Genomic DNA, 123,152 nt, shown 5'->3' with positions numbered 1-123,152 from the left:
ACTTGGTAGACATGTTACAGGTGCTTCACTTTTTGGGTCTCCCCCCTAATTTCGTTTTCATTGACCTTCGAGTGAATCACATTAACTACCTGAGATCTTCCTGCTTAAGGTTGTGGTGTTGGGGGAGGCGGAGCTGCTGGCGCCTGAGGCAATCTTGCCTGTTCTTCCCTTGTCCTGGCCTCATCGATAAAGTCTCTCAGGTGGCCTTGCCTCGCCAGTTCTTCCAAGTCTGTTTTCAGGGCTCTGCAACCCTGAGTCGTGTGCCCATCTTTATTGTGGTAAGCACAATGTTTGCCAACGTTCCTTCCTATAAACTCTCCTGGTGTCTTTGCTGGTGTTCTGAAATAGGGTTAGTTCTGAATCCGGTCCAGGACTTTGGGAATCGGGATTCAGAACACTGTTGTTACCGCTTATGTGGCCCTCAGTTCTGCCTCTTGTTTGCTCGATCCATTATTACCTCAGCCTCGCTTCGGCGAGCCGTTTCGTTTCTCTGGCTTTATCTTCTTAGTCCCCAATGTGTCTTCCTCGACTCTGGCATACTTTTCGATTCTCGCCATGAGCTCTTCCATACCTTTTGGCAATGTATTTGCCAAAGACTTTCGTAGTGGACAGTTGTCTTTCAGGCCGTTCTTGAAAGACACGACCGCTACATCTTGATTACATTCGGGTATTCGATTAAACACCTCATAGCATCTTTTTGCATAGGCCCTGAGGCCTTCATCCTTGCTGATCTTCAGGGCCATCAATGCGTCCACCCTTAGGCCTCGTTTGGAAACAGGCTAATTTAGTAATTTTTTGGCTATTTGGCTAAAATATGAGCTAAAAAAAACTAGTATGTTTGGGATGACTTTTTGACTTTTTACGAAAAGATGTGCAAAAAGTAGAGAGAAAAGATAATCTTTGACTTTTTGGTATGGGTTGTTGGTTTTTTGGCTAATTTAGTAACTTTTTGGCTTTTTGGCTAAAAATGAGGGTTCCCAAACGAGGCCTTAATGGCTGCAGCTTGTTTGTCACGAACCTGGCCACAAACATCTTGGCCAGGCCTTCCCAAGTCTTCACACTTCCCTTCGGTAATTTGTGGAACCAATCTGATGCAATCTCCTCGAAAAATGAGGGGAACACTTTGCAGAGGAACGGCTCGTTTCCACTATACAATGCCATTGAGTTCAAATATAGTCCAACGTGGAAGTTGGGGTCTGACTTACCATCGTATATTTGAAATCTCGGCATACTGAATCTCTTCGGCACCTCAAACCTGTCTAATTCCACCGAGAATGGTGTCCTCGGCTTATCTGGTGAGGTTACCTCGGTGTCGGCATTCTGTTGCTTCCTCTTGAGGTAATCTCTTAAGTCCTCCTTCGTCCGTCCAAGAGCTCGGCTATCTCCTGCTTTTAATCTTTTTGGTGCGCTACTTTCAGCTTCGTGGTGAGTCCTTTTCGATCCTTCTTCATGAGTTGTGTCGAAGCACAGTGCCTGCCCCTGAACATTCCAATGTCCTTTGGGGTCTGCCTCCTTTGTGCGGTGCGTCCTCCGTGATTCTTCTATTCTTGACTCTCTTCGTCCGACTTCCCTAGAAGGTCGGTGAGAGTATCTTTCGCTCCCGTTGTGCTGAGGGGCTACGGGAATTCTTTTCTGCCCTCCCTTTTGGGTATTGGCCGCTGGAATCGGCGTGTCCTGCAGCGGGAACGGTGGCTGCATGACGTTATTTTGTATCATGAAATTGACAACCGACTGCAGGTCTGCCAATTTGTTTTCCATCTCTTTTACCTCTTCGTCCCTCCGTAGGCACCTATCCTTCCAAACCTGCAGGTCGTCCTCGTTGTAGTACTTACTTCAATCAGGTTTCTTTGGTATGTTGCTAGTCTGGCTGACGTCTTTTACTCTGTGAGCTTGCTCATGAGTTTCTGCATTGGGCCTGTCTCATTCGCCATTAAGGGTAATAGGTCTCTCACTCCCAGTAGGAGTGTCGTCCCCAATCTTTTCCTTCTGTCCGTTACTGGCCATCTATTCTACTTTCTTTCCCACAGACGGCGCCAAATTGTGCGAGTGATTTTCCGATCACACTGCCCAACTCAGTATTCAGCTGGAGAACACTGACAGAATAGATGACACCTAGCTAACCTGTAACAGAAAGAGAAGATTCCGACGGTGGTTCGTCCACCCGGGGGCACTCCGACGATCAAGTCAGTATATCTCTCAAAGATAATCAATAGTGCAAATCTCACTAGACAGAATATAAATTGCGTACCTTAGACCCACGGGGGTGCCTTCCTTTTATAGCCAACACAATCTTAGTCCCAATAGAAGCCTAACTCTAATGGACTTAGGATTACTACTAATCTTGGACTCCCAGTTGAATTAGGATAAACTCTCTAAGAGTCTTATCTTAATCCAAACTGAAATCTTCTCACATTTCAGGACTCTTGTGCCTTATCCGCTTATCTCGGATTCTGATATCTTTGGAGATAACCTCGGCCTCGCCGAGATAACCTCAGCGTCATGACCAGGATACGTGGCACCTCGGCTGACACGTCGGCGTCACCTTGCCACGTGTTGGTACTAAAAAATATATCCCCACAGTACACATATTTCATACGCATGTTATAATTAAAGAAGAAAAATAATATAATTCTATACTTTTTAAGTCATAATTAAGAAAAAAAAAAGTCATACCAAACACTACATGAGACATAATCAAACATCTCAAAATAATATCATAAATAAAAAAGAAAATTGATAATAACTATATAAAAAAATGATGTAATTAAGGATGCATAAAATTCTCTTTGTTGTATTGTATAATATAACATTCCAAAAAAAAAAAGAAAAGAAAAAAATATAAGCATTTACTAGGAAAGGAAGCACGTCCCCCTTCCTAATTTGCTTAGTCAGTGGTCAATTCAATCATGCAAGAGACTTTTAATTTGGTAGTTTTAACCTACTATTAATGAGGTGGAAAACAAAAAAAGAAAAAACAAACAAAACAGACACAACACACATTGTCACAGTGAATGAGATTCACTGTCACATCATTAGTGATGACACTAATTAATACTTTTACTCATTTTCCTTACTTGATTAGGAGACAGTGGGTGCATTTTCCTCATTTCCATATTTATATATGGTGGATAAGTGGATAAATATTATGTCCATGACCTCATGTAAGGATATAAATACTTTCATAGGTGATTAAAGTATAATTTTTTATTCTTTAATTTTAAAACAATCACAATCTATCGGAATTTGGCTCCACTTCCTCAATCTTATTTAATAGTGGTGAACGTGAAACAGGTGACGGAGTCTAAGCCCTGATTTGGCATAACTTATATAATTTATATTTTTATTTTTTTATCTTTTTTCTATCACATCACCTTTTTACTTTTTTACACATCTTTTCATAAAAAGATAAAAAATATACTTTTTTAGAACATTCCAAACCAAACTTAACTCTTCTCCAATTCTACTTGAATTAGAGGATCGTCCAATGAAAAATGCATTTATAAAAAAGAAGTTATTTAAGGATTGTTTGGAATGTCCTAAATAAGTGTATTTTTTGATTTTTTAGATTAAAAAATTGATAAAAAAATATGATTATTTGAGTTAACTTTTTAACTTTTTATAGAAAAATATGTATTAAAAAATTCTATAAATTAGTGTGTAGGAAAAAATTAAAATTGAGAGTTATGCAGCCGTAATTTTTGACTTTTAATGAATAGTGATAATTTTTTAACTTTTTGAGTAACTTGTTGACTTTTTAGCCATATGCCAAACTTGGCCTTAATGTGTTTTAATTCTAACCACTCAATGAAATAAGAGAAATATTTTATCCCTTATTTTAACATTTCTAATTGCACCTCTAATGATGTGACAAAAAATATCGATTAATTTTCTTCAAAATTTTCTCTCTCCTTTCAAAATTATTTGTCACCTTATTAAAAATGCACTTAAAATAGAGGATGTAGCAAAACTCTAAAAATAAACACGTGTCACTCAATTAAATTGGATGGGAGGATCTTTCAATTCAACTGAAAATGGCAACGAGCCAAACTCCAATTATTGAGTCATGTAAAAATGTTCAAGATATAAATTAATTACTGCGGTATCTCGGGATAGGAAAATCAAAAAAATTAAGATAGAAGGTTATGAAAGTAGAATATCATCTTGGTATGATTCTTTTTTGCTTTGTAAAGTAAGGCATTAATTTGACTTTTAGCTTTGAAATAATGCCATGTACTGATTTTTTTTTTTTTTTTTGGAATTTGATCATAGTCCTCTCATTATCTAATTTTTCTTTTAAAAGGACAAGAATTATATAAATACTTTCAAACCCCCTGATATCTATCAGCTCTCCTATTAAGACATTTTCACTATGTATTTCAGAGTAAAATTTTACTCTGAATGAAAGTAAAATTTTACACTCTGAAACTAAAAGTAAAATTTTACTCTGTATAAAAGTAAAATTTTACTCTGAAAAATAAGTAAACTGTAAGACTCTGAAGCATCATTCTCTCTACATTTTCACTATGTATTTCAGAGTAAAATTTTACATTCTGAAACTAAAAGTAAAATTTTACTCTGAAAAATAAGTAAACTGTAAGACTTTGAAGCTAAAAGTAAAATTTTACTCTGTATAAAAGTAAAATTTTACTCTGGTTCTATCAAATGAAAAAAATAGAGCAATAGAACCAGAGTAAAATTTTACTCTGGTTCTATCAAATGAAATTTGATGTTTACTCTGAAAAATCGATGGAACTTTGAGCTATGAGCTTTGAATCAGGCCTATAATCCTTGAATCAATCGATGTTTACTTTGAAAAACATTGAATCATACTTATAATCCTTGAATCAGGCCTATAATCTGAAAATTTTAGAGAAATATCAATTTTTCATACCCCGGTTCTTCAGATTTTACAGATTTTTCAGATTTTTGAAACTTTGAGCTTTCAAACATCTTGAGATTTTTCATACACAGATTTTTCAGATTTTACTTTACATCTTTGAGCTTTTGAGTTCGAATCAAATGATCGCCGAGACCGATCTATGCAATCATTCAAATCTGCGATCTTAAAGACTCAAAATACACATATATATAGATTAGAGATCGAAATATGTAGATATATATATATATATATATTCGAATTCAAATCTCAAAACACACAAATAATTCAAATCTCAAAACACACAAACACACACATATATATAGATATATATATAGAGATATATTCACAGTTTTGGTTGAAATCACGAGAGCTCCGAACGAATTCAATCCAAACCCTAGGAATGGAAGAGAGAAGGAAAAGAGAGAATTATACTTTCAAGGTCTATTTAAGTTCAATTTCGGAAGTATATATATATATAAAGCTCTTGATCTGGTTGGTGCTTTGTATATTTGGCTTGTTTGTTTCTCGAGAAATTATCAAAAGCAAAAAGAAAGTTTAGCATGGAGTGGCCTGCATATTTAGACGAGTATGAAAAGCTCCTGACAACGATGAACATGAAAATCAGATTCTTATTCCACCGCCTTTCCGATAATGAGGACTGCAAAACAGTGGATTAACTCGAACCAATCAAGTATAAGAGGGTGGGGAAGAGAGTGGGAAGAATTAGTTAAGGGTATAATAGTCATATAAAATATTTAAATAATAAATTTTGTCCTTTAGGAAAGACTTTATAATTATGAGGGGGTTTAAAAAATATAATTTTTTTCTTAATCCTTTTAACAATAAAAGAAAGGTAAAAGGGATTTATAGCTAAATTTCTCTTCTTTTTTTTTTTTTTTTTTTTTTGCAATTAAACAAAGAACTTGTTCCTGAGGCCATAAAATTAAGATTTTGCATTTTATCATAAGAAGGTCATACTCCCTCCGTCCCAAAATATTAGTCCCTTATTCCATTTTTTATTGTCCCAAAATATTAGTCCCTCTTCAAAAATCAAGTACAAAGATAATGTAAATTTCCTATTTTGCCCTTCTTTTAAATTAATAAACAATATAAAAAGTACAATTATACATTGATATTCCCAAAAAATATACTATCAAAAGGGTAATTTTGAAAAATCAACTTTTTTCAAATGCAATAATTGTACTACTAAAAAAAATTAAATTTCCCAAAAGGGACTATTATTTTGGGACGGAGGGAGTATTATGAATATAGAAACAGATCTAATCAATCCATTGGTGAAGTGAGTGCATGATAAGACCGAATAAAGTGTTAAGAATATACTATTATGACACCAATTATGAGCTGCCAAGTTTATAATCAACAAAGCTAATGATACGCTTACGTGTTAGATTTGGTGAAAAAATTTGAAAAAAAAATTTGAAAAAAAAAAAAAGAGTGTGAAACTAAGTGAAATATAAATATATTTTATTTATATTTACATATCTTTTTCATTTTCATTTTCATTTTTCAAATCCCTAACTAAATGGAGCATTAGAATTTGACAATTTAAAATGCTCATATCAAATTCATTCTAAATATAATTAATATCATATCAAATTTAATTCCACATCACACAATAAATATTATTTTTTTTGAAAATACATATATCATTTCTGTTCATCAACAATAGAAATGAAGGACATAGAAAACCGACCCTGAAGAAGAAGAAGCCTCACAGTTGAGTACTTGGATCAGCTACAGATGGGGCAGAGAACCAAACCATTTTCATTACAATCAGGGCACCTCACCACAACAGTCTTGCCCTGGTTTTGGGTGCTCATGCTCATCTCTTCTTTCACTACCATTACCATCTTACAACTCCCATTACAGCTAAAACAGGGCAAGAACCTAACACCCCCACAGCCCTCACAAACGGACCCAACCTTCAATTTAGGCAAACCTTCCAGCAATTCCCCTAAACAACCATCTTCCACAATCCTCATAACCTCTTCAACTCCACCCACATACCTCCCTTTCACAAACACCCTAGGGGGAACCAATTGGCTGCTGCTGCTGCTTTCTTTCCCCTTCATTAGCTCTGTCAGCTCCTCTCTGAACCCTCTGTCCATCGATATGTCCCTCTCGCACACCAACACGCCAAGTCCTTCCATCGCCATCCTCACCGCATTGCACGCCTCGAATGTCTGCCTTACTCCCCTCAGTGTGGTCGTGTAGATGACCACTCTGTTTTCCCCGTTTGGTGGGCACAGCTTCTCAAACCCATCTAGCGAGTACTTAGACGCTGGTCGCCGGACTTGGTCGTTTAACGGCTTCAGAACTCTTGATTTGTCGACGGAACGAACAGGAAAGTTAGGGATTGAGTTTTCTTTGTTGTTGTGATCTTTGAATGGGGGAAAGGGTCTGGGGGGTGGTGTTTGGGGGAGGGGAGAGAATCGGAAGCTGTCGGTGATGGGGTCGAGTCCGGCCATGAGCTCCCAGGAGTTGATGACCTCTGGGGGTTCGAAACGGAGGGATCTGGGTTCGGAGAGTGGGCTTGGGAAGAGTGAGCCGAGGGTGATCCGAGGAGGAGGAGTGGTGTGGGAGTCGGAGGAGGGAGGAGGAGGGTCGAGGGATAAGAGGCCATAGGTGGTGGAGGTGAGAGAGACGATGTGGTGACCCAGCGATGAGCTTCCGATTTGGCTGAAATCGTCGTCGTGGTTGAGCAGAGTCGACGAAACACAACCCATTTGTTTTTTCAAAATTCGAAATCTAAGGGAGGGAAAAAACACGGAGACAGGAGTGTTTGTCCGAGAAACGAATAGGGAAGAGGTGAGTGAATGGGAGTGTGGGACAAAAGGTCTGGATACAAACAAGGCCACTTTTCATTTGATGTCTTCAAATAATATTTGAGAGTTTTAATTTGAGAATTCTAATATAATTTTAATAGCAATGGTAGAGGGCCCAAATTTTGTGGCTCAAATGTAGCTTAAATGGTCAAAACGACGTCGTTTTGAGTACAAAACAACACCAAAATGGCCAAAACGACGTCGTTTTGGCCATTTGAACCATATTTGAGCCACAGAATTAGGGCCCCCAAACATTTTTCTAATTTTAATGATGTGGAGAATTTTCATATGAAGGTGGGGCCCACACTCTTCTCTTTATCTCTCTATTCTCTCTCTTCCACCTTTTCAGAACTTCATTTAGAACTCTCAAATTAGAGTTATGTATCATTACTCGACAACAATATGGTTCAGTTGTTTAGATTCATAGGATGGGGGAGATTAGGAATACGGTAGGATTAAGTGAGAAAATTATTAGTATAGTAGTATTAGATTAGACATGTAAGATAAAGAGTATTTGTTTATACTTAATCGGATTAGTAATACTATAAATAGTATTAATATATAAAATTAATATTTTTTTAATATTATAATTATTTTTTAGGGAAAATGAGTCTAAGGCCTCTCTTCCATTTTTAATAATAGAAGAAAGAGATCCATAATATTATTTTATGATATCTAAAGTCTCTTTATCTCACACTCATATATCACACATACATTTAAATTAATGGCGAGCCCTGTCTCTGTTTCGACACTACTATTCACTCCCAAACAATGAACCAAATAGTGGCCCTGTTTGGTAAAGTTGTGAGAAAGTGCTTATAGCTTATGCCTCAACAGCTTATAGCTTATAACTTTCAGCTTAAACTGATTTCCAGCTTATTCTTAAAGCATCTCCTGCCCCACTCAAAGAATAAGCTGATTTCTGACTTCCAAAAAACTATAAGTTATAAGTTATAAGCTAAACTAAACACATCAAAATAGCTTAAATTAAGCTGAAATAAGCTGTAATTAAGCTCTGCCAAACAGGCACAGTATTTGGGTTGCCTATATTTACTGTTTTATATTACTAACTTTACCAGTCTTCCACGGCTTTACTGTAATAACCCGACCTTCATATCTGTTTCTGGTATATTTTCGGTCCTTTATTTTGCTCATTTACTTGCTTTCTGTGAAATTTCATGTGAAATGAGGTTTAATTAAGCAAAACTTACGAAAATTGATTCATATTTGTTTACTAAAGAAGTATCTGTCAGAATTAAGAAGTTGGAATCAGAAATTGGAAGTCTCAGAGACTTAATTTTCTGATATTGATTTTATATTTGAAATCAGCATAATTTTTAAGTAATAATAAGCATTTCTGTGAAATTTCAATTTGGAATGATTAAACAATTAATTTTCGTCTTATTCACCTATTATATCTACCTATGTTCTCTTTACCATTTGACTTAGAAATTATCGTGGAGAGAGTGAGAGGAGAAGAAAATTTGAGAGTGAGAAGAGAGTTCCACAAGAAAGGAATTGGGAAAGAAATTAAGAGGGTTTATAGGGAATTCAACTCAAGGTATGTTTAATCTCTTCTAATTGATCCCTCTCTTTGATTTGAAAAGGAATTCCTCCATGTTATGTAAGTTAGGGTTTATAATAAGGGTCAAGCATGTATTAAGTGATTAATTGGATTGATGTCTCTTATGTTTGGTGGATTTGGAATTATTTTGACCCAATTAGTGAGAATTTACATTTTATTTCTTCAAATATCTATTTGAACTCATCTATGTAAACAAATGGCTAAGTATATGTATATTTGTGGGAGGAAGTTGGGAACTCCATGGAATTGGATTGTGAATCATGAATTTAAAGTGAGTAAGAACCTAAGTTGATTTATGATTAATTTTTCATGGGATTTTGAGCTTTATTCTTGTGTTAAATTGATCTATTTTGAACCTTGCTAAGTGTTCTCCAAGTTGGGTTTGGTATGAATTTCGAACTGTCAAACAGGGCCCAGCCGCACGTGCGGAGAAAAGGGAAAAAAATAGGTTTTCATTCTATTTTTGGGCGCTCGAGCGATCGGGTTCTTCTGCTCGAGCGGAATTGGGCCGCACGAGCGACCAAAGTGGGCGCACGAGCGGCCACCCCTGTTTCAGCTTACGCTGAGTAACTTTGAATAGGCATATCATTTACATCCGGACTCTGTTTTGAGTGATTCTTGAGCCTAAAATCAAGCCCCGGAAGTCTAGCTTCCAATGGTGGTGGTCTCACTCCAAAATTCTAAGTACAAAAATAGTTATGCCTAAATTAGTGACGACTGTTCACTTTCTGTTTACTGAATTTGTACCGTTTCTTCGCCTGAACCTTTCTCCTATCGATTCCTCCTATTTTATGAGGCATGGATTATAACCGATGGAGGAATAATGAGTCTAGAACCATCATAGCTGTTGGGTGAGGAATAAAAATAGATTGGTTTTATTCTTATAATCTGTTATGTGCATTGTGCATTGTGTTTGTAGGTCAAGACGAGGACATCGTTCCACCGCTATCAGAGACCTACCACTGTGAGTAGTAGTACAGTAGTCGTACATTCAATGAACGTTAATGATTTTTATTGTTACCATACTATTCCTTGCAAGTATGTTAATTGAAAAATCTAAAGGCATTCTTGCACAATACATTTTATTTATTGTTGACAAAGAATACTAACGTTATGTGCAAGATATCTATAGTAATTCATGACGAACCAAGAGAACGTATAAGCACTATGGAGTCACGGTATGCATGTATCTCTGATATCATTCAATCTATACAACATGCTTACCTTTTGTTAATATTTATCAGGAATGTCTTGTTAGACTTAAATTAACTAAGTTAATTCATGTGACTGGTGTAACGATTACCATTAGTACTTTGTTAATTACAAGTCAACTATGTTAACATAGACGAACGATCAAACAAAGGTGTATGCTTCTATGGGCTACTGATTAATAGATCAAGTGAACTACGCTGTTTCTTAAAGAATAAAGAGAAATTATGTTCATTCTTGAAGAACGGATTTTGAGTAAATATGAGACAGTTATAGGTTATCAAGGGTAGATGCCTTCGATGAATCAGAATAATTGGAAAGCTATGTGTATTCGCGTGAATGGGAAATTATTCAGAAACCACGACATAAGGGCAAAAGTTTAACATGTTTATGTAACCCTCATGAGAATGTGAATTATTTCTATCTTTGTTAAGCGTACGATAATAATATGATATGACAAGAAACGCCCTATTTCCTAACATGTTACGTTTTGAATCACTGAATGATTGTTCATTTATATAAAGGTATTTAAGGTATCCTTAGCGCAAGGCCCTTACCCGGGGGTAATAATACCGTGGTTCAAATATGTTACAAGTTTACGTATGTTACAAGTTTACGCATGTTACAAGTTTATATATGTTACAAGTTTAAGTCTGTTACAAGCTTATGTATGTTACAAGTTTATGTTGTTACAAGTTTATGTATGTTACAAGTTTAAGTCTGTTACAAGTTCACGTATGTTACAAGTTCAAGGATGTTACAAGTTCTTTGTATCAAGGGCTTCATGCCAACTTTTCAAGGGTTTAATGCCAATCTTTCAAGGGCCTCATGCCAACTTTTCAGGGCTTTCATGCCATATGTTTCAAGGGCTTTCATGCCATGTGTTTCAAGGGCATTATGCCACTCTATTCAAGGGCTTCAAGCCATTATGATTTAAGATGTGATGTTTCAAGCTTTTATGCTCAAGACTGGGCCTAAGGCCGTTATGAAATGATTACAGAATCAGGCTAACTATGTGAACTCTGCATTTTCATACGCTTTAATATTATGTTCAAGTTAAACATTGTTTTATTTATGTTTTACTATTCACTGAGCCCAGCTCACTCTCTGTTATGTCTGTTTCTGTAGATAACCAACCAGGTAGCCAGTCCTAGCCCATGACGCCCGGTTTCTTTTGTCAACCTTCGTGTGTCCAGGCACTATACGAGGCCACTTATTTTGTGGAGTATGTTAAGATGATTGGCTTGCTTTTGGTTAGCCATATAAGATTGTATGTATATAACTTCAATGGCTTTGTGCATGCCCGATTATAGGGCTGGGTCTGTATATGTGTTTGTGTAAATACTGTTAAGGGACATTTTTGGACCTTATCTGCCTATTATGATGCATGTAATGTATGAGATCCTGGCATATTAGAAGTAGCTCAATGGAGTTTGTTTGTATCAGTATACTTGTGATGTTTTGTGCTTCCGGCAAGGCCCCATATGTTATATATACCAGGTTATATGTCCATTTCTGAATGGGTCATGCCCAAACTTTTAGGGGCGGGTTTGGGGCGTGACATTTACTTTTCTCTCTCTTTCTCTTTCCATATTCAAATATCTTCTCTCTCTATATATATATAAATTACTTCTCTTCTCTTCACAGAAATGAACTATTCTTTCTCGAGTAAAACTATATCGAAGATGGCCGACAATCCATATCTATTGTAAATGAAACCGAAGAAGAAGACGAAGAAGCATTGTCACTGTGTGATCTTCCGATCAGCGAAGCAAATCAATCAAGAAAACAAGAAGAAGCTCACTCAATCAAGACCAAGATCGAAGAAGACTTTAATTTCGGCTCATTGGGTGGCTTCATTTCAATAGAACCCGTAATGTACACCGTCGCATCTTCTTTCAAGGCCAAATTCTACCATTACGTCACTCAATTTTGAAGAGAATTTCTCTCATTTTGATTGAATTTTTTCTGGTTTGGATTAGAGAATTTCTCTGATTTGAATTGAATTTTTTCTGGTTTAGACCAGAGAATTTCTCTGGGTACAATTTTCTCTGGATTCAATTTTCTCTAGTTTGATTTGAGGGACCAAGGATTGCTTTGTATGTTGAATTCATAAAGAATATAGACATGAATATGGTTATTGTATCAAGTCTCTTTTTGTAGTATAAGAATAATGTTGGATCAAATCACTAAAGTCATCTGTGAATTTCACTGGTTGGAGAAATTTTCTCTGGGATTGAGTAAATTTCTCTGGAGTGAAGAGGGAAATTTCTCTGGCTTAAATCCAGAAAAATTCTTTGGTGAGATTTTCTCTGTGATTTGTCCAGAGAAATTTGAAATTTTTTCTGAGTCGAATTTTCTCTAGATCGATGTTGAGGGACCTTAGACATTATGAAAATATTGAGTGTCCTTTATACTATAAAATCTTAATACCAGGGACCTTAAAAAAAATTCCCTTATTTTTTAATACTTTTTAAGTACACTTAATTTAGAAACACTTAAAAAAATATAAATTTTGCTTAAAAATCATTTAAAAATTCATTTAATATAAACAAAAGATCACATTTTTTTAGTAAATTTTTTTATACTTAATCTTTGGTAATAAATTTTTTTTAAATATTTATTTCACAAATAAATTATTTGAAAAAAAATAAAAATAAATTTTTTTAATCCAAGTGGATTGGATTATCAATCCCAACTCTCCAATAAATAAGTATGTTAATCTCACCCTTTGGACAGATTGCTAGTCTAAATAGTCTCATAATATTTTTAGGTTAATCAAACATGTTTTTGATGAGCTCCATGGATTGTCAATCCAATCCGCTCTTTTAAGAGGCCAAAAAAAACATGGCCTAACAGTTTATATAAACCATCTTAAAAAAAAAAAGGAGTGTATATAAAGAGCTGAGATTCTCTTCTTGGGCTCTCTTTTTGCCTCCCTACTTGCAACGGTAAAGATATACTTTGAGTTGATCTAATGATTCAGATTTGACTATTTAAAAATAAGAAAATAATAAAACAAATTTAAATTTACTTTTCCCACCTAAATCTAGACCATTGGATCAACTCAAGGTACATTTTTACCTTTGTAAGTGGAGAAGTAAGGAGAGAGGCCAAGGAGAAGATCTCAACTCGTATATAAAGGCCACGTATTCTGCCAAAAAAAAAAAAAAAAAGATTAAATTATCCTTCTTATTTTGTAACTGTCAAGTCATCTATATATACCATTTATAAAGGAAAACATTTAATTTAGTGTCTTGAAATTGGAAAATTATTGTGTGCGCTTATAGCCGCATGTGTTTATATTCCTTCATAATTTATCATACATTATATCTTTTCTTATTTTTTAATCACTTAACATAAAATTATGAAACTCATATTTTTTACTAATCATAATACTCTTAAAATATTACGTGACCGTACTTCAAGCACATCCAATAACTTCCCTTGAAATTCAATGAATAAGAGTGTACAATATCACATAGGGAGCTTTTTTGATAAATCCTTTTTTTTGAGAGTTTTATTCCATCCAATCTATATTTTTTTTTACTATTCCATTAGATCCTATTTGATATAAGAAAACCAAAACACCCTTAATCTTTCTTGCCCCCTATAAATGTTGATTGTCATTATGTTTTGATAATTTTCATTCATCAGGATGTTGACTGTCATTATATTCATATTAATTTAAAATTAATTTTTGTCATTGTGTTGTCAATTACATGATGTGAATATTCATATCATGTAATTGAAAGGAATAGTCACATCATTATATTCACATTAATTTGAAATGAATTTTTGTCATTGTGCTGTCAATTACATGATGTGAATATTTATACCAAAACATACGAATGTGAACGTTCACATCACTACATGTTGTGAATAAAAATGTGTTGTCAATTAAAAATATAATGAACGCTATTTTTAATGTGTTGTCAATTAAAAATAAGAAGGTTCACATGTTGTGAACGTTCACATCAGATGAGAGAGAATGTCCACATTATTTTCAATGTGTTGTCAATTAAAAATATATTCACATTATATAATAATATAAAATAATAACATCAATATTATTTAATTTGTGTATGAAATTTCTTATGTCTTGGCCCTTTTCCTTCTCTCTCCTCCCTTCCAACATTAAGTATCAATATTAAATATAAGGACATAAGGGTCTAAGAAAATAGTGTAAATCAAGAAAATTGACTTTATGAAATAAAAATATAAATACATGGGACTAAGTGGGTTTAATTTTTTTTTTATAAACTTCTTGGATTAGAACACTTCTAAGTGAGATTTATTAATAAAAATCCCTATCACATAGTACACCCAAAAAACACTTATTAAATTACTATTTTTTTTCTAATTTTTATCAAGTCAAATATTTCACTAGATTATTTATAATTGTTTACATCTTACTATTACATATTGGCGAAGGGTCACTGCTGTGCTAAAAGCATAGTAGTGATTGTGGTGTCTCCATTTGAAGTGTATTATGTTTTTATTTTTATAATTCAAACCATTCGTTTTTGTGGGTTTGTTAAGTATTTCATACCTACCAAAAATCATATTAATCGGATATCAACAACTATATGATCGATAACCAAAAAAATAAATAATAAGTTTTTCTTTTGAGAAATAGCAGAAACAAAATGCTATTCGATCATATAGTTATTGATATTCGATTAATATAATTTTTAATAGGCATGAAGTACTTAACAAATCTTACAAAATGACGGTTTGTATTATAAAAATAAGGTCATAATACACATCAAATAGAGGCACTACAGTCATTGTTGTGCTTTTAGCACAACAGTAACCCCTTTTCCTTATATATTTCACCCACATCTATGGCCTCGTTTGGAAACATACTAATTTAGTAACTTTTTGGTGGTGTTTGGCAAGTTGGGTTGGGGCTAAAATAGCTACAAAAGACAAAATAGGCTATTTTAGCCACAACAAACAAAACATCACATCCAACCCATAATCATTACACTCTTCTCTCACAAAAAAAGTCAAAAAAGCCAAAAAGCCAAAAAGCCCTTCCCAAACCAAGCTTTTTAGCCCAGGCTAAAATAGTCAAAAAAGCCAAAAAGCCAAAAAGCCTACCCACTTCCCAAACGGAGGCTTTGACTATTTGGCTAAAATATGAGCTAAAAAAAACTAGTATGTTTGGGATGACTTTTTGGCTTTTTATGAAAAGATATGCAAAAAGTAGAGAAAAAAGAGAATCTTTGACTTTTTGGTATGAGTTGTTGGCTTTTTGACTTTTTTAATAACTTTTTGACTTTTTAATTAAACGGGCTGATTCCCAAACGAGGGCTAAGTAATGACAAATGCTAATAATTCACTTATGAGCATTGTAAATGATCTAGTGAAACATTTGACTTGACAAAAATTAGAAAAAATAGTAATTTAATGAGTTTCTTTTGGGTGTAGTATGTGATATTGTACACTCTTATATATTCATTGAATTTCAAGGGCAACTTTGATTGAGGCCCCTAGTCTCCAACCACCCCCACCACTATCCACACACACGTAGAGGCTGATCATTGGATAAAAAAAAAGAAAGAAAAACAGACCAATCACTGAGGGCTGTGAGGGTCACCCCGGTGGGGGTACGAGGCATTTTCCTTTCAAGGGAAGTTATTGTATGTGCTTATTTTTTCTAATTTTTGTCCAGTCAAATATTTCACTAGATCATTTATAATTGTTTACATCTTACTATTATATATTTCACGCACATCTAAGTAATGACAAATGCTAATAATTCACTTGTGAGCATTGTTTAATATTTGAAAGAATAATGATTTGTAGCTCGAATTTTCCCCCCCTAATCCCCCGAATGCCCAAAACGACGTCGTTTTGGGCATTCTTTTTTTTTTTTTTTTTTCTTCTTCTTCGTCTTGCAGGTCTGAAACAGAGAGAGAGGAGAAGGAGAGGGAGAGAGAGAGAGAGAGAGAAAGAGAGAGAGAGAGAGAGGAGGTAGGTCGTCGTCGCAGCCCCCTTCGCCCGCCGTTGCAGCCCTCCGCCGTCGCCTCTGCCCATCGTCGCAGCCCCACTTCCACCGATCGTCGTCGCAGCCTCTACCTCACAGCCCTTGCCCCTCCTCCGCCTCCGCCCCCCGCCCCTCCTCCGCCTCCAGCCCAATTTGTTGGCCCTCTCCAGTCCCTCATCCTCCTCATCCTCCTCCTTCTCCTCCTTCTTCTCTTCTTCTTCTTCCTTCTGATTTTCTTCTTCTTCTTCTGAAAAAAAAAAGAAAGTGAAAACGCCGAAAACGGCATCGTTTTCGTTTCGGGAGGAATTCGGGGAAGCTCTTTCGAGCTACGTAGCATTACCGTATTTGAAAATGTATAAGTTTTTTTTTTTAAATATAAAAAAAATTAAAAAGTGTATTAATCTAAGGGTTTTTCTAATAAGTGTTTTTAGGACACAATAAGAAAATAAAAAAACATAATATATTTTTTACTAAATTTAATACATTTTTATTTAAATCAATACATTCTATATTTTTAAGACGCTTTTTATACATTTATTAATATTTAACAATGTTTAAAAAACATTTGTTAATATTTATCTTTAAATAAAATATATTAAATTTAATAAAAAAAATATATTATCTTTTATTTATGCCTTAAAAAAACACACTAGCAAGATTCATAAATAATAGTAGAGTAGTTCAATTAAATAATATAATAATACGTAGTAGTGCAGTGCACATTCAATTTTCAAATTTTACTTGGTTTGGGGGTCACCGCTCAAAATTTTACTTTATTATTTCTTCTTTTAAATAAAGTTAATGGGGGAAGTGCTATTGTGTATTACAAAATCTAACATTATTTAATGCTATGTGTCACAGATTGGCTTAATAAAAAATATCGTAATTAAATTATAAATTTTTATAATATCAATCATAAAATTTTAAATATTTCATTATATTAATTTGTAGCGATATTAAATATTTTGTGATTAATATTACAAAAATTTATAATAAAATTTATAATAAGATACTGTATGAGAGGGTTCAAGAAAAGAGTTAGAAAATTCGAAGATCTTCGAAAATCCTTGAAGAACAATTTCGAATTCTCTAGAACATGATGAGAGGCTTAGATTCTTCAATAATCTCAACTTAGGAATACAACAACAAAGGAGATGATGGAGATAAGAGATTGGGTGAAGAAGAAGGCAAAATGGCTAGAGAATAGAATAATGGCAAGGCTCTCCCAGGGATCTCCCACTTTCACTCTCAAGGTTGATAATGGAGAGGGGAAATTAATTTTTTCCCAAGAGTTCAAAAATCTCCAAAATCCATCCCTTGTAAAGCTATGGGTGGGTGCTATTTATAAGCACCTCATGATGTAGGATGGAGCCCATGTGCAAGGCACATGGGGGATATTCTCTCTAACCACCTTGTCCGAGGAGGTGACCTCTCCGAGGAGGTGACTTCTCCGAGGATGAGAAAACCCCGAAGAGGAGATCAATCCCTCGGCGAACCCTTCTTCTTAGCCACACCTAACCAATGATCCCCAATCATCCCAAAGGGTCAGGGGTAGTCCCAGAGGATGTCCTGCCGCAAAATATTGCCGAGTCTCATGGACCCCCCGGGGTCGTGCCACCTCGACCCGGGTATAGGCTAGTTTAACCGAAGAGTGAATTTGTCTCCACTCACCGTCCTCGGGATCGGGTCCTTTGTTCGAACTCCATTACGCCCATGGTTCTGGTGCGTAGATCCCGGAAAGCTCCGAGCCCGCAAGTGTTCTGGGACTCATTAACGGAGCGACTTCTAGATTGCGTCTGAATCCGTTCGAAGCCAAGTGTTTAGGACCTCTAGGTTCGTGGATCCGAACCCTTTCGAGTCCGAGTGCCTCGGATCTCTAGGCTTGCTTAATACCCTTTCGAGTCCGGGCCCGAGTAAGTCTCTAGGTTCGTGGATCCGAACCCTTTCGAGGCTTAGAGCCATTCAGCCCGTTTGACGGCGATAAATCCAAGCCCACCAATCTTGGACTTGCGATAAATTTAGGCCCACTAATCTTGGGCTATTGGGCCTAAATAATTTAGTGGGCTTAAATTAGCTCCTCTTACAGATACCTATAATATGCACCCTTGTAAAAGATTTCTCAAGTTAATTACATTCATTTTCAATACAAATGACAAAATATTTTTGATCAAACTAGTCAGACATCACAAAACAACAAAATATTCACACGTTGCAAAAGTACTAATCTAACCTCTTTTCTTTTTTTAAAACTTCATTTACTAATCTAACCTTTAAGTCAAGTATATTGACATTGGGTATAGATAAGCATACAATATTTATTTATTTTTTTGAACAGGATAAGCATACAATTGTGAGGAATAAAGAGGAGCCTTTTGGCTCGTGATTTCATCATGGCATGGTCTCTCTTTGCACTCCAAATCCAAACCATTCTATTTTTTTTTTTTTTTTCCAAAAAAAAAAAACAAAAAACAAAAAAATGACTCACATTCCGAGTTAGATTGGACGAAAATCACAAATTGCACCCTCTCAAAAGGCTACATTTAAGATCATCTTTAAGACATTAGGGTTTTTCATTGGGATGAGGATTCTCATAGATTTCTCTATCTAATGTTTTTATTGTAATAATTCAATAATTTGAGTTTAAAATCAAAACAAAACATTATCATATTATTGTAGGTAGTTTAAAATGTATGTATGCTATATTTTAAATTTAAATTATTGAATTAAATTGTTGAATTATATATATATTACTACGTCTCTTATTGTGTATTTTCAAATATTTATTTGGATTACACATTGTAGGAGTAAAGAACATTTTCATTTTAACTTGGTGATTGATTCCTTTGTAACCAATAAACGCCATAAAATGCAAAATTATTGTTATTACTATTTTTTTTTTCTCTTTCAGATAACTGTCTGAGGCCTATTGGATCAAAATAAGCAATCATGGGGGATCATAAAATAAAGCATTGCCAATTTCTCTAGTAATCTAATGTGATTAGTAATTAGTGCAAGGTTTCTGTGTTGTAAATTTTTTAGATTGTAGCAAACCATATTTTATAGTCCATTTTGTTTTCTTTCTCATTCTAATACATCTTTTTATGACGAGGGAATGGAACCATATATGTTTCCTAATCCACTTTCAGGGGTGCCACGCCAAACGCCAAGGCTGACAAGTTTGTTTGTTTGGACCCTCATGAAAGTTACAATCAACATGTCAAGTTGCTGTAGATTTGGCTGAGAAGAAAGCTACAGCCCCAACAAATGGTGCGTTGATATACGTAGCTGGCTCAGATTGCTGATAATTATTTCGATCATCTGCAAAATTGTCACTACTATCAGGACCCCCCAAGATGGCTCCAACAAGGACATTTGGATTGGGTGAGCCAGAGTGCAGGTACTGGAAACCGTCATTGCACCCAATATGATCAGGATGTGCATTTACAGATGGTATAGAGGATCCCCTGTGGTGGACATATAGCGGATACCTCTGCCCAAAACCCACCATGTAAGACATCTTTGCCGGGTTATTGCCTAATATGTAGTCAACCTGCTTCTGTGCCTGTGAAATGAGCTTTTGTGCTGTCACGGTTGAACTCCCACATGAGGCAACTCCACCATTTGAGCTTAGATACTTGGCATATGTCAAGAGGAGGAATGCTGAGGAAGTAACATATTGAAGATTGCTCTCACTTCCTTTGTAGAGAAGTCCACCTGTAAACCATTGTTATAAACATGAGCCAACCCTAAGATTGAACTCCTCTATGAACCAAAATGAGGAAGAAATAGTGTAGTAGCTGACCTGGGGTATATTGGGCCTGAAAATTAGGTGATCCGGGAATTAAAGAACATATGTAGTTGTCTGAGTGTGCTTTATATAATTCAAATTCTTGGATATTCTTCTCTAAGAAGCCCTGTAGAAAAGCCCAACAAGAGTTAAAATTTGATCCTACAGATACATAGAGTAGCGGTGGCTGAGTTGTAGAAGAAAACCTTGGAAAGAAGAACCTTTGTTCCGGCGCGCTTGTCATCCCAACTGAAAGAGTAGTCATCATCATCGGCACCCAGTGTGTGGCCATTGGACTGGATGTAAGCCAAGTACGAAGCATTCTGTGAAGCTCTGTGAATCCATGATGCGCCCCATAAAAGCTCGTCCTAATTAAAATAATAAGTGTCAAGCACTATGATTGATGCCAATTTGAGAAAGAAGCAAAATGTGTATGTTACATGGTATCCTGAGTAAGAGCAGTAAAATGGGCAGACTACTGAATTGAGAGAGTCACTGTAAGATCCTCTGTACTTGTCAGCAAAATCAAACACCTGCACATAACAAGAACCAACTTTATCAGAAATGTGAGTTGTCAAACCAGAGAAGTGGGAACAAATATGAATTGAGTGTTTTACTTTCATAGCTGTTTGAAGTAACTTGGTGGAATAAGAAGGATCAGAATCATGGAACACAATTGAAGCAGCAGCCAATGCAGCTGCAGTCTCTGCTGCAACATCTGATCCTGGACTTTGAGTGGTTACTTTGTACACATTTCGCGGTGTGTCCATATCTTCAGGCCTTTCCCAACATTGGTGATCTTTGTTTGGATCTCCCAGCTACAACATTGATAGCCCAACCAATATAGCCTTGAGTTCTTTATAGTTAGAGAAAAATGTTACATGTAAGCAGTTTCTTTTTATAATTTTGTTCATTCTTCTTTATTTATTTATTTATTATTATTATTATTATTTTAAATTGCTGTTGAACCATTTATTTGGTATGAATGCTGTATTTGGTGTTCCTAATATCAATTTGTCTCTGTCTTTTTGTTTCTGTTTCTGTGTCCACAACACAACTTGTTAGTAGTAAATAGGCGATCATAAGTAAAAAAACGTATTGCTTTTTTTCTTTTTCCTTTTTCTCACTTGGACGTATAAGGTGCCAGGGGTGGCAGTGGCAGCTTTTAGAAGATAATCGGTACTCCAACGGATGGCAGATCTAGCATTCTGGATCTGGCTTTGCATGGAGCTTCCAAATTCAATCACACTCCATGCTAATAATGTAGTTGTAAAGGCCATTGGCAAGCCAAACTTGACATTATCTCCAGCATCATAATATCCACCTACAAGGTCAACCTGAAATCCAAACACCAAGTGTATGCAAAATTAAAATAATACTGAGGATATTAATTAAAGCCAACCATATGTGTATGAGATAGTTTTGTAGAGGAGTAAGTACATAAGAAGAGGAGCCATCGGACAGGCCAGAATCGGCCCTCCATTTGAGCCGCTGGTCAGGAGGTAATTTGCCAGACCGCTGACCCTCAAAGAAGAGAATAGATTTTCCAAGGGCATCATTGTAGTCTTGAGAAGTGAAGGCTGAGTAAGTTAAGCTAAGGGAACAAATTGCTAGGCACAGAATTGGTAATGTCAATGAATATGGCACTAAACTAAAAGCCATATTTAAAAAGAAAAAACTACACAGGCCTGTAATTCAGGTCTAGAATACTGGTAGAAGAAGGGTAGCTCTAGCGCAGGCAATTATACCATGAAATGAGAGGGTGGTGGGGTGGGTGTGGTTGTGGGTGAGGTGGTCTATTTAAAGAGGTGAAGGTGAAGCTGAAGGAAGTTGGAGAGAGTTCGTTGGTCGTTAAGAGAGAGAGAGAGAGAGAGAGAGAGAGAGAGAGGGTCATGTCACTCACGGGATCAACTGCGCCAAATCGGACTGTCTGTTGCAAATGCAAACAAGCAAACGTTATCCAAACCGCCAATTGTTAGAAACTAGTCAAATGCAGAGACAAATTAAATCGACAAGAATAGACTATTAAATCTCGTGTTTAACTAGTTTTTCTTACCTATGGCTCCCACACTATTATTCATGTATAAATTACGTATATATACCGATATATATCAACTATTTATGTTAAGAAAAAATGTGACTGCTTATATATAATGGAAAAACTGCGTGATTTACGATAGAAAATTTGGGGAGGGTGTTTTAAAGTAGAAGCCATATGTTTGGATTCATGGCGTAATTAAAGGGTTGGAAAGGGGAGTGCATAGAAGTCCACAAAGGGAGGTGAAATGGGAAACTTATTATTTAATTTTGGAGTTCTATAAAACGTTATTTATGCGACGCTCTCAACAAATAAGAAAGCACAACATACATTAATATTGTGTTTGATTGAGGAATTTAAGAAGGTGAAACGTTAATAAAATATAATTATATTTCACTTAATTTCACTTACTTTTTCTCTTATCATTTTTAAATCTCTCAACCAAACACAACGTAAATTATCATTTGTCTCAATTATCTAACGAAAGTGAGTTGGCATTGTTCTATCTATAAAATTTTCAGTACATTATTGGTTGGGAGTATCTCGCGAACTAATACATGAAACTTTAGAATTATTAAGTCTTGATAATAAAAAAAGCACTCATTCCCAGCTTCTATATTATTTTTTATAAGCTGAAATTTGATAATTAGCAAAAGTTAAACGCTCCCAATTCTCTACTTTTGAATAATCAATTTTTTTATAAAAAAATTATTTATGTCTCATAAATTGTAAGTAGAGTTTTTTTCCTCGCCCGTAGTTAATCTCTTACACATGTTTTCCAAATAAAAGCTATAAACAGTCTTATTAAAACAAGTCTTTTAAGTGGCACAAAATAAGACTATAATCAATTTTTTTTTTTTAAATTAAAAAAATTTGTTTAAACTATTCTTTCATCGTAAACCATGGGCAAAAATTGCACCAAGACTTTGACGAAACAAAAACAAACAAAAAAAAAAATATATATATATATATATATATATAAAATTTATAATAAGCTGCATCAAACAAGGTTATTGAATAATTAATCGGCAAGATATGAAAAGAAGTTTATTAATTCGGTGGTACTTCTAATAGTGAATGTTAGCATTGCAAGTCACGGATAAGTGAGGGGAGGGGGAATATGAATCACGTGTGCTGCTGCTGCCGTCATAAGTTGCTATTATTATATTAAATATTACAAAAGTGGAGGGAGAGGAGGCTAATTCTAGGGTTGGGAAAAGATAGGTTATGGTTATGGAATCTTCAATTCGTCAGATTGGTGGATTAAAAAATATCAATCTGTATCTGTTCGTCAATCCGGCTAATGTGGATTGAGCGGATTGACGAATTAGCGGATGGATGTGAATCAATTTAGCTGTTTAAAACTTTATAAATCTTTAACATAATTCAACTTGTGTACTTCCTCAAAAATAAAAAATAAAAAATATTACAGTCAATGACTTAAAAAAGTATTATAATCCCTGTATGTCTCATCTAAAGAAAGAAAGTTTGAAACTTTAGAATATTATAATCACTGCATGTATCATCCACATATTACAATCACAGCATGCCTCATCTACATAAAGTATTACAATATGTAGTTCTTAAAATACAAAAACAATTCAAACTACCCTAACTATAAGCATAGTAGTAATAGAGATTGTATGCCTCTGTATTGTTACATTTGTATCTGTTTTTGAAAACAAAAATCAATTAACATATATCATCTTTTTTATTTATTATTTTTAGAGTTAGATTTAAAAACCAAAAAGGATAGATAAATAATATATTTATTTTTTTTCAATTCAAAAAATATATTCAAGTTGAAAACTCTTTTTCAACAGAATATATTTAACAAAATATTTAAACTCTTTTTCAATTGAAAAAAAGTAGAATATCTAAATAAATTGGAAATACAAAGTCTTACAAATTACTAGAGGTACTCGCGGTTTGGCAGTTTGGTTGCGGCCAAAGAAACCTGAAATCCGTTAGCCATCCAAAACTAGGCGGATTAAAAAAAATCAATCCGCAACCATCTGCTCGTCATCATGTATCCGTCCAAAATACGACGGATCAATTTAGTTTAGCCAGTTTAAAAAAAGAGAACATGTAGTGTGTGGTTAGCTAATAGTCATAATAGCTTCCATGACTTGGGAACTGTTTTAAATTAATTATTTTGGTTTAAAAAATCAGGTACAAATCAAATCATCTTTTTGTATGAATGGTATGAATCGTACCATGTGATTATTTGGTACGTTATAGTGTAAATATGAAATCTCACATGGACTATCAAGCATTTTACATTGTGCTCGGGTGCCAACCCTTAATTAATGTTACCTGACTAAACTTTTGTTAATAGAACCAAAAAAGAAAAAAAAGAAGACTAACTTTTGTTAAAGAGTGGCCTACATTTTTCACATACGGGGAGAGAGAGAGAGAGAGAGAGAGAGGGAGGTTGTTTAATTTTTGGGTCCACCTTCTTGAGAAAGAGTGAGTAAGAGAGAGAGGTGGGAGCTGGTTCAACGTTTGCATGCACCTTTTTTGGACTTCTGAAAGCCAAATAGAGAAGAAACCATGAAGCAAAAGAGACTAGTATAGAGTACAGGTTGAATTTTGGAGCATCTTCTTTTGGACATTTTGAAGAGACGGACAAGAGACTAAAATGCCAAACATTGGATTCTCTTCATGTGTCAAGTTCTAGTCTAGATATGGAAGTTCGTCATCATCATAGAGAATAGCGATTCAGAATTGAACAATATGACAGAAATTAATTAAAAATAAAATAAAATTGTGTAATGAAACTCCCAATTCTCCTGGATAATTGTGGCCTCTTTGATAAAAATGACAAAATTACATCAAGAAAACTTTAATTTGTCAAGAATGGTGCAATAGCTGTCGCAATCACAAAGAGGGGCTTAATTTATTTACGCCTATGGGGGCCAAAAAAAGTTTCAGCATTTGTCAAAATTGAGTTCCACATCCGGCACCATGGAAAATATGCCCTTCAAGTAGGCACAAGTGACAACCACAAGACTTCTGTTGCTATCAACACCTTGTATTCATTCATGTAGTACAACTATTTCTGTACTTTTTAACATAAATTCAATTCTTGTGCCCTGTTTTGAACTTCGATTGAACGTTTAGAACAAATATGCTAGGTTGGACTAGTTAAAATTAACACTTCTTCAAAGTATGTTGTCTTGTTTCTCAAATTCAGCCAACCAATTTAATTCTTTGACAGTTTTTTTTTTTTTTTTTTTTTTTTTAATTCATGAAAGTCAATTATTAGTTATTAGATTAGCAGTTTGGAAGAGTTGAAACCCCCAACATCACCCTTGCAAAGTAACTAAGCATTGCACCCATGCCACTAGGCCACTAGGCCACATGCCACTACACTTGCCAATAGAACAAATAGGCCACTAGGCCACAATTCGTTGATAGTTGTTGGAACAAAAACTCCCTACGCTAACTTTTCTCAGATTTATAAAGGCTATTTATTTATTTATTAATTTATTATGTCAATCAAGTGACAACTGCCAAGGAGATATATACTGAGGGAAAAGATTGAGCACCCAAAATAGAATCACAGCGAGGCATGATAAGAGCAAAATTTCTTTCATCACAGTGAAGTTCACATAACATATGGTAAGCTGTTTCTTTCTTACCTAAGGAATTGTATATACTTGTACAATGGAGAATTTTTTGTATTCAGCCCGGTCAAATTTTGTTGCCTCGCGCTGTGTTTGGTTGGGGGATTTGGGAAGGGAAATGGAAAGGGAAATGGAAATGAAAGGAAAAGGAGAAAGAATTAATAGAATTCCAAATCCCAACTATGTTTGGTTGTGTTGGTTATAAAATAGAATTGATGTCCTAAAAGGTATCCTATTTCTTTATTTATTTCTTACCCCCTTTCTTTTCCCATATATTTTTTATTATAACCAAACATAAATAGGATTACATTTCTCGTTCCTTTTCCAAATCCCACCTCAAAAACTCCAACCAAACACAGCATAGGTGTGTCAAATGACATATATAATATCTAGTAGATTTGCTAGAAAAAATAGAATTTGTAACACGTCAACATTTCACATTGCTGAAGAGCATTGGTAATTGCTTGCTCTGTACAGTAAAGTAATAGTAGTAGGTGGCTGTGTGGTATGGCAAATGGCCGAACAAGAATGCATAATATGTAAGGAGAAACTTATAGAATACTCTGCTACAATTAATGAATTTGATTGGGCATTTCTCAACTCAAGCTTGTAGTTTATGGCAGACAGTAGAGCTGGGATTTGCCAATGAGCCTGTAGCTATAGTAAAACAATTAGGCTAGAAAACACAAAATTATCCACTTCTCTTAATTAGTTAGTAACGGAAAGTCTTTCTATTAGAGCTAAACAACTTACAAATATCTGCATAACATGGCTGCTTGGATACAGGGTCCTCTTCAAATGGTGGTGGAACTTGGCCGTACACCATTTCACAACTCATGTCTTCAAAATCTGCACCACATAGACATGGACATGGACAGAGACACACCAGTCATTGTCATACATTCTAATCCAGTTCTTTAGCCACAAAAATTATCCAATCGGATTGGAGAACCTACTTGGGATCATAGTTAATGGAAGCCCAAATTCATTGGTGAAGAAATCTTGAGTAGGAATTTTGCACATATTCACGCACATTCCTACACATCCGCTGTTCTCCAGGTACCTTACAGTGGGGGAAAAAAAATTGTCCAAAAGGAAAATTTAACAGACCATTTATGTGAATCTGGATGCAGTATGCATATAAACAAACCTTTAACACTTCAAAATAAACTAGCGGAAAGAAGAGTGAACGATGTAAATTAAAGCAGCCTTAGTTGTTAAATACTCATTCCTTGCAAAAGCCAGTAATTTGGACCTTAGATTAAAATAACAAAGTGCCAATTTTACCTGCACTTCTTTATATGGACTCCGCTTCTTTGCTTTACCCCTTCTATCTCCACTTCCACCACCTATAGATGCCCATCATCACTTAGTATATCATGTAATTCACCGATGGAGTGGCAATAAAATTTTCGTGATGGAATTTATTTGTGGAGCTTGTTTTAAATGTTTCTGAAAATTTATCAAATTGAAAGATACACAGTGTTATATGTGGGAGAAGTCTATAATATGAATGTATGATGAATTGGGGACAATAAAATATAATCGTACTGTAAAGACGAGTAAATTATACTGGTGATCGTCATAATTTGTCTCGTGTTAATTTGATTTCTATAGTTTAATTTGTATCAATTTTGTCCTTTTAATTTTCCACATTAGGTTAATTTAATAGTCAAATTGATAACATCTGTTAAAAAATTAGATAGAAATTATGGGCAACATAATTCATTCAAAAGGGAATATGAATATGAGAGGGTAATTTGTGTAGACAAATTAGACCGAGCTACAGGAAAGGGTTTTTGGGAGTTAGGCCGAATAACGGACTGTGATAGCGGCTCAGATAGCCTGGTCTTGGGCCAAAAAGAACACTTGACTTGTTTGGATTCGTAACCTCTTTAACTCGAGTTATTGAGCCCGTAGGAGTGTCTTTTACACTTAGTGCCTTAAAACCGTCTGGTTTGGGAGTCATTGGCTCAATACTTGCTACATGGGTTAATTAGAAAGCTTAAGGGACAGAGATGGTGGTTAAGGCATGAGCCTAGCTATTTATGCAGAGTCATAAGCGGACCGAGATGACTTCAATGGAGAAGGCCGAGCTAGCCGTAGCTCGGCAGAGCTCCACTCTTTGGTTAGGTTTAGCACGGCTTGGCTAGAAGTAGAACAAAGCAAGATAGCTCGGTTGAGCGCAGCGATAGTCGAGCAAAGAGTTCTAGCCATCTCACTTGGTTGGTAGTGAGGGGAGTGTTCAATGGATAAGCATTATCCTTTAGGAATAAGATTTCTAGGAGGACTCTGCTAAGGAGAGTTAGAGTCCTATTAAGATTGTGTCACATGAAATCTATAAAAGCTCATGACTGAACCTATTCCCAAGTATGACAATTCATATTTCATAATTTATAGAGCTTTAGTGTCTTTTGTCAATTTGCTGATTTAGACATCAGAGAGGTTTTCGTTACACACCCGCCGGCTAGCTTACGTTTGTGTTTTAAGGTGATAAGATGACGACGTTTGGAGGAGTGCAAACTTAATCAACAGGATTATACGAGAAGGATTATTTCGTATTTGTACAAAATCATTTCAAATAAAACGTCAACCCTTCAATTACTTTGAGAAAAGTAAACGAACTATTTGCTACTTGTTTTAGTTCAATTTTTAAAAGGACATTATTATGAATTAGACTAAATTGACACACTACAAAAAATTCAAGAACAAAATTAATACAAGACAGACTAAGATAACTAAATTGACATAAGAAGCAAATTATATAGATTATGGGAGTAATTTGCCTAAAAATAAAGCAAAGGAAAAGAGGGAACTGAACACAAAATTGCTAGGATAGGTTCAAGCAAGCTAAATAGTAACCAAACTATAAAGAAAATGTTTAGGTGGTGGGTTGTTGTATTTACCTCAGAAGGACCAACTAGCCAGTGGAAGAAAGGCACTGTTAGAGCAGCATTGAACTCTGCTGCCCACTTTGTAGGAGGAAATAATTTCCTGAACTGCAACAGTTTTAAATATTTACACCCATGATAAGAAGGTGACATGTGGAAGCTGTAAACCAGGGATATACCATATATATACATCCATTAAATCCACAATAATTTGACAAAAGAAAAACAGAGATAGCAATAATTAACAAAGGCTGGTTTGCCAGAGAGGTTTAAGGGGGAAGACCTAAGATATTTCTGCACATAAGTGCGCATGGGTTTGAACCCCATAGCCAGCAACATTTTTACATTTGTTATTTAAAAAATTAATGGAAAACTCTTCTTTAAAGAGTCACCAATCTTTTTAACCCGTTAGGTCCCACTAAAATGATATCCTTTGTTTTTGTTTTTCGGATTTGGATAATGACTTGAAAGAACGTTGAGCCAGGCTTTGTTTTTGGTTTTTGAATTTGGATTTGAATTTGGATTTCGGGCTTGTTGGGCCCATTTTGAGACGATCCAATCATATTTGCATTACAAAAATATATTCTTAAAATTATATTTGTGTCCAAACACTTATTTTTCAACGCTACCAGCTGCACCCACCAAGGATCCTCTAGAGTATTTTTTTTCTAAAGTTTCCTAAAGTGGGTGTATTGTGTAGTTGAGATTTAATGCTGAAAAATTGATGTGACTGGTCATTAAATCTCAACCACACAATGTACCACTCTAGGAAACTTTATAAAAAAAAAACTCTAGAGGATCCTTAATCTCACTTCCGCAACATCCTCTGTAGTTATGGGGGTAAACTCTGATAGTGGTGATTTCCGATGCGACCAATCTTGAGCATTGTTTCAATCCTAATGTCAAAGAGTCCCATAGATTTCATCCTGCACTACGTCCACAGTGATGGCGCAAAGCAAGGGCTCCTACTTGGCCACTGACCTAGACCTCCCATTGCTTCCAGTTGTGGTAATGATGAAAGACTGTCTAGATAGCCAAGCCCATCATCACAGTGGTGGTGCAGTGAGCACAAAGGGACTTGACTTCATCTCCTAATTTGGTGGCCTTGCCGAATGAATGATGGAAGGTGGAGCAAGTTATGCTTCCACGAGACATAAATGTTCTCAATTTGTGGGTTGATAAACTTAGTCACCGCAAAATTGGGAAATATTTTATTTTTCGAAAAAAAAAAAAAAAACTAAGAAAATTTTCAGTTTCAAAATATTGGAAATTTTCTCATATTCTAATTGGAAAATATTGGAAATATTTTCCAAATTTTCAGTTTCGAAAATATTGGAAATATTTTAAAACCAGTGAAGCCCCTCTCTCTAGCACATACAAATCAAGAAATTTCACAAACTAAAAAATGCCACGTCTGTGTGCCATAGATGCACACGAAATTCATCTCATTTAAGGTATTATTGTGTAGAAAATGGTAATATGTAAAAGATAAAATTAATGTTAGAAACTCCAAAACAAAAAAAAAAAAAACAAAACAAAAAAATTATTAGAGAAAGAGAGGGGGATGGAAGTGGAGGAGTAGGAAGAAGAACGGTGGGGAAGTGGGTACCTGAGCAGGGGCACCAGGAGGGAGCATGGACAAGAGAACCTCTCGGACAACTTGCTGCTGCTGAAGACGAGACCTTCCAAGCATTACTCTCTTTGAAACATCTACAAAGCTCTCATAGTCATACTCTAACCAACCCTTGTTCTTCCTCTCCTTCTCCTTGGAATTATTAGCAGCAGTAGCTGCATGTTTCTCCATCTTGCGAGCAAAGAGAGTCATGAAGGCTTTCTCAAACAACCCATCCTTGTACTTTGTTTTCTGTCCCATAGGCGCAGGCTCTCCCGACACCTCCGCAATTCCGCACCGTATATTACTACCACCACTACTACTGTAAGTGCCACTCCTACTCAGTCGCCTTTGTGATAAGCAATATCCATGATGAACCGTTGGAAACTGGACTAATACTGCTTGGAAGCTTAGAACCACCATGGGATTTGCTCCTTATTGTGATTCCCCTTTTTGGAATTGGAATTTGGAGCTATATAATAAAAACTCAGGCTTATAATTCTGGGGATTTCAAAGGAACAGAACAAGATGGAGATGATGGCCCCCCACGCATTAAAGGAGCCAGAGGAAAAGGGTGGATAGTTGGTTGGTTGAGCTTAGATACAAAATTATGGCCATACACATAATAATGCCATACGTGTGACCAAACTGAAACTCTTGACCTCTCTTTACCTTCATTCTTTTCTCTCTTACTAGAAATTGTGGTGGCAGTGTGCCACACACACATTATGTACCACGTGTGTCCCTACCTTTCTAGGTTATCTACTTTATTTATTTATTTAACAATGTGGGTGTTTGAGAAGTTAGTATTTTAATAAGTTATTTTAATTTTTAACTATTTTAGTAGGTTAAATTTTTTGTATTTAGGTAGATAGTTAGATTTTTTTTTTTTTGGTAATTGGATGTGATGTTTGTGAGAAAAAAAGTGAAATAATTATAGATTTGATACAATATTTTATCTTATTAACTATTTTAACCTATTTTGTTATTTTGTAAATTTTAGCCCAAAAGCCGAAAAAAACCTTTGCCAAACATGTTTGACGAACATCTTAACTGTGCTTATAAAATCATAAGATAAGAAAACTGGAGACTAATAAAAAACAGGGTAAATTCAACTTTGCCTCTCTCAAAGTATGATTATTATTGTTATTATTATTATTTATTAGGAAAATTTAGCCAAAGCCCCTCCGTTGGACCCTTGTTTGGTGAACATGATAGCTTAATTTATTTTGCTTCATAAATCTTCTAAGGAAAAAATATATAATTGAGTAAGGACAAAGTAAAATATATATATATATATATATATATATATATTTTTCTTAGATAATATTGTGAGAGTAACATGTTACTGTCAAACAGAGTAACACGTTATTGTCATACAGAGTAACGTGTCACTGTTTACATCAATTTCGATGATCATAATTTTTTTTTTTGTTTATTAAGAATTTCATAGTCAACATAAATCTTATTTGATAGATCTTGATGAGAGAATTTTAAAAATGCTAATTTTATTAAAACCGACATCTACATCAAAAGTTATATTATTTTAAAGTTTAATATTTTTGATAATAATGGTATGTGTTGGACTTTTTAAGAAATTTTTTTGTGTTTGTTCTTAATGCATTAAAATTTTATTATGAGAGTTTTGAGCAAATTTCCCTTACTATTATTATTGTAAATTTGGTCATTAAACTAATTTTTTTTTTCAACTGTCCTTAATTTTTCCAATTTTAAGAAATAGCTAGTTTAAAAATCAAAATGGGGAACATGTACTTTAGAGGAACAAAAGTGTAATTGATAAAAAAAAAAAAGCAATAAGTTGAGAGAAATGTTTTGGTGATTTGCTTGCCAAGTTTCTGAATATCATCTAATAATCAATACATATATTTAACTTGTCTTGTACCAAAGCATTGGTTATACGTCATCAATATTCAAAATTTGGTCACCAAATCATTATTTAAAACTTCAATGGTTGTATCACAGCACCTAGAAAGGAACAATGTTCATGTTGCCCACAACCTTGCTAAGGCGGCCCTTCACTCTTTTGTGCCCTGTCCAAATATACAGGGCCACTCTTAGTTTGGTGCACTTTTCTTCTATACTTTTGATTTTGTGTTTTGTTGTCCTTGTTTTCTCTTATAGTCTTTTATGTTTGAACTAATTATGCATTCGAATATTTTGAATTCCTTCTAAAATTAGTTTAAGAAGTGAAAAAAAAAAATCTACATATATTTTTCTCAACCTATAGACTATAGTAGATCCAAACGTAGAAATATTGACCCAGGGTACAACACCTAACTTTCCCTTAATAATACAAATTACAAAAGGCAATTTAGTTGCTGGAAGGGGCTTGTGTGTGGATTCGGTCATCTCTAAATTGAAAAGAAACAGTTGACATCTATCCAATTACACACACAAAAATTCCAAACATCAGTAAATATTTTGACTGCTGACTATAGCTAAAATCAAAACCTGCCTCTGACTTGAAGAACATAAATATTTGGAGAGTCACCAAACCAAAACATCAACACAATTTTGAACTTCACTCTGTAGCCTCTCCCTGTTTTGCTGCCTCAACTTCTTTCAACTTCTCCAGTTTTGAGATACGGCCATCAAGAGATTCATTGAGGCCATCCATCTAGAGAATAAAAAAGAGAAAACATTTACAAAATAGAACAGAAAGCAAGTTTTCAATATCACACCTAACTACAAATATCTTGAAAGAAATACATAGATGAAATTCATCTGGGAACCACCTGTGTTCTCTACCTAGATTAAGGGGTTGTTTGGGGAGTAGCTTTTTGACAAAAATAGCCCAAAAGCCAAACCAAGTTATCACATCACTTTTTCTACCTTTTTGTAGGTTTTTCCGTAAAAAGTCAAAAAACCAACGAAAATAGCCAAGGTGGATTGCAGTTGTTTATATTTTGGGTAACCATATATTATCGTATCCTTCATGTGTCCTCTTTTTCTCATTTTTTTTTTCTGCTGATGGTGAATCCTATCTCCCCTAGTTTATTCATTCCATTACTGTCAAAGTGAGGAAGCTACATCATTCTTCGAATTTTGACATGCCCGTAAGACTACTAATGACAAACTTGTGAGCTTGTTGGATGGATTAATGCCCATGGGAGCAATTAGGGTGTTGGAATTTTAGCCTGTATGTGGTTGACAAAATTTGACCATAGATGGTCAAGAGGGTTTGTCTCCAACTTCTTATACTACAGGAATAATAATAAGGAAAAAGCGTAGTAGCTCGAATTGGAAGGGGCTCGAATGGCCTGAATGGGTGTTGGCCGGTCGTTTGCCCGGACAACTGGGTGAAAGATTGTCCACCACGGTTGTCACTTTTGTCGATCGTGGCTGATGTGGGTATGTTAAGAAGAAGATAGGGGCTCTGAGTCAGCAAACAGATAGTTCAATGGTTGTCATCCAAGTTGAAGAAGAGTAGCATGCTTGTCAAGTTGGCTCAACATTTGGCAGTAGGCAACTTGGTCCATGACTCATTAGAGATTGAAAGAAAATGCTGGTGTCCTAAAAAGAAACCTATAGGAATCCAAACAAGTGATTAGTATTTCTTTTCTTTCTCTCCGAATCACTCAATCCAAAGGAGGTGTAAGCACCAAGCGGGCTCTTATTATGCACATTGCAGTGAATAGTGATTGATTTGAGGGGATTGAGATGCTGCTGGTTAAAATTCATTCTTGTTGTTCAATCTGTTTATTCAGAATTAGTCTATATTAACAACTAGATTGGGGACAACGAGTTCTGATGAGAATCTAAAAATGAGTTGAACAAATAAATCCTGAAAGTGAGAGAGAATGTTTTTATTTATTTATTTATTTATTTTTTTAATATATAAAAATGCAATTGAAAAACATAACAATCCAATCTTCAGTTAGTTGAATTAGAAATTCAGAAATGATACATCCCTCCCTCTAATTTGGAGCTCTAAAAGGCACTAATGACGTGGAAAATAAAATAAATAAATAAATAAATAAACCAAAACGAAAACCAAAACCAAAACCAAAACGAAAACGAAAACCAAAACCAAAACCAAAACATCAAAATTACATGGAACTCAGGCACCAATTAAAGCTATTAGAGCTCTTAAGAGCTCCCAATCTTTTTTCTCAGAAATTTACATCGCATGTTAGCACTGATGTGCTTTTTATAGTTGTTTGACAGCTTTAATTTAGCTTTGATTGTCCCTAGGAATTTTGGTAGAGAGAGGGAGGGAGGGAGGGAGGGAGGGAGGTGAGCAAATAAAAAGAAGGGGGTAAATTGAGAAGAAAACCTGAAGAGAGATGGATTGATGAGCGGACTTGTAATCGTCGCGAAGGACGTAAAGGCCAATAGCCGACGTCAACGCAGCCCCGGCGAAGAATGATGCAAACCTCACCCTCACCACGTATCCCATTCTTCTACTTCTACTTCTACTTCTAAATTCCTCCTCCGCTGCTTCTCACAGATCTCAATCAATCACAACAACTGGTTCTGTTTGTTTTGTGGCACATTTGGTTTGGGGAAGGCAAGCCCGAAGCTCGTATGGTATACCCCCAATAGTGGACTGCCCAGCCCAATCTAATGTAAGAAGAGGGTTGGGCTAGCCTTACCACCGAAAGCTAATTGGCCTATGTTATGTTCTGGACTTTTCGGATGGATTACGTTACAATTACACACCAACTTCATCTAAAATAAATAAATAAAAGCCCAAACAATTGAACTACCTCAACTCAAAATGTGCTCCTTATGCTATCCAACATCATATCCTATGTTTGCTTTGGGCCAAGCAATTCGAATTATTTCCGAATGAAAACTTCATTCTTCTTCACCATTGAAGCAAGCTAAACACTGAAAATTGCACAAAAGAGCTGCCCCCATACTAGTTATTTGATTTAAAATCATAACAATAACATTACATGACTACATTCGCAATTCATTCACTTTATTTTGATGTTACATTTTAATACAGCTAACTACCCATAGTTTCTTCAATGCCGCATTTTTATTTTGTTAGTCGATCGTGTTTAAACTTTTTATTTTTATTTTTTTATAGTATCTATTCCATTACAGTGTCTTAACAAATGTAACCAAACATATGAATAAAGAGGTGTCATTCTATTGGCACACCATTCATATGCTTATGGGTTGACTTTGATTTTGTTGGTTTCTTTGATCTTTGTTTTTTGAATTGAAAGTTCTGTTTCTGAATGAATATCACTAACACACCTCTCTCTCTCTCTCTTTCTCTGTGCAGTGTGCAGATTTGTTCCTCTATTTCTCAAGACCAACAATGATTCATCCCTCCTTTTCCCCCCACCCCCTTTGACCCCCCCTCTCTCTCATTGGTTACATTTTCTTTTTCTTTTTCTTTTTTTTCCTGCTCTTCCAATCACCACCCGCCACGTGGCAAAGGGGGGGTGGGGGGTGACCCCCAAAAGGGAGTCCCAAGCATTATTCTTCTCAAGACCATATCTTCAGAGACAACACAGAACTCTAACATGGGGCATCTCTGACACTCTCTATTTAACAGCTCAGCTGAGCTCAGCTCCGCCATTCATGTGGTTGGTTCTTTGTTTTATTTGAAGACATATAAAGCTCTGGAAAAAAAAAAAAAAAAAAAATGAGGAAAGGGATTGGTCCAAAGATTCTTCTTTCAGTGTTCTTGAACTTTTTAACATTATTATTGAATTGGGAAAAACTTAGTATGTATTAAACTTATAGAGGTCAACGGGGGCAATACTACAGTTTTTATTTAATATCAAGAATTTTGTCAGTCGTTAGTTGTTACTTGTTAGGGGATGTACTAGTATTTATGATGATGATGATGATGATTCATTTCATGCCATGATTTGGTACTTGGTAGTAGTTAAGAAACAAGAAAATAGTTTCTTGGTAGATAGAGACAGAGCGGCCAACCGTCAACCTCATTTCTTATAGGGAAGCTGTGTAGGCGATTCATTTATCATCATTAATTAGGAGTTAACACCAAGTGAGAGAGAGAGAGAGAGAAATGGTTGACTTCTCTAATTGGGAGTTAATACCAAGTCAGAAACTATTGCAGCAGAGTCGATATCTTCTTTCTTTCTTAAACTGCGGTTGAGCTAGTAATTCTCCAATTACTTGTATGTGTTTTTCGTAATTGTTCCAATATTGCATGCATTTTAGAAATATATATGAAGAAATTGAGGATTGCTATATTTGTCCAAATAAAAGTAGAGGCTTCTCTTAAGGCTATTATTCACGAGTGGCATTGATTAACAAAGTACATATATATGCATGTATGTGAAAACACACACACATATAGAATATTGGTATATATCATAAGCATATGTATGGATAAATAACTACAAAATATTTCATTCCATAGGCCAGGAGGGAAGATTATAGCTGTAAAGCTTGTGAATGTTGAGTGGAGAGCAAAATCTTTGATCACCGTTCAATAATTTTTCTGAAATGATGATATTAGCCGCTTCGGTTGGGTGATATGCATCCCAAAACACATACTTTGATCGATTGTCACACAGAGTGGAACTCATGTTTGCATTACTTCCCTTAAAGCACACATATGGTGGAAAATATCCTCCACAACACGGATCTTCTCCATTATCAAATCCTAACATTACATTTGCACACATATAAATGGTTGGTCATCATATATATGATATATATACAGAGCACATAATTAATAATATTGGAAATCAAAAATTTTGTAAAAGCTTACCGTAGTGGCGATAATTTTGTATGATCCCCGTAACAACATCATAAGAATTTGCATAAACAAACATAGCTTCTGGTCCCAACTCTTGATTTAAATGCTGAAGCAATGCACTTAGCTTTCTATTGTAACCTTGAATCAATGTATTCACCTCCACTGAACATTTTCCACTAGCCACAAGACGAAGGGCACGAACAAATGGTATGCACCCAAGAGGTCCAACCCCAACTACCACAAATTTCCTAGCCCCTAAGCCATGTAGTCGCTAATTCGAATTCACACCAAGAATTTTATTTAACTCTGCCTCCAACTTGATAAATTGAGATAATAATTAAGCTGAAAGTTATACAAAATCAAGCTAGCAAATTTGTTCTATGTACCTTAAGTTGTACTGTCAAGTTGGAAATCATAAAGTCTTGGAACACGGTAGGAGAAACCTTGATTTCCTCGAAAAATGGAATGGATGGTTGGAAATAGTTTAAAACATCATTGGATCCAATTGTAAGAGAGAAAAGAGCCTTGCTTAAGAATGTCCTTGTTCCATTTTCTCCCATTGCACGCACCATATAAGTTCTAGTTTGCTCAAAATAGCTGATTTGGGCTCGTAGCGAGATTCTTCCTATCTGTGCCGTAAAATTAATTTTCCAATTAAGTTACAAGTGTATGTAATTGTATTGAATCTAGATATGGCACCACCAGAACTGATCTAAAATAGAGAAAAAGTAATTAATTAATTACTTACAAACAAGGTTCCTGTTTGATCGAGGATTCCAGAAGCTCCAGAAGCATAATTTAATCCTCCTAAAACTGCATTAGATAATGAGTCAGGGGATAGGTAAGGTGGAGGAAATGACTTGTTCCCAAGAGCTTCACCTGAATATTACACCACCACCACAAACTGGAATTAGTTAGTGTCATATATACTCCAATACCTATTAATTCAGAGTATATACATGCTCTCCAATGCTAAGTACTGGAATACACTATTCACCCAAAAAAAAAGTACTGGAATATTAGGCACACTAACACTTCAAAACAAATAGATGTATCCTTAACATTCACAAGCCATTGGTAGAAGTATTAGGGTTTCTAGCACTGTTGAAATATATTTATCATTTCACCACGTATCAATACTATAATATTAGTTACATTCCACACTGTATTAGTTTCGGTAATAAATAAAAAAAATATTATTGTTGATACCAAATGTTATATTGATTAGATTTATTCACTATATCATGTGTAATATTACCGGCGTTATAATAAAAGAATGGTTTATTTTACCTATAATATCGGAAATGGTTCTACCATTGGTGAATCTTCCGGTGGGTTTGCCACCAGAAGGCGCAAAGTCGATGCCATAAGGAGGAGAGTCTGCCTTTGAGAGGGTGAAAATATAGTCATTGTTTCCAGCATCAACCAAGGAGTCTCCAAACACATACGAAGTGTAACAAATACATGGCGTAGCATGCAACATCAGAACCACAATCAACGTAATCATTATTATACACAACAAACTCACGCAATTTCTAAGGTTCTCCATTGTCAAGCATGAAAGCCGCTGTAACTAAAACCTTACAGATTTAAGTTGTAGATCTCTCTCTCTCTCTCTCTCTCTCTCTCTCTCTCTCTCTATGTATATATATATATATATGCTTACATAGAAAGGCTCAGTAAATTGTAAATCCACTGCCAAGCGATGACACTAGTAGTGTTTTCGGAAGCACAGTTTGCATGTCCTGCAAAGACATGTAAGACATTTGAAAAAGTCTCATCTCCACTACTGAACTGGTCTATTTCCTACGTCATCACCATTATTCACATCTTACCCAATAATAATTCAAATAATTTGAATGATTCCCCTCTATAGTTGCATCTCTTTATATCTATTTATTTTTCTCTTCTGGACCAAAATTTAAATTCAGATCAATAATCCGAACCATTTACTTTGTAAGTCCTGTAATAAAAGTCATTCATATAAAAAATCAATTTCATCAAACATTTATAAACATAAGAACAAATCACATTTTATTTTATAAAATGAATATCAAACAAGATTGTAAGCTCTTTGCTAATTCCTGGACAACAACACTGTTGCTGGCTAGGCTAGGCTAGGCACATACTTATACAAAAACTGAAACTTTTAAAGTTAGAACTAAAAAAATGGAATATTGAGGTGTTTGGTAATATTACCACAAAAGCTCAAGGCTTCAGAAGAAGAGCTGCATGCAATTGACATCATTGCAGAGGGTAGAGTATTGGTTGACTCAGAAAAAGAAAGAAGAAGAGTGACCAGATGTGAAGTGTGGAAGCTTTATAGAATGGTGAAATGGTAATGGTTACAAAAATCTAGATTGAATTGGACTTTGAATGGGGATAAAAGTACAAGGTTTTTCCATGTCTTTGCTAGCACTAGACAGAATAGAAATCTTATCAACTCTATTTCAGCTAATGGGGTATCTTATGAGGAACCTAGTAGGATTAAACATGAGGTGCTGACACACTTCAAGGGTCATTTCCCTGAATCTTGGGCAAAAAGGCCTGTCTCGGGGGGGTGGAGGGGGGGAGTTCAAATCAATTGAGGCAAGTTTTGTCTCTCAGCATCTTGAACCAGATTTCAAGGAAATTAAGGTACTGGCAGTTATCAAAGACTACAATAACAGCAAAGCATCAGGCCCTGATGGGTTCAACTTCTTGTGTTATTAGAAATTTTGGAAGATCATGAATCAGGTTATTATGCAATTCTTTAAAGATTTTCACACTCACAACAAGCTCACTTATGGCATTAATAGCTCTTTCATTACTCTCATCCCCAAGTTGGATAATCCTAATGGCCTAATTGACTATAGACCCATTAGTCTTGTAGGCTCTGTCATGACCCGAACACGCCCCTAGAAGTTTGGGTCATAACCGGCCAATAATCTGTGGGTTACCGAAGGCCTCAGACGAACATAGAAAATATTTATGTTAATGGGGCCATAACGGAAGCATATTGTAGACGTCCCCGAACGCCCCGGAATGGTGAGTCCCGTTCTGTTCATTTGGGGGTACTACAGCTCGGACTCTCAAATCGTCACGGTTCTTAATCTTGAACCAAAGAGTTCAAATCCGGCAAATCGTTTTGAGAAACAGATTTTTTGAAAAGAAGTGCCAAACATGGACTGCTTCGCCAGATACAGAGTCGCCACCTAAATATTTTTTATGGGGGAATTTAGGAAAACCTGACTCGGTGCCGAAGGCCACATGTCCGTCATCACCAAAGTTGTCTTGGCTCGGGAGCTTGGGTACGATCGGGGAAGGTCAACTATGAGCACCCCCTTTCGCCCGGTCCGAAGACCGGCCTCTACTAACTATGATATCCGATTTTGAAAACGTTATATGTTCTTATTCTGGTTATTAGCCTAGAATTAATATGTTATGCGCACAGCAAACAAGTATAGACTAGATTGCATAATTTGGAAACAAGCATTGCATATCCGTTTGTTTTGAAAAGCGCTTTGGAATTTGCTACTCGCATGTAGGCTAAAACACGGATTTCAACGAGTTTTTCCAACTCAAACAATCCAACCTTCACCCACAGGCATTCAAACAGTTTATCTCATATAAGCACTTAGCCACATGGTAAGCATACTATCATGGCAACATTCACACGCATGCAATATGCTAAAGCGAAAATACTTACATTGTACTCCGTGCCAAAACAATAAACTAGTTAGCAAACATGCATGTCCTAGTTCATGTTAAAATGACTAATGCAACACAAGCAAAATGTGATTAGGATAGGCTCAGCTAATCTACGATGACATGTGAAATGCTACAACTAATACGTATTCAATTTGGAAATTGAAATACAGATGCAGTTAGAATGATGTGCCGACCCCGGTGCATGTAAGACAAATGAATGAATGCACGCATGCATTGCATGAGGTATGCTAATTTAAACGTGCCCTAATACTAACCATCAAAGCAGGTAAATAAAAGGGAAGAAAGAAGTGGGGATTGGAAGACATACACACCACTCACACACACTTATTACAGATTTGCCCTCGTCCAGAGGGACCAAATAAATAATACAAATTAATTAACTACGCAAGCTAATTAAATATTACAAATTGCCTAATCAGTCAACAAACTAATTTAAACTAGGAAAAAGCAGTAAACCGCCTCGGGAGGAGAGCCAGATGCAGCGCATGCTCGGGTCCTGCTCGGAAGTGCACGGCCATGCATAGTCCACCTCTATTTTCCCTGCTCTGCCTCTCTAAAGACTGCCAAAGTCTCAAGGATGCCTCTCTGGATACTGGGAATCACCACCGGCTGAGTAGAATTACCACCGGCAGTGAATTGTGGTCACCGGCACAAAATGAATCCATCGGCTGGTGATTTACTGCCGGTCGGCAATGTATACTGCCGGTCGGCAAAGAATGCCTGCAGAACCTGCAACTCACAGCAGCAGAGGACAGAACTTGCATGGCAATACAATTCAAGCAATGTATGCACCAATCATGTCCCCTATCATGTTTGTGACTCAAAAGGGCATGTGTCTCGATTCTCGGACCGCCAATCACGCATTTTCATGCATGATGGCCCAAAGAAGCAAGTGTGCAACTTTCATGTCAAATGAAATGCAAACCAAACAAACGAACCAAGGCCCAATTCCTATCACCAAGTCAAGGAACAAGGCATGCATGCAAGATGTAATGCAACCTAGGCATGCAAGCTAAGGATGCAACATGGCATGGCAAGACACTTATGCAAGCATACAAGCAAACATGAGGCAATGCAAACTGATGAAAAGGTGGACTTATACATGATTTAGGCAACTCTAAATAGGCCTAAAACAGTGGCCAAAAACCAAGGAATTGGGATCAAACATACATACACACATGCAAGTAAGTTAGACCAACACTTAGGCATTAAATAAGCAACTCTAAGGCACACTTGAAAAGGGATATCATGGACAATTAGCATGCAACATAAGCTCTGAAAATCATGTTAAAACATGGTGCCAAACCAAGCAACAAGGCAAGCTAAACATGCAACAATGGTCCAAGCATTCAAGGCTCACCAAAGAGGCAATGGACTACACTTAGTACAACCACACATGGCAGGACTTAGGCAACCAAAAACAGAGTTTTAACACATGAAACTAAACCCAAAAGACCAACTAGATAGCATCTAGATGGTTTGAATTTAAAGGCATGCATAAATGCTAAAACATGGAGCATGCAAGGCAAGCTTCCAAAGCTTCAAAGAGGCATCCAAGGCAAACATATGAGCATGTCAAAGGGACTGAAATAACATGTAGGGTGGTTCCAAACCACCGAAATGATGCAAGCAACACATACTACACATTCACATACTTGAAGCATACAAGCTCAAATACAAAGGAGCTATACTACGCATGCCAAGATCAACCCAAACAACTATGGACAGACCTAAAACATGGCAAAATGAGCACAAAACCTTCACAAGGCTAAACCTAAAACATGCTAGAGCAAAGACTCACAACCTAAGGCATATTAAGGCAATAATAAGGCATTACATGGTAGGTATGCTAAGTATGCATGGTGTACCAAAACCAACACACAACAAGGCTATATCATGGCATAATAAGCATGGAAAATAGCCAAGACATGATCAATACACACTCTAACATGATGCTCCCTCAAGAGGCCAAAAAGGGTCCCCTTTCAAGGACAACAAGGAAAGGGGGTGGCCCTCCCCTTTTGGAGACTTCAAGGCACCATCTCCGCCACTGAAATCCCTCAAGATTTCAGTGGTGAAGAGGCCCAAACACCAAAGTCTCGAAACTTGCACAAAAATAACACAAAAAGGAGCCTTACAAGGCTTAGGAGGGGTCAAACAAACCCAAACCACAAAACACTCTTAATAAACAATCAAAAGGGCTAAAAAACAGAACTTTTTTGTATTATACACTAAGCACGAAAACAGCTCTAAGATGGGTAGAAAAGCAATGCAAAAATGGGGAATAAAAGGGAAGTTTCTCACCCTTGTAGATCACCTTCACAAATGATGCTCCAACAGCCCTCCTTGGCTTGAATCCAGCTCCAAAACACCAAAACCAGCCTCTTAGAACCTCAGTAGCTAAGGGAAGGTGAAACACTATGTGTTTGTGTGCAATAGTAAGGCACAAACACAATTAAACACACACACAAAGGTAAAAAGAGAGAGGTATAGAGATAGAATGTGTATGGATCCTAACCCTAGAACTCAAAACCCTAATATGGCTGTCTAAACTCTCTAAAGTGTCTAACCCTAAGCAAGGGAGAGAAGGGCTCCTCTTATAGAGCTTTTTGTCTTGTAAAGCTTACAAGACAAGCTTCTAAAGAGGGAGATCCCTCCATACACGTGTATGGAGGGGAGCCAAATGCAAGACAGCTGTAATAAAATATCTGCAAAAGTAGATGAACAGTAGTCAGCTGCTCAAAAATATCATTTTGGCAAAAGGGAGTGCTGACCGGCAATAAATAGTGCCGACCGGCAATATACATTGCCGATGGCAGCAAAAACCAGCCGGTGGCCTCTGGCCATGGCCGGTGGTGTGTGGGGATGCCTCACAAGGCATTCCCTGCCCCTCCAAGGCAAAATGCAAGTGTTTGGTGCAAAACCAGACACTGAACAGTCAAGTTCGGAGATCCTGAGGCAAGGCGCGTAGCCGAGACCTCCGGGAACTCCAAACGAACACAAACATGGATAATCACCAAGTGTTCCAACGGTGACGTCCAAGTCTTGAGGACGGTCAAAAATGGGGTGTCTACACATATAGTGAGAAGGAGTCCATTGAGCTGTGCATACATGCCATGATCAGAAACATACATATTATATACATAACTCAGAAGCAAAACTTATAACATCATAGACTATACAAAATCCAAGCTTCTCAAGCTTGGCCAAAACACCACCAGAGCCCCGATGTAGAGGTGTAACTTGGGTGGCTTTATAAAAGGCTAACTCCGATGTGGTCTCTAATGTGGAACTCCCTGATGCTCACCTATATACATACAAATAAACGGACTGAGCTGGAAGCCTAATGAGTAATCTCCATATAAGGGGTTAAATGGATGAGCCTTATGTTTCATTTAATCAATATAAAGATCTTCGCATATTTAAAGATCGTTTTGAAAGCACATAGTATCAAATACCATTCATTGATCCTTCCATAGCTTACCAAATAGCGAAGTTCATACTTTTCTTTTAATCACATTTACGAAATGGCCTCGGGCCCAAAATATAACAAAACGGCCTCAGGCCCAACATATACAAAACGACCTCGAGTCCAATATATCAAAATGGCCTCGAGTCCAATCATATATCAAAACGGCCTCAGGCCCAACATATAACAAAACGACCTCGGGTCCAATATATCAAAACGGTCTTCGGCCCAATCATATATCAAAACGGCTTCAGGCCCAACATATAACAAAACGACCTTAGGTCAAATATATCAAAACGGCCTCGGGCCCAATCATATATCAAAACGGCCTCAGGCCCAACATATAACAAAACGACCTCGGGTACAATATATCAAAACAGCCTCGGGCCCAATCATATAACAAAACGACCTTAGGTCCACATTGCACATGTCATATAACTTTTATGAATTTCATTCATTTCGATCAAAACACAACATTGACACAATTTACCATTCATGGCTCAAGTACACAAAGAAGAGCATATATGTACAATACTATAGAAATTGCTCACCGTGATTTAGGCTTTAATTAACTTGCTGAATTACCATACAGAACAATCGTCAAAGTTTGACATCATATAGAATGTTTATAGCGGATCATCAATTTATACAAAATGTCCAAGACGGACCATAGACAAATAACAGTTACTAAGGGTCAAAGCATATTTTCCCAATTTATCATATCGTTGCTCAAAAGGAAACTCATTCATTATTATCCAAACATTCTTTTGGGAACTTGCCATAGCATAATTACTCTGATGAATTCAAGCATATTTTATCATTTCGGAAACGCTTGTCAAGGTACATAATTTATACAAAACATAAGTTTCACAATTCTAGAGTATTTCATATGACAATACTGTTACAAAGAGAATTACTCACAGTGCTTGGTCGGATGACACTCCTTAACGACTCAGCCTGTAGGAACATAACCAAGCATAACATTTCAAAACACATTACTTTCAATTCACTCAATCGATTTATTCATTACATATCCGTTTAATCATTCCCCATTCTTTAATTCCCCTCAAGTGTTTAATGCTAAACTTCTCTACATGTGATTCATGTACAAAGCTTGTGCCATGGATGTATTTTAAACGGCCATAAATGTTCATGACTTAACTTAATGTTTCCTATAACAATCTCATATGTTTTCCATTGAAAATATCATGTTTACATATTTAAGGTTCAAGAAAATAGCAAGAAGCGAAACGGAACTAAGTTAGGGTAGAAAATGACATGAAACAGTTAAAAGAAAATAAACAGCCTTCACTAATTTGAGCATATCTATTTGTGTAATTAGAATTTGGATGTGATACCACCACCATTGGAAACTAGACTTCTGGGGCTTGAATTTAGGCTCAAGAATTGTCTAAAACGGAGTTCGGATGAGGGAGATATGTTTATTTGAAGTTACCAAGTATAAACTGAAACAGGGCTGACCGCACGTGCGCCCAATTTGACCGCTCGTGCGGCCCAAATCTGCGCGAGCTGAAAAACTGGCCGTTTGAGTGCCCAAAGAGCAGAATGAAAACCTCTTTTTTTCTTCATGTTCCGCTCGTGCGGTGCCCGTGGCCACTCGTGCGGTCTAGGCAAAATCAAACAGTCTGAAAATGGTTCAAAGATGCAAACTTCCCAAACTCATTTCCAAGTCCAAATTCATGCAAAAGTAACCCAAAAACATGATATACTAGCATGATATAGGTGTAATTTCACTTTAAACATATCAGTCTTGCTTCAACATCAAATTCATTGGCTTATCTTTTTCATACAATCATGAATGTCATACTCAAGCTTAAAATACATACAAACATGGTGAATCTTCTAACAAATCTTGGTTGTATAAACCATCTAGAATTTGTTTCATGGATCAATCACAAGAAAGAACTCCAATCAAACAAAAATGAAGAGTTTTCATGATTTTATTTCAAACCCTTACACAACTTAAAACCCTAGCTCAAAATTCCTAATTTCCTCTTGATTTCAAGCAAATGATGAGATATACACAAAGATTTCAAGTAGATTAACATACCTTAGTTCAAATTTAGGGTTTGCCCTTTGAATCCCTTGCAAAATCCTAGTTTCTCCTCTTCCTCTCTCTTTAACCCACTTAAAGCTCTCCACAAGAAAAAGAAGAACTCAAGAGCTAGATACATATATAAGACTTAGGCTCATAAATCTTAATTTAATCATTATGAATTGTAATTTTTCAAAATTCACCATAGTCTCTAAAAATCATGTTAATCACAGATATGAAGCCGATTTTGGTTTATCGCGCCTTTAAGACTTTCAATTTTTAGTTCAAAGTTCTAATTATAACAGAATTTTCTACATTCAACAGATATAAATCCAAAATCACATAATTTACATACTTAACTTGCAAATTCATATTAAACATATAAACATGTGCATAATTAAGCATAGTACGGGTTGTGGTATTACAGGCTCGCTGTACAAAATTTTGGCTAAAGTTTTAACATGTAGATTGAAGCTAGTGTTGCCTTTAATTATTGGTGAAACTCAGACTGCTTTTCTAGGAGGGAGAAATATCTTAGATGTTGTCTTTATTGTTAATGAAGTGGTCGATGGCTGGAAGAAGACCAAGAAGTCAGGGCTAATTTTAAAGTTGGATTTTGAGAAAGCATTTGATTTTGTAAATTGGGAATTTTTATTTTCTACGTTATCTAGTTTTGGGTTTGGCTGGATGAAAGTCTGTGTTTCTATAGCTCGTATATCCATTCTTGTAAATGGATCACCAACAAAGGAGTTCTCACCACAAAAGGTCTCAGGCAAGGTGACCCACTCTCACTGTTCCTTTTCAATATAGTAGCAGAAGGGCTTAACATTATTCTAAACAGAGCACTCAATCTTGGAATTCTTAAAGCAGTGAAACTTGGGGCTAATGAGGTTCTCTTATCCCATCTTCAATTTACAGATGATTCAATTCTTTTCTACGATGCAGAGTGGGTTCAATTGGTACTTGTTAAACGAATTCTTAGATGCTTTGAAATTCTCTCAGGCCTTAGAATATCATAAAAGTGTTGTGTGTGGGGTTGGTGTGGCTAATGAGCTTCTATTGTCTTTCATAAATCTACTTAATTGTAAGATGCATAGACTTCCTTTGAAATTCCTGGAGGTGCCACTAGGAGCTAATCCAGGTAGGAAATTAATGTGGAAACCTGTTCTTGACAAAATCAGATTTAAGCTTGCAGGGTGGAAGAGGAAATTACTATCTTTTGCAGGCAGACTAACGTTGATCAAATCTGTTCTATCCAGTCTCCTTGTGTACTACCTCTCTTTATTTAAGATACCCGAAGGAGTTGCTAGATAAATTGAGAAGATTGAGGCTGTGTTTCTGTGGGGTGGCAATGATCTAAAAAAAAAAGTTCATCTGGTGAAATGGGTGGAGGTAACAAAAATGTCAACCAAGGAGGTCTAGGCATAAGAAGGATCAAAGATGTGAATACTTGTTTACTACTCAAATGGTGGTGGAAATTTGGGAATCAAGTCAATGCACTCAGGAGGAGGGCTATCTGCAACAAGTATAAAATTGAGGAAAAATGTTGGCATCCTCCACTAAGATCACATTATAAGCGCTCTAGAATGTGGACTGACATTATCTCCATTGGGGCCTATAGCAGGAATATCTTCAACTTCTACTTGGATAATTGTCTACTTAAAGTGGAGAATGGGTCCATAATCAGATTTTGGCATGACAAGTGGTGTGGAGGCCTTTACTTCAAGTCAGAATTCCCTCTTCTTTACAATTTTTCTACTGACAAGAAAGGTTCCCTTCATTATTTCTTTCATAGGAAATCTAGCTTAGATCTTTGGAATTTTCCGTATAGAAGAGTGCTATATGACTGGGAATTACTTGAAGAAATCAGACTTGTTAATGTCTTATCCTCATCTCCTTCTCTATGTCTTGACAGTGTGGATTGTCGAGTTTGGGCTAATGGTTCTTTCTCTGTCTCTGCCCTCTATTCTTTCAGCAGCTCTCAGCTTGGCCTCGAACTTAGAATTAGTAAGTTTGTCTGGTGTAATGCTTTACCCCCCAAAGTTCTCTTTTTTGGTTGGCTGGCTTGGAAAAATACAATCAAATTTGTAGAGTTTTTGCACAGAATTAGCATTTTAAGCAGCAGTGTATCCTTCCTTTGCCCATTCTGTAGCACTGAAGTTGAATCTGCTCTTCATGTATTGTTGCACTGCCTTTTCTCCTGGTTTATCTGGTCTTCGGTGATTTACGATTGGGGTTTTAATTGGTGTATTCAAGGATCAATGGAAGGTCTTTTCAACTAGTGGATGTATGGAAAATTCAAGAGACTTGAAAGAAAAATCTGGAAAGCGATACCCTTAGTTGTTTTGTGGTCTATCTGAAAACATAGGAATGTGTGTGTCTTCTCTATGCCACAACCCAATTCCTCTGGTCTATGTGAACTCATCAAAATCAGAACTGCTCTCTAGCTCAAAGCATCTACAAAGGACTTTCCTTTCTTAGTTGATGATTATGTATTCAAGTGGAATAAAATTAGAGGTTGATTTGGCTGACTTTAGTTATTGTCTTTCTGTTTCTGCTTTTTCTTTCTTTCCCTTTCTCTCTGTTTTTTCTTTTTTCATCTCTCTTTGTGTCACGACCTAAACTCGCCCCTATAGATTTAGCATCGTAACCTGCCAGTAATCCTTGGATTACCAAAGGCCTCTGAATAGAATAATGCATAATTAAGGGGTTGCGGAAGCAAATATACAAAATGCAACATCCGTTGAGTTGTGCAAACATACATGAGACAAGATAATTTTAAACTTTATAAGCATACTCATGACATCATATAGGTACAGTAATTACATGTCACCCCTTGTACAGATAACCAAAAGCAAACTGTTCAATAACAGGGGAAAACAAAGTATTGAATGGTCAAAAAGACATGGCCACACAACTTGACTTGGTCCGGAACCTCCTTGGGAGGCCCAAATGATGGCTGAAAAAACAAAATCCCAGGCCATCAACTCTGGCCCTGATCACGTACTTGGTCACCTACATACATATTATAAATAGTGAGCAGAAGCCCAGTGAATAATAACAAAGTAAATGGTTTTGATGAATGATGTCCATACCAGATTCAGAAATCATAACTCAGATTCATAAACAAATTCATATTCATGTTCATATTCTTGTTCAATTCATATACAGAAATCGGAGTTCATGCTTAATCATACGTGGTACATCCATTAGTGCTAACAAAACAGATACAGAATAGATGCAGAATATATGGTGGTTATGAATAACCAGTTCCATAAAGGAACCTCCGGATCCGGCTAACCGAGAATAAACATGTTGAGCCCCATGATGGCGCCTCCGATACGGGTAACAGATTGCAGACATATTAAGTTCCATAATGGAACCTCCGATACCGGGTAACAACTAACAGATATCACATGATACTAAGGATGCCACAAATACATTATTAGAAATCAGAAAATCATTTGTTATGTAGAACATAACATTTCAGAAAATAGATCTTTTTTCATCATACAGAAAATAAATAAAGTGGAACATAGCTTTACTAAGTTATTACTCACAGTTGGCTTCGGTTGCAGACAGACAGAGTAGACTAATCAAATGGTTATGGCACGTGACCTACATTAACACATAACAAATACACATTTGAAACACACGTTGGGATATATCTAACTCATTGTGTTCTATTCATAGTGTTTTTACATTTTTTTCTCATTATTATGCCTTAATCTTGGCCTAGGAATGCCTAGGATGGAATGAGGATACAAAAATGCATTTGAAAACACTTGATTAAATTTTCTGAAAACAGAGTCCCCGCTCGAGCGTATCTTTCTTTGCTCGACGAACGCTCGATGGTCGCTCGAGCGTGAGACTTATGCCCCCGCGCGAGCGCAACACTCGCCGCTCAAGCAGTCTGCAAAAACACGAAACTTCTGGGAGCATGCATTTCATGCTTGAGTGAACTTTTGGTCACTCGAGCGAAGATGCAAAAACAAAGGTGGCCGCTCGAGTGCAGAATCTCATGCTCAAGCGGAGAGCAAAATTCTGGAATTTCCAGATTGCTCTTCCTTGCTCAAAATTCGAATCTAATCCATCAAATCACAACTTTTGGTCCCAAAAATTGAGAAAACAAGTTTAAACTTGAAAACATTAAGTATTAAAGATCATTTCACAAAATTAAGGCCTAAGAGTAAGTCAATTGCGTAAAATCAAACTTGAAACTTATAATACAACACATAGACTTACATGCAAGCACTTTCTTGACTTCAAAGCTACAATTTTGTTCTTTTGGGCCAAAAACTTAAGGAAACCTTTAGAAACTTGTATAACAATATGGAATGAAGATTAATTCACAAGATCAAAGCCAAAACCAAATCAATTCTTCAAAACTAAGCTTGAAATTTTATATATACAACATGCATGCAATCATATAAGATATTATCTTTCAAAACATAAGTAATTTGGGATTGTGAGTGCAAAACTATGATGAGTTCTTATCATTTAACAAAGATGACCTTTTGCCTGTATGGATTGATTGTAAATTAAACTCATAATTCATGAATTATGCATGCATGCATGGATTAATCTTTTACTCTACATTCTTACTTTAATTGCCATGCTTAATCTTCTAATTCTGTTGAATTCTTGCACTAAGTAATTCAAATTCATGTTTAAGGAGTTGAATTTCCTACCTTAAGCCTTGAGCTAGCAAGAGTTAGAGCCAAACTTCCTTCCAAGGTTGGGTAATTCTTGATTTTCCCTCTAAATTTCCTACAATTCACTCTAATTGTTGAAGTTTCTCTCCCAACTCTTAGACTCTCTCCCCTCTCACGTTTGAGTCAAAAGATGAGGAAATGAAAATGTATATAATAGCCTTGAGTCTACAATTTTCCTTATATAGGCTTGGGTAAATGTGTAATTATTTATTGATCAAACTAATCAAATGGACATTAAATTATTCTAACTAAATCGTTTCGAATCGAATTTTAATTAAACCTACCATAATGTTCTAAAAATTTCAAATAACGTTCTAAAAATTTCAAATAACACATAAATCAAGTCAATTTCTGAATCGAGTGCCGATAAGGCCTTCAACTCGCATACCAAAACAGAAACATGAACAGATTTTCTTACGTTAAACAGATATAAACACAAATAATGCAATACACATGTAATTAATTCAGGATTTGATCTTAATAACTTATTAGACAAATGAAATTGTAGATTAATGTTAATCATGGGTTGAGGTTGTTACACTTTGGTTGGTTCCTTACCAACCTGGGGGTGAGCTTATGCCACTATCTCTAGTTCCATTAGTTTTGGTACTAGCTTGTTAGCTGGCTGCTGATTGTTCCTTTGCTCATTATTATAATCAATAAAGTTTTTTTGTTGATCCAAAAAAAAAAAAAAAAGATTGTAAACTTAAACCATAAACAAAATGTGATTTGTTTTTGTATTTATAATTGTCTGATAAATCTAATTTTTTGTAAAGTTTACAAAATAGATGATTTGAATTATCAAAGTGAGTACAAATTGAGATCCACAAGAGGAGTATAAATGAGTATGGAAAAATAAAGTATGGAGGAGAATTTAGCCCAAATATTAGTATAAAAAGATTCTATGACATTTTTATTGGCAAATTTTATTTATTGTTAATCCTTTGTCTTAATGCATTTGATCATGTCATTTGATAGATTTTCAGGAGAAATTTGCGCAACAAGTTGTGCTTTATATCTTATAATTTCATTTTGCTCATTGTGTTTTCGAACAAACACCCATTTATATCCCACAGGCTGTATCCCTTCAGGGATTTGGACTGCAGGTCTAAATACTTCACGTTTTGTAAGCGAGTTTAACTCTGTTTGTATTGCTTCTTTCTACATTAGCCAATCATTGTTTTGTCGACATTCCTCGACAGTTTGTGGTTCATTGTCATAATCACTTTTGATAATATTTTTAGCATTACTTATGTTAATGTCAAAAGCAACTTTAAACGAAATTATGTTATCGACAACAATTTGATTTCTATTCCAAACTTCTCATGTACTCATATAATGTATTGAGATCTCATTATTTTCAAGTACCTTTTCCACTTCATGGAATAACTCTTCAAGAGATTTCTCTTCTGGAGGTTCATAAGTAGGAGATTTGGATAGACTTATTATAACTTGTTATGTAGTTTTAGCCTCTTCAATGGTGCTTTCATTTATGGGTATGATCTCTTTAGGAGATCCATTTATGGTTTCTTCTAGAGTACTAATTGTTTGTTTTTGAGTTTTCCTTTTTCGAGGAATTTTGTTTTTTGCACCGAATGGGTTTCTTACGCTTCTGGTGTGCCTTAGACTCATTTGTTACTATACCTACTAATTGTCTGATAGGAACATCAATTCTTACTGGGGTATTAGCTGCTGGTGTATAAGGTTTTTCACATTTTTTTGTGTGTGTTAATGAATGCATCCGGTAACTGATTTGCACTACTTTGCAAATGAATGATCCTTTGAATTTCTAGTTCACATTGATTAATACGAGGATTAAAATGAAATAACGTTGAAGTATTCCAAGTGATTTCCTGTCGAGTTTTAGATTGCGACTTGTCTTCCTCTAATAATGGGAAAATTGTTTCATCAAAATGACAATCCTCAAATCGTGCCTTAAGCACATCACCAATCAAAGGTTTTGCATATCTAATGATTGATGGAGAATCAAAATCAATATAAATTCCACGCCTACGTTGTGGACCCACCTTAGTGCGCTGTGAAGGTGCAATAGGAACATAAACCGCACAACCAAACACTCTAAGGTGACTAGCATTGGTGGTTGACTAAATACAAGTTGTAATGACGAGTACTCATGATATGCAGTTGGTGTTACACGAATCAAATATGATGCATGCAATATAGCATGACCCCATGCTGAAATAAGTAATTTGCTTTTCATAAGCAAAGGTCGAGCAATCAACTGAAGTCTCTTAATGAAAGATTCAACTAAACCATTTTGGGTATGAGTGTGTGCAACAGGGTGTTCAATATCAATGCTAATAGACATACAGTAATTATAAAAAACTCAGGATTTAAATTTACTGGTATTATTAAGATGAATTGTCTTGATAAGGATGGTCTGGAAACTATGCTCGCAATCTAATTTTTGAGCAAGGAGTTTAGCAAATGCAACATTGCGTGTAGGATGTAAACAAACATGTGACCATCTGGTTGATGCATCTATTAAAACCATAAAATAACGAAATGGTCCAAAAGAAGGGTGTATGGGTCCATATATATCCTCTTGAATTCCTTGCAAATATGATGGAGATTCAACAATTACTTTTGTGGGTGATGGTTTGGTAATTAATTTCCCTTGCGAACAGGAAGAACATAGATAATCACCTGGTAAAAGAATCTTCTGGTTCTTTAATGGATGCCCATGTGAATTTTTAATTATTTGACGCATCATTATATATCCCGGATGCCTGAGTCGGTCATGCCATAGCATAAATGTTTTTAGGTCATACTGCTTCTGGTATATGACAATATGTGACTTAATTATTTTATTGTCGTATAATATAATCTAGATGAAAATGCAGGAAGTTTTTCTAATACTCGTTTCTGGCTAGAATTAGTTGAAGTGATTAATAAATACGCTTCCTAACCTTTATTTATAGTTTCAATATGATAACTATTACAACATATATCTTTGAAACTTAATAGATCTCTTCTAGATATGGTAGAATACAAAGTTTCATCAATATAAATTTTTATTCCATTTGACAACATAATATTGGCTCTTCTAGAGCCCTCAATTAGGTTTGTAGAACTTGAAATTGTATTGACATTAGCTTTTTCCATGATTAATTGTATAAAATATTTTGCATCACGTAAGATTTTGTGTGGTTGCACTGTTCACTAGACAAATATCATCACCAATTATTTTGAAGTTAGTCAATGCATCAATGAAAGTCATGCCTATAAAAAACTGAAATTCATTATTCTCAAAACTTAAAGCAAGAAAATACAAACTATTAAACCTAAAAATACAAACTTCAAAATCATAATCAAAATAGGATAATACATTATGATATCTAGAAAATCAAGTTAATCAGTATGAACATTTTTATCATCAATTAAATGATCAATTTTTCCTTCAAAATCTTCAAAGAAATTTGAAACATCAAGATGATTAATATCAATGGGTTTATAATGATTTGTGAAATGCATCTCAATTCATTTTCTCTTTTCTTTTATAGAGACTTGATAAAGATCCACGAAATGTTTAGGCATACGACAGGTATGCGACCAATGCCCTATCATGCCACATCTATAACAAGCATTTTCATGATTCTTGGGAGGTTTATTCTGTAAATATTTTCGTTTTGTTGTGATGTTTCAGAATTATGCCATTTCTAGTGGATTAACAAAGTCTTGCTGACGTAAAAGACATGCAAGTGTTGTATTCGCTTTGCTCGTACCAACACTGTGCTAACTGCGTGCTGGGAGACTACTAAGTATAGAAAAAGTTCTTCTCCGGGAACTGGGGGTAGCCAACAGTGGAGGAGAAGTCATATATTATTTCAGGCTTTGTAGAGCTCGGTCGCACTCATTACCCCATTCGAACTTGGCCTTCATTGCTTGGAAGAACGGTCGACATCTGTCGAACGACTGACTTATGAATTGATTAAGGGCAGCAGCTGTTGTACTTCTTTGACTGTGTGGGGCTTTTCTAGCTCTTGAACAACTTTGTTTTGCGACGGATCAGCTTCTATCCCCCGGTTTGTCACTAGAAAGCCCAGAAACTTTCCTGATCCTACACCAAACGTGCACATGACTGTATTTAGTCGCAATTTGTGGGTCTTCAAAAGTTGAAATATCTCAGCTAGGTCCTAGAGATGGTCTCCTTCATTCTTGCTCTTGACTGTCATGTCATCTATGTAAGCTTCCATTGTTATGCCTAACAATGATTCGAACATTTTGGTGATCATTCGTTAGAATGTTGTCCTTGCATTTTTTAGGCCAAAGGGCATGACCTTATAGCAATATAATCCCTTGGGTGTTGTGAAGGATGTGACCTTTTGGTCCGCTTCATACATAGCAATTTGATGGTAACCGTGATACGCATCAAGAAATCCGAGTCAATCGTGTTCTGCAGTTAGGTCCACCAGTTGGTCTATCCATGGTGGAGGGAAATTGTCTTTTGGGCATGCTTTGTTGACTGTCTTGTAATCCACGCAAACGTGCCATTTGCTATTTTACTTTGGTACCACCATAGTATTGGAGATCCACTTGGAATAGTGAACCTCTTTGATTGCCCCTACTTCTAGTAGGTTTTCCACTTCCTCAACCACTACCTCGGCATTATGGAGTGCCCATCGGCAAGTTCATTGTATAATTAGTCTGGCGGTTGGGTGAAGATTGAGTCTATGGCAGATGAAGTTAGGGTTGACGCTCGACATATCGTGCAGCGTCCAGGACTCCATGATCTTTATTCTCTTGGTGCTGGATAAAGATGAACCAAGCATAAAGAATTTCTCTGGGTCCTTCTCGTTTATTTTGACCTCCAGCAAATCCTCTACTGCCTTTTGTTCGGCTGCCTTGCCGACATCTGCGTATAACTTGTTGCTTTCGGGCTCCTCCACCATTTGTACGAACCCTTTGGCACCTTGACTGCCTTTCACAATTACGAAGCATTGTTTGGACATGGTTTGGTCTACCAATACCTCTTCAATCACTGTAACTTCGTTAGGGAATCGTACCACTTGATGGTAGGTTGACGCCACCGCGCGCATGGCATGCGACCATGCTCTTCCCAATATTGTGTTGTAAGTGGAAGGGACTTTCAATACCCAGTACTCCACTTGTTTAGCCATTATTCCTGTTTCATCAGTAGAATTATCTTGCCAACCGGGCATTTTGGCATTGAGTTGAAACCAACTAAGGGAGATGTCGCGGGCGCTAAATCTTTGTCCTCCAGTTTAAGTTGCTTGAAGGTCTCATAATACATTATCTTGCATGAGCTCCCTTGGTCCATTAAAATCTATTTGATGTCAAAATTTTTGACATGCAAAGTAACCACTAACGCGCCATTATGAGGGCTTTGTAACCTTGCCAAGTCCTTGTCAGAAAAGGTGATGACTTTAGTTGCCTCCATTTTTTTCCTTTTTTGCGGCAGGCTGTGCACTCTGTACCTTCCTCATGTACTCAGTCTTTTTGATCATGCCCTTAAGATCACATACTCGTTCAGGCTCGATGATCCCATGTATTACATTGATTATGTCTTGGGGCGGACTGTTGGCTGGCATTCTATCTGGTCCGTTACGGTTCTGGGGGGTTGGCTGAGTTCCTCCCTCAATATACTAGTTCAAGTGGCCTACGGCCACTAACTCTTTCAGATGATGCCTTAAGGGCGTATGATTTTTCACTTCGATGCCCTAAGTCATCATGGAAGGTGCACCGATATCTAGTGTCATAACCTCTTTGCGCTTCTCTCAACTTGACTGGCCGCCGAACGAAGGGTTTATCACGTATCTCACTAAGAATTCGGTAGATAGGTTTATTGAACACCGTGGTGATGGCAGTGCGGACTCACAACCTCCTTGCCTTGATGTCCTTGTTGCTTGGTCGTCTGCCTTGACCATTCTTGTTTGGTCAGTCATCACCGTCAATGGTGTTGACCTTTGCCGTGGGTTTTTTGTCCGACATCGCTGTTGTACCGAACTTTTCCTTGGCATGAGCATTATGTTCATCTACCCGAATATGCTAATGCACTCTCTCTATTAGGGCTTCCATTGTGAGTGGTGGCATCATTGTCATTGAATCCCTCAATTTGTTGCCCACCGGTAAACCCTGTTTGTATTGTGCGATAGCTAAGTTGGCGGGGCGATCTCCAATTTGATTAAAAGTCTCCCAATACCGGTTGTTGTAAGATTTTAGTGTTTCTTTCTCGTCCATGTCGATGGAGAGCAGTTGGTTTATCTCCACTGGTGTCTTGGTGTTCGTCTTAAACCTGGTAACAAACGCCTCTACAAGTTGCGCCTATGAAGCTATGTTGCCTTCTGGCAATCTTTCAAACCATATCAAGCCCAGGTCGCCTAGGCTTGAGGGAAATAAGACACACATTAGAGCCTTGTTCCATCGGTATACAACCATGACCTAGCAGAAGTGGCTCAAGTGCATGTAGGGGTCTGATTTCCTCTCACAAGTGGTGAACTTGGGCTGATGGAATCCCAAAGGTAATGGTGCGTTTCCAATTGCTGGAACGAATGGTGAGCTTTGCGACCTTGCTAATGCTTTGTCTGCTGGCTCGTAAGTAAGGCGCGGTACTGGCATTCCAACTTCAACACTTTCATGTGTCCAAGGAGCCAACCGCTGTAAAGTAGAGACCCTTTGGGGGTCGCGTGCATGGGCTTTTTCTCTCATTTGAGCTCTCTCTTCCAATACAGTTCTCAAGTCCGCCGACCTAGGCAACTCAGTGTGCCTAGATGTCGTTTGATATGTATATGAGGGCCGATAACTGTTTCTTTTTGTATAAGACCTTTCAGTACTCGTTCTTTCAGATCTGGAGAAACGATTCCTGGAAGTCCTTGATTGTGTCTCGCCTGTTCTAAGGCTCTTGCTTTTCAGTTTGGGATGGTGTGATTTGCTTGCCATGATCCCTTGAGTGGTGAGAATGCGTTTTGCTTTCGCGAATCTCTTCTCTTGCCACTCTTTTACCCTTTATCTAGAGCTTCATAATCTCCATGTTGCCCGCCATTCTCTTTATTAATTTGTCTTGCTCTCTTATGTGGTCTTCTAGAACCTGAGGATCAATCCTCCGCGTTTGCCTATCAGGGCTTTAAGAACGATGAGTACTAATGCCTCGCCTCTCTCGCGTGTCCCTCTGTGAGTTCCATCGCTGGGGGTCCAACTCTGCCATGAGAGGGATAAAAGGCAAACCTTCGTGCCTCGTGCCCTTCTCTGGGATTTGTCCATCAATAGTAGAGTGTGGCAAGTCGTTATTATGCACCATTGACATTAATTAAAAGAAAACTCAATCAAAAGGTTTGTTCTCTATATGCTTCCCACAGATGGCGCCAATTGTACGAGCACGAAATAATCTTCTCGTATAATTCTGTTGATTAAGTTTGCACTTTTCCAAACGTCGTCGCTTTACTACCTCAAAACGCAAGCGTGAACTAGCTGACTGGTGTGTGCTGGAAACCTCTCCGATGCCTAAGTCAGCAAAATAGACAATAGACACAAAAGCTTCGTGTATTTGCGAGTAAAAATTGTGATACCTGTACATAGGTTCTGTCATGAGTTGTTATAGATTCCGCGTGGCACAATCCTAGTAGGACTCTATTTCTCCTCAGCAGAGTCCTCTTAGGAATCTCATTCCCAAGGATAATGTCTATTCTGATAACACCCTACTCACTGCTAACCAAGTGAGATGGTTTTAACTCCTTTACTTAGGTCAGCGGTTCGGTCGACCGAGCTAACACGTCTCAGTGTTGCTCCAGATAACACTAGTAGCCCCAACTGCAAGATAGCGCCTTGCCGAGCTATACTTAGCTTGGCCTTCTTCCTTGCTAACACCTCGGTCTGCTACAATGCCTAGCTTTATATAGCTAGGTCAGACCCCTGGTGACGTCTCTATCCGACTTGGTGTCCAGATAGCCCATGGCTGGGCTATCTACGCTTTCACCTTGACCCGTGGGTCGGTCCAATGTTTTAGAGAGATGGACTTAGCTAGGCCTCAGTTATAAATTATCCTCTCAGTTATCATCATTGTAGGATGTATTTAAAGTTTTTTTGGATAGTTCACGTGTAACGACCCCAAAATGTGTATACAAATTATCTTTATTTAATTATGGGTTAATGTGTTTTAATTTAATTATATTTGTTTGAATTGAGGAATTATCTATTGAGTTACGACTTTGAAACTGAAATTGTCGACCTTCATGGGTTCAAAAACCAGAATTGAACACATGGATATGCTGATGAGAATTTTTAGAACCATTTGGGAAAATTAATTGAAAATTTATTTTCTCTGATTCGTTAAGGTATATTTGAGTGATTAAATTTGCATTGCAAATTGAAGATCTTAGAGGCTTCAGAAACCAGAACGGAATACATAATTATGATCAGCATAATTTTTAGAGTCATCTGTGATGTTTAATCAAAAATTGATTTTGTCTGATTCGTTAAGTTATGTTTGGTTATATATATGACTTATATATGTTTAGGAGGTCATCTTTTTCTTGGAGGAGAGGCAAAAAAACGTGTAGAGAAAGAGGGAGAGAGCTCTAGAGAAAGAAGGGAGAGACTAAGAAGAAATCAAGCTAGAACTTGGAGATTGGAGGAATTTGAGAGAATAACCCAAAGATTAGCTTAAGGTAAGTGTGAACCCTTCTTTAATTGGTTGGAATCAAGTCTTGACATGAAGTTTTAGCACTCATGAAAGCTAGGGTTTTGGTTTATGATCTAAACTCAACAAATCTCATGAAATGAGCATGTGATCTTTAGGTTTGTTCAAAGGATTGATTCTTGTGTTTTGAACTTGTGTTGGGTTGGATTGTAAGAGTATCTCCAACCCAATCCTCTCACTAGAGGATGAAAATAATTTTTTTATTCAAAAAGTAAATATAGAGAATGTTACTATTCATTTAAACTCCAACCATAAACCTTCACAACCCTTCATCTTCCCTTCATCAAAAAGTAATTTTTGTTCATTACCAAATATTTAATTTTAAAATTTTTGTAAAATATATTTAATATTATACTTATTTTAAAGATATGATTTCATACTTTTTAATGATGCCAATTTTATAAAAATTAAATTTACATATTAAAAGTTATTTGTAATATGATAAAAAATATAGAATGAATAGTGTTTTGGAGGGCATCCTCTATTTTTCATCATTCCTCCAAAAATGGAGGATCAACTTATCCTCCTCCCAAATAGAGATGGATTTAAAGGATGGGTTGGAGGTGCAAATCCTTCATATTTGAAGTTATGGAGGATGCATTGGAGATGCTCTAAGGAATTGTTTCCTAAAATTGTCTCTATACATGCTTTGAGTTCATGAATATCTATATATATACATATGTTTGTATCTATTTTGCTTAACCATGAGAACATGAAGGATTGGAAGAAATATGATTATTTGGGTTGCACTTGTTTTACAAAAAAAAGAGGTATGATCTATTTAACTTGAGAATCAAGTTTATTATGTTCCTATACTATATTATTGGAAGGAATTTTGCTTGTATTGAGCCTTGAAATGCCTTTGGAAAGCTTGAAATTAGGGAGTTTTCGGACTGCTCAAGCAGAACCCAGGACCGCACATGCGGGACCTATGGCCGCACGTGTGGGATGCATAGCCACACGTGCGGGGCTCACAACTGCTCGTGCGGGAAAACAGGGGAGTCAAATTGGGGCATTTTGCAAAAAAGGCACGTGCGGGCCGCACGTGCAGTGGGGACTTCCGCACGTGCGGCCAATGGGAAGAAATCCTGTCAGCTTCTTTTCTTCTGTTTGACCTTCTGGAACTGTTAATGTGTACATGTGATCTTTCTAAAATGCTTAGAACTGATTGAGAATGTACGAACCGGACATAAAACAAGACTACAAGAAAGTGAATAACTTATATATTATGTGTATGTGCTTTGTGTAGGTCACGTGCCAGAGGAAACTGCTGCTCATCCACATCACTGTGAGTAATAATATCGTAAGGATATGTTTACCTATATTTATTTTAATATATGTATGATATGATTCTTGGAAATTATGCTTTATTCGAATGAATGAATTACAAAGAATTGTAATACGAAATATGAATGTGATGTGTGAAATGTTCATGCTATGATCAGTGGGCCCAAGGCCGTTCTGCTTATCCATTTCGGTTATACTATGACGTGGAATGAATTGTGCGGTCTTTAAGACCTATTGATTTATGATATGGGCCAAAGTGTTGTACGGAACTAAGTGCTACAGTGGGAGTCACCTCTAGAATCTGTACGGGTCACCTCTTGGGCCTAGACATATATGATTGGGCCCGAGGCCGTTTTGATAAATGATTGGGTCCGAGGCCGTTTTGATATATGATTGGGCCTGAGGCCGTTTTGTAAATTTGAAAAGGAATAATGTTGTGAATGATGTAAATGTGGAAAAGTATGGTGTTAAGCTTCTTTTGAATCTAGATTATTTACTTGATTCACTTCACTTTATTATTACTCATTGAGTTTCACTCACTCTGTATTTTATCTGTATGTAGATGATCAATCCGGAGACTATCCTTAGGTCAGCCTCAGGAGTTTTGTGTGAACCTGCTAAGTCAAGCCACCCAAGATGCGCCTCTGTGTTGAGGCTTTAACCTTGTATTGTTAGAATTTTGTATTTACTTAAGTTTTATGTATATGTGTGTGAGATATATATATATATATATACACATATATGTATACTAGTGTGTTTGACATTGTTTTAATTATTTCAATTATCGTGTATGCACAAGCTCAATGGACATTACTATTTGATTGGCTTCCGCTTTAAGCCCCGATGTCATTTAAATATTTTGAAATTTTTTCTTTGAGGCCTAGGTACAGTTCAGTCATGGCCTAAACTTTTAGGGGCAGGTTCGGGTCGTGGCAGTTAGTATCAGAGCACAAGTCACTTACACACACACGAGTCCATTTGAGCTGTAGGGTGTTCTAGAAAGATTTAGAGACATTTGTGGACACCCCATTTTTGACCGACCTTAAGACTCAGACGTCACCAATTGAGCGCTCGGTGATGGTGCATATTGTGCTCGATCAGAAGTTTCAGAGTCTCGGCTGCGAGCCTTGCCTCCGAACTTCCGGGCTCTTTCGTGCTTTGTCTCGGTTCGCAAACCAGGCTCGGTTTTCTCTATTTCTCTTCCAGAAGGGAGGGAGAGGTCTCCTAGATCATCTCTTAGTGGCCGTAGGCTACGTTTCGTGGTCGTAGGCCATTTTGCCCGTTTGGAGTCCGGTTTTCGATTTTTCAGAGCCGTTGGCCGTGTGCCTCGGTTCGGGACCGCTTAACCACCTCCGTTTGCTCTGGTTTTTGGCATGCATCTTATTTGCTCCCTTTTGAGGGACACTGTCATCCGAGAGACCAACTTCGTGGTCGAACACCACTTCCGGTGCCTAACAGTCAGTTTTCGAGGCCTCGGGCTACGCGTTTCGGCCCCCGAACCTCCATTTTGCATCGGTTTGAGTTCATTTTTGGCAGGGACCTCTTTTTCATTGTTAGGAAGGTTGTAGAAGGATGGGAGGCCAGTAATTGTCCTGACAACCAGTTTTATTCCTCCATCGCCCTCTGTCGCCCGTTTTCCTCACTCGAAAGCCAATGTTGACCACCCTAAGGCCACTTTTTCCAGCCCTAAACCACATATTTGTGTTGTACACACCTGGGAGGCCACCAATATCATATGGCCGGCCAGTAATTGTGTGACCCTTTTGAACCCCTCATAAAAGTGGCCTTTTCTCTCTCCTGGTTCATTCTCTCCAGTTTTTGACCACATGGTTATGTTGTGCACACATGAGAGGCCCTCTTTTTGGCATGGCCGGCCATTAACCTTCATTGACCCTTTTGACCCTTGGCCGACCAGCCATGGGGAAGGCCGACCGGCCACCTAAACCCTAGGAAACCGGCCGGCCATGATCCTCTCTCCAGGTACTTTACAGAAATGCCCTATGTTTCCCCCCAGATTTTGTATCCAGGGGGGCCAACTTTTGGGGGGAAACTTGAATTCCATTCCCCCCCTTTTTCCTCCCTCTTTTGCCTATATATCCAGGCCCTCCAGCTCCCATTTCAAGGGTTACAAAATTTGTTTCAAGGCTCTTGCATTGCATCTCTCTCTTTCTACACTCCAACCCTCAAAACCCCTCAAATCCCACACCCCTTTCTACACCACCACATAGCACCACACCACCACCATCCTTTCCAACACTTGGAGCTGGTTTTCCAGAGCTTAGGAGCACCTTTTCTCAAGTCAAGAGCTGCTGAAGCTTGGTCTACAAGGGTGAGTCTTCATTCTCCCTCTTTTGTGCTTTATTTTGTTTTATATCTAAGCCATACTTGCTTACATTTTTGGGCTCCGACCCTAACTGAAAATAGTCATGTTTTGATGTCTTTTTCATAATTGATTAAGGGTCCTTCCATGTTTAAGGTATCTAGCTACCACTTGCTTCTTTACCTCTCTTGTATGCCTCTTTCTTGCATAGTATTTTAGGCTTATTTGTAAACTGTTTTGAGCTTGGTCATAAACTGAAAAGTGGCTTATTTTGAGCCCTTATTCAACATTGTTGAAGGGCTTTTCACTTTTTGAGGCTTCTGTCACTTGCCTCTTTATCCCTCTTTTGGCCTTATTTTTGCATGTTTTGTTAGCCCCTTGTGCTTGTATTTTTGGGCTCTGGTCTGAACTGTAAATAGTCTTATTTTGACCCCCTATTCATGTTTTATCAAGGGACTTTTGCTTTTTGAAGCTCTCTTTTTTCTCTTTGTGTTTAAACCTCTTTTTAGGCCTTATTTTGCATAGTATTTTAAGCTTGCATGTGCACTGTTTTGGGTTTGGTCACTAACTGTAAAATACCATGTTTTGGGCCCCTCTTCAACTTTTTTGAAGGGCCCTCCTCTGTTTGAGGCCAGAAACCATCACTTGCTTCTTTGTCTCCCTTTTGGCCCATTTCTTGCACAATAATTTAGCCATACTTGTGTTTGTTTTCGTGGCTTGTTGTAAACTGTAAAGTGCTTCATTTTGAGCCCTTCTTCAACTTTGTTGAAGGGCTCTTGGCCATTTAGAGCCAGAAGATGCTACTTGCTTCATTATCTCTCTTTTGGGGCCATTTTTGCATGTTAACTTAGCCCTATTTGTGTTCATTTTTTGGCGTTGCTTAAAACTGTAAATATGCTTGTTTTGGGACTGTCTTGATTCTTTCTTCACACTTCATGTTCGAATAATGCATGCTTTGTATAGCTATAGGCCATTGCGTGTGCCTAGTTTTGCGTTTCAGGTCTCATTTCATGCATCGGGTACCATATTGCCATGTTTCGGGGCTGTTTTGCATCATATTTCGGTACTGAAATTTGCATGCTTGTATGCCATATTCCATGCCCTGCCATGTTTTGTTAGAGTGGCATTTGTGCCTTAGGTTCAGTCCTCGGTTTGCGTGCACGTGTGCACGCATCTCGAGTGTCTCATTTTCATCGAATGGCCTCTGATGTGAGTGTGGCTGAGGTCCACTCATGTTGGTGTAAGTCCATTATGCATTGTGTATGCCATTTTATTTCATAGCATTGTGTATGCTAGGTTGTATGTTAGCGCATTGTGTATGCTATGTTACCTCGTGCATCGTGTATGCCATTTCATAGCATTGTGTATGCCATTTCATAGCATTGTGCATGTTAGGTTGTATCTTAGTTGCATTCATGCATGTCATGCATATTGCATCGTGTTGGGGATAGGAGTTAGCCCGAGCACGAGAAACGAGGGACGTTTCGTACTCCGAGTGACGGAACGTGTCTCAATTCCCGGTCACCGACACTCCGGATTATCCATGATGGAGTTTAGGTCTTGTTGTGTTTATATGTCCATTCATTTCATATTGAGTCATGCAATTCGACTCCTCAGTCATTATGCATCGAGACGCGTGATTGGTGGCACGAGGATCGAGGACTACACTCCCTGAAGAGTAGTCATGCATAGTCATGCATACATATGTGAAAATACTTTGCCATGTCCCTTTGTTGCTCTCTGTTGCAGCAAATCAGAAATCGGCAGCCTTCCGGAGCTTGGCACGCATTCCAAGAACAGTTGCAAACAGAGGCAAACCGGGGCATCGCGAGGGATTCTCCGCACAAGGCAACCCGAGCATGCATCATTCATCATCCGGAGCAGATTTGAGGCAGTCCCTGGCTTGCATGCCAATTTATTACTTTCCTAATTTAATTTGTTAATAAATTAGGATTTTGTAATTATTTGGACTGTAATTATTTATTCGGGACTGTATTATTTATTCGGACCCTCCGAGCAAGGGCACAACTGTAATAAGTGTGCGTGTGTGTGATGTATGTCTTCCAACCCCACGTCTTTCTCCCTTTTATTTACCCGCTTATGGTGGTTAGGTTAGGGCATGTTTCAATTAGCATACAGTATGATAGCATGTTTGCATTCATTCATCTGTTTTGCATGCACCGGGCTCGGCGCATCATACTAACTGCATCGTATTTTCAATTCCAAGTTGAATACATGCTAGCTGTAGCATTTCATATGCCATGTTTAGAATAGCCGAGCCTGCTATAGTTGCATTTTTGCATGTGTTGCATTAGGCATTTCTGTATAGTTAGGATCATGCATGGATTACTAACCTAGCTTCTGTTTTGGCTTGGAGTACTCGGTAAGTTTTATGCTTTAGCATCCTTGCATGCGTGTGAGTGACTGTCATGAATAACATGCTTACCATGAGGCTATGTGCTTATATGATATAACTGCCTGAATGCCTGTGGGTGAAGGTTGGGTTATTTAGATTGGAACAATTCATCAAATGTGTGTTTTAAGCCCACTAGATAGTGGCAAAATCATATTTTCTAAGCCCACCCAAAGGTGGCAAATCCACGTCTTAGCCTACTTGCGGGTAGCACCATCAAACCATTTTCAAATAAACAAACATGAAATGTTTTGTTCCAATTCAGGCGATCCAGTCTATACTTGTATGCTGTGCGCATCACATAGTAAATCTAGGCTAATAACCGGAATAAGAACGCATAATGTTTTCAAAAATAGATATCATGGTTAGTAGAGGCCGATCTTTGATCGGGCGAGCGGGGGTACTCACGAAGTGACCTTCCCCAATCGTACCCAAGTTTCCGAGCCGAGGAAACTTTGGTGATGACGGACACGTGGCCTTAGGCAAACGAGTCAGGGTTTCCTAAATTTCTCCAAAATAAAACATTTAGGTGGCGACTCTGTATCTGGCAAAGTAGTCCATGTTTGGCACTTCTTTCAAAAATCTGTTTTCTCAAAATGATTTGCCGGATTTGGACTCTTTGGTTCAGATTTAGAACCATGACAAATTGAGAGTCCAAACTGTAGTGAGCCCAATATCGAACGGAACGGGGGACTCATCCCTTCCGGGGTGTTTGGGGACGTCTACAACATTGCATTGGCATGTGTGTGTGTGTGTGTGATGATATCGAAAAATAAAGAGAACAGAAACTATGAGAACGAAAGTTATATGCACTTGTGTTATGCTGATATTACATAAGACCTATGTGGAATATATGTAGAAGTATGATTATCGTTTCGGTATGAAGATGAAGGTTATGTAATCACTTGTATGATTCTGGTCTTATTGTCTATACGAATATGAGATATGAATCGTCATGTGAATGTGCGCAAGCAAGTGTTGTTATTGTTATAATGCAAGTGTATGATGCTATGAAGTATAATTGGTTGCGTATGCATTTTGATTTCATAATCAAGGAATATGTGGACTACGAATATGATTAGGTGTGCACTTATCTCATACGTAATCAGCATGCAACATCTACTAGATATGCAATTATCTGTTATGCATATGTCTATTATGTTTGTCAATATGTAAAATCTGTGGCTATGTGTAAATACACCGATATGTAGCTATGGTTATTTCTATACTTGGCATGGTGTGATACGAGCTTGTCTAGATCATGAAGGAAACCAGGGCAAATGAATTAGAGGACTCATCCATAGCCTGACTTGCTAGACTGGAAGGTATAGTATAAGAAATGGCAGAGATTTTAAGACAACTGCATCAGTTACCGTTACGACAAGAATCTTTGTCGCCATCACTACAAGAGCACCAGGTGAATATGTTAAAAGTCACGAGGAAAAGACCATTTAAAAGACAAAAGGTAGGATCATCAAGCACCTCAAACACTACAAGGAATACAACACCGTGTGATGAGCGTGGTAAGAAACACCGAGGGGCTTGTTATAGGTGTGGTGCAATGGATCATATGGTAAGGAATTGTCCTCGGATTGCTAATCAAGATTGAGTGACTACATTTGTGTCAGAAAACACTCAGAACACTAAACTCGTTTCTCTAGGTATTTATACTGTTCATAATTGCATGCCTATGTGTTGATTGATTCTGGGCTAGCACATGTGTCACGTGTGTTAGATTGGTTAGCCCCATAGGATTAACCTCATGTCTATATGCGATGTTTATGTGTAAATAAATAAATAAATAAATAAAAAGTATTCGTATATTCTTTGGCATGAAATGCGATAGTAAAATGATGATTGATTTTACGTTTGACACTTTGATATTACTGATGCGAAATGGTATTAGAATTGTACACTCTTGAACCTCTACTGGTTGACAACTTTTATGTTTGGCGTTGTGGGTATGCAAAATAGGTTGATTAGCCCTCCCACTATAATTGGCAAGTTGTTATGATGCCTATTGATATGACTATGAGCATAAATGAAACAATTGAGATAGATTATGAGTACAATGGTTATGTAGTAATTAGAATGGGAATTGAACATCCGATAAAACTTGGGAACGTATTGACTGAACTTAGGAGCTTATTAAACTTATAAACTTGACTTGTGTAATGTGGAATACTCCATATGTAGAATTTTGAAAATGGGTTTATGTGTTGAGTATGATATTGACGTTAAGGTTGTGAAAAATATGGAATATTGATGTTACAAGGATATTAAAATTAGTAATATAAGCTTGTTTGTAGGAACATGATGTGAAAGAGATTAAATCTTGGCTTCTATATGGGTTACATGCGGAATTAGACTATGAGAAATTTTGGGAAGCTAAGGCTATTGTTCATCAATAAAGTGTAAGGAACTATGGCAATTGAGAGACGTAATGATTGATAACGAGTATAGGACTATATGAGTGAGAGGTAGGAGATGGTTTGATATGAGATGAAGAAGTTGTTCCACTCACATCTTTGTATGATTCTATGTTTCATGATTAAATATGGAATACTATGTGCTATATTGTAATTAGAAAATGATACCCCATGTGTCATCGGCCTATAGCTTATGACCCTAGAAGAAAATGATGAGAAGTAGAGATGAAATGGAAGTTGAGTCTTTGTTGAGGCAATTGGATAAAGTGGAAGGACGATTTACGAATATGACGGAACCTATATGAACATGTCATGAGAAGCAATGAGACTAAAAGAAGAAGTTAAGTGTGAATTCAATAAAAGAATTAAAGAATGTGGTAGGCAGTTTTATGTATGCTCGAACGACTATTGCAAAGTGTAGATTTCTTTTGAGTGACTAACTGAAACTTGAGTTGATGTGTTAAGATCAATATTTCATGTGTTTGAATTAATGGTGAGCAAAATGTTAGTCTAGAAACCATTCGTTTATTTGACTCATTTAGTTATAGAATGAGTTGATCATCGGACTAATAACATGTGTTAAGAGTTTCTTTATTACTCGAAGGATTTATTTTATTGAAAATGGTATACGGATTTGGTTTAATGCCTGTATGTAAAATATTGGAATAAATGATAAGTAAATGTTGTTCGCTCGTCTAAGTAGGTTATTTATCACTAAGGCATATAAGCGGTATGAGAATGACTATTTGGCCTATTGTAGCTAAGAAGTTTGTGGACCAAGGTTTGACTTTGATATGAAGGTTATATTAGATGTTTAGCCTACTTTGTCGTTATGGAAAACAAAAGAGTGCAAGCATGGATTGCATTTGAGGTTGAGCTGTGATTATTAGGGGATTATGTGAAGTAATTGGAAATATATGGATAGTAAAACAAAACTATGTGTTTTTTATTTTGCCACTATGAAGTTGACCTTGTGATCATTGTGGTATTGCAGGATAATTTTCAGTGACTAAACCAATTTGGGTTAACAACTTATACATAAATGATAATGAGTTAAACTCCGGTGATGAGAAAATCAAATGGCAAGAAAGATATTTGAGGACAGAAATGGAATAAGGCAAAGTGTAAGAAATGTTAAGTGGAAAAGCTAAGTATAAAACTGACAAGGATTGCGAAAGGAAATTTTGTGGTAGAAGTAGTTGGTAAGTATATATGTATTGAGTGGAGACAAGAGGATTTGAACCTAAATTTGGTTGTTAGACAATTTAGACCCCACTTATCCAATGCGTTATGAAAATAAATCGACTAGGGATACTTTGAATTACTATGACCATTATTGTGAATACTTAAAGCATTAGTAAGCAAAAATCTATAAAGTAATTGGTTTAGAACCCATTTGTTCATTTTGGTTCAATTGTTGTAGGATGAATGTACCATTGGGTACATGATTGAGTAGTGAATATTTCCTTACTCTTCGAAGAATTATAATATTTGGGATTGTCTATGGACTAATGGATTTGAATTATGATTGAAGACTATCAGTATTAGACTATTTTGAATACTTAAAGAGAATTAGATTATAAACATCCTTGGGGTTAAGTTTTTGCCATTTGGAGTATACGACCTACAGATCAATAAATTGAAATGTATGAGGGTTATGAATAATAAAATGATGTTTGATGTTACTGAGTATTATTATCAATTGGGTTACTAAATGGCCAGTAAATGACGAATTAATTGTGATTCTTGGAACGACCTTCATTGAGATTGACCGCATAGGACTGTGAACTGTTAAATGATTGAAGGATGTTGTATATCTGAAACGGAACTGGACTATGGCAGGAGGCTGAGATTTATGAACTGGACTTGTGACAGGGTAAGTCAAGTTTGGAAGACCAAACTTCTTAAGGTGGGGAGAATGTAACGATCCCAAAATGCGTAAAAGAAATTATCTTTATTTAATTATGGGTTAATGTGCTTTAATTTAATTATATTTGTTTGAATTGAGGAATTATCTGTTGAGTTACGACTTTGAAACTGAAATTGTCGACCTTCATGGGTTCAGAAACCGGAATTAAATACATGGATATGCTAATGGGAATTTTTAGAACCATTTGGAAAAATTAATTGAAAATTTATTTTGTCTGATTCGTTAAGGTATGTTTGGGTGATTAACTTTGCACTACAAATTGAAGATCTTAGAGGCTTCAGAAACCAGAACGGAATATATAATTATGATCAGCATAATTTTTAGAGTCATCTGTGATGTTTAATCGAAAATTGATTTCGTCTGATTCGTTAAGTTATGTTTGGTTGGCCTTAATAGATATATATGACTTATATATGTTTAGGAGCTCATCTTTTTCCTGAAGCAGAGGCAAAAAATGTATAGAGAAAGAGAGAGAGAGAGCTCTGGAGAAAGAAAGGAGAGAGTAAGAAGAAATCAAGCTAGAACTTGGAGATTGGAGGAATTTGAGAGAATAACCCAAAGATTGGCTTAAGGTAAGTGTGAACCCTTCTTTAATTGGTTGGAATCAAGTCTTGACATGAAGTTTTAGCACTCATGAAGGCTAGGGTTTTGGTTTATGATCTAAACTTAACAAATCTCATGAAATGAGTATGTAATCTTTAGGTTTGTTCAAAGGATTGATTCTTGTGTTTTGAACTTGTGTTGGATTGGATTGTAACGAATTGTATCCTAAAATTGTCTCTTTACATGCTTTGAGTTCATGAATATCTATATATATACATATGTTTGTATCTATTTTGCTTAACCATGAGAACATAAAGGATTGGAAGAAATATGATTATTTGGGTTGCACTTGTTTTACAAAAAAAAGAGGTATGATCTATTTAACTTGAGAATCAAGTTTATTATGTTCCTATTCTATATTATTGGAAGGAATTTTGCTTGTATTGAGCCTTGAAATGCCTTTGGAAAGCTTGAAATTGTGGAGTTTTCGGACTGCTCAAGCAGAACCCAGGCCCATACGTGCAGGACCCATGGCCACACGTGCGGGGCTCACAGCCACACGTGCGGGAAAACATGGGAGTCAAATTGGGGCATTCTGCAAAAAAGGCACGTGGGGGCCGCACATGTGGCACACTTTTTGCACGTGCGGCCAATGGAAAGAAATCCTGTCAGCTTCTTTTCTCCTGTTTGACCCTCTGGAACTGTTAATGTGTACATGTGATCTTTCTAAAATGCTTAGAACTGCTTGAGAATGTACGAACCGGACATAAAACAAGACTACAGGAAAGTGAATAACTTATATATTATGTGTATGTGCTTTGTGTAGGTTACGTGCTAGAGGAAACCACTGCTCATCCACATCACTGTGAGTAATAATATCATAAGGATATGTTTACCTATATTTATTTTAATATATGTATGATATGATTCTCAGAAATTATGCTTTATTCGAATGAATGAATTACAAAGGATTGTAATACGAAATATGAATGTGATGTGTGAAATGTTCATGCTATGATCAGTGGGCCCAAGGCCATTATGCTTATCCATTCCGGTTATGCTATGACGTGGTATGAATCGTGCGGTCTTTAAGACCTATTGATTAATGATATGGGACAAAGTGTTGTACGGAACTAAGTGTTACAGTAGGAGTCACCCCTAGAATCCGTACGAGTCACCTCTTAGGCCCAGACATATATGATTGGGCCCGAGGCCGTTTTGATATATGATTGGGCCCGATGCCGTTTTGATATATGGTAGGCTTGATGTCGTTTTGTAAATATGAAAAGGAATAATGTCGAGAATGATGTAAATGTAGAAAAGTATGGTGTTAAGCTTCTTTTGAATCTAGATTATTTACCTGATTTACTTCACTTTATTATTACTCATTGAGCTTCTCTCACTCTGTATTTTATCTGTATGTAGGTGATTAATTCGGAGACCATCCTTAGGTCAGCCTCAGGAGTTCTGTGTGAACCTGCTAAGTCAAGCCACCCAAGATGCGCCTCTGTGTTGAGGTTTTAACCTTTTATTGTTAGAATTTTGTATTTACTTAAGTTTTATGTATATGTGTGTGATATATATATATATATACATATATATGTATACTAGTGTGTTGACATTATTTTAATTATTTCAATTACCATGTATGCACAAGCTCAATGGACATTACTATTCAATTTATTTCCGCTTTAGGCCTCGATGTCATTTAAATATTTTGAAATTTTGTCTTTGAGGCCTAGGTATAGGCCGGTCATGGCCTAAACTTTTAGGGTCAGGTTCGGGTCGTGACATCACGTATACTAATAGTGCAATTAGCGGAGGGACTTCTTATTAGTGACAACCCATTGTTTCCAATCGGCCCTCAATATTGCAAACTCTGCCTTAAAAGCAAAAAGGTTGAACAATCATTTGGAAACACCTTCTTGAGGTCTAAAAACAGTTGGAGAAGCTGTTGGAAGATATATTATGTGACGCTCAATTCATTGATATGTTACAATCTTATTTATTTATGTTTTGAAGTAAATATCAAATATTTTATATTTTTTGTATGCTTGAAATTAATTATATTGTAAATGAATATTTTTTTTTTGTTTCTTTTTACGGATGTAACCCTTTTGACTACGTGATGATATCTTCGCATATCAATATTGGAGTTTACAATCTTATTTATTTATTTTTTTTTTCAAACAAATATCATATGTTTTACATTTTCTGTGAGCTTGAAATTAATTATATTGTAAATGATTTTCTTTTTTCTTTTTGCAGATGCAACCCTTTTGATTACGTGATATTTCCGTATATCGATATTGGAGTTTACAACCTTATTTATTTATTTATTGAAATAAATATAAAATATTTTATATTTTCTGTAAGCCTGAAATTATATTGTAAATGATTTTTTTTTTTTTTTTGCAGATGCAATCTTTTTGAGTATGTGATGATATCTTCACATATTGATATTGGAGCTTACTGTTGATATCAAAACAAACTATAATATATATGTTTTTTTTTTTATTTTTATTATCGATACTTTTGTTTTGTTTTAGATACAAAAATTTGAATTTTTAAATTATAAAAAATTATTAGTATTGTTGGAGGATGTTCTATATATATTTGTAAAGAATATTAATGTGGTCGACATTGTATTATTACAGGATACATATATATTATTATTTGTATGATTTTGTGAATGTGAATGTGAATGTAAATGTGGATGTAGATGCATTTTATTTTATAAAATATTAAAAAATTGTATAGGGAATGAATTAGTAAAATATATATTTATTTTATGAAAATAATTTCATTGTGACAATAATAAATCGTTACTAATGTAATCATCTGTGCATGTTATTAGTGCCGGGTTAACCTGCTGCATATATGTATTTGTTCAAATCTTTAGTAACGGTTTACACTATTGCGAATACAGTTTTAATTTAATTCTATTTTTTTGGCAACGTTCTAGACCGTTGCTAATAATACTTTTTGTGACGTCAAAACCCGTATCTAAAAAAGCTTTGGGCGATGACAACATAAACCATTTCAAAAAGTGAAGTTTTTTCTCCCTTTTTCATGTCAAATTACACTGTCACAGAAACCCTTAATTTATCATCACTAAAAGAAAATATAAAGCTTGGAATTGAAAGGATTAAGCTTTACAACTTGGATGGATTCTTGGACTGATTTCAACCCAGACCTCTCAAGCAGCCTGGGCCACCGCTCGAGCGGCCAGCTCCCTATTCTAATATGCATCTTGCTCGCTTGAGCGGCCGAGGACACTGCATGTGCAACCAACAGGGTAGTCTCGGTTTTCGTTTTCATTTCATTTTTCCAACTTTCAGGCCTGTGTTTACATGGTTTTCACATGCATTTGCATATCACAGGCACGAAAGAAACTAAAGAATGAATAAGAATAACTGAACAAACATGTAGCGAAAAAACCGAATAAGTATAAGTATTGAATTGAATAGAACCAACTAAATGAATTGAATGTAATTGAGTTGCGCTTGAATTTTTTGTTTCAGTCGGACGCGACATCTTAAGCGCGTAAGTCAGGGAGCCCATTGTGGATAACAATGTTATAAAGCTAAGTTCAACTGTACTTATTTTCTGATCAATGAATTCACTGTTTTCTGAAACGTAGTTACTGAATGAATGATTGTCTCACTTTGTGAACTGTACTCGTGGCATCTATAGTAACTGTTATTGCTACTGTTACTGTTACGGAGATCTCTGTCAATTCCAACTCTTAGAACTACTATTTACTGTATTGATGGCCATCAAATGACTATTTGGTCTTTAAGACTTGTTGTACTGTTTTACTATTGGATGTATTACGTATGACTGATATAATTTCATATAACTCTAAAATGTATGAAAGACTTCTTTGTGAACTGATTCACTAGTGAAACTGAATGTTTTGAATTGTTATAAGGACATCATTCATAAAGCCCTTTATATAATTGTTATTCACTGGGTTCTAACTCACTGTTTAATATATGTATATAGGTGAGCAAGCACCGGAACGGACATAGCGGCATCATCCCAAACCCTTTTTGTCAAGTCAACTACTGTGCCTTATCACGAGGTCCCAAACCGTCAAGTGTTAAGGCTTTTTGGGTGGTTCTAAGTTCACCATTTTAAACTTGTGTATAAGTGACATGAATGTTCTATGACTTTTGTTACTATTATTTTGGTAATGAGATTTAATTCCCTACATTTTTTTTCATTTTGTACATAAGTGTTTTATGGACTTAAATATTTATGTATATATCTCGGTTGTTTGTTCATTTAAGTCCTTACAGCTCATTGGATGTAATATTTTATTATTTACAAGCTTCCGCCGACTCCTATTATTGTATTACTGTTAAATAGGTCTTTGGCAATCACGAATTACTGGCCAGTTATGATGATAAACTTATAGGGGCGGGTTTGGGTCATGACAAATACCCTCACCACCTGGATCGCCTTTTTACCAAAAGTTTAGCATATAAGAATTGAGCTTATCACAGAGCACATTCAAAGTTGTTTCTTCTTGTGGTTAAAAAAGAGTTGGTCGTCCTTAAAGATAAAAAATCATTCCTTCACGTCCCCAAGTCCCTTCCCTCAATATGTGATTAATTTGGAATAGCAATCTATGAACTAATTACAACCATACTAATAATAAAAAAATTAAAAATAAACAAAGCGTACAGAACATTGTCACAAATGAAATGCATCACTATTTTACTTCTGTTAGTTATGCATAGCCTCCTTGTATTATTACCAATGTTATAAATTAGCCCAACAACCTTACAAAAATATTTAATCCTAAAATGTCTTGATTGCTTAAAATCATAGTTTTCAAAGAGCCCTAAATTATAACTTCCAAAAGACCTTTACCAAATCATTGACATAGCTAGAGGTTGTCATGTTTCAAACCACATCCATATTCGAAAGAAAATTACAAGTTAACCAACAAATTTAACACTGGCAATAAATTTAAAATCTACTTACAATATGAGTGGATTGTTAGGGAAAATATGTAATTCCCCACAAGTAAATCAATCAATGAGAATAAAAACTAATGCGGAAAAAATTAAATCAAAAGCAACACAAGAATTTTTACGTGGTTCCCTCAATGTGAGGTACGTCCACGGGATCAAAATCCAATTCCACTATAAACCAAATAGTTTCCAAACGATTACAAACGAGACACGAATGGTCTCACAAAACCATCCTTAGGTGAATTCCAAATAAACAAGAGGAAAGACCTCACCAAATAGATGAACCAAAATCTTCAAAAATAGAGTTGAAGAAGACCCAAAATAATAACCCAAATCAACTCCATCAAAACAGCCAAATAAATACCAACTTGATTACCCACAAAACTAGTGCACTTGAATATGCAACCAGGGATTAATCAGCCAGCAAGCTTTTGCTTTAACCACAAAACCCACTGAAAAATATCAATATGTAGCCACTGCTATCGCATCACACTGAAACACACAAAACCAGCCGCGCAGCACTTCGGAAAAAGGTGGAACAAATTTGTAGCAGCCGTACCTTACTTTTGTGAAGAATAAATATATATATATATATTGTTAAATCTAAGATTTGTTTTATCAAAACCCTGTATCCAAATTGAATTGAGTTTCCACAAATTAGATATAATATATTAACATATATTATACCTAAACCAAGCCAAATTAAAATTCTTTTTCCAAAACCAATTGGGTCTCAAACTCCAATAAGGAGATATATCCCAACAATTCTCCCCCTATCGACTTAGGTGGAGACATCAACCATACCCGCCAAAGTTCGACACTTCAAATGTTTGTCCCTCGACAAAGTCTCAGTCAACATATCCGAAATATTATCATCCGTGTGAACCTTTTCGAGTTGCAACAATTTCGAATCTAACACATCACGAATCCAGTGGTATCTCACATCAATGTGTTTCGATCTCGAATGAAAAGTAGAATTTTTACTTAAATGAATAATACTTTGACTATCACAATAAACTACATACTTTTCTTGCTTTAAACCCAACTCTTGCAAAAATTTCTTCAACCATAACTCTTTTTTACAAGCTTCCGTAATAGCAATAAATTTAGCTTTGGTAGTTGAGAGAGCAACACATTTTTTTAATTTAGGTTGCCATGCCGCAGCTCCCCCTGCAAAAGTCATCAAATACCCCGAAGTAGATTTCCTAGAATCAATATCACCGATCATGTAAGAATCTGTGAACCGATCAAGCATCGGCTTACCATCCCCAAAACACAAACACACCTTCGAAGTCCCTTGAAGATACCTTAGAATCCATTTTACCGCTGCCCAATGTTCTTTACCCAAATTAGAGAGAAAACGACTCACCACACCAACGGCGTGAGCAATATCCAGCCTTGTACAAACCATGGCGTACATCAAAGAACCAACTGCTGAAGCATAAGGAATTTTTAACATCTCTTCCTTGTCTTTCTCGCTTGTAGGACATTGATTCGAACTAAACGTGAAGTGACCTGCATGTGGACAACCAACTGGCTTCGCTTTATCCATGTTGAACCTCTCAAGAATTTTCTAAATGTAGCTTTCTTGAGATAACCAAATCAGCCCCTCTTTGCGATCACGGACAATTTTCATACCAAGTATTTGCTTTGCCGGTCCTAAATCTTTCATAGCAAAAGATTTACTCAACTCTAACTTCAACTTGTTAATCATGGTAGAATCTTGACCCACAATTAACATATCATCAACATAAAGCAAAATAATAATAAACTTGCCATCCGGGAAGTTTTTCACAAACACACAATGGTCCGAAGTGGTTTTACAAAAACCATTATTCATCATGAAAGATTCAAATTTTTTGTACCATTGCCGTGGGGCTTGCTTGAGGCCATACAAACTTTTCTTCAATTTGCAAACAAATTTCTCTTTCCCTTTCTCCACAAAACCTTCTGGTTGCTCCATATAAATTTCTTCTTCAAGATCACCCTGAAGAAATGCGGTCTTCACATCAAGTTGCTCAACTTCAAGGTTCATACTTGCAACCATGCCAAGTAAAACCTGAGTAGAAGACATCTTCACAACCGGCGAGAAAATCTTGTCAAAGCCAATGCCTTTCTTTTGCCCAAATCTTTTCACAACAAGACATGCTTTGTACCTCAGATTCTTGCCATCATTCTTCAATTTGAAAACCCACTTATTTTTCAGAATTTTCCTCCCTCTAGGCACCTTCACTAAATCATAAGTCTGGTATTCAAGCAAGGAATTCATCTCCTCGTCCATGACATTTTTCCAATCACCTTTTTTTGCATGCTCAATTACTTATTGGTAGCTTTCAGGCTCCCCTTGATCGGAAATCAACACAAATTCATTGGGAGGATACTTTCTTGAAGGTTGTCGGTCCCTTGTAAATTTCCTTATCTCAAGTTGTGGTGGCGGTTCTTGAGTTGGATGCTCTTCCTCAATTTTTGGCTCAACTTCATTAGGATTAGCATCATCCTCTACATCTTCAATAGGTGGCTGCACATCTCCCCCATTTTCATCATCCACCAAAGATGAAGGAGATGGATCCATGTCAATGAGATCACTAGTTTTTGGCTCCGGTTGATCACCTTTGTCAAAGTCTTCAATTGTTTGGTCTTCAAGAAACACAACATCACGGCTTCGAATGATTTTCTTGTCGACCGGATCCCACAATCTATACACGAATTCATCACGCCGATAGCGAAGAAAAATACATTGTCTTGACTTGCTATCAAGCTTGGACCTCTCATCTTTTGGAATGTGAACAAAAGCTCGGCAACCAAACACTCTCAAGTGCTCATAAGATACATCTTTACTGGTCCAAACTCTTTCTGGAACATCACCATTCAAAGGGTAGGAAGGAGACAAATTGATTACGTCAACCGCTGTCTTCATTGCCTCACCCCAAAAGGATCTTAGCAATTTAGCTTGTGAAAGCAAACACATTGTTCTTTCCACAATGGTGCGGTTCATCCTCTCGGCAACTCCATTTTGTTGAGGAGTCTTCTTAACTGTCTTTTGATGCCGAATACCTTGACTGCGACAATACTCATCAAATGACCCAATGTATTCACCACAATTGTCTGATCGGATGCACTTCAATTTCTGCCCTGTTTCTCTTTCAACCATGGCCTGAAAAATGCTTAAATGCTTCTAGAACTTGATCTTTAGTTTTTAGTAGAAAAGCCTAAACTTTCCTTGAATAATCATCAATGAAAGTAACAAAATAAAGTGCACCACTATGTGTTCTAACTTTCAAAGGACCACAAACATCCGAATGAATCAACTTCAAAACATTTTCTTTTTTAGAAGCAAAATTTTTATGAAAAGAAACTCTATGTTGTTTACCCGCCAAACAATGAACACAAGTTTTAAGATGTGTACCTTTCAAACCAGGCAGAAGCTCTTTCTTGAACAATACTTGCAGTCCTTTTTCACTCATGTGGCCAAGTTGCTTGTGCCACAATTCGGTAGAAGTATCATCTTCAAGTGCATTGACAACACCTTTACAAATTTTTCCTTGCATCGAATAAAGTGTATGAGTCTTCTTGCACTTAGCCACCACCAAAGAACCCTTTGTGAGCTTCCATATTCCATTACCAAATTTGTTGTTATAGCCTTCATCATCTAGCTTCCCGGTAGAGATCAAATTGAGGCGAATATCGGGAACATGCCTCACATCTTTAAGCAACAACTTGTAGCCCAAATTTGTTTCCAAGCAAACATCACCCATGCCGATAATCTTGGACAAACCTTCATTACCCATTCGAACAGAACCATAATTTCCTTTGGTGTAGGTAGTGAAGAAATCAACTCGAGAAGTCACATGAAAAAAAGCACCGGAATCAATCATCCAATTGCTCTCTTGGCCCACAAAATTGATACAATCATCTTCACAAACGACTATGAGATCACCATTGGTAGTAACTGCCGTTGTGTCTTCTTTCTTCTTATCTACACTTTTGTCACGCCTTTTCTCCTTATTCTTGAGCTCTCGATATTCCCGCTTCATGTGCCCTTTCTCATGGCAATAATAGCACTCAATGTCTTTCTTTGAAAAAGAATCATCTCTTGATTTGTCACGGCTTTGATCACGACCATGAGGAGTCTTAATCCTCCCCCTTGTTTTGCTTCGGCCTCTCGTAACAAATGCTTCTGAATGAGAGGAACCCGCTGATTTTCTTCTAGTTTCTTCATTCAACAGGCTACTAGTGACTTGGCCCATTGTGACAACTCCATCGAGCGCCGAATTACTAACGGACACAACCAAAGTCTCCAAACTTTCGGGCAAAGAACTAAGTAGCATCAAAGCCTATAACTCATCATCAAAAACAATTTTCATAGAAGCAAGTTGGTTAACAATACTCTTTATTTCATTCAAATGTTCTGGAATTGGGCTGCCATCTTTATATTTTAAATTAACCAACTTACGAAATAGAAAGGCTTTATTTGTGGCTGATTTTCTATCATAAAGACTCTAAACTTTTTCATAAATCATGTGCCGAAGTTTCAGTAGCAACATGATGAAATACACTGTCATCAATCCATTGACGGATAACACCAACGGCTTTTCGATTAAGCCTATTCCATTCATCATCTTTCGTACCCTAGGGTTTTCTAGAATCACCCTTAATGGGTCCATATAAATCTTTACAAAATAATAGGTCCTCCATTTTAGTTTTCCAAGCTACCTAATTGCTTCCATTGAAGCTAGACATACGACCCACATTCCTCTCCATTGATTTACACAAATAAATAAACCCAAATAAACCGTAAGCTCTGATACCAGTTGTTAGGGAAAATATGTAATTCCCCACAAGTAAACCAATCAATGAGAATAAAAACTAATGCGGAAAAAATTAAATCAAAAGCAACACAAGAATTTTTACGTGGTTCCCTCAATGTGAGGTACATCCACGGGATCGAAATCCAATTCCACTATCAATCAAATAGTTTCCAAATGATTACAAACGAGACACGAATGGTCTCACAAAACCACCCTTAGGTGAATTCCAAATAATTACAAATAAACAACAGGAAAGACTTCACCAAATAGATAAACCAAAATCTTTAGAAACAGAGTTAAAGAAGACCCAAAATAATAACCCAAATCAACTCCACCAAAACAGCCGAATAAACACCAACTTGATTACCCACAAAACTAGTGCACTTGAATATGCAACCAGGGATTAATCAGCCAGCAAGCTTTTGCTTTAACCACAAAACCCACTGAAAAATATCAATATGTAGCCACTGCTATCGCACCACACCGAAACACACAAAACTAGCCGCGCAACACTTCGAAAAAAGGTGGAACAAAGTTGTAGCAGCTGTACCTTACTTTTGTGAAGAATAAACAATATATATATTGTTAAATCTAAGATTTGTTTTATCAAAACTCTAGTTGTATCTAAATTGAATTGAGTTTCCACAAATTAGATATAATATATTAACATATATTATACCTAAACCAAGACAAATTAAAATTCTTTTTCCAAAACCAATTGGGTCTCAAACTTCAATAAGGAGATATATCTCAACATGGATAAGGTGATTTGAAGAGAAAAGAAAGAAAATAGGGAATGATAACACTTCTCCACAAAAAGAAAAGCTCTTATTCCAAAGGAAATTAAAGGCTATATTTCATTGAGTCCCATTTTTCATTGCTCCCAAAAGCCTTGGGGTTTTGAGAGACAAAGAAAAATGAGTTAGAACAAAAAAAGAAAGAAAAAAGGTAAAATTACAGATTTTTTGGGACTGTTTTACTTCAAGCATCGAAACAAGGAATGGGCTGCAAAATTAATGCATTTGTTTTAATTTCTCATCTTCTTTTCTTTTCTTCCAATTTCACTCCAACATCACTATCCAACCTAAACATAAATTTTTTAATGCAGCATATAATAATAAGAGTAGTGTCATATAAATTAAAAATGCTTACAAATTTATTTTATAAATTGATTTGTCAATAATAGAAAGACATACAAAGAACTTTGGAGAAAAAATTCCGCAAGTGTAACATTTTCATAGTAAAATTGTTGAAAGAAATTTTATTTTCATTTAAACTCCAATGCCTTTAAAAATAATTTTATGTTCTATGAATAAGAAAAGGGTAGATTTAGTTTATTGATTACAAATGCATGAGTGTGAATAACAAACAATGTATAACTAATTTAAATTTTGTAGTTAATTCGAAGGGTTTGACTTCTCTCATGTTCACAATCCAACTTGAGAGAGCATTTGAGCTTAGTGGGCCCATTGTAAACCCAATCATGGTGATCCAAACTGTTCACTTTTAAAGCTTATTGAGAAGAACATTTATGTAAAAAATCAAGAATAACCGTCCATTTTTTTTTTTAAAGACAAATGTGGTTCAAACCGAACTTCAATCATTTTGATTTTTTATATAAATATTCTTCTCAATGACTTTTAAAATGTGAACAGTTTGGATCACCGAATTAGACTTACAATAGACATACTAAGCCTAAACGCTCTCTCAAATTGAATTCTCAACATGAAAGAAACCAAACCTTTAACGAAACCCAATTACTATTGTTATGGCATTTAATGTGACTACTCCACTTCAAAGCATGCATTAATAGTAAATTTTGGAACATTAATTTCACCCCTAATTTTTTTGTTTTTTGAACATTATAATGATATGGAATACTAACTAGATTGAATTCTTTGAAGTTGATCATTTAACTTGAGACTTGAGAATGCCTTTGGGATTGATGGGCCCATTTTGGAGTCAACTTTAGTGATTCAAAACATTTATTTAAAAAGAAAAATGAACAACACTTAGAATTTTAAGAGTGGGCATCTATTTTTTTTATAATACAAATGTGATTTAAACATATAGCTATCAATATTTGATCATCTTAATTTTTTGCATGAATATTCTATTAAACAAGTACAAAAAAGTGAATGATTTTGATGATCGAAATCCATTCCAAAATGGGTCTATCAAGCCTAAATACTCTCTCAAGTTGAAATAGCCAACTTGAAATAATCCAAACCTATACTAAAAAGTCTTTTAACTGTGAAAATATAATAGTTAAGATACTAAAAAATGAATTATGAAAGTCTTTAAATAGAAAATTAGTATGTTAACTAATTTGGGAAAAGTTTAATTAAAACAGGATCTACAATTGATAGCTCTTGACAAATTAATCGATTGCTTACAAAAGGGGCAAACCGCCTATCGATCACTAGTTATTGCTGAAAAAATTGTTTTGAATCAATTGCTAACCGATCAATTGTCTATTGATCACAACATTTTATTTGAAAAATCACGATGAAGAAAAGAGGTGGCCTTTGTTGCATCAAATGGGGAGGGAGATAATTGTACAATTGGGTTAATTCGGGTTAATTAATTCTTTAAATGTCATTTTAGTCACAATCTAGGCTTAATTTGAGGACAAGACTATATGGAGAAAAGAGGGGTCCATTGCAAATAACCCACCATCGTGTGTAGTAAAGGTGCTGAAACAGTCATAGATATTAACCTTTTTTAAACATAACATCTAATATCCTTTTCTTTTTTTTTTGTTAATTTTTTTAATCCAAAAATAATATCCAATAGGGCGTTGAGGCCAAAAGTCTAAAATTGACTTTTCTTTGTCCAAATGTTTAGGCGCTGATTTTCTTTGTTTACAAGGATAAGTTTTAGCAAATTGATCGAACTACTACGTATATATATATATTGTTTAAGCCTCATTCTCCCTGATAGAACCAAACCCTAACCCTCACTCACACACACACACACTCTCTCTCTCTCGTCATGGTCTAAATTGCCATCATTTTCTCGACCTCACTTGCGCCGCGATCATTGCCTCCATCGCTACAACGCCTTCGTCACCTCTTTCTCACTTTCTTTACCAGCTGAGAATGTAGCACAAACCTAGATCTCCCATTTCTATTACTCTCGTCGACTGTTGTTTCCGGTTGTGTCCAAAGACACCGTTGGGAACCACTGTCGCCGCACCGTAGCAACCTATCACCGCTTCACCGCCATTGTCGCCGCGTTGCCATCGCAGCAACGATCTACTGAGTTTCTTTGTGTATGTGTGTATGATAGATTTTTTTTAAAATATTTTTTTTAGATTTGAGCTCAGACTGTGTTAGATCTGTTGTTGATGAAGATGAGGAACACGTGATCTGTTGAATATATATCTATTATCTATTTTTTATTTTTTACTTCAGCTTAGATCTATGTTAGATCTGGTGTGTGGTAGATCTGGATCTATGGAGAAGGCCACCGATTTGTTCAATTGAAAAGATTTTTACTTTTTTCTATTTTATAGTTGTTATTGATTATTATTTTTTTAGTTGTTATTGATGATAATGTTGATGATGATGAAACATGTATATGACAAATTTTGAAAAGATAAGTGAGATATCGTTCAAATTTTGAACAGATATAGGGAAAAATTATTCAAAATTTGAACAGATAATAATAATTTATGAATTTTTGTGTGATGTTTGAGTGTTGGTAGTGGATAATTCCAACAGATAGAAAAATTAGTTTGTGAATTTCAAACAGATAGAAAAAATGGACTTTCGAATTCACTACAAAGAAAAACACTTTTGGTAACCACCTATTTTGAGTTGGTCACAAATAGTCCACTTTTTGCGACGAAAATTTTTTTGGTCGCTGATGGGTATGTTTTTGCGACCAACAATTTTTTGGTGGCTAATAGCTAAGTTTTGGCGACCAAATACAAATTCGGTCGCAGAAGGTCGTCTTTTGGCGACCAAAAAATAAGTTGGTCGCGAATGACTTAACTATTGGGGACCAACTACAAATTTGGTCGCGGAAGATCACCTTTTGGCGACCAAAAAATAAGTTGGACGCGGAAAGTTATGGTGGAATAAATTAAAAAAAAACGGGTAGTACTGTAATTATATTCTATTTTTCTGTTTAGGCATTGAAGGTTTTATGAAATAATATATAACCCAATTTTTATGGGTTATATATTTTCTCTGCCAAATGTGAACAACAAGCATGTTATTGGCAAAGTGGATTAGGTGCATGGAGAGTGACTCCTTGGTCAGGAGTTTAACTCCCATGCAATGTAAAAGAATATTGTTTTTTTGGGTGAAGGCGCTGACTTGTGGCAACCAACTATAGCTTTGGTCACTAAAAGTTACCTTTTGGCTAATATGGATTAGACTTTCCGCGACCAATTATTTGGTCGCCAATGGTTCCTTTTAGCGACCAACTATAACTTTAGTCGCAGAAAACTATCTGTGACGAGGCTTTAGTAACCAACTCGCAACCAACACATTTTTGGTCGTGAAAAGATTTTAGTGACCAAATATGGTACTTTTTGCGACCAAAAACGTTGGTCGCGGAAAGTGTAATTTCTTGTAGTGATTTGAGTAACAGATAAGAAATTGTTATTTTAATAGATAAGAAAAATTAAATAAATAGTTAGAATTTAGGGAAAAAAATAAAATTAAACAGATAGATAGAATTTAGGAAAAAATTTGAAAGATAGATAGAATTTAGGAGGGGGAATTGAATAAATAGTTAAATTTCTTGAAAAGATATGTATAAATTTGAATAGATGAACAAAATATTTGAACAGATAGACAAAAAATTTGAATAGATAAATATAAATTTGAATAGATAATCAACGAAAAGTCAAATAGATAAAAAAAAAAGTCAAGGGGTGAAATTGGAAATAAAATCTCTTATGGAACTTCTCATCAAATTATTTCACAAAGTGTGAATCTCTCACCAACAAAAAAATATGCACTAGACTTAATACCTTATATTCCTTAGATTAAATTTATCACCAATTTTCTCTATCAAATATTCATTGAATGGAGATTTCATTTTTTATTTTATTTATTTATTATTTTTTTTGTCTTATTTCTCAGATTAACACAATCAGCAAGAACAAAAAAAAAAAAAAAACTATACATTTATAAGAGGGGGCTTATAGGACGGTGGTGAAGGGTTGGGTCGTAAGGGGATAGGAGTCATGTGGCCTCTAGACAAATAGCAATAAATACAAGAGGTTTGGAGTCCTATTCACTTTGAAAAAATTTACATTCATTAATTAGTCAGGCTACTTTTGAGTGACATGTAGTAAGTTAGGGGAAAAAGAATTGGACAAGAAAGCTCGTTGTTCTGGATTTGAGAAATTAAGAAAACACTTTAGTTGATTTGTTTACTAAGTGTGTGTGAGAGAAAAAATAGTTTTAGTAGGAAGGTGTGAAGGGAAGGAAGCTTGTCAAGCCTGATAGTTCTTGAGGAAAACCCATACTTCTCCTGGAGGTTCAACCACCACCTAACTTCTTCTCCTTGGCCAACAAACCATTTTAATGCAACAATGTATTCATCCTTTAGGGTAATGTTATAAAAATAGAATTTATATAAAAATATTTTGTACATAATAATGTGATCCATTTATATATATGAGTCTTATTAGTAAGTGGTCCTAGATCGTTAAAACAAAAAAAGAAAAAAAAAAGAAAATAAAGAAGATAAAAAAAATGCAGATTTGAAAATATTCATTACTAAATTTAATACACTTTTTATGAATATCAAAATATTTTATAATCCTTTTGCACTTTTTCAAGAAACTTTCTCCCACACTCTCAATATTAACAGTATTTGACTATATGTATTTATTGAAAATCTAAAACTCATCACTATGATTGATAATTACAAAATAAGAAATGATAAATTCAATAGTGTAGTTCTATTATTTTGACTAATAATTTCAAAAACACCATGAAAATTCCTTATATATTTGCTTGTCACAAGGTAGGAGGTTAACAATAGAGTCGTGGTGCATGGAAACGTTCCGAACACTCAATTATAATAATAATAATAATAATAAATCCTTTCCGAAGTATCAAAAAAAAAAACAAAAAAAAAAGAGTTAGACTCCTTTGGAAATAAGCTATTTTAATAACTTTTTAGGTTAAAATATGAAGAAAAAAAATTAATATGTTTAGAATGACTTTTTGATTTTATATGAAAAGATGTGTAAAAAGTAGAGAGAAAATGACATCTTTAACTTTTTGATATAAATTATAATTTTTTTTTTATTTTTTTAATAATTTTTTAACTTCTAAACTAAAATTATTATTTATCAAACGAGGCGTTAGATAGGCTAATGCCACTCCAATAACTTGAAGCTAAAATCTCATCCCGTTAGCACTTCAGTGTGCCTTTATGACTACTAGAATTACAGATAGGTCCCCCCAAAAAATAATAATAATAATAATTTATAAATTATTTTTGTTACAAAATAGTTATTTTTACATTCATTTAGAACTAAGTGAGACCTCTAAAATTAGAGCTCTAAAAGGGTATTAATTTGTCCTCTTTGTCCTCCTGTTTTGTCTTTTATCTCCTCCTATTTTTATTTTTATTTTTATTTTTTATTTTTTATTTTTTATTTTTTATTTTTTTTAAAGATGACAGCTCATTAGAACTGCTTTTGAGCAGCTCTAATTAGAGCTCTCTAGGAGGGCCCTACATTCATTTATGATTTACCTCTTGCATGTTACTTGTTTGGGCCATCTCTCTTTTCGCTAATGAGTTTTAAGAGAAGCACTCACGCGCTTTCCTGAAATCGAACGGGGTGAAGACGTTTTGTGCATGGTGGGTTATTTTCCATGACCATTTGCAGAAACCAAGAAGAGCAAAGGCCCCCAAATTTTCTTGTGTTAGTTTTTTCTTTAATGGTTGTGTGTCATTTGCGTATTAATAAGAGAAGACACGACGAAGCTAACAAGTGGACTTTGTTGCATCAATGTCATTAATCTCATCATCTCATCGCACATAAAGCTAATCTGGCTGCCTTAACACCATCTTCGTGAATCTCGCCCACACACGGCCCACCCTCTCCCTATCTCTCTCTCTCTCTCTCTCTCTCTCTGTGTACCGCAGTTTGGTGTGGTGTGGTGTGGGTTGGTGGTGGTTTTCTCGGAAATGGATGTCTTGGGCAAAGCCAGATCAGTTTTAGCATTGACAGGAGCAGTGATTAACAAAGTTCTGAGCTTCATTGTCTTCTCAATTGTAGACATTCTTGATTTCCTACTGTGTTACGTTTACAAAATGGCTGATTTCTTGATCGAAGCCGAATGGAGGCCGTGTTACTGCTCTTCAGCAAAAGAAGCCATCACGAGCAGTGGCAAGATCTTGGTCTCCGAACCAGGTGAGTCTAAGATCGTTCGTCTCACTTCTACTAAATTGCAGCTTGAAGAGATCTCCGACACCCTCTACACTCGTTCTTCCGTGGTGTCCGAGGCCTCCAAATCTACTGTGGACGAGCTCAAACGGATCAAGCTGGACGGCACCATTATACAATCGTGGCCGTCCTCCGAGAAGATCAGGAGAAGAGGAGGAGGAGGGCCAGTCCGATCCACCTTCGGCATTAATTCCACCATCGTTGAAATGCTACGAGGCAAGATCGGAGGGCAGCAATCCCATCCCATCCCAAGATGGTCCGATTGCGATTGCAAAACTTGCACTTCTTGGACCTCTTCTTCCAAAGAAACTCTTTTTGTCCGAGCTGATGGAGCCAGAGGTATATTCATTAATTAATCACATACTAGTCTTCAAGATTTCGAGTTTTCCTCAAATTCATTCATATATTGATGGTGGGTGATTGCTATATAGACAACATGAAAGAAGACGTGCTGTTCATTCATGGGTTCATCTCATCATCTGCATTTTGGACGGAGACATTGTTTCCGAATTTCTCCGAGTCAGCAAAATCAATGTACAGGCTGCTCGCAATTGATCTACTTGGGTTTGGAAGAAGTCCCAAGCCAACTGACTCCCTTTACACACTGAGGGAGCATTTGGACATGATCGAACGCTCCGTTATTGAGCCTTACAAAGTTCAGTCATTTCACATTGTGGCTCATTCCTTAGGTTGCATTTTGGCCCTTGCTCTCGCCGTTAAACACCCTGCCTCCGTCAAGTCCTTAACCCTGCTTGCACCTGTAAGTTTACTCCTCTCTCTCTCTCTCTCTCTCTCTCTCATCATTAATTTCTAAATGAAGTGATTGATTAATTAAAAATAAAATGAAATGAAATGAAATGGGCAGCCATATTTTCCAATACCAAAGGGGGAACAAGGCACACAGTATTTGATGAGAAAATTGGCGCCGAGGAGAGTGTGGCCACCGATTGCGTTCGGATCGTCAATAGCATGCTGGTATGAGCACGTCAGCCGGACAGTTTGCCTACTCATTTGCAAACAGCACCGCTTGTGGGACTTTCTCACCAAACTTATCACCAGAAACAGGTACTAGCCAAATGGGCATTTTTAATCAAATTCACTACTATCTTTTGCTTAATTTAGTCATTTGTCCTAGGTGACAGGCTAGGCATCTAAATTTAGCGAGAATGCATAGAGATCGTGAAAAAATATTATGAAACGTATTATGAAAATCTTTCATCCTTTGATTAGTGTGTGATGTTTTATTATGTGTGTAATTCAAAAGTAAAGAATCTTTCACGATCATCTTCGTGATATTTTTTTTATGATCCCTAACATTATTCAAATTTAACAGATTATCATGACACGATGTCCCTAAATCTGTCTTTCAATACCAAATCACTCATTGTCTCGTTGAATATATCTTGAAATTCTTACGTAATTTAATGGCTCGGATTGTTTTGAGATTGAAAATAGAGAAATTGTGTATAGAGGATCCTCAATGGGCCAATATTAAATGGGTGGGCCAATATTGACTAGTCGAATGTAAAGTAAATAGTATTTTTTCCATCTAAATGGGTGCGCCAACATTTTGACTAGCCGAATGTAAAGTAAATAGTATTTTCTCTATCTTTTTACTCACTCGCTTTCTCTTTCTAATTGGAGAGAGTGTAGGTATATATTTAAAAAAAAGAATCACATCAATTAAAAACTTAGGAAAGAATTGTAGATTGTATGTTAATGTATACATAAATGTTTATTAAAATGACTAGCCAAAACGAAAAGTATTATTAAAAAATGACTAACTAAAATAGAGATACATTTTTTTTTTGTGTATGTTGTTTCTTAGCTAAAATAGCAGCTAATATAGTATGAATTATATGACTTTGAAAAAAAAGAAAAAGAAAAAGGAAAATATGTTTTCTATTGCTTTAACTGATCCATTCTCTATGGCAATAGAGATTTATGAAAATGCTTAACAATTGATGACCTAAAAATTCTTTGGTTTTAGGTTTGGTGGCACGAAATCATATTATTTACAGAATGCACAACATGTGACATGATGTGAGCTGGACCACCAAACACAAAAATAAAATGAAATGAAATGAAATAATTCATACTTTGATTCTATTAAATGCCAGGAGACTCTCTTAAAAAAGACACATATTGATGGGGATCTCTACCATTTGAATCGGGGAAACTTACAAAAACCAAACCCATTTTCTTTTTGTAAAATTTTAGAAGACTGTGAATAAGACTATTAATTTGTTTTAAAAAAAAAAATTAAAAAAAAAATATTTGTATACAATACTCTAAAAATAAAGCAAGCATTAGAGCCACACAATTGTCAAAAGGTGTAGAAAGATCAAAAAAACACCTTACGAGGGAGAAGAGTGTGGATTAGACTATCCTAATACAGAAGTGTAATTTTAAAATAAGGGAGTGACATATAATATTATTTAAGAGGGGGTATTTGTGTCAATTCAAGTACTCCAACGCTGAGGGAGGATGGTCAAATGTAGTTGAGAAGCAAATTTAATACGGGTAATAAATTAACTTGCTCTTGCTGTTGTCGTACACTAGTTTTTTTAGGGTCTCTTTGGTCAACAAATTTTCAAATTTTAAACAATTACTTATGGACAATGACTTATATCTACTACGATCAGCTAGGTAGCTAGCTACTGGTAATCTAGGGTATTAATTAATAATATTAATGTAGCTAATTAATTTTGGGTGAAAACATTTACAGGATCAAGACCTTTTTGATCGAAGGGTTCTGTTGCCACACCCATAACGCTGCATGGCACACCCTACACAACATCATATGTGGGACTGCTGGAAAAATTGATGAATATTTGGACATTGTCCGAAATCGTCTCAAATGCCATGTCACCATATTCCATGGTAGAGATGACGAGCTCATCCCCGTGGAATGTAGCTACCATGTCCAGTCCAGAATTCCTCGTGCCCGTGTGAAGGTGGTTGACAACAAAGACCACATCACCCTTGTAGTTGGAAGTCATCAGAAGGCCTTTGCAAGAGAACTTGAGCAAATTTGGAAGGCTTCTTCAATGTGTGATTAAGTAGTCTCTCTTCTCCCTAATTATTATATTATATATATTGGCCTACTCAAATCTCAAGTACTAGATAGAAGATGTGAAGCACCACATCACCTTTAAATTCCAATCCAAACCCCATAAAAGTCATAGATAAAGATGGTCTGGAGTTGGCAAAGTTTTAGTTTCTTTCCCTTCTCTTTAATTTCTTCTTCATCAAGTGTGAATCTTTAGTTAGGCCTTGTCAAATACTTACCCATTATTGTTGGGGTGTGAATGCTGCATTTTATATCGTGTTAATTATTTTGCTATGCAATAAAAATGGCAAAATAGAAAGGAGAAAAAAAAAGAAAGAGAGAAAACCTTAAAATATCAATTTTATTATACAATAGCTACTTCAAATTGCATATTTGTTATGAGTAACGTTTGCTTATTTTGAGTGGGAAATTTTAATGTGCACGCCCTTGAGTTGACAAGGTGTACTATATGCATTCTTAATTATGCCATTTTCTTATTTACTTATGATATTATTTTAGTTATGATTCATGAAATATTTCGTTACGCCTTATGTTAAGTTTGATTATGATATTTTTTTAGTTATGATTCAGAAAGTATAAAATTATGTCTTGTTTAGTTATAAGATGCATATAATACACATAATTTGAAGAATGTGTACCACAGTGTTTCTCATTTTGAGTACATTTTCATTCTTTATTCTTTTTTGAGAACATGAAAAAGCACTTACATTAAAATAAAAAACAAAGAAGATTATAAAAGGCCAAACAAACACCCAAACAACAAAAATAAATCCGTTAAAAAATCAATTACTGAGTGAGGAAAAACTACCGACATGTATTGTCTTTGATCTTTGAAGTGTATTGCCAACTTGCAACAGTTGGAGGCAATAAATATTCATAACGTCAATGCATTGCACTTCATTGCAGACTCACAGGCAATAAATAGAAAATTAATTTACACTTCTTACCCCTTATTGGGTCGTTTTTGTCAATGAAGGCTACTGGTTATTCTTCCCCTGCAATTGAATAGAAAGGAGTAATGTTATTGACAGGGACATTTTTTAAATTTTAAGTCACCTTCATCAATTTTTAAAAGATTTGTCCTATTTTTAAAAGCACAAGTTTTTATTTATTTATTTAATTTCTTAATAATAATTAGTGATCTAACAAAGTTTCAAGAGATTCTGAGTGCAAATTTCATCTATTTTCTCTACATATCGCCTTTCTCATTCTCTAATAACTTTGAAAAATCTTAAAAAAAACCTCAAGATATTGATTTGTGGTTATATATCAATTTTAAGCAGCAAATAGCAATTCCAATCAAACAATCAAGACAAATCAACACAAAGAATTTAACGTTGAAAAATCACAATTGGAGCGCCCCCAATTGTGATAAAAAAATCACGGCCAATGTCACAAAATAATCCACTAAGGCCATGTTTGTTTGGGCGGACTGGATTAGCATTCCCATGACTAATAGTCCTAGGACTACAAATCCATTGGATTATGTATCATATCTTAACTAATAGTCAAGTTTAAAATAATTAGTCCATACTTCAATTATTTAACCAAACATCGGATTAATAATTTTATTGGACTATTAATCCAATCCCAAGCTCATGTCCACCCAAACAAATATGGCCTAAGAAGACAAAAAGAATTACATAAGTGTATTCTCAATTACGTAGCGAATCCACACCCGAATTAAATTGATCCCTATAGGTCTCTTCCACCACGGTGTTCACCTCGGAATTGTCTTGCCCAACGTTGAATCCACAACGTCGATGTCGAATTCACGGCAATGAGCCACTCTAGAATCCACCAAAGTTTCAAGCCCAAATTCCACGGAATCTACCGAAGAACAACTCTCTCTTTTGTATTGAACAAATAAAATAAACAAACTCTTTGATATAATCCATTCAATTCACGATTAAACTCTCACAGATATCAAAGGCAATAAGCAAAAAAGCTTCAGATGAAAATCCTAATAATGATACAGCGTGTTCCAGATAGAACGGGTTGGATTGATCCACAGCTCTCTGACTGGTGCCCAAGGTACCAAGCCCACCAGAAGACCTGCATAAGAGTTCAACGGGGAACAGGGAGTCCCCCAATGAACCCTCCAACGAGCAAGTTAGAAAGAGAGATGGGATGTTGGGATAGATTAGAAATAGGAAAGCTTATCCTTCTTCATGTCTTCTGCCTCTGTTTATATCCTGTGGTAATCATTTCATTGTCCCTTCCGACCTATCGTCATGGCCGAAAGTCTATGCTCTAGCTTGCCTTGTTCATTGTGAGGCCGTTTTTGTCTCGACAGATAAGGCTTATCGCAATAAATACTGTAAGAACCTTCATTAATGGCTAATGTGCAGTGCAATAACTTTGTAGGATCTTTGTCTGCTGATGTGGCTTGTCCTTCACCTGCCACATGTCTAAGTGTCATTGGTTCTTAATGCCATGTTGAGTTCCAGCCATGTTGGGCCTCATTAGTTGAATTATATTTAGGGCCTTAAATGGTGGGCGTGGGTTGTTCATAGTGGGCTGTAGTCTTTATGGGCTCAACCACGTCAGTAGTCCCCCATTCCCGAGTGCAGCTTTAGTCTAACGAAGGGAATAAAGAAGGAAACGTTGGCCGATCATGAGAAGGGCCGACCGCGAAGGGTGACCGAGTAGGGGGACCGACCATGAGGAGGGCTGACCGCAAAGGGTGACCGAGTGGGGGGGCCGACCATGAGGAGGGCCGACTGCAAAAGGTGATCGAGTAGGGGGGCGACTAGTAGGAGGGCCGACCGCAAAGGGGTGACTGAGTGGAGGGACCAACCATGAGGAGGGTCGACCGCGAAGGGTGACCGAATGGAGGGATCGACCATGAGGAGGGCCGATCGCAAAGGGTGACCGAGTGGAGGGACCGAGCATGAGGAGAGCCGAACACAAAGGGTGACCGAATGGAGGGACCGACCACGAGGAGGGCCGACCGCAAAGGGTGACCGAATGGAGATGGGCAAATGGCTGTGCGCGGGGCTCGAGGAGTGGCAGGGGCACGTGGTGAAGTGAAGTGGAATAGACAGGGAAGGGGAAAAGGCGGCGTGGATCTTGGTCGTAGACGTGGCGGAATCCTGTAGTGGGAAAGGTTAGGCGTTGAGCAAGAAATGAAGCGATAGGTCAATATAGGGTGTTGAAAAGACAGTTTTGACGGATTTTTGAAAATTTTCAAACTGGAAAAATTTAATTGTGACCCTTGGAATATAGGCAATCTTGGGCTTTTGGTATTATACGTTTTACCTATCTCTTTGCAAAAAATCAAAACATCCCAGAAGTAAACTCGTTCGTTGCCAGTGATATACCCCTACAACACTAGAGAAAGCAACAACCGCAAGGGTCGATCCGTTAGGCGACGACGATACGGCGGACTTGGCGGAACAATATTGTACGGAACGTAGGGAGGGGGAGAGAGCAAGTCAAGCTGTGCGGGTTCGCCCTAAGACAATAATCTCGGCTGCGAGACCTATTAGCCAGGTGGAGCCGGACCATTAGTACACCAAACCGGACAGATCCGTACTGACAGCAGAGGAGTTTGAGGGAATAAGGAAGAAGTATCAAATTTCCTCGGAGATAGGGCTAAGATTGCCCACAACCAAGGAAAGGGCATCAGATGTGCGGCCGGGCAAATTTAGCTTGTACGAAGAAGCGTTGCGAGGGGGTTTGAGGCTACCTCTCCTCCAAGTAGTGGTGGATATGCTAAACAAGCTAGAAGCGGCGCTAGGGCAACTGATGCCGAACGCCTGGAAGATAGTAATGGCGTGTGCAAGTGCCTGGCTGCAGGCGATCGGAGGGACGACAATGACAGTAGAGGAGTTCTTCTCTTGCTACAAGGCCTCCGGTCAGCTGGAAACCTGGGTGACGCTGCAAGCAGTGGCAGGGGTAGGTCTGGTGACGGGTCTTCTATCGTCAGTGAAGGGGTGGAGACCGAGATGGTTCTTTGTGACGGCGAACGATGGGGCTGGGTTGTGTACAACGTGGAAGGTCCCCACCAAATCAATCGAGCCGAAGTTGGACGAGGCAGCCGAAGACCGAGTGAAGGGGGTGAGGGAATGGAGGGAAGAGACGGGTAAGGTGGGACGAGCTGGTCCTGCCTTCAACGTTGTTTGCCCTGAACTTGGGGCTGCAACCGTTAGAGGAGGACCTAGCAAGAGAGGAGCTAGAGGCGCAGAGGAAGGCGGAGGAGGAGGAGGAGGAGGAGGAGAGGAGATTGTTTGCCTGAGCGTACAAGTATAAAGAGGCAAATTTGGGTCCTGCTCCAAAGTTGGTAATGATGGAAAGGATTCGACCTCGCCCTAAGCCTTTGGGTGACAAGAACCTGAGTGAGTTTGCCCCATTGCCACAACCTATAGACCCCCTAAAGGAGAGGGGTAGACGAGAGGTGGAAGTGGGACTGACGAGGTCGAAGAAGATGAAGGTTACCACTGAGGGGGCTACAGATGTGCCAAGTGCGAAGAAGATGAGGGTTGGTGGAGAGGACACCTCCATGGCAGAGAAGGCAGAGGAGAGGGGGGTGGGGGCTACTCCAGAAAGGGTGGTTGTCCCAGAGGCACAGGGGGACAAAGGTCAAGGGGCCCAAGTGGAAGAAGAACACATGAGTGCCATGGGCCCTAAGATGCAAGTGAAAAGTTGGTCAGCTGGCCCTGAGGAGGGGGTGGAGCAGCAGCCCAAGGGGGGTGTTGCGTCCCAATGAGAGGGGGTCAAGCTGAAAACTGCTTTCTACCACGTTGTAGTAGTATCTGGGCGACTGGAGGGAGAAGGAGGCCCCGTCAGGACTGCTGCCGATCGGCTCTTGGGCGTGGTGGAGGATGCGGCAGTGCTCTCAATGGCGAGTTTTAGTGGGGCCGAACTGCTAAGGGGGTTGTGCTCTGCTCAGATGGAGGCAACTGCCTTAGCAGGAGCCCTGCTGAACAAGGCTGCGGCTGCCAAAGGCGAGGTGAGGCCGTTGAAGGTAAAGTTGGAGAAGGCGGAGGCCCAATTGGAAAGTTTGAGAAGGGAAACTGTGGGATGGAGAAGGACCCACAGACGATGCCAACTGATGATACAGCGTGTTTCAGATAGAACGGGTTGGATTGATCCACACATCTCTGACCGGTGCCCAAGGTACCAAGTCCACCAGAAGACCTGTACAAGAGTTCAACGGGGAACGGGGAGTCCCCCAACGAACCCTCTGATGAACAAGTTAGAAAGAGAGATGGGATATTGGGATAGATTAGGAATAGGAAAGCTTAACCTTCTTCCTGTCTTCTGCCTCTGCTTATATCCTCTGGTAATCATTTCATTGTCCCTTCCGACCTGATGCCATGGCCGAAAGTCTATGCTCTAGCTTGCTTTGTTCATGGTGAGGCCGTTTTTGTGTCGACGGAGAGGGTTTATCGCAATAAATGCTGCAAGGACCTTCATTAATGGCTGATGTGCAGTGTAATAACTTTGCAGGATCTTTGTTTGCTTATGTGGCTTGTCTTTCAGTTGTCACGTGTCTAAGTGTCATTGGTTCTTAATGCCATGTTGAGTTCCAGCCATATTGGGCCTCATTAGTTGAATTATATTTAGGGCCTTAAATGGTGGGCTTGGGTTGTTCATAGTAGATTGTAGTCTTTATGGGCTCACTCGCGTCACCTAATATCCAAGAAGAAGATTTGGAAGTCGTATCTTAAAATCGGACTAAAACACACATTTATAAAAAATAGATCCGCGATTTCTGTTAGAGCATAAGAATGGCCGCTCATGTGGAAAAAAATAACTCCCAATACATTTGTAGGTGAGTAAAACTTCTGAAAAGTCATGATCTCCGTTCGAGCGCAAGAATGGCTGCTCGAACAAAAAAACAACTTTGACTAAAATAAACGAAGTGGCAAACATGATAGGATTAAGATCACAAACTCCTCTGCATAAGCACAATTCGGGTTAGATTCACATCTAAAACTCATAACCTTACTAAAATAAACGATCGAATACAATTACAACGGAAATGAGTTTTGTTAAATGAAATTGCCAAAAATAAAAACCTAACAAACTTAAACTTTTTAGACATGATCTCTATTTAATGCATTTCTTAATAGTTTTTATTTTTGTAACAATTTAGCTATTTGCTTGATATCATTAATCACCTCACTTGACCACTGTAGTATGAAACATGAATAGGGTGTCATTTGAGAGGCTTCGCTTTCATACTTGTTTTCATTGGCACTTGCTTTTATATATATATATATATATATATATATTTATTCAAATTGTTGACATCCAAATTTGATACATCATTCTTTATAAAGTTTTATTTTATTTACAGCAATAATACCAAAAAAATAAAGGAAAATTTTTAATAAAAGATGTGGTTGCATCTCACCCCTACAATCAAAGATTTTCTATCTAAAATTTCAAGAACGATGCTTAATAAATAGAAATACCACTACTTATTGACCCAACCAGCTACCTTATCGTCACACCACTTTTTTTTTGTTGTCAGGGTTAGGGCTACCCTCTTTAATGAGCCTCCTTATTTGTTTATTTATTTAGATAGCTAAGCTCAAATGCTCATGCTGCTTGAAATTGAAGCCATTATATTGACATGGACCGACTCAGATTATTACATATTTCATTTGATGTGTATATATATATATATATGCTTAGATTATTACCTACGTCATTTGATGTTGTGTATATATACATATATATGCTTACACACAATCATAAATTTGTGTGCATCACATAAAGAATGCTGATGACATCCACATTCTATGATTTTTAATTTACCCTTTTGATTCCACCCATTGTCAAACAAACTATCAAAATTTAGTAATATGAAATCTTATCTCAAATTTGAAACAAAGTTCGACAACTATTATAATTGTCACATTAACAACAGAAATTAATTTCAACCCCGACATCAATGCAATGGTGCATCTCAATCACAAGGAGTCGATAGTTTGCTTCCAACATAGCAAATATGATAATTTGATCAAGTTTTGACAATTGTAGCCTTGGAGCTTAATAAATGCCAAAATGTGGCATTTTGGACACTATAAATTGTTGGCGTTTTGCATTGGAGTTGCTCTTATTGTTACAACTAATTATTCATTCTTGCATACTCTTATGTTAGGTTTGGTTAATGGAATAGAATATCATTATTTAATGACTATTTTCTTATAAAACTAAAGGAAAACTAAAATAATGAATAGTTAAATTCAAAATAATTTTAGCCCTGGGAATTTTTTTACCCAAAAAATTAGTTTAACCAAACAGGGTAATTTTTAAATACAAGATGAAAAATAAGTTTCCAAAATATAGTGGGATAACTGCCCAACTTGCCCCTTCATGGGACTGCTAGTGCATACTATTATGAAGACAGTTGCGACTTAATAGTATGGTCGTTTTATGTTTCTGGTCCATGATTAATTCATTAATTACGACATGAAGAGAATAGTGAACAGCCCAACTGTTTTATAGGGTATCTTGTATGAATTTAGTAATGACGTACGAGTCAAACGGTTATTATCATTTTACACTGTATTTTTTTATTAATAAAAGATTTCAAATTAAATTAGTTGAATATCTTTTATCTGTTATTAATCTAATCAACTAATCTCACTATCAATGGAATATTTTTTACTAGTAAATGATACCGTCACCATTAGGTTTAATATTTTCCTATTAATTTGGGTTTATTTTATGAGCAATGTTAGGGATCTCAAATATTCTATTAAAAATTTTGCTAAACACTTACATAAATATGAGATCCACATTCATACGAGTGTTTGATAAAAAAAAAAAAATTAAGAATATTTAGAGTTTCTAATACTTTTATTACTATATCGAGGACTAACAACCATCATATATTTGGAAGAGGGAATTACATATAAGTGGAGTACATGAAAAATATTTACAAAAAGGTGAATAACATTATAAATTTTGATAATTAAAATCATAAATTTTTTCACTATTTCGTAAATATTTTTTTTTCACCTCACTGATACGTAATTCCCCTTATTTGGAAAAGCAGTATGTTGTACTGGAGAAATTTTGTGATTGCGTATGGTGGTTGTGTGAATTACTAGCACCACCAACTGACTAGTGTCTGATGCAATTTCGTTTAAATATTCATCCTGTGGGAGGGGGTGGACATTTCATTTGTGATGCAGTACTTTAGTTGGTCCGTTTGAGCTGTAAGATCGATCGCATTAATATTGATACTACCAACACATAATATATATAGATAGATGGATAATATTGATACTGCCAGTACATAATATATATAGATAGATGGAAAATATTATGGTATAATTTTATATTTTTTAAGTTATAATTAAAAAAAAAAAGAAAAGAAAGTAATAACTAAACAACATGAAGTATAACTAAAGATTTCTTGAGTTATAATTAAAATAAAGTCATAATTAAATATAAAAAAAATGGTCATAACTAAAGAAAAAAGGAAAATTTGGCTATAAACCCTCTTTACCTTCCTTTCATTGTTAAAAAGACTAAGAAAAAAATTATATTTTCTAAACCCCCTCATAATTATTAAGTCTTGTATAAAAGATAAAATTTATTATTTAAATATTTTATTCGATTATTATACCCTCAACTAAAATTTCTCACCTTCTCCACCCACTCTCTCCCCACCTTCTCTGTCTCTCTCCTCCCTCTCTCCCTTCTCTAACTCCTTCAAGCTTCAGATCTGGAAGCTCAGCTACCGCCTCTGGAACTCCTGCGTCGATCTCGCCAATGCCACCGGCGTCTGATCCTCTTCCGCCACTCCTTCCGGCGAACACGCCAAGCTCCGCCACGTCTCCGCTTATTTTCTCTTCTTATATATATGTGTATGTATGTATGTATTTATATATATGTGTGTGCATGTATGTATGTATATATGACTCATACATACATATGTATATGTATATATATCGGTAAGTGAGTGTATGTATGTATATTACGCGATATTTTTTTTAAACATAGATCTGAGGTTTGAATTAATATATGTGTATATATATATATGTGTGTGCGTTTGAGTGTTGTTGAACACATGTATTCTTTGAAATCAAAAAATAGAGAGATATTTGGATGTGTTCTCTGAAATGGCCACCTTAATCAGATCATGATTATGTTGATATTTGGATGTTTTTGTTTAGTTTTTGATCTGTGTGTTTTGTGGTTATATATCCTTGTAATATAGATTTATGTTTTTACTAGTTTTTGAAATGACCTGTTCATACTCAGCTTGTTCAATGGATGATCAATCTATTAAACTGGATGATCTATTCAATTTCTATCTTTTTCTCTCTCTCTGATAAGAATCTCTCTGATAAGAATTTCACACAGAAATTTTACTAATCAGAGTAAAGTTTACTCTGAATCAGAGTAAAATTTTACTCTGGTTAAAAAATGTTGATTTGCTTAAAAATATAAAATTTTACTTTGAATCAGAGTAAAGTTTACTATGATTCAGAGTAAACCTTTACTCTGAATTTTTACTTTCGTTAAAAAACATGTTGATTTTCTCAGCAACCAAACTATATTTGGTTTTCTTGTTATGTTTCTGTGATTTTCTCAGCAACCAAACACACAAGGTTATTAATACATGATACTTAGTGTGATTCAAAGTGGATATTCTCCTTAAATCATAGTAAAATTGTACTTTCAGAGTAAAATTTTACTCTAAATCAAAGTAAAATTTACTATGATTCAAAGTAAAATTTACTCTGATTAAAATCATATTGATTTGCTTAACGATATAAAATTTTACTTTGAATCATAGTAAATTTTACTCTGATTCAGAGTAAAATTGTATTTTCAGAGTAAAAATTTACTCTGAATCATAGTAAAATTTTACTTTGGTTAAAAACATGTTGATTTACTTAACAATATAAAATTTTACTTTGAATCATAATAAACTTTACTCTGATTCAGAGTAAAACTTTACTCTGAATCAGAGTTTACTCTGAATCAGAGTAAAATTTATTATGATTCAAAGTAAAATTTTACTCTAAAATACACTGTGAAGATGGTTTAATAGGAGAACTAATAGATATGAGGGTAATATAGTAAAAGAAATAAGTTTTAAAATATTAGGGGGTTTTGAAAGTACCTATATAATTCTTATCCTTTTGAAAGATAAATTAGACAGTGAGGGGTCTATCACCGAATCCCCTCCCCCCCCCCCCCCAAAAAAAAAAAAAACAAACAAACAAAATTTAAGAATGCATATAATAAGAGATCTGTATATTACAATTTTCTTAAATAGATAGATTTGGGTGTTGTTGGCTAACCTAAGGAAAGAAGAGCGAGCAAGCAAAGGCATCTTCATAAAAAAAATAAAGTGGTATTAATAATTACGTGTCTTCTACACGCAAATATAAATTCATTACAGTTGGTGAAACCAATTAACCTAACTATTGATTTAAGGCTAAAATAGACTTCAACATTTTAGAATAAGTCTACATACATACATATAATTAAATTTAAAATAAAAAATAAAATAAAGAAAACATACTTTTTAATACGATAGAATTTATCAAAGATATACTCATCACTAATATCCTTAATATATTTTTGAAAAGTGAACCCATTGTGCTAATGAAAAAATTCTATAACATTTTGTGATTAGCATTACAGCCGTTGATTTATTTAGAAATTAACTAATTATGACTCAATCCCCATCACGTCAGTGTGAATAAATTTAATGATTATATTTTAAAAAATTTCAACATTATATGTATTTTAAAAAACACAAGAATGATTTCTGTGCAGTCTAAGTTTTCTAAATTTGGATTTTTTCATTGTTTTGGAATTGATCCCATTGGGCTTAGTGGTGGTCTTTTTGGATAGGTTGGAGGTCTCATCTTCAACTCTCTTGTCTTGTGTCCTCTCCCAATTTTATTCTTGCTAAAATCTCAGATGAAGTAGGTTTCTCTTGGCATATTGGTTTCGTGTATGGTCATCCCAATTTGGTTTATAGATCCCAAGTCTGGTCTTTTATCTCCTCTCATATCCAAAGTTTTTCCAGTTCTTTATTCTTGCTAGGGGACTTTAACCAAGTCCTCTCATATGAGGATAAATGGGGGCGCTAATGCCTTTTCTATTCCAGGAAGCTCCGTTTTCAGATCTTTTTTTTTGATAATGGTGGCCTTTTGGAACTTAAAAATTATGGCCCCTGGTTTACTTGGACTAACAACAGAGATGGTGAGGCTTGCACTTTTGAAAGGCTTGATAGGGCTTGGTGTAATCAAGCTTGGTTAGTTTTATTACCTAGAGCCTTTATGGTCAATCATGGTATTTTTCGATCTGATCATGCTCTCATCTCCATTAATACGAGTCCACCTTTGTATAGTTTCCCTAGACCTCTGTATTTTGAAGCTTGGTGGCTTCATCACTCTTCCTCCTTTGAAATCATCCAATTCATTTGGTCTCTACCTATTCATGGTTCTCCCATGTTTCGTGTTGTTCAATACCTTAAAATCATGAATAATGTGTCACGCCCCAAACTTGTCCCTAAAAGTTTGGGCATGACCTTACACAGAAACGGATGCATAACCTGGTATACATATCATATGGGGCCTGAACGGAAGCATTTACCAATATAAATTAACATAAATAAAAGAACTGCATCCATTGAGCGACCACTATCATGCCAGGATCACAGACAGAACATAAGGCAAATAAACATACAATGACGTGCATCAGAGAGTTAGCTATGTACATATATATATACAGACCCAGCCCTTAGAATTGGACGTAAAACAACATGGACAGGCAAAGGAATTATATATACATCAACCTTAAGCAGACAATCGGAGTGTGAAATCAAAAGCTTAGCAAAAAGAGCTGCCTTCACTTAAGTGCCTGGACACTCTGAGGTTGACAGAAGAGGCACGGATGCCATGGGTTAAAACTGACCTCCAGGTGGAGTGCCTACAGAAACAGACATAACACAAAGTGAGTCAAGCTCAGTGAACAGTAGTACATAAACAATTTAAAGATTAACTTAATTTACTTACAATGTACACATTTCTCTAATTACATAAGTAAATGCAAAAATCCTGTGGTTAGTCTGATTCTGTACACATTTCAGAACAGTCTTGTCGGTTCATAACTTCACAGATTGACCCTTGGCCTGATGGGTTCACACATTCACAAATTAGCCCTTGGCTTAACTTAGATGCATAACGTCACAAATTGGCCCTTGGCCTTTGAGATTCATAGTTTCACAAGTTACAGATTCATACTTCACAAGTTGGCCCTCGGCCTCATAATTTCAGAATTCACAAGTTCACAAAGTGGCCCTCGGTCTCATAAGTTCACAAGTTCACAAAGTGGCCCTCGGCCTCATAAATTCACAAGTTCACAAAGTGGCCCTCGGCCTCATAAATTCACAAGTTATACCTTTCATATCTTCACAAATTGTATCTTTCATAACTTCACAAATTGTATCTTTCATAACTTCACATAACCAGGTGACCCATAAAGGGACCAAATTGGCTTTAAGCCCAGTTCTTGTATGTATGGACTCAAGAGGTGGCTCGTACGGATTCTAGAGGTGGCTCGCATTGCAGCACTTAGTTCCGTACAACACTTTGTTCCATACTAGGAATCAATAGTTCTTGAAGACTGAACAGTTCATATTATGTCATAGCATAAACGAAGTGAATAAACAGAATAAAATAATGCCAGGTTCATACAAATACCGTTCACAATGGTGCACATAAATTTCCCTTTATAATTCATTACATGTAGCCATAGTCATCTTACGTATAACAAAGCATTAATAATAATTATTTACAGAAACACATGTGTCGTTACAGTACTATTCATGGGGATAAAACAATTCACACCATAACGTAAGTCATATAACAATGTTATTGATATTCAATTCTTTGACGTATAAGGCAACCCATGGTTCTGTTCGATTTTCATTTCGTTAATCCATTCTAGGCAGATGTCTATGTCATAAAACATGTATCGAACTAAATAAGGATGTAAGAGTCCAGGATAGGACGTTCAAAATATCATGTTCCCATTAAGCGGGGTTTATATTCATAATCCCTTCTTGCCAACCAGTTGCATAATATTAATAATTCTTGTGAGGAGTTATAGGTAATTTACAGGTTATTACACATTAAGGATAACCATTAACCATAACCAGAATGTAGAGTAGTTTCAGAGTCATACTGAAGTGCACATAATCTTTCAATGTTCTCACCGATCCCTAAACAACATAAATGCTTACAAAGAACAGTGCATTAACAATAAGAATTATTAACGGTAAGTAAACGTACGATTGCAGTACTACTACTCACAGTGATCGGTTCCCGGTGGTAAGAGTACAATGTCCTCGTCTCGATCTACAATTACAGTGCACAACACATAATATGAGGCTATACTCGATCTTTTACTTATTCTCTTCGATCGTTCAATCAATTATTCATGGTGGTACCAAGCTCATTATTCTTTAATAAATTGTAATCCACGTCTTAGAAAACAGGAGAAATCGATGGGAAATGGTTTAGGTGAAGAAATGGTACAAAACTAATTGACATAACGTGAACATCCATCACTAATTTGGGCATAACTATTTCTGTATTTATAATTTGGGAGTGAGACTAGCGCCATTGGAAACTAGACTTCCGGGGCTTGATTTTAGGCTCAAAAATTACTCAAAACAAAGTCCGGATGAAAAAGATATGCTTATTCAAAGTTGGTTGGGCAGAGCTGTCTCCGCACGTACGGGGGAACAGTGCCGCACGTGCGGCCCTGGACAGTTGCAGTCCGAAAATGGCTGAAAATTTGGGACTTCTCATTTTCAAAATCAAACCTTAATTACATGTAAATCAAAGCCCAAAACCCTTTAATACATGACCAATTTCACATTACTATTCTTCATCAAACACCATAATCTCAAAATAAACAAATTTAATGATTTTAATTCTTCAATCAAGGAATTCTTAGAAAATCAAGGTTCATGGGTTCAAAGCTTCCTTTATTATCATGATTTCATGAAATTAATGTCTTAAACACAAGGATTCAAGATAATTGATCTTATCTTAGTTCACTCTTTGATTTCCTCATGGTTCTCTTTAATTTCTCCAAGCTTCCATGGTTGCTCTTCTTCTTCTCTCCAATTTCTTCAAGCCACCGTCAAACTCTCAACAATGGTGAACCCTCTCTCTCACTCTCTCTTGGCTCTCTTTCTCACGGGTCTTCCCCTCTCTTTTTAGATATTTTGAGCTCCCAAAAGATAAGCCCTCCTCTTATAACTCATATACATCCATATGATTAACTATATAAACTTTATCACAAATACGGAGGGCCAAACACGCCTTTACGAATCGCACAAAATTAAATTTCAATTAAATTTTCCAGATGACTCTAAAAATTATGATGATCATAAATATGTCCCCTGTTCTGATTTCTGAAGTCTCTAAGGTCTTCAATTTGCAGTACCAAGTTAACCATCCAAACGCACATTAACAAGCCAAACAAATTAGATTTCCAATTTAGTTTCCCAAATAGTTCTAAAAATTTCCATTAACACATCTAAGTCCTCAATTGTGATTTCTGAACCCATAAAGGTCGGTAATTTTAACTTTAAAGCCGTGGCTCAACAGATAATGCTTCAATTCCAAAGGATATAATTAAATTAAAACACCTCAGCTCATAGTTAAATACAAATGATTTCTTCTCCACGTTTTGGGGTCATTACAAATGTTCTCTCTAAATAGGGTAAAGATAGGAATGTTTCACTCTCTTCTCAAATTGCTTTCGTTCAATCTCAGCTTTCTTGTGTTCAAAATAATCTTTTTGCTTCCTCCCTTGCGTTTGAAAAATCTCCTCGAGCTAAGTTGGAATTTCTTTAGAATTGTGAAGAAACTCTTTGGGCTCAACGAGCTAAAGTGCATTGGTTAGCTTTGGGGGATAAAACACAAAAAAATTTCATTCAGTGACAAGAGTAAAGAGGTCTAAAAATCACATTTGTCATATAAAGTCTCCTTCTGGCTTGGGCATTCATGATGAAAAGGAAATCAAAAAAATTTTCTTTGACTATTTCCATGCTTTCTACTCTTCTAGTGTTGACCCTCTGATCAACAGTTTTCTCCTATAAATATAGTCATCCTTATCTCCTGCCCAAATTGATTTTCTAAACAAACCTTTCTCAGCTTGCGAGATAAAGGATGCTGTTTTTCAAATGGGCCCTCTCAAAGCACCTGGTCCTTATGGCACACCACCTATCTTTTTTCAAAAATTTTGGCACATGGTATTTGTCTCCATTACCACTGCAGTGCTCTCTTTTCTCAATTTTGGACATATGCTTAGGGAGGTTAATCGAACTTTCATCAGTGTTATTTCCAAAGTACAGAATCCAGAATTAGTTAATCAATATCGTCCTATTAGCCTTTGCAATGTTTTGTATAAAATCATTTCTAAAGTACTTGCTAATAGGCTCAAAATGATTATTAACTCTCTAGTCTCACAATTTCAAAACGATTTTATTCCGGGGAGAGTCATTCCTGATAACATTTCCATGGCTCAAAAGCTTACTAATTTTGTGAGAACCAAAAAACTTTCCAAAATTTTTTATAGCGCTCTAAAACTTGCTATGAGCAAAGCTTTTGATAGAATCAACTGGTTTTTTCTTAAGAAAGTTCTTACAACTTTTGGCTTTCCTCCTAAGTGGGTTTCACTCATTATGCAGTGTGTCACTACAGTTTCATACTCTATTTTAGTTAATGGTGCATTCACTTCTAACTTTGTGCCTAAGCAAGGGCTTAGACAAGGGGACCCTTTCTCACCTTACCTTTTCATTCTTTGTGCGGAGGTTTTCTCATCTCTTCTTGTGTCAGCTCAAACTTCTAAAACAATTGAAGGTGTTAAAATATCCAGGATTGCATTATCTATTTCTCACCTTCTCTTTACGGATGACAGCTTCCTCTTTTTTTAAAATCACCCCCCATGCAGGCCAAAATTTGAAACAGATTTTAGACACTTATTGTCAACTTTCTGGTCAAGTCATCAATCTTCACAAATCTAATATCTTTGTTAGCCCCAATACACCTTATGCCTTACTGTAGCTTGCCTTTTTCACATTCCCTTTCAGAAGGTTTGAAAGAAAGTCCTACAGTTCGGACTCCCCAAGTTCTGAATCTAATCTCACAAGTGCAATGTGAAATTGATAAACACCAAAGAGTCCAAATCCAGCAATTCGTTTTACAGAGTCACCACCTAAATATTTTATTTTTGGAGAAATTTCAAAAACACATGACTCGTGTCGAAGCCCATGTGTCCATCATCACCAAAGTTGCCTCGGCTCGGGAACTTAGATTGGAGAGGGAAAGGGCATGAATTGGGCACCCCCGCTTGCTCGATCAAAGATTAGTCTCTACTAATCATGATATGATTTTCATAAACATTATGTAATTCTTGTTCCGATTATTAAGCTAGTTTTACTATGTAATGCGCACAAGCAAGTATAGACTAGTTTACTCAATTCGGAACAATTCAACTCATGTTTGTTTTTGCGAAAATGGTTTGAATTTGCCACCTCAAGTGGGTTTAAAGTTTGCGGATTTGCCACCAAACATAGTGGGTTTAAAACATGATTTGCCACTTAACAAAGTGGGCTTAAAACATACATTTGTTGAATTGTTCCAATTTAAACAACAAGCCTTCATCCACAAGCATTCAAGGAGTTTAGCATTTAAGCGCATAGTCTCATGGCAAGCATGCTAATCATGGCAACACTCACATTCATGCAAGTATACTAAAACATAAAAACTCACATAGTACTCCAAGCTAGGAAAACATGAGTCAGTAAACTATGCATGATTCCTAACTATGCCGAATGTCTAATGCAACGCATGCAAAGAATCCAATTAATAGGCTTGACTACTAATATGGCAGATGAAGCAATTTAAATAACATGCTATTAAACACGTATTCAAAGAAGTATTGAAATGACAATGCAGTTTGAATGATGCGCCGAGTCTCGGTGCATGCAATACGAATGAATGGATGCAAGCATAAGGTATGTTAATTTGAAACATGATGCTCCTAATCTAACCATCAAAAGAGATTAAATAAAAGGGAGAAAGACGTGGGGTTGGAAAATATACACACACGCACGCATGCACACTTATTACAACATTACGCCCTCGCGAAGGAAGGTCTGAATGAATAAGCTAACTAGCTAGCTAAACTAAACTAATTAAGCCAACTATTACAACACTTAAAAGGATTAACTAACTATTCTAAGCTAATTAAGTAAAACAAATAAATAATTAACCATCGAAGTTAATTAAATATTACCAAGCAACTAAGCTAATTAATTACAATATGAACTAATTAACTAATCTACTTGAATAATTACATCACTTGCAAGCATTAACTACAATTAATTAAATAAACGAATTAACTGAAAGGCCACAGGAGATGAACGATGCATGCATGCTCGATTTTTCACCCGAAAGGCCACTGTTTTGCTATTGCAAGCCTCTGTTGCACAAAAGCACTTATGTTTTCTCACTACAAGAAGTTGGGTCTTGAGTGACGAAATTTTTTTGTCTCCAAAGAGCTAATTTCGTCACTATAGATATTTGTGATGAAATATTTTCGTCACCGGTTTCGTCATTGAATGTTTGTCACTAAAAGCCAACGTGACGAAAAATAATTTCGTCACCAATGAAATTACTTCAGTGACGAAATTTTTTGTCACCAATAAAACAATATTTTGTCGCAAAAAATTCTCATTTTCGTCACCAAATAGTTATTCAATACCATATTTATGACTTTAGTTGACGAATAAATTTGTCACGCATGTTGATCATTGATGAGGAAATAATTTCGTCACAATAAGATGTAAAGGTGACGAAATTTTTCGTCTTCAAAAGTCATAATTTTTTTGTTACCAATAAAACAACATTTTGTCGCCAAAAATTCTCATTTTCGTCACCAAATAGTTATTTAGTACCATATTTATAATTTTAGTTGAGGAATAAATTTGTCACGCATGTTGATCATTGATGAGGAGATAATTTCGTCACAATAAGATGTAAAGGTGACAAACTTTTTCGTCTTCAAAAGTCATACATGGGTGACGAAATATATTTCGTCACAAATATGTATATATACGTGACGAAATTTTTAGTCACCAAATAACAAAATAAATAAAAACTTTCATATGTAAACTGCAGTAAATTTTGTCACAAAAAAAGTTTATCAGTGATGAATAATTACTTTGTCATAATAACAAATACAAATGACGAAACAAATTCGTCACTAAACTTGTTCCATATTTTATATTTCAATTTAAATTATTATTTCACAAATATCCCTACTCATATCCAATAGCATTTTAAATGTACTAAGAAATTCACTAGCTATTATACACCACTCCACAAAAAAATTCACTAAACAATTTATATTATAAATGAAAATGTATCCATCAAACAAATTTAATAATAATCCATTAAGTATAATAAAAAAAACCATCATAGCAAATTCCAAAATGAACTAACGTGGAGTCAACAAAAAAATAACACTCGATCTTGATTTGCAACTAGAACTAAGTATCAGTTCAAGAAAAAAAAAATTCAACACTTCATCTTGATTTGCAAGTACGCTTCCAAATGTCATCAAAAATCAATCTGCAAAGAAAATAAACAAGGAAAACATTAATATATTATCAATTACATCTAAACTCATATATAAATAATTTTATTTTATAAACCAATTTAGTAGAAATGCATATAACAATCTAAAACTTTAAAAAGTTGAGGTGATCCTTGATGATAAAGCAACACATGTAATAGAAGATGCCAAATATTAATAATCATTTAATACATAAAGGAAAAAGAAAAGTAAAGAGCAATAGAAAGAGCACATCCCAATAAGATGTAGTAATAAAATACTTTCTTCACTCAAAGTATTATTCATGTGAAAAATATTGTTACAAAAACAATAATTAAAAAAAGGCTTACATGGCCATAAACAACCAGTGGAATGACTCACTTGAACACCTAATACAGAGAACATATAATACAATTAAAGAAAGGGAAAATGAATTAAGAAATTTAAAATTAAAAAAAAAACCATTTCCCAATCAGCTGGAATAATAAGATAATCAGATTCACAACGAACTTACAAACCTGTGCATGTTCCAGTTATGTTCCAAGCAGAAAATGGGCCAAATTCATTCTCATCTTTTCTGATAGAAAGCCACTACAAGAAGTGATGACAAGGAAAATAAAAAGAACAATCTCAGATTCAATAAAACTTAGCTGCATTATAAGACTGCGTGTTAGCAAAATTTATGTCAAATAGCTAAATTGTCAATAGTCAAATGCAATGTTTAAAAAAATGAATTACAAATTCATATATATATATTGAAAACCAATATTGAAAATAGTCGTAGAATTCTAGAGAACAAACAAGCTCTTGAAAAAAGGGTATGATCTATTTTCCTCCTAAAGTAAAAAGAGTAAAAATGATTATACAATCAAAACTTACTGATACAAACAACCAGAAAAGGAAAAACAAGAAAGAAGAAACCAAAAGCAATTGCCTAAATATGTTAGCTACATGCTCCAACTAAACAACACTAGTTCAGTAGTTCCAAAGTGATAGAAAACAAGTCCATGTATAAGATAGGCTTTTTATAGCTAGACATTGACTCCATTATAAGCCAAGAAAATGGCCATGTTCATTCCTTGATGTAACAGATAGGATTCATATGGGAGACCCTGTAAATACCCGCAAACATGATAATGGTACGATGAATAATAATTTGCTTCATAGTCAATGAGTGCGACATATAGGAAATTTGATTCACAGTTAATCAGTGGTCACATGTGGGAGAAGAATTTAAAGATAATATGGTGGATTGCGATTTTGTTTGCTCCTTAATTACATAGGCAAGTTTAGAAACAAAAGACTCTGGGTGTTCACATGACCATTAATGACAAAATGGTAATAGACATTTGCATTCAAGCAGGAAATTATTAGGGGAAGGTAGAAATCACTCATTATGGTGGGGTTGAGGTCTACCAGACAATTGTGTAACTCTCTAATGATCTTGGTGCATCTAAAGATATTAGGAAAGAAATGGAAGAAGTTCCTTGAACATATAATGTAATTGTCAGAGGACATATAGGGTCAGATTTTGGAATGAACGTAGGCTGCCAGAAGAAAGGGGGCAGGGGTTGCTCTTGAGAGAGAACGTGTTCCAACTCAGAATTCTGCAAGAGGTAACCTCCAAATTTGGAGGTTTTGAGGTCAAGTACTAGTACACACAATTGATTGGAGATTGTAAGTATTTTTTCCTAGTAAAGGGATATCAAATCCAAACTAACAATGTGTTTATGTGTGTCTACGAGATAGACATGTATTCTAAATGTCCAAACTCCACCTAAAAACATCTAAAAATATAATAGGGCATGTCTGAATGGGTGCCCAACACATGTCCAACATGGACATGGAACCTTTTTAGAAGAATCCATATTTCTTAGATTTAGCTAGATTCTTGTACTTGTATAGGATGATAGCATGTGCTTCCCTTGGACTTTCTACATGAGTTGTATCCACTTTTAGCACCTTTTATAAATCTGTCTCTTCTTAATAAAAATACATAACCAACAAAAAAAAAAAAAGTTAAGCGTCAGCAACATTAAATCCCAGCCAAAACATTTATTGGTACCACGATCAATAAAAGTTCCATCCCATTAGGATAATAACCTGCCTCTCCTCCTATAAACATTATCCCAAAGAGAGAGTCCAAATTTATGTTTATTGGACAGGCACCATACATGTGCATGTGCTACAGTTATTTACGTGTCATACTGGGATGAAAACCGACATAACATAAGCTTTTCAGTACACGCTTGCTACACTAGTTTTGCATTTTTTATTCTCAACAAACTCAAGAGACTACATATTTAATTGATAATTACAATCATAAATCAAATATTTGATAGTCGCCATCATATATCAAACACCAAGAATATGCTTATTCATATTTGGTATACCTAAAACCATACTTGTCAACAAGACGGCTAAGGAAGGATCAGTGTTACTCATGGATGGTCAAAGAATCTCATGTCCCACTGCTTCTAAAAATGTATTTCAAAGGGTTGTGGAAATGAACTACTCTCAGCTACCACAATACATGAAATATGCAATCAAAGCCTGATATGCAAAACTGAATGCACTCTTCAATCAAAAGGGGGGTTCCAAATTGAAGATCCTCATTGAGCTGCTATATAAAAAATCAAGATTCCTAAAAATACAATTGCTAGAGCATCTCATTGTTCTCTCGATTAAAGACCCATGGGGAAGAAATTATAAAAAGTAATTCAGAGTAAAATAGAACATTTAGAGAGAGAAAAAATGCAACACCCATCAATATGAATAGGCAAACCATGTTAACTTCATGATCAGACAAGGTATTAAGAACTATAATGTAATGGTTAATTACAACATCTAATAAAAGTTCACAGTTTTTACAAGAAAAATTGAAAGCATGTAAAGCTATTGTGATCTCCCAAAAAAAATAAAAAATAAAAAAAATAATAATTCTTTACTTTTTGGTCGAGGTCAGAAGAAATTGGAAACCTGATCAATATTGTAGACTATTGTACAAACAAAACTCTTTGGAAATGATATCAGGAAATGAATACCACTAAAAAGAAATAAATAATTGAATTGAAAATGAGATAAAGATGACATAAGTTAAGAACATGAGCATAGCCCATGTTACACCTCTAGCTTTCATTTAGAGAGAGAGATTAAAAGTGTGGCATTGCTCTAATCAGTATCCAGAATATTATGGTTTCAGCATTTCATGTATTAACACATCAAACCATAAAACACAACATAAAGTATCCAAGAAACACAAGCATTCTGGTTGAAAAGACAATCAAAATTACCTTAACAAGATCCTTGATGCTGCCATGTCCTTTGATTAGAACACGGCACTCAGCACTTGCCTCTACTCTCTTGAGTGAGTTCCCTCTAGGACCAAGGAGGCGGCCGACAAAATTGAACTTCAACGACAAGTGGGTAACAAGAAGTTAAACATGAAATGCAGTAAACCACACCATGAAAAAGATGCAATGGAATTAGAGAGTAACTCGTACATTAGGATATTGATCAACTGTGATATCCACCCTCATCATTCTCTTCACTATAAGACCAGATGAGCTGCCTTGAGAACCAAGCCTGTTTTGTGCAGATGAGGGCTACAATAAACCTGACATCTATGTAATAAAAACACAGCCAACGTTAAAAGAACGTAAAAGATAGATACACTTGTAATACTGTTTTGCAAAGCAAGATCTACCAAATTTCCAAAAAACTATCACAAAGAAAAGTACCTTAGAACTGCTGCACATTGAAATTAAGATAACCCACAGAAGTAAATAGGTGCACCTCAACATATATATGAATGGAACACCAAAAACATATGCTCGCGTTTGAGCACAAATCATATAAGAGCTTGAACTTATTCGTATATATCTGAAAACAAACTCCAGAGTATTGAAACCAAGAAATATACATCATTTTGCAAATATTACCAGCTCTTATGAGTTTTTTTTTTTTTTGGTTAATTTTTTCTTTGCATTCAGATGATAGCATATTTAACTACTGTATCAACAACATAATAAATTAGTCACTTCTTAGAACCAAAAACAAATGAATTGGTCTCTGCCAATAAGTCTCCCCTTGTAATGTACACCACTAAACATCATGTTAATTAAGAAGTCAGCAGTAAGAACAAAAGTCCTCCAATTGTCTCAGCCCTTATAGGTAAATGTCCTTTCCAACATTGTGTTAACTATCTAGTTATGCTGGATTAGGACACTTGATTAAATCTTTGTGTTATTCTTAATGATGTTAGCCTCAAACTAACCGTCATGAAAGACACGGAATTTCAGTACAAGCACTCAAATAGACTAATGAAGTTAGAATGAAATGTTTAAAAAATGAGTCAGGAATGCTTCTGAAAAACAATAAAATTAGATGGAACAAAAGGTTATGTTAATAGTTAGTATCCGTACTTTTGATTGAAACGGTGATGCCCATCTGTTCACATTGGCTCCTCCATTTGAAAATATTCCTCCTAAAGCCAGGGAGCTAGCATGTTCCAACCCACTTTGATCTAAAAATGACGCATTCCCCAACAATGTGGTTACACGCAATATTTCTGCTCCAAAAATGTCAATTTTCAAGAATAAAATGTACCAGTTACATTTGTTAACAAATTAGTCACCAATCTCCACAAAATCGATAGACTACCCTGATTGTTTACTGGGCTAGCCATAATCAATGCTTCCCCCTATGTGACAAACTCAAATCTTTCAAAAAGAATGTACCCTAGTAGAAAATGAGAAAAGAACATGTAGTTAAGCTCTATTCTATTATAACTGAATGGTCAATACTCATTCACAAAAGATTTGACAAACTTAACATAATTATTGATATGTGGAGAAGGGTGCATAAGAAAATACATCTCCAATCAATCAGCTGCTTATTTAAAAAATTCACAATCTTAAACATCTTACAACAAAGTTTGACGCCTTTAAATAAAATATTATTCATGACATATCACTATTCAAATATAAAATGGAGGAGTAAAAGGTTTCAACAGCAAAAGATGAAGATTAGGAAAAAGAACCAAAAAAAAAAAAAACAGAAAAGAAAAGAAAAATAATTAACTATTTAACAATACAAAGTAATTACAATCCAAATAATACTACTTCACTTGAAGTACCTCTTTTTGCTGAGATAAAAGCATCCAGAAATACAAAACTCGAAACTCACAAAACTGAAGGCCAAAGATTCAGAAATGCAAACAATTTTCTCAACCAGAGAACAAGTTCCAAGAGACCACCAAAAACCCCTCAATTCTACTCTGTAACATTGTAGGAAAATCCTATCATGTAGAGAGGTTAAATAGATAACAAATTTATGGAGTTAGACTAGCACAATCAAGCCGTGTCAGCTAATAAACCTTTGCTAGAAATCTATTGACAATCCTTTTTTTTCCCCTTCTACCTACAACAAATAATTAGTTAAGGTTAACCCCAACCCCCCCTCCCCGAGTAATTATTTTGTCAATATATTATTCAGAAACCTGTTCAATAAGGGAAACCTGTGAAGGCAACGGAAGTCAATCAATGTTGTGAAAACAACCAAGCAAATAAGTTATTGTTAACCTGCTTACCAGGGAGAAACATTAGCAATCAAATCAATCATGTCCCCACCATTCAATCCGAAGAAATCACAACCTTTAAATGCAAAATACAGTCCGAAGAAATCACATATGGGACACTGCGTGTCTCATTAGATTTGAAAATTAGGGAAAATAGAGATAGAAAAATAGAGAGAGAGGACCCATACCTGAAAATACAAAGCAGAGAAATCAAATAATAAGAGGCATTGATGGAAGAGAACACATGGCACTAAAGGAGACGGGCGGACGGGCTCGGAGATGCGACGTCGACGGCGCCAATGAAGGAGGAGAATGGGCGACGTCGGCGGCAGCGCTGGAGAAAAACACGCTAAAGGAGGACATGGAATGCTAAAGGAAGAGACCTAACTTGTGTTTTGTTTTTGAGAGAGAGAGAGATATGAGAGGAAAACTAATAAACACAACAAAAAAAAAAAATGAGTGGAAAACTAATAAACACACAAAGGGGGGGGGATATTAATCTATTTTTTTTCATTATCGCTCAATATGTCAAAATTCTCCCTTTAAAATTAATGACAAAATATTTTTCTCATCAAAGGTCTCAAAATATTAAAAATTATCAGTGAGGAAATGGTCTTAAAATATTTAAAATCAAGTTTCTCAAAAAAAAAAATTAAAAATATTGATGACGAAAATATATTCCTCACTAATAATTTTATAATTGGTGACAAATTCTTTTCTAACCAAAAGTCTCAAAATTTTGGCGCCACCCAAAACAATAAGAGGCAAAACCTTTGGTGACGAAATTTAATTTTTCCTCACCTAAAAAAAATATTTATTGATAAAAATAAATTTTGTCACCAATTATTTTTACGTTTTTATTATATGTGACAAAATTTTATAGTTTGTCACGGATTATTTTTTTTTAGTGACGAAATTTTTTTTTTTTTTTTTACTACTTTTCATCACCATAAGTTACTTAGAGAGCTAATTAACTTGTGTTCTGTTTTGAGAGAGAGAGAGGGGGGAGAACAGGAAAACTGATAAACAAAAAAAAAAGAGGGAAAGTTAATAGTCTATTTTTTTTTCATTACCGCCCAATATGTCAAAATTTTCTCTACAAAATTAGTGACAAAATAATTTTCTCACTAAAAAGTCTCAAAATATTAAAAATTATTAATGACAAAAATATATTTCTCACCAAATGGTCTTAAAATATTTAAAATCAAGTTTCTTAAAAAAAATATATATAAAATTATTGGTGATGAAAATATATTTCTCACCAAGCGAAGAAGATGTGGCGGTTACCGGCAAGGCTACTAGTGGCGGCGACGATCGGCAAGGCTAATAGAGGCAACGATGGCGATCGGCGTGGTGGAGGAGCAAGGGGTAAGACAAATTAATACCCTATTTTGAGAGAGAGAGAGAGAGAGATAGATAGAGATGATAAACAGAAAAGGGGTAAAAAAAATTAATACCCTTTTTTTTTTTTATTGCCGCTCAATATATCAAACATTTTCCACTAAAATTGGTGACAATATTATTTCCTCACCAAAAGATATCAAAAATATTAAAACGTTTTGGTGACAAAAATATATTCCTCACAAATAATTTTATAATTAGTGACAAATTTTTTTCTCACCAAAAGTCCCAAAATTTTGGCGCCACCAAAAAAAAAAAGCGGGAAATTTTTTGGTGACGAAACTTAATTTTTCCTCACTTAAAATGAAGTATTTATTGACGAAAATAAATTTTGTCACCTACCATTTTCATTTTTTTATTATATGTGACAAAATTTATAAATTCCTCACGAATTATTTTTATTTAGTGACGAATTTTATTTTCTTCACTAGTTTTCGTCACCGTAGGTTACTTTTGTTGTAGTGTCTCCTTTTCCAGATTAACTTTGTTTTGCCTCAGGACCACACTATTGAATTTGCATTGGTGGTCCACAGGGGGTCAGTCGGCCACTGATGATGGTCGATTGGCCAACAATGGTGGACGGCCGGCTACTGGTGGTGGCCGTCGGCCACCACTGACTTGGACTTCCTTGCTGCAACAGAGAGCAAACAGAGCAAAACAGTGTACTTTTTGAAGGTTTTTGTACTGTTACCCTCTTTATCATCAAACAAGTTCAAAGGAGTGACACTCTTGGCTCTCAAACCATCAACCAAGCAACTTTATTGCATGATGGCCAAAGAACCAAGTTTGTACAAGTTTAATGAATGCAAAACAAGACTTAAATGACCATCACCCTATCATGCATGATCAAGGGCAATGGAGACCTAAGAAAATGGCACATTTCATCAATTTTGAGTATGAAATGTTCCATTTTCCTTGTGTTCAAACTAACGTCTGATTTGAACACATGCAATGCAACACAAAGGATGCTTATCTTGCTTCTTTTACTTGCCGATTTTGTTTACACATTTTAATTACCAAATCATTCTTTAATCAATTAGTCCATTGGTGAGTGTCTTCTAAGGTGAAAGAAGTGTCAACCAAGGGACAATTTAAGGCATGAGAGAAGCTTCATGCCGTTGGTAATGAACCCTCAAAGGAGGATTAAACCATTAAGCATGAGCCTCTATCTCAAGCTTAAACAACCCTAAGGTTAAAACAACCCTCAAAGCAAATGAAAAAGTGAAGAAATTGAGGAGATTGCAGAGATTATAAGTGCTGAAATTGGGTGAGAAAAAGCACTAAAACATGCAATCAACTCAAACCAATGAAGGTTAAAGCCTTAAAACACCAAGCTAGTGAAAGGACTTATACTATAGCTATGCAAAACAAGACTCAGAAGGCACCAAACAATCAAAAGAATGGCAAAACAGCTCAAAGTAGAGCTCAAAATATGTTGGACTTGAGCCACAAAAAGCTAAAACATTAGGCTAATAAATGAGGCTACCTAGGCATGCAAACAAGACACAAGGAGGGGAGGCTAACCCCTCTAATTTTGGACTTCAAAATGATTTTTTTTTTCCACTGAAAAACCTCTGAAATTCAATGGTTAACAGGGCCAAAAAAGTTGGTTTGAAAGTGAGGAACAAAGGCACAAAAACTTTACAAACAAAAGAGTAAGAAGGGTGAACCACCCCTTAACTGAAAATGGCCTCAAACTAACACTTTTAAGCCATAAAGGCAAAGCTTTTTACAATTCAAAATCAGCCTCAAAATAATTAAAAAAGATGGCAAAACAAGTGTGCAAAAGAAGTATAAAGGGAAAGTTTTATACCTCTTGAAGGGAAGACACATTTTGGCCAACAATCCAAGCCAAAACCTCCTCCTAAAGCTCAAAACAAGTCCCAAGCTACCTCAGCCCAAAGACTAGCAATTTTTATCAAGGGTGTATATGCAAAAGTGTAGGATTTGTGAGCAAATGTGTATAAAATTACAAGAGAGAGAGAGAAGTCTAGAGAGAGAGAGAGAGAATTTTGTTCCAATTTTTCTAACCCTAAAAAATGAGGGAGGAACCCCCATATATATAGAAAAACAAGCATTGAGCTTAGAAACATCCTACCATACACGTGTAGGGAGATGCAGCTCAGTGTGCTAATAGCTGTCACAATTGTCAACAAATATCTGGAAAAAGACACTGGTGACCACTGGTGGCCAATCGGCCACACCAATGGCTGACAACCATGAGCCATGGTCGACAGCCTATGGTGGTGGCCGACAGGTCACCACAAGTTCCATGCTTGAAAGAGCAAGGTTTTGGTCCAAAACAAAGCACAAAATGGACAAGCTTTAAAGGCTCAAAGACAGGGCGTTACACTGAAGACTTCTAGCACTCAAAGCGAACAAATGCAATCGTAATCATCGAGTGCACAAGCGATGTCGTCTAAATCTTGAGGTCGGTCAAACATGGGGTGTCTACACCTACAATAATCTTTATCTCAACAAGTAGGTATAAGTTTGGTTGTTAATTTCGAAAAGTATTTGGGGATTAAGCTTGATATAATGTCTAAAAAGAAGAAGATTTTTCATCATCTCATTGAAAGAGTAAGGTCCGCATATTTAGATTGGATATCTTTTCTTCTTAATAAAGCAAGTCGACTCACTCTTGTCAAATCAGTGTTAGTTTCTATCTTGATTTATTACCTTTTCATTTATCGTTTTCCCAAATATGTTTGTAAAAAATCTCTTCCATTATCTCAAACTTTATTTGGGCGAGTCATCCAAACCAGAGGTCAATCCATTGGCTAAGTTAGGAAGTAATTTGTCAGCCTTTATCCACTGGAGGCCTTAGATTAAGAGACATCTCTCTCTTCAACCAAGCACTCTTAGCTAAACAAAGTTGGAGAATCTTAACGTGTCCTGATTTTCTTTTCTCATCATTCTTCCGAGCTAAATATTATCAATCTTCTTCTTTCCTTTCTGTTCACATGGCTTCCTCCAACTCTTGGTGCTGGAGAAGTACTATTTTTGGAAGAGAAGCCTTGAAAAAAGGTATTTGTTGGCAAACTGGGAATGGGAATAGGAAGGACATCTCTTTATGGCATGATCCGTAGTTGCTCTTGTGCTGTCCTGTTACCCTTTCCTCTTTGATTGTCTCAGAGAATAATTTGTTGCTTGACAACCTTTGGGTTTCAAATCTCATAAATCAAGATCTTCACCAATGGAATTCAACACTTTTATCAGCCTCACTTCTTCCTTCCATTGTACAATTGCTGCAAACAATCCCTCTTTCCAGTTTTGGATTTCCTGATAAACTTATTTGGAGTCCCTCTTCTTTTGGTGAATTTTCAGTAAGGTCTACCTATCACCTTTTAGCACATTTAAAGTCTACAACCTGTTCTATTCTAGAACAAATTTCTAGAAGTGATGTCATTCAACCTTGTTTTAGGAACACTTCTTCTTTTAGCAAAGTGATTCATCCTGCTTGACCTCGATTTACTTGGAAGTAACTTTGGTCCCTACCTCTACCCTTCAAGATTCAGTCTTTTATATGGCAGCTTTTCCATGATAGGCTTCTTGTGAAACAAAATTTGGTCATTAAAGGCTTCCATGACAATTTAGCCTGCCCCCTCTGTCATTCTGGCTTTGAATCTACCACTCACTTGTTTCTAAGTTGTGAATTTGTCCAACAAGTGTGAATTTGTCCAACTCACTTCTTGTGAATTTGTCCAACAAGTTATGAATTTGTCCAACAATTTAGCCTGCCCCCTCAAACAGTGCCACTTCTGTATCCTATTGGTTGGGTCCTTGATTTTCACATCTTAACCTCTTTATTAATAATGACCTTGAGCTTTTGTTTCAGATTATTGTTATCCTTTGGGCTATTTGGAAGGTTGGGGGACAACATGTACTTAGTGGCAAGAATTTCACACCTTTACAAGTTTTATTCTTAGCCAAAGACATCTTCTCTTCTCTCTTAAAATCTAAAGAATTTCTTAGCTACTCTTCTTTTTATTCTTCTTCTTCTTCTTCTAAGATACCCAATATTCAAAGCTCATCTATCAGTTCTATATCATTGGTAACCCCTAATTCTTCTTCCAATTCCTTCCCTTTTCTATCTTTTTAATCCTTCATGTCACGGCCTAAACCTGCCCCTATAGGTTTAGCGTCATAACCGGCCAGTAATCATTGGATTACCAAAAGCCTCTGAACTGATTTTCATAAAATCAAGGGGCTAGCGGAAGCAAATACATAAATATAATTGTCCAATGAGCTACGTAGACTCATATGAAACAGAATATTTAAAACTTTATATATACATATCCAAAAATCAATCGCACGTTATACCCACACACTTAACTACAACATCTTAAGTACAACCAACAAAACAAACAAAATCTTATATACAGAAACAACCAGAGCTTATAACATGCGACACATCAGGAACCTCCACGTAAGGCATAATGGTTGGCTTAACAAAACGGAAGTCAGACAGAAACCCTTAGGCCTGGTTCTGTACACGCTCACCTACATATACATATATACAAACAGTGAGCTAAAGCCCAATGAATAATAATAAGGTAAAGAGGTTAGTGAACGAATTCTGAACATTTCATTATCATAAAACAGATCATAACATAATCATCCTTATATCTGAACATAATAATGGTACATCCAATAGAACATATCACATCGTCATCCAACTAAAGTAATCCATTAACGAGATCTCATAATCACATATATGTCATGGACCTATATTAACAAGCCGTCCCCTATGACTTGGGACTCTCTATGGATGCCATAAGAGATTTCAAACATAGGACATTTGTTCACGTAAACAAATATCATTTCAGAAATCATAACTTATCAAATCACATTTGGAACACAATGCATATGAACATATCTTTACAATAACGTTACTCACAGTGGGCTTCCGAAAACGGTCAATCAATCTTCGAATGTTGACCTACAAACACAAAAATACATAACACAAACATATCTTATCATTGCATATTCACATGGCCATCACAGCATAGCTTTCTTTACATTGATTATATTATTCCTTATCACATTGGTCGAAACACATACTTGTAATCTCTTAACTTAGTACATTCTTTTCTTAGTGTGTTTCTAATTTATATCCTCATTATTAAGGCTTAGGAATGCCTAGGATGCAATGAGGATGCCAAAATACACTTTGAAACACTTAGTCAAATTTCTGAAAACAGGGACTTTGCTCGAGCGCAACTTTGGTCCCTCGAGCGGTCTGCAAAACTTTGTAAAACTTCTAGGAGCTTGATTTTTATGCTCGAACGCAACTTCCTATGCTCGAGCTAAGGATAAAAAATAAGGGTGGTCGCTCAAGCGCAGGTTCTGTCGCTTGAGCACAGGTTCTGTCGCTCGAGCCAACCCCCAAACTCTGTAAAAGTACTGAAAGTTCGTTATGTTCGCTCGAGCGATTTGTAAAAATTCTGGATTTTCAAAATAGAGTTTAAAGTTCCAAACATGCAATTTAAAGCTTAGGGTCATGCATGGCTTGGTCAAAAACACAAAATTAGTTTAGAAAACATATATACATGACCCCTTAAAAACAATTTGGTTTGAAATCTCATGAATTTACCAAAATTGAACTCAATAGCTCATGTATGCAAGATTTTCAAATCTTTTTCTCCAAACTCATGAATTCATCAAATTTGAGCTCAAAAGCTCCATGCATGTACAAAATCCTTTTCCAAAACATGAATTTAAACTTCAAAACATGATGAATTACACATGCATGTACCAATTAACTTACAATAACACCTTAAATGCTCAAAACCAACTCAACATGACAAAACTTTCCTATATTATGCATGCATGTGAAGCTATTTTCATTTTGTTCATCTTCTTGACAAACTTTACACAAAATACATGCAAATATCATAACATGTAATAACCCGACCCTCATATGTGATTCTGGTATATTTTTAGTCCCTTATTCTATGCATTTAAATCCTTAATGAAAAAATTCATGAGAAATTAAGTTTAAGTACATGGAACTTATGAATTGAGCCTATCTGTTTAGTAAGGAAAGATCTGTCACAATTGGAAAGTTTGATCAGAAATTGAAAGCCTTAGAGGCTTGATAATCCAAAATTGATTATACAATTGGAATCAGCATAATTTTTAAGTAATAATGAGCATTTCTGTGAAATTTCAATTTGGGATGATTAAACGATTACTTTTTGTCCTATTCACCTCACCTCTTATAGATATATGTGTGTGTTCTTTGGCCATTTGATCAAAATGTTCCTAACTCAAGATAGCTCCTCAGAGAGTAGTGAGTGAGAGAAAGGTTAGAGGGTAGTGGGAGAAGATCATCAAGAAGGTTGGGAAATTGAGAAACTTAAGCATAAGGTATGTAGATGTTTATCTTAATTAACTCCTACAACTCTCTTTTTTCTTAAATATTGGGAGATATCCTCATAATCATGACACTCAAGGGTTGGAATTGTGGTTCTAGGTGTGTGTAGGAAGTTAATGTGAGTGTTTTGACTTAA

At 36.1% G+C, this 123,152-nt stretch overlaps 6 protein-coding genes, 1 long non-coding RNA gene and 1 other non-coding gene across 10 annotated transcripts; 2 read left to right on the top strand and 6 right to left on the bottom strand.

The window, feature by feature from the left end:
• Positions 1 to 6,464: 6,464 nt before the first annotated feature.
• LOC114277802 (Glutaredoxin family protein) lies at positions 6,465 to 7,740 on the bottom strand. Its single transcript, XM_028219747.2, has one exon. The coding sequence runs from the start codon at positions 7,624 to 7,626 to the stop codon at positions 6,631 to 6,633; it is 996 nt and encodes a 331-aa protein (XP_028075548.2). The 5' UTR covers positions 7,627 to 7,740; the 3' UTR covers positions 6,465 to 6,630.
• An 11,643-nt stretch (positions 7,741 to 19,383) lies between these two features.
• LOC114277809 (endoglucanase 1) lies at positions 19,384 to 22,233 on the bottom strand. Its single transcript, XM_028219754.2, has 7 exons — positions 21,742 to 22,233; positions 21,429 to 21,638; positions 20,919 to 21,119; positions 20,742 to 20,834; positions 20,508 to 20,669; positions 20,317 to 20,428; positions 19,384 to 20,228 (listed from the first exon to the last, which is right to left on the bottom strand). Exons 1-7 carry the CDS (start codon positions 21,961 to 21,963, stop codon positions 19,732 to 19,734), a joined length of 1,497 nt encoding a protein of 498 aa, XP_028075555.1. The 5' UTR covers positions 21,964 to 22,233; the 3' UTR covers positions 19,384 to 19,731.
• A 4,093-nt stretch (positions 22,234 to 26,326) lies between these two features.
• Positions 26,327 to 31,490, bottom strand: LOC114277811 (beta-carotene isomerase D27). Of its 3 annotated transcripts, none has more exons than XM_028219755.2 (6): positions 30,469 to 31,490; positions 28,875 to 28,967; positions 27,256 to 27,317; positions 26,925 to 27,031; positions 26,722 to 26,817; positions 26,327 to 26,625 (listed from the first exon to the last, which is right to left on the bottom strand). In XM_028219755.2, exons 1-6 carry the CDS (start codon positions 30,892 to 30,894, stop codon positions 26,570 to 26,572), a joined length of 840 nt encoding a protein of 279 aa, XP_028075556.2. In that variant the 5' UTR covers positions 30,895 to 31,490; the 3' UTR covers positions 26,327 to 26,569. The 3 variants fall into 3 exon arrangements, with proteins under 3 accessions (XP_028075556.2, XP_028075557.2, XP_028075558.2); XM_028219756.2 differs by having other exon boundaries at positions 26,327 to 26,619; XM_028219757.2 differs by lacking the exon at positions 28,875 to 28,967 and having other exon boundaries at positions 30,469 to 31,023.
• A 1,256-nt stretch (positions 31,491 to 32,746) lies between these two features.
• LOC114277808 (uncharacterized) lies at positions 32,747 to 35,142 on the bottom strand. The gene is made up of 2 exons (XR_014345087.1): positions 34,769 to 35,142; positions 32,747 to 33,109 (listed from the first exon to the last, which is right to left on the bottom strand). It is a non-coding gene; the product is annotated as an uncharacterized LOC114277808 (transcript).
• A 1,524-nt stretch (positions 35,143 to 36,666) lies between these two features.
• Positions 36,667 to 38,785, bottom strand: LOC114277801 (GDSL-like Lipase/Acylhydrolase superfamily protein). Its single transcript, XM_028219746.2, has 5 exons — positions 38,477 to 38,785; positions 37,935 to 38,065; positions 37,573 to 37,815; positions 37,199 to 37,457; positions 36,667 to 37,090 (listed from the first exon to the last, which is right to left on the bottom strand). The coding sequence occupies exons 1-5, from the start codon at positions 38,733 to 38,735 to the stop codon at positions 36,834 to 36,836; spliced, it is 1,149 nt and encodes a 382-aa protein (XP_028075547.2). The 5' UTR covers positions 38,736 to 38,785; the 3' UTR covers positions 36,667 to 36,833.
• An 8,024-nt stretch (positions 38,786 to 46,809) lies between these two features.
• LOC145802896 (uncharacterized) lies at positions 46,810 to 47,736 on the top strand. Its single transcript, XM_082895709.1, has 2 exons — positions 46,810 to 47,199; positions 47,368 to 47,736. The coding sequence occupies exons 1-2, from the start codon at positions 46,810 to 46,812 to the stop codon at positions 47,734 to 47,736; spliced, it is 759 nt and encodes a 252-aa protein (XP_082751835.1).
• Positions 47,737 to 87,249: 39,513 nt separating this feature from the next.
• LOC114277807 (putative lysophospholipase BODYGUARD 3) lies at positions 87,250 to 91,397 on the top strand. The gene is made up of 4 exons (XM_028219752.2): positions 87,250 to 88,294; positions 88,387 to 88,715; positions 88,821 to 89,020; positions 90,684 to 91,397. The coding sequence occupies exons 1-4, from the start codon at positions 87,697 to 87,699 to the stop codon at positions 91,015 to 91,017; spliced, it is 1,461 nt and encodes a 486-aa protein (XP_028075553.1). The 5' UTR covers positions 87,250 to 87,696; the 3' UTR covers positions 91,018 to 91,397.
• An 18,611-nt stretch (positions 91,398 to 110,008) lies between these two features.
• Positions 110,009 to 115,088, bottom strand: LOC145803361 (uncharacterized). The gene is made up of 3 exons (XR_014345467.1): positions 112,952 to 115,088; positions 110,177 to 110,249; positions 110,009 to 110,047 (listed from the first exon to the last, which is right to left on the bottom strand). It is a non-coding gene; the product is annotated as an uncharacterized LOC145803361 (long non-coding RNA).
• Between the last annotated feature and the right edge of the window lie 8,064 nt (positions 115,089 to 123,152).

This window comes from Camellia sinensis, chromosome 11 (genome assembly GCF_055761805.1).
Source record: "Camellia sinensis isolate YWXY chromosome 11, ASM5576180v1, whole genome shotgun sequence".
Lineage (NCBI taxonomy): Eukaryota > Viridiplantae > Streptophyta > Magnoliopsida > Ericales > Theaceae > Camellia > Camellia sinensis.
The sequence above is the reverse complement of the archived record's forward strand: the minus strand, read 5'-3'. Positions and strand labels throughout refer to the sequence as shown.

Bases quoted from the DNA above. Each gene is read 5' to 3' on its own strand.
- LOC114277802 (XM_028219747.2), bottom strand. From the start codon at position 7,626: ATGGGTTGTGTTTCGTCGACTCTGCTCAACCACGACGACGATTTCAGC.
- LOC114277809 (XM_028219754.2), bottom strand. From the start codon at position 21,963: ATGGCTTTTAGTTTAGTGCCATATTCATTGACATTACCAATTCTGTGC. The intron at 20,429-20,507 runs GTTTTCTTCTAC...GCTTTTCTACAG, and splicing joins CAAAGGTTCTTCTTTCCAAG to GGCTTCTTAGAGAAGAATAT. The intron at 20,229-20,316 runs GTCAGCTACTAC...AATGGTTTACAG, and splicing joins TCAGGCCCAATATACCCCAG to GTGGACTTCTCTACAAAGGA.
- LOC114277811 (XM_028219755.2), bottom strand. From the start codon at position 30,894: ATGGTGGTTCTAAGCTTCCAAGCAGTATTAGTCCAGTTTCCAACGGTT. The intron at 27,318-28,874 runs GTAAATACAACA...GGGCATCTATAG, and splicing joins GGCTAGTTGGTCCTTCTGAG to GTGGTGGAAGTGGAGATAGA. The intron at 26,818-26,924 runs GTAGGTTCTCCA...TATGTGGTGCAG, and splicing joins TCCATTAACTATGATCCCAA to ATTTTGAAGACATGAGTTGT.
- LOC114277801 (XM_028219746.2), bottom strand. From the start codon at position 38,735: ATGGAGAACCTTAGAAATTGCGTGAGTTTGTTGTGTATAATAATGATT. The intron at 37,816-37,934 runs GTAAGTAATTAA...TTTACGGCACAG, and splicing joins ATCAAACAGGAACCTTGTTT to ATAGGAAGAATCTCGCTACG. The intron at 37,458-37,572 runs GTACATAGAACA...AATTCGAATTAG, and splicing joins ACTTGACAGTACAACTTAAG to CGACTACATGGCTTAGGGGC.
- LOC145802896 (XM_082895709.1), top strand. From the start codon at position 46,810: ATGTGCATAATTAAGCATAGTACGGGTTGTGGTATTACAGGCTCGCTG. The intron at 47,200-47,367 runs GTGACCCACTCT...TCTACGATGCAG, and splicing joins CACAAAAGGTCTCAGGCAAG to AGTGGGTTCAATTGGTACTT.
- LOC114277807 (XM_028219752.2), top strand. From the start codon at position 87,697: ATGGATGTCTTGGGCAAAGCCAGATCAGTTTTAGCATTGACAGGAGCA. The intron at 88,295-88,386 runs GTATATTCATTA...ATTGCTATATAG, and splicing joins CCGAGCTGATGGAGCCAGAG to ACAACATGAAAGAAGACGTG. The intron at 89,021-90,683 runs GTACTAGCCAAA...AAACATTTACAG, and splicing joins AAACTTATCACCAGAAACAG to GATCAAGACCTTTTTGATCG.